The sequence below is a fragment of the Vanacampus margaritifer genome, chromosome 1, assembly GCF_051991255.1.
Source record: "Vanacampus margaritifer isolate UIUO_Vmar chromosome 1, RoL_Vmar_1.0, whole genome shotgun sequence".
NCBI lineage: Eukaryota > Metazoa > Chordata > Actinopteri > Syngnathiformes > Syngnathidae > Vanacampus > Vanacampus margaritifer.
The window spans coordinates 36,236,641-36,348,751 of NC_135432.1; the positions used below are offsets into that span (position 1 = coordinate 36,236,641).

Consider the following 112,111-nt stretch of genomic DNA (forward strand, 5'->3'; position numbering starts at 1 on the left):
CCAGTTAACAAGAATAGTTTTTTTAGCGATAGTAAGGGCTACAAGTGTAGATTGAAATTGTTTATGTGGTAAGTCAGTTGTTGTTAGGTCACCTAGCAAACACAAGTTTGGAGATAAAGGTATCCTACAGTCCAAAATAGCGGAAAGTTTTTCTAAGACTTTAGTCCAGAAATACATAACCGGAGTACATAACCATAAAGCATGAACATACGTGTCTGTAGTGTTTTGTAAGCATTGGAGACAAATGTCGGAGTCTGAGAGTCCCATTTTCTTCATCATATATTGAGTAATGTATGTTCTGTGAATAATTTTATATTGGATAAGTTGTAAATTTGTGTGTTTTGTCATTTTAAATGCGTTTTCACAAACTTGAATCCAAAAGTCAGGTTCCGGTGCTATAGACAAGTCTGTCTCCCATTTCGAGATGGGTAAAGACATTTTATCAGTATATGAAAGTAACTTATATATTTTTGAAAGTTTTTTTGTTGTTGTCGGAGAAAGCTTGTTAATATCTTTAGCTAAAACAGGCGGTTGGAGCGTACCCCGAAGTGTTGGAATTTTTTTCTTTATCATATTTTTAACTTGTAGATAATGTAAAAAAATTCCGTTTTCTATATTGTATTTTTGGAGCAAGGATGTATATGATATAAACATATTATCTGAGAAGAGATGGTGGAGATGTGTAATTCCTTTCTGCTCCCACACAGCTAAATGAAACGGATGGTTGTTAAGTTGAAAGTCGGGGTTATGCCATAGGGGAGAAAGTCCACAGGGCTCCACTTGGGCTTTTGTCAATTCTAGTGCCTTCCACCAGGCAGTCACGGTGGCGGAAATCATTGGGTTTTTAAAACTATTATGGCGCTTAATTGATGTTGTAATAAAGAGTAAATCTCGAAGTCTGAGGTTATTACAATCCTTCTGTTCTAGTTCCAACCAACAGTTAGTGTCTCTGTTGGGTTGTGCCCATAGAACGATATATTGTAGCTGGTTAGCTATATAGTAGTACATAAAATTTGGTGCCTCTAGACCACCTTTGGATTTGCTTTTCTGAAGAGTAGATAGACTAATCTTTGCTTTTTTTTTATTCCAGTAAAATTTTGTTACGGCTGAGTCCAACAACTGGAACCATTTAGCCGTAGGTTTAAATGGAATCATTGAGAAAAAATAGTTTATTTTAGGTAAAACTTTCATTTTAATGGTGGCTATTCGTCCTATTAGAGAAATAGGAAGATTATTCCAGCGCTCCAAGTCACTATAAATGTTATCCAGAAGTGGAGAAAAGTTTAAATGAATTAAATCAGTTAATTTAGGTGAGATTTTTATGCCTAAGTATTTTAAATTACCTATAGGAAATGAGTAGTGTGGGTCCTGGCTTGCAGGGTTCCATGAATTTTCTGTAATAGGTAGAAGTGTTGATTTTGTCCAGTTAATAGAATAATCTGATAACTGTGAGAATTTAGTTATTAAATTAAATACTTCCCCTAGCGAAGTAGCCGGCTTTTCTAAATAAAGTAAGATGTCATCGGCATATAGATTAATTTTATGTTCTGTTACCCCAGAGTGAATTCCTTGAATCCTTCTTTCCTGGCGTATGGCTAATGCAAGTGGCTCAATAAATATTGCAAATAATAAAGGGGACAGTGGGCATCCCTGTCTTGTGCCTCTCTGTAAAGTAAAGCTCTGAGATATAATCCCATTAGTAGTAACTGTAGCTTTTGGAGAATCATATAATACTGATACCCAGTGGATAAATGATTTCCCAAAGCCAAATTTATTTAAAACAGCAAAGAGGAAGGACCAGTTAACTTTGTCGAAAGCTTTTTCTGCATCCAATGATATAATAACTGCCTTTTTATCATGCCGCTGTAACATGCTAATAAGGTTAAAGAGTCTCCTAATATTATTAGTAGAGTGCCGATCTTTAATAAAGCCTGTTTGGTCGCTATGAATAATTGTCGAGATTACTGTTTCTAGTCTAGATGTGAAAGCCTTAGTGATAATTTTAATATCAGTATTAATTAGTGAAATCGGACGGTAACTTGATGGAAGGGTGGGGTCTTTTTCTGGCTTTAATAAAAGTTTAATTGCTGCTGTATTCATGTGTGGGCGTATGTAACCCTTAGTTTTAATTTCTGTTACTACTCTTAAGAATAGTGGAGCAAGCATTAACCAGAAGTGCTTAAAAAATATAGCCGGATAACCATCCGGGCCAGGTGCTTTGGCATTAGGCATACTATCTAGAGCACTGTACAACTCGTTTATAGTAAGTGGCGCATCTAACATGTCTTTATATTCAGTAGTTAACTGAGGTATGTTTAAGCTACTGAGGAATGCCTCAATATGCTCAGGGTTAGGCTTGTTAGTTTCTAAGTATAGGTTACGATAATAGTTATAAAAAATGTGATTAATTTCTTCTGGTGATTGTGTGCATTCACCAGTTGTCCCTTTAATCGCCGTTATAAGAGACTTTTCCCGATTGCGTTGAAGTTGGTTTGCAAGAAATTTACCTGATTTGTTATTATATTCAAAGTTGTTATATCTCAATTGTTGTATTATAAATTCTGTCTTTTTAGTTAGCATATCGTCTAACTGTATTTTTGTATTTTGTAAGTCAGTCCATATTTGGTTATTTGGGTTTATTGCGTACTCATCCGTCAGTTGTTTAATTTTATCTTCCAAGTCTTTTTCTGATTTTTGATCCTGTTTCTTTTTATAAGATGAATATCATAGAATTTTACCTCTAATTACTGCTTTCCCAGTTTCCCAGAGAAGAGATGGTGATAGGTCAGGAGGATAGGAAGAAGACATACGGACGGACATTTAAAAACAACCCCAAATGTAATTCCAAAGACGAACACATTGGACATTTTTGCTTTAAACACAGTTTTTGTCAGTTATATAAACATAAAATGTAGTTTAGTTATCGTTTTTAAAACACACACACACACACGCACACACACACACACACACGCACACACATTCTGTTACTGTTTGTGTATCCAAATTAAATAAACAATACTGTCCGTTCTCCAAGCCTGTTTGCAGTGGAAACACGAATTGTACTTCACTATGTAAAAGCAGTTGGTGTGTTTTTCTTTACCTTTTAGGAAATGTAGACAAAAAAGTGAGGCCAATATGAGCAACGTTTATGAGCTGTAACTGTTGATCGAGTTTCTTCTTCTGCTGCTGCTTCTTCTTCGCTAAGCAGTTGAAAGTGGATCAAGCAGATTTGAGCCAAAGAGAAGCGACCGTCCTGCGTTACACACCGTGACGACAGGCAATCTGGCCATCCAATCCATCCATTTACTACTGCTTATCCTGGGTCGGGTCGCGGGGGCAACAGCTTTAGAAGAGAAGCCCAAACTTCCCTGTCCCCAGCCACTTCAACCAGCTCCTCTGGCGGGATCCCAAGGTGTTCCCAGGCTAGCAGAGAACCGTAGTCTCGCCAGCGTGTCCTGGGTCGTCCCCGGGGCCTCCCGCCTGTGGGACATGCCCGGAACACCTCTCCAGGGAGGCGTCCAAGGAGGCATCCGAACCAGATGCCCGAGCCACCTCAACTGGAACTGGTTCCTCTCAATGCGGAGGAGCAGCGGCTCGACCCTGAGTCTCTCTCGGGTATCTCTAAGGGAGAGCCCGGGCACCCTGCAGAGGAAACTCATTTCGGCCGCTTGTATCCGGGATCTTGTTCTTTCGATCCTGACCCACAGCTCGTGACCATAAGTGAGGGGAGGAACATAGATCAACCGGTAAATCGAGAGCTTTGCCTTTTGGCTCAGCTCCTTCTTCACCACCACAGACCGATACAGAGCCCGCATCAGTGCAGACGCTGCACCGATCCGCCTGTCAATCTCCCGCTCCAACCTACCCTCACTCGTGAACAAGACCCCAAGATACTTGAACTCCTCCACTTGGGGTAGGACCTCATCTCCGACCCGGAGAGAGCACGCCACCCTTTTCCGATTGAGGACCATGGTCTTGGATTTGGAGGTGCTGATCCCCATCCGAACCGCTTCAGACTCGGCTGTGAACCCCTCAACTGAGAGTTGGAGATCACGGCTTGATGAAGCCAACAGCACCACGTCATCTGCAAAAATCAGAGATGAAATCCTGAGGCCACCAAACCAGACCCCCTTAACGCTTCGGCTGCGCCTAGAAATACTGTTCAGAAATGCTATGAACAGAATCGGTGATAAAGGGCAGCCTTGGCGGAGTCCAACCCTCACTGGGAACGAATCCGACTTACTGCCGGCAATGTTGACCAAACTCTGACATCTGTCGTACTCCCGAAGCACCTCCCACAGGACTGCCTGAGGGACACTGTCGAACGCCTTCTCCAAATCCACAAAACATGTAGACTGGTTGGGCGAACTCCCACGCACCCTCGAGACCCTGCCGAGGGTGTAGATCTGGTCCACTGTTCCATGGCCGGGACAAAAACCACACTGCTCAGTGACAGATGGTTTATTTTCACACTGGAGTAGGCCAATCAGTGATGGAAGGCTTCAAAATTAAGTGAACAGGCTGCTGGGAAATAATACTATTTCAATGTGCTGTATTAACATCAGAGTGATTATTGATTAACATGCATGACGACCAAAGCAGTTAAAACGTGTGCAACGCCTCATTATTGGGGACACAACAAGTAAAAAAAAATGTTTTGCTTGTAAATATGTCAGCGCTTTTGACAGTAAAATCGGGCCAGCAGAGACGGCTTTCCTAGCCATGAAACCTCATTGCTGGGTTGTCTTTTTGTCTTTCTTCTCTATTGTTGTATTTCTTATTTAATGGAACCCAATCGTCAAACGCAGATGTCCTGAATTCCACATGACAGCGAAGTTCATTCATGCAGTAATATCTTCATCCATAGGGTGGTAGACTGGGCTTAGCCATACATAGCGGCTCTGATCCATAGAGTAAACAAGGAAACACGTGACCTTTTCATCACACGTGACCTGTTCCGTCCGCACATCAAGCTTGCGTTTTACCGGAAGTGTTTTATTTCAGTCGTCTTGTTTTTTTTTCTACGCGTTTTGATGAAGATATCAACAACACGAGTTTAGCTGTCCCAATTTTGATTATATAACACCACATTTTATTACTACAAATAGTCGCCGACGGTTGATTAAATTGTATTTAATTTTGAAAGTCCACCCGGAGGTTGTATTTCTTTGGAATGCTTCTCTTGACACTGATCTCGCCAATCGCCATACACCCCGTGATCTCCAAAACAACACAACAAAGTGGCGCAAAGAAACATGGCGAGCGCCGAGGAGTCACGAAGACGCCTCTCTGTTACATCTTCTTCGGTGGGCCTGGAGGCCCTGTTTCCCACTGGCACGTCGGAGCACTCCTGCGGCGAAGGGAACCCGGAGCTCGAGCGACTGCAGGAGCGCCTTCAAGACTGGCTGTCGCCATACGAGCCTGCGCTGCTGTGGCTTCAGCGGCTGCTGGTGTGGGAGAGGCCGCTGTACAGCATCTCGGTGGCGCTCACACTAAACTCGTTATTCTGGTAAGGCACCGTTCAAACGAGGCGACTGTCACCTCACTGGCAGTTTGTTGATGTTACAGAGATGTGCGAACTCAACGTCGGTCAGGATATGGATGTCAGGATTAGACGGCTAATCCCATTTTTAGCCGAATGCTAGCACGGCTCGTTGAAAGTGTCCACACCGTTGCGATAAAAGTGTGACAGCACATGACTGCGCTGATCAAATTGGTCAAGTGCGCTGATGCCTAGTTTGGCTGTTTTGAAAGGGTTCAACTCGATGAGCGTACCTAGTTAAATATCAGCTGTCACTGATAGGTTGAGCAGTGGGCACTGTGAAACGATCGGGCGAGATGCTGAGGTTACTTCTGTAAATAATCACATGGAAGAGCCCCCCTGTCTTTGGTGTCATTAATGACAGATTTGAATCAAAACACTCAAGTTGCTTAAGTGTTCTTTGTGTGTCTTTAACAGGCTCCTGTCGTACACTTCCCTGCGCCCGCTCTTCATGTTGAGTGTGTCCCTCCTGGGGCTGATGCTACTGGAAAGATGGAAACCCAAGTTTCTCACCGTTACTAGTAAGAGAAAGCATACATCTCTATTTATTGTATTCTCGAAATTTAACATTGCCTCATCTGCTGTTGCTGCTCCAGTTAAGATCCATGAATGTGGAAAACACATTGCCACTGCATAATCCTAATGCAGGGTGCACACTGTGGATGAAAACGTTTCATTCCAATGCAAACCAAATTTGTCCAGCAAATTACAGCTGTAAAGTTAAGTCACATTAAGTAGGTATTTGTATGCAAAAAAACAAAAATATCCAGTCTGTTATTTAAATATCACAATTTGTAGTTGCCGATTCAATTCAAGGATGATATTGGTTTATTTAGAACGATAAAATCTAAACGATTCGGTGGCTGGAAATCCCAGAATATCAACCAGTGTGACTGTGAAACAAATACATACTGGATAGTGCAGGCAAAGTTTACTGTTGTTTCTTGTTTGGGATGGGTGAGTGCCGATACCAGGTATTGGTATCGGTGCCAAACCAGCCTTATTCATAAGGTGTCGGTACTGGCCAGTACCAGTATCGGCCGCCCTCTTGTGGCATTATACAATCAGGAACTAGAAATGAGAATAAATAGATAATTGCCATTAATTTCATGTACTGGTAATTGTAAAGAAAAATGCTATATTCAGATATATAGGTATTTCTTTAAAATTATCCCGTCTTTTTTGTGTGTGTAAGTTTATGTATCAAAAGTACTAGTGGCAGCGGTACTAGGTATCAGGAACTACTCGAGTTGAGTACTTGTACTGGTACCTGTCAGAAAAAAAGTAGTTATCATATTATTAATGGCAAACAAATTCACACTTTGAATCAAGTGTAACTAACATTTCTTCAGTTTGAATTAACAGTATGTTTACGTGCTACTTTTGCAGTTCTCCAACATAAGAATACTGTGACACAAATACAACATAAAAAATATAGTGCAACTGTGCAACCAACATCTCTGCATATTAAATGACCAGTGGTTGAACCTGTTACTATTTTCATTTTTAATAAATAAACAGTGCACTAGTATTTAACATAACGTCCAATGTAACCTAACCACTTATTCTTCAATGAATCTACATGTTTAAAATAATGATAATATAACATTAAAAAATAAATAACATCAACATGATCTGGCAACAGACCACAGTACTAAAAATTTTCTCTGCTGGCCCTTAATACATAGGCACCGCTAACAAGGAGTTTTAGAGTTTTTCAACCAGTTGTGAAGAACAATATATTTTGGGTTTATGTTGACATGTAGCCTGAAACACGCTGTTGATTGAAAGGTGACGGTCGATATTATTAGTAGTCAAAGAGGTCAATAATCGATATTTGGATTTTTAGAGCTGATTTAACTTTTCAATTAAAGTAAAAAAATAAAATAAAATACTGGCATCAGAATTTTTAAAAATACAAATTCCAACTCCTAACTTTGTTGAAATGTCTTAAAACATGTTTATTCAACAACTTTAAAGTAGTACTAAAGAACTTTTCAACCTTAATAAAATATTTTCATAACTCTTCTGATGAAACATGGACGTAAGTAAAACTAGTTGAATGGTACCTTTGCCATGGCCTGGGGGGGTCTGTATAATTTTTCTGGCAATAAGCAACTTTGAGGAGGATGGTAGGAACACTGCCACACAAGAAAATACAAATGTGCTGACTGCTTTCCCCATTCGTTACAAAGATGGAAATCAATTTGAATGTGTGTGTGTGTGAGCTCAAAAAATTACGCAATGCACTTGTCTTCATGAGAAATGTGGTCTTCCATCAGGCATAACATTACCACTTTTGTCCATATGGCGCCGCCATAATCAACACAAACTAAAAGGTCCTTAGTGTTGCTTTAATGATTTTCCAAATGTTTATTTTTTATTTTTACAGTAGAATCTTTGTTTTGAAATTCTAACAAAATGTTCAGGGAGCTCCCCGGGTCATCTGTATGTCTTCAAAAGTTACATGAAAACTTAAACAAGTAAATACCATAGCTCCCTTTAGTTTTCTACAGTAAATATTTATTTATTTATTACAAAATGCCAAAATAACTGAAATGTTAAACTTTCGTGTATCTTTGTTTTATTTGCAAACAAAAACAAAAGTTGCATGGATCCCAGGGTCAGTTGCATCTCTGGAAATTTAAATAAAAAGTTCCCTGAGGTTAATACAGTTTTAATTGAATCTTTTATTGGCCATCAGATTTTTTAAAAAGGCCGATACCGATATTCTGCACCAATAATTGGCCCAGCTGATAATCGGTCTATCCCTAATACATATGATATTATATTCGTTGCATGCTGTTAGTGAACTGAGCAAATAATGTTTACACTCACTTTATAAGTCATATTGTAGCGCTGTACAATCTAAATTTTTCCTGCATCAAGTTGTTCATCGGCACAGTTTTCTACTACTTGTATTTTGATGTATTGATTGCCATTTACTATATTGTATTTGATTGCAATTTCAACATGTATGAATCTGAACTTGTGTTTTTCTGGCTACTCTAGTTCCGCGTGTAGAGGTTTCCCCCATTCAAAGGTATGCATATCGTGGCGTGGAAATGACGTTTGGGCCACTGGTTGCCGTGTGTGTCTTTGTGTCATGTCAGAAATCATTTTAAACACCACACGGAGAGACATTTTGTCTTCCTCTCCCTGTTATTGTGTGCACGCAGTGAATCGATGAGCACAAAGCAACGTCTCCTCAGTGTTTCTGAGCTTAGTCACCACCTGGCGGAAAGTTACCTGACGTGCTGTCTTTTCCTGCACGAGACGCTGCAGTACAAACGACAGAATCACGGCAAGGTAAAATACAGTTTGGGCACCCTTGTCATTAGAATGTTCAGTGGGGTGCGGGGGTTGTAACTAAAAGTTGCTGTTTCATATGATATAGTCATACACAAGCTGGCAAACATGCTGTGCACCTGCAGAGCTGTTGTTCTTTCACTTCCTGTCTACTCTTTTGTAGCTTGAAGACAGTCAATCTCACTATCACTTATATATAATTTTATTTCTCAGTTCTGTGGAATGATGTGCAGCGGCTGTTTTGCACTCGCAGTTGTCGGACATTATGTTCCTGGAATCATGATCTTTTACATTATAGGTGAGTCACGTTTTGTCACCTCTGATTCCTTTCCGTTTTCTATGACATGAACAATTATTTTACAGCACTCATGTCCCTTGCTTTGAATTCCTTCAGGTCTTAGTGTCATTCTCTGGCCACTGGTGGTGTACCACGAACTGATCCAAAGGATGTACACCGGCCTGGAGCCCATCCTGATGAAACTGGATTACAGCATGAAGGGAGATACAGAGCGTCGCAAGCATGACAAGAGGAGTGAGCATCTTTCAATGCAAACAGTTCAATGTCTACAAAGCTGTAGCACTGCATCAACTTGTTTGTGGCTCTTTTATGTCCCTATATTGACCTTTAGAAACTTTTGTGTTTGTCTACCCAGAGGTGAAGAAGGAGGTGGAGGAAGGCGACGAGCCAAGAGCTGAAACGGAGAGTGAAAGTGAGGAGGAGCTCTCCTGTTTTGCCACAACGGTATGTTCCTCCATGAGCAGCCACATGTTGTCTGTTGTCCATCCCACGGCCCATCCAAATTGGCCTTTCCCTTGTCTTTTGGCATGTTTGGAAATACGCTATGATGGCTATAGTTGTCATCTGCGCGTTATTGGGCATAATATTCTGGTCATGAAGTTTCATTTTGTGTCGCTGCTCTTGCTTCTCTCCGCTGGTATGAATTTATTAAGGGTAGCGGCGATCAGGGTTAGCTACAAGTCATTAGCTTTTGATTCGCTTCCACTGCACATGTATGAGCCCTTCTTGACTGGAGCGTGTTGGGGAATGACGCCGCATATGCAATTAGGGTATTGTCAAATATGTACTGTATTGTGATTATCTATTAAGTATTTATGCTCATTTTCAAGCTGTGGCAAAATTCAGAAAGACTGTCTCAGAAACATTTGCCCAATTAGACAGCTAAAAGAAGAACTACTTTGTTGTTTGATTTCAAGATTGATGGATGGCTGGTATACCAAGAACCCAGTTATTTGTACCTCAACAATGAAAATGTAAATTATGTATAATTTTTGCCCATTCATAAAGAAGGGCAAAAATGTACCGAAAATATACCAGCCCTTCTATAAACGTGCCAAATTCCCAATGGCCACCCCAACCCTACAAAACATTTAATTTCATTACTTTGAAATAAAGATATATTGCCAAGCTTTCCAGTATTAAGGGAAATTTTTACTTAATGTAAGTCTCTGTACTTCCTTTTGGAAGAAAAATGTATGATAAAGTCTCATTCCTACAGATATGTGATGATGAGAATGAATTTCCCTGAATTGCACTCAATTCTACTTCAATTCAGCATCCTATGGAGTGGAGTCAATTCAAATCCAATTTCATCCATTGAGTTGAATAAAATTTTGACATTCTGAATTTTGCCTAGTTCTGTTATAAAGTCTCAAATTTGAAGTTTCTCAATTTTAGGCCCTAAAATGTTTTGCATTTTACAAGTAGTTTTCTAAGTGTTGAATATTTGTCATTTTAAATGGATGTGAATTTCCTCATGTTTATGTAATACCATCTCAACATCACAATGAAATGCTGCATTTTTTCATTATATGGTGGTTCGACGAGGCCAGCAAGAAATTTCAGCCAATCAACCTTTTTGGTACTAGCGAGTGCCTTTTGACAACTTAGGAGGATAAATGATCATGGCAAAGTTGCTTTACAGCCTTTCTGTCACGTTTCTAACGTTTTCATCCCAATTTTGACAATTGAAAGTTGTTTGAGGTAAAAAAAAAAGAAAAGAAAAGAAAAGAAGACTTTTCTGGTGTTAGGTCATGCTTCAAAACTACTACTTTGAACCAATCAGCAAGACCGCTGCACAGTGCATGAGATGCGTAGCACAATCATGGAAGTGAATTTCACTCTGGAGTGGTTGCCAGCAGTTGCACATATAAACAAACAAGCATTCACTCAAAGTGCAAGTTATGTGACTTGACACTAATATTTCTGGTTGTGGTCGTCTTGCTCAGGTGGATGTTAAGACTACGGCCCTGGCGATGGCCATCACAGACTCTGAGTTGTCTGACGAGGAGGCTTCCATATTGGAGAGCGGCGGCTTCTCAGTTTCCAGAGCCACGACCCCCCAACTGACGGATGTCTCTGAAGGTAAATATTGCTTGCGTCAACACATCACTTGGAATTCTACCGGTATAGAAATAGCCTTTCCCTTTGGCTGAAGTCAAGTTTATGTCGGTGCCGGAGCCACAAACAATTCCTTAATATGTGTTTGTCATTTGAATCTCTGTGTAAGCCTGCCTTAACTCATTCACTCCCAGCCATTTTCACTGAAGCAACCCCCTTCGCTCCTGGCTGGTTTACTGGATTTTGACTGATTTTGCAAGGCCCACAGACTATTGTGTTCTATTGCTATGAAAACATGGAACCTACCAAAAGGAACATTAGAGTCTCTTCTTTCATCACGATAAAAAAGTATATTTGTATCTGTTTCCGTTTTGAAGCAATTAGCATTAGAATATAGCTAAGTTTCATCATAACTCACAAATCTGTTTGAAACAGTGGGGGAAAGAGCTTGTGGCAACATGGCCCTGGTTGATCTCTTACACTCTGCTGCCACCTGCTGGCCGTTTTTGTAATTGCTTTAAGCGACCTCTTCAGGTCAGAGGCTGCATCAAAGCCTTCCGTATGCGCTAGCATTAAAAAACGTATAAATATGTTTTTGGGACCATGATAATATTAACATATAATGTTTTTAAACGTTTTTGGGAGAAAATGTGTTAAAATTTCGTTGTATGTTGTCACCTCTGTTCAGACCTGGATCAGCAGAGTTTACACAGTGACCCAGAAGAGTCTTATCTGCGGGATCTGCCTGAGTTTCCCTCAGTTGAGGAGTTTCCGTCCTTGGACACCAACCTCCTCCGCTTTCCGTTGCAAGGCTCGGGCCAAGGTGACAGGTCTCAGTCTGGCGCCCCCACCCAAGCCGAACCTTTGAGCCCCGCCAGCCTCCTCATCCAGCACCTTGCATCCCCGCTGCACTTTGTCAACACCCATTTCAACGGCCACGGGAGACCGCCTGGCGGCGAGGTGGGCATGTTGCCGGCTACGGGGGCAGGAGCGTCGGGCCAGGGAGGAGAGGAGGAGGCAGCCGCCGTTACCCAGGGTGCACAACGGTCACTGGAGGCCCTAAGTGAGGAGATTGTGAGCACTGCCATCTCCACTGTGGTGCAGAACACTTTGTCAGCGCTGCTACGTTCGAGTGAGGCCAGCGAGGAGCCCGTCCTTGCTGAGTTCCTCCCTCATGAATCCCCCCCTCATGAATCCCCCCGAGGCATTACGGAGACCTTCGGCCAACCCGCCACGGCGCCAGGGCCAGACGAGGACGTGGAGACGATAACCGCAGAGAGCGTCACCGGTGATGACGTGCGTGATGATACGCTGGTTGCTACCGAGGAAGAGGATTTTGAGCTTCTGGACCAAAGTGAACTCGAGAAAGTGGATGAGGGGCTGGACCTCTGCCCTGAAAAACTGCTGGTGGGCGGAGCCTCGGGATCTCCACAGCACCAACATCAGTCATAGCTTCCCCTTTGGCCCTCCCCCAAAACCCTATGTGTTTTGTTTTTAACGTGTCCGTTACAATGAAGTCATACACAGCACTACATCCAAAAGGTTTATCAAAGAGCAGTTGACGCTGTTGGTGCGTGACAGCAGCTTGAGCTGTCAGCATTTCAGATCGGGCCTCTAAGCGTTACAATTTGCTTCATAAGCAAATACCCCATGTTGAGTAAACCAGTTGTCAGAAGCAGACGTTTGTCCAGATGTTGTTACAGAGATTAGGATTACAATGCAGTGAGTATGTGCTCTAAATTATTTCATTTAACTGTTAGGTGGTATATTTAGCTATGGATGAATTAAAAAAGTTATTGTACCCCTTTAATGCTGTCGGTGGCATTGCCCTAAATTGTTTAATCAGGCATATTGAGTCAATTGTTGCGCTTTCACTTGTTGCCTGTAAATGGAAACTTTGACTATGTTGGATGTTGAAAGATGATCTTTACCCACACACATAAGTGACTTAAACAGCTTTCCTTTGTGGTTGATGCCTCATCTTGCGAATAGAATCTAATTTTATGACACATCTCATTGCTGCAGATGAGATTGAGTTCTTACAGTTATTCGTATTTACCAACTAACCACGACAAGTACATTGCATGCCATGCATTACACATGTACTAACCATGTTGGATTGTCAGGTTTTGGGTTCGGAATAAAGGGTAGGTTTTGCTTTAACCGCTCAGCATCCAAATCTCAGGAGGCCGGGTGTACAAATTGTCTGGCAGCGTTATGTTTATTCCCCCACTTGTCCTTGTGAACTGTATTTGTACTAACATCCCAGTTTACCAGCCTCCCCCAATGTATATTGTAGAAATTAAATGATTAAAAAAGAAAAAAAGGAATTTGCATATTCCGCAATATTCTGCATGTAAAACAACACTGCTGCACAATGTGTGGGGAAAAATACATATGAATGTTTCAGGTAAAAGTCAGTTTCTTGAATATTTTCCAATGAGGGGAATCCATGTTTGGTACGTTATCATTTTCAATTCAAGCCAAAGGTAAATGAAAAAACAACTGATAGCGTATTCAGAGGTTAACAGACTAATTTGTGTTTGGTGGTAGGTAGTGCTTACAAGATTGCTTCTCAAACTATAAAAAAGGACACTTGTTAAAAGAATATATTTTCGAAGTTCTTCGGTTTTCCATAAAGTACTCAGTTTGGTCTTTTACATCTTGAGACTATCAAAAGCAAGACACGTTAGGACAGGCAAGGAGGTTTATTGTATTAAACTGGTGAATTGAACCACAACTCCACAATGAGAAAGTGAGAGAATAAAAAAACAAGCAAACTGAAACACATCATGCACTAAAATCTATTTAATTCAGCCTTCTGTTTTTACATGTATTGTTTGCCATTTTAAAGAGTTGGTCAGGCTTTTTCTTGATCTGTTGGATTCTCATTTGATGTTGCAGTGTTCTCATTTGATGTGGTGGTGTCGTCATCTGATGTTGCGGGGTTCTCATCTAACGTTGCGGCATTCTCATCTAAGGTTGCGGTGTTGTCATTTGCCGTTGCGGTGTTGTCATTTGCCGTTGCGGTGTTGTCATTTGCCGTTGCACCTTTCTCATCTGACGCTGCGGCGTTGTCATCTGACGCTGCGGCGATGTCATCTGACGCTGCGGCGTTGTCTTTTGCCGCTGCGGCGTTGTCTTTTGCCGCTGCGGCGTTGTCATCTGCCGCTGCGGTGTTCTCATTTGACATCTTTTTCCTGTGAAGGAAATCCATCATACATTAAGTGACATATTTTTCCTGTGAAGGAAATCCATCATACATTAAGTGACATATTTTTCCTGTGAAGAAAATCCATCATACATTAAGGTGATGTTGGTGTGCCGTGGGTTTGAAGAAACACAAAAAAGGTATCAGTTTGCTTGCCTGAGTTTACTTGCAGAAAGTTGAAGTCTCTGCTTCAGATCTTCTGCAACAGTCACGTCGGACACCACGGACCATTGGCTATCTGTGAAGATGACTGGCACTGAAATGACGATGTCGCCGGGGAGATCGTAAGGGCCTGCAAGTTGTCCATAAAATGTAAACACAGGTCATTCAAGTGAGCACACTATATCCTCCTCTTTTGAATGTTTCACCTGCGCACAAGACTCCCACGGAGAACATCTGACTGGGAGTAGCCATCCCATTCCATGCCTTTAGGAGAGTGAGGATCCCATTGGCAGTTGACATGTCTGCTCCGCGACAGGTCTTTGAGACTACAGCTGCCTGCTGACAACGCACAATATCTTGGAAGTCGTTCTCAACCCATTCCCTAAACAAAAGAAGGTGCTCAGTGGCTTTTTGGACAAAGAGGGTACAGGTTGGAGTGCTAGATCTGTCATTCTTGTTTGGATGGATGCTATCCAGGCAGTGATGGGGAAAATGAAGCTTCATGAAGCACTTGTGATATATATATTTTTTACTCCTCTAGATATTGGTTTAAAGATAAAGGCACTGGTTCATGAGTTTTCATTTGTTCATCTCAACTATCAGGTATGCAGGGTGGGCAACTTGTGCACAAGGGCCACATTAGATTGTTAGGTCATTTGTGCGTGAGAAAAAAGTAAAACAAAACAAAAAAGGTTCAAAGAAATTGGATTTTTTCAATTATAATTTTTTTGACAAATTAAGTGAAACTGAAACATTTCTCACGACACCCCTGACGGTCTCTCAAGTCCTTTTTTTTTTCTTTTTTTTGCCATGGCATCATTGTTGGGAATCACTGCTATGACCTGTACAGCTCAGTTGATAACATTTTTTAAAAATCTGTTCAAGACAGTATGAAAGTAACCCTCTTATAACAGAGGAGGTGACCGGTGGCAGGAAGCATGAACAGTTTCAAACACCATGTGTTAGGAAAAAGCTTTTTAAAACTGCTTAACTTCATTTGGGGTTAAGCAGAAGCACTTTACTCCCATCTACCTTAAATTTTAATGTGATTGGTTCATTCAGAACACATCCACATTCCCAGTTATTAGGGTTGTGCACACAATCATGCAACATTTCTATTTTTAAAGTAGCACTAAGGAACTTTTCAACCTTAATAAAATATTTTCGTAACTCTTCTGAATCTGATGAAACATGGGCTTAAAACTAATTGAATGGTACCTTTGCCATGGCCTGAGAGGGTCTGTATCATTATTACTGGCATTAAGCAACTTTAAGGAGGCTGGTAAGACACTGCCACACAAAGAAAAGTATAAATGTACTGAATGCTTTATGGCATACGTCACTTCCCCCTTTTCCCAATCGTTACAAAGACGGAAGTCAATTTGAATGTCGCCGCACAATTACTGCTTTCCTGGCAGAAGCTGCAAAACAACTGAAAAGTTTTGTCAGGCAAAAAAGGAAAAGGGAAGCTACCCGGATTCAGACATAACACCACTTTTGTCCATATAGTGCCGCCATAATCAACGTAAACTGAAAGTTCCTTAGTGTCGCTTTAATTCCTTCTCAGAAATATTTAAATTCAATTGAGTTCTATAGGTTATATTTCACAATGGTGGAAAATATTTTAAAATGAATTATTTGTCTCACAAACACCTGGCATTTGAACTGGGGTGTGTAGACTTTTTACCCACTGATGCTACTGTATGTTGTTCTTGACCAGTTAGCGTAGCAGCTATTATTTACACTTGAGAAAAAAATAACATTGCAATTAGAGTAATACAGTAGTAAATTAGATTAGTATTACAAAATAATTTTATTTAGTAGTATTTTAGGTGCTTAAGTATCTGTAACAGGGTTGTGCCAAACATCTCATAAAAAGTGAACTTGTGATGTTGAGCTGTTACGGATCAGATTATGTGATGGTTTTTACCTGTTTTTCTTTGATAACATAACAAAAAAAATGAGATAATTGGTCTGTTTTTCCCAAATGTTGGTTGCCTTAATGTCCTCCAGTTCTGGAATGACTTATACATTCAATCAATTTCTGTGGCAGAGCAGCTTACTTACTTTTCCAGTGAGTACAGTACAGTATAATACTGTTTGCTTATTTACTGACCTGTCGTAGATAATTTCAAGCACTGGCTGGGAAAAGAAGGGTGGCCCCTTGATCGGTCCATCATAATTAAAAACATGTGCCCTCTGCAGATCTATGTAGAAGCTGTCTCCAACATCTCCCCACACAATGACGTCTGTCACCTCTGAAGCAGATCACGACACATATGCTAGGAATGTTGACAAGTAAGTACACTCAAATGGAACTGGCGTCGCTACCTGAAGTCCTCACTTTGAGCTTGTTGGCGATGGCAGCTCTGGCTTCATTCTCCAGCTGAGTTGCAACGGCAACGAAGTGACTGCTGTCAATCGAGCACGCTTTCAGGAGAAATGAGCATCTGAGGTTCACAAGCGAGCCGCCGGACACAATCACCTTCACGTCCCCATTGGCCCTCGCCTCGATCAAGTGCCCATATTCGGTGTACTGGTCTGCCAGTGCTTTTATCTTCTGGTGTGGCTGTGCATCCTTTGAATGGTTGTCTTCTGACAAGCGGTCATCCAGCAGGAGGATTATCTCAGCTTTCTGGAAAGCTTCTTTGAGATCTGTGTGAATGGTCACCTGTCCGTACATGAAGCCAGATGGCTGCTTTGACATGGTGTTTCACAAGTCTGTGTCCCTTTATGTTACCTCACATCTTACATGGGAAAATCCAACTTATTCTTCTTGAAAGCTATTGATCTTGAGTTGTAGAAAAGATTTGAATACAAACATCATATAAATTAATATTTTATTGAATTTTCACACATTGCATCATGCAAGCCCTCTGTTACACTGCATACATAAAAAAGGTATTCCATTTCTTGCCAAATGTGAACAAGCAAATCGGGATTGCTGGTTGTTAGCTCTTGACTGGCACTTCTGATCAACTTTTGGGGGCTCCACTGGATGGTGTTACAGACTTGTTCAATGGTTTCAGTTAAAGGTGTACGGTTCTTTTTCGGGGACACAAACACCCCCCCACCCCCCCCCCCCCACCCCCTCCTCTGTCGCATGCCATTTCTGTATGGTACGTCTGCTGGCTGCTTTGAAAATTCTATCCGAATTCTGTGTTGAACACATGTCCACGACTTATTCTTATCCAACTCCACGCAGTAAATTCTGGAGAGTAAATTTGACTATTTAGAGTGGGACCAAATAGACTCAGTTTTAGAGTGATATTTACACTTGGAAGAGAGTAAAATAAAGAATTGAAAAATAAGTCACTCAAGGGCTGAGGAACAAACTCACGACCTTTAGCTTGTTAGACAGCCGAACTACTCCCTGAGCCACACAACTTGTGTCAGCTGGAATTTTCCGAACTCCAAGAGAGCAAAAACAATGTTTTTGGTCTCTGGGAGATAAGCAAACAGTAGGAGGGGCATAGCTCAAGTAGTAGTGTGGCAGTCTTCGAAGCTGAAGGACGCAAGTTCGTTCCTCGACCCTTGAGTGACTTAATATGTTATTTAAAAAAATCTTTATTTTACTCTCTTCCTAGTGTAACTCTTTGACTGCCAGACGTTTTCAGAAAAGGGATGCTGTGGGTGCCAGCCAATTTAAGCATTTTGACTGATCTTTCAAGGTCTACAGAAAATTATGTGTTTGGACTATGGAAACACACTACCAAATGAAATATTGGACTCTCATCTTTCATCAGAAAAAAGTTAGTTTCTACCTTATTCCGTTTTTCAGTAATCAACAATAGAAAATGGTTACTTTCACCTCTGTTTTGAAACAAACGTCTTTTAACGTCTTTGGCACTCCTCCATAGGATTTTACTAAACGTTATTTAACGTTTTTGGCAGTCAAAGAGGTAAATATTAGCCTATTCTAAAACTGGGTCTATTTGGTTCCACTCTAAATAGAGTCAAATTTACTCTACAGAATTTACTGTATAAATTGCCTTCTTCTTTCCAGTGAACGCCATTATCAGTAAATATAAATCGTAGTAAAATTAGTGCAAACCATGTTTTACGCAAAAAGTAAAAACATTGATTGTGGCATAGCAATTGCCTGATTAGACCACTGCAGCAGAAAACTTGAAGATTTCACCTTTCAAGCGATACTGGTTTAATCTTGCTACCTTTGCCAGTTCTTAAAAAGATACTTGGCTGATTTAGCCATTTTAAGCAGTATAAGTTGATATTTCGTCTAGAATTATTTTGATAACTTCATTATTTTTTCATGTACAAATAATACCTTTAAAAACATATTTTGCTACTTGGTGTCGACTAAACTGACATCACAAGTGCTCAGGAAACAGGTAACGACCAATCATGGCTCTGTTTGCTAACATCACAAGACCAAACCCAGAAGAGGTCAGCCGTGATTGGTCGTTGTCTGTTTCCTGAGCTCCCGTAATTTCATCTTCAGTCAACAAGTGGCAAAATGTGTTTTTAAAAATATTAAAAGTTATTACTATAACTATATATTAGAAGTTATTACATTCATTCTAGACAAAATATTATCTTCTTACTGCTGAAATAAATCAGGTACACTTCTAAAATATGAGATTTTGTAAAGTGACGTAGACTTATGAAACACCCTAATCTGTAAGGAAAATAGAATTATCTACCTGATGAAGCAGAGGCAGAGCCAAATCTTCGGTCTCCATCTTCAGCGACTCCAGTTCCTCCTCATTGCCTTCCAGATCCAGGAGATGGAGGCTGATGGCAGAGGCTTGGGACAACACTTCAGCAGAGAGCAGACTAGGGATCAGCATGTTGCATGTTGGGTTCAGGGCGCTGGGCAAGTACAAATCAGGCCAATTAGTTGTGCGCACACTTCTCCACCAAGTAGTGTATGCATACTTTTCGTGTCTATTTCACCTGCTGATCCATATGTGAAGGGGTTGGATGAGACTGGTACGATGCTGCTCCTCCATAATAAGGTTGATCTTGGTCTCGAGGTTTTCTTCTGCAATACTCTGCATTAATTCTTCAGACATGTCTGATGTGATGTTGTAGAAGTTCTGGTATTAAGGTACAGTACATTATATTACAAACAAAAATGCTCCACAACACAGCCAGATAATGAGTCAAATATGAGGCCAACCTGACAGTGCTCTAAAAAGTCATCGAAGCCTCCTAAGTACACCCCTTTGCCTCCTTGGTGCACCAATTCTCTCCATACCAGAGGGGACTCTTCATGTTTCCAGCTATTTTTTACACATGTGTCTTGTAGCCAATCCTGGAGACCAGCAAGTTGTCAATAAGATGCTTATAAAACTTAGTAGGATGAAAACTTAATATTCAGCATGGGAAAACGGACAATTTTACCTGCCATTCATCTGGGAGGATTGAGATCTTGTGAATGCGGAAATGTGGCAAAGAACGCTGCAATCTGTCGGCCAAAAGTTCAACTTTGGCATAATATGGGCAGTCTGTTTTGCCTGTGGGAATACATAAAAGTGTAACTATATGGACATTATATTTCACAAGATTTTATCTAGAGGTGTCAGAGGGGGTGAATAAACTTTCACACACCACATTTTGAAAAACAAAAACATTTAATGCTGCGCCCTATATGGAGAGGCGATTCTTTTGTGACTCACAGTCATAAGGCAAGCCAGACTTGTGGGGGCCCACAAGATAGTTGCCTGGCTTGGGTGCTATCTAGTGGCTTACTACAGTATAGTGGCGACTGGCGATCGCATTTTTAAAATGAATGACATTTATTAACCTGCAAATAGTGCAAAAAATAATGACGAGGACTCGTTGCTATGAAAACATGCCTTTGTGTACAGAACAATTTCTAAAGGTTAAAATAATCTAGTTTGAAGATTTTTTCCATTTTGAACCATAAGGTAATTGACACTTTGTCTTGTATTTTCTGTAGACATACTGTGCTAATACTGAGGCAGGCCTGGACTGGCCATCTGGCATAAGGAACACATGCCCGGTGGGCCAGCCTCTTTTGGGGCCGATTCAGTATTTTTTATTTATTATTTTCCTACATTTTACCCCAAGAGACTGGCCCACAATTTAGAGGGACCAATCCGTTAATCCAGTTCAAATATAGATAGCAAAATGAAACATCAGCGGCAGAACTACATGTAAGGTAAGAGTCAGGCTGGGCTGGGCCGGTGAGCCTAAGTCAAAATGCCAGGGCCGATTTTTTTGTGCCAGTCCAGCCCTGTACTGAAGTACGTAACGGCAGTGAATGTGGCAGTGTGTGTTAATGTCAAATAAAAACGTTTACTGTTCACAATTTTAGTTGATTTATTAAAATAATGACCGTTTGCATCTGTTCTTCTTTTGCGAATATAGAGAGGGGACTCCGCCGCTGTAGGTGACGGTGCACACCATAGAGATGTGATCCACCAGTATTTAAAAAAAAGAAGACGATCAGAAAGCGACTGCGACGTGCGATGACGTCATATGAGTTTGCTTTTGTAATTCTTGATAAACCGTAGCGTTTCTTTGCTGTTTTCCATCTAAAATAGCATTAATATTAGCTTCTTTATTTAATTAATAAAAAGACCCCCACAAGTATACCTTCATCGTAATATCCGGTCTTGACAGCGGTTCTTCGCAAAAACTGTTTCCATAGCCAAAATTTGCTTTTTCCATTTTTCGATACGCTTTAAAATCCACTCCCTCTAAGCGTAAAAACCTTTCTGTGATTTTTGGGCCCTTTTTTCGAATTTCTAGCGTTTGCATTCAGTTTATTTTCGCATTTCTTGAAAATGCGAATACACATGGGTGGATGGAAACCCAAATAATGACAAGTATTTCATTTGCAGATTTGAAATTGCCAATGCCGAGCCCTGGTCGATCATATGGATAATTTGCGTTTGTGGTTGAAACTTGCAAGCCACATTCATCAACTTACCAGCGAGCACAAACTTTGCCATTTCATGAGGATACGCTGTCTGTAAGGCCACCGCGGCGAGATCACCATGCAACGCACAACACAATGGAATATTTCCTCACGCTTAAAAACGTCGGTGTTATTTCGTTTTCATTTGCGTTGTCAGTTGCTAGGTAATGGTTGTTCAATAGTGTATGAGTTCGGTAGAAACAACAAACAGCGGGCTTAAAATAATACATTTACAGTAAGGCACTGAGGGTGGCTTTATAATTAATTTAAAACGTTATATTTAACTCTAATGCTATTAATAATAAGCATGATCAACATTGCGTTGAATGTTTCATTTTTATTCATTTGTCGTTTATGTTCGGTCACCACTCACCAGTGTTTCCACCTTATCATGTTTCCAGGGGGACTAATTAAAGCGGCACACACATCTCGATGTGTAACCTGCGTGTGCGTGTGAACGTAAGTTAACTATTAAAAAACAAAACATAACTGAATATTTACAGTACTGTGTTTTCTCGCTTAAATGACATAACTTTAAATTCGACGCAATGTCATAGTAGATGGATTATTTGTCGCTTAGCAATCATTACTTAGCATACAGGCAGTTTGCTCGTTGTTGACCTTGCGGAAAATTAAAACACGCTCGGCGCTAACGTTGAATCAATTAGCTAGGCAAAAATATGTAACCGGTCATTAGTCACATATTCTTACTTATTTGCACGCACTCACCATCATAGAATGTCATTGTGGGTGACATGGGGAGTCATGAGGCGTTCTCTACGCTCCTGCATCTATTCGGTCAAACACGGCAGCTCTTTAGTGACATGCAATAACTCATGTTCCCCCATACAACAGTTTGCAGACAGTTACAGCACTGGGCAAATCCGTCCATGTCGGGTTACTAGTTTACCGAGTTCCGTGAGGTTCCACACTCGGCATTACAGTTTAGGACCAGAGAAGATGGTCTCTACCCCAGTGACTGGGTCCTTAGTTCTGGATGAAAACCAGCACCCCTCAGGCCAGATACACAGGAGGCCCCCTTTTTCTGAGCTCCTGCAACAGTGTGGCTCCCCATCAGATGTGCTTGACCTCAGCCAACAATATGCGCCCACCCCTGGAATAATCAGCAACTGCCTTACACATATGTGGACCATCATCAAGAAGCTGTCGAAGGAGCAGCGGCGTTGTGAGCTGCAGCTGATGTTCGAGCATCCCGCATTTGACCAGCTGCTGCAAAACGCCATGACCATTGTATGGTCCATGCAAAATGAAAACTTGGCTTACTCCTTGCTGGCTATGGTGAATTTAGGTGTGCCTCAAAGGAGCCGTGTGGTCCAGCTGCACCTCCGTGCCTGCCAGGTATATTAACCTAATGCAAACTTCTTTTTATTCTCCTTTGTTTCATTCCACAAATGCTTTTTTATTGCACTCTGACAGGAGAAATTGAATGACTTTGATGAGAAGAGTCTATCAGTTTTGGCCACCTGTCTGGAAAATATGGAGAGCACCCCTAATGTTGATGCATTGAAACATGGCTTCAGGTTAGCCTTATTAAGTAGTGCATGAGTGTGGTTTGAGTTAAAACCGTATTGGGCTGTTTTATTGGACAGTGTTTTAGCTATACTTTTCCATGTAATGCTACATTTGTTTTTGGGTTGTTGTTTTTTTGCTGCTCCAGGCTGGTAATTGAGAAACATCTTCCCAGGATAAAGAATGTCTTGGCGCTCCAGACCATGATGCGTATCTTGGGTAAAGATATGCCACTTGATCTCCAACAGAAACTTGAGGTATGTTCCCCAGCTGCTACCTAGAGGTAAAAAAACAAACTAAAACTAAAATTTGTTGTAATTTAGACTTGTAAAAGCAACTCTTTGGTTTCTCTCTCTATTTTTTTTAAAACATATAATTACCTCCCAAAATAGTTTTTTAATGACATTTGTTTGCTGTAAGGATGAGGCAAAAACTGGACTTTACACGCTCATGTTGTTTGGGCCAATCACCAATAAAAATTTTATTACAGTTATCACGATCTGAGATAACCACAAAATGGCGCAATATAAATTTCAATAACTTGTTTATTTACAGCATATACCATATGGGGTAGATGCGACGGACTTCCGTGTTTTACACATCAGCACCGTTTCCGGCCACTGCTGTCCGCTTTCCAACACTCGCACCCCCACCCCTGCGCCCCCCAACCACACGCTCCCGCTCATCGCCGGGAGGGCATCTCGGCTATCTGAAATGCTTCGGACACTGAGACAGACACTACACACTCGCAGCCTCGCACCCGTCATCGGGAACGCGCAACCGAGGGGCCCAAAGGCGGAAGCGCACATACTGGGACGCGGCCCACTGGTTGCAAACCGGTAACGGAAACAAAGTTGATGGGTGAAAACCCGGAAGTCTGAAGTCCCGCCTCCTCCGTGGCATATAGTCCATACCAGTGGTCCCCAACCACCGGACCGCGGACCGGTACTGAGGGCCACACAGTTGAAAGAATAAAAAACGTACTGTACTTCCGGTTAATTGATTTGCCGAGGCTTAAAAATATTTTATTTTGAAAAGTGACCGGATTCTCTCTGTTTACGACAGACTCTTGATGCATGTCAAGATGCTAATTATCTCAGACGCGTAGCGCTGATGCTAATCGACAAGTTAGCAAAATGAGTAAAAAAAACACATTTGTAAAGTTTCTTTGCAACGGAGAAAAGGCCCAGTGATGAGACAACACAGGAGCCTAAGACCAAGAAGAAAACGAAAGGTGCATATACAGTACTTACAGCTACAGGTGATTCCCACGCATGATGGGCTCTGCAGCAAGCAGCTCTTAATTTAGCGTTATGGTGAGTTACTCATGGACTTTATATTTATATATATATATATATCATGCCCTCCTTAAATCTGTCTTATCAATTAAATGCGCATTTAGGGAGGGCGCTGCTAATATAGTTACATAAAAATGTGGCTTCACATTTATTGTTATATCTACAAAATACCCCAGTTTTTGTGATTCTCGCATCATTCATAAGCATTACGATAGTGACCTCACCAAGCGTTGTTGTTACCCTTATGGTGTTTGTGCTGCTAGTACAGGTACATAAAAATACATAGTGGATTTGCGTTTGTTGTTGTAGCCATTTATTAATCAGCTGCCGAACAGTCAAGCCCCCCCCCCCCTTCTTTATAATCTTAATATTAAATATTAAATTATCTTAATAAATAAATCACCATTTAGAAACTGCATTTTATGTTTGGGTTATCGTTATGCCTTTACACTTGGTTGATGATCTTTAACATTAAAGTTGAAATTTCAGAAGAGGGCAATTATTCTTTCACGGCACTGTACATGTTTCTCATGTTCATTTTTAGCACCAAACATTAACCCGAATCAAATGACCTTTCAGCGAAAGGCCTTATCAATGAAAGAGCAGTTCACCCTTCCCAACACACAGCACATGATCTTCACCATGGCCAAGATGGGGTGCTATTCCAAATCACTGATGGATATCTGCAGTCAGAGAATTACAGGTATGAGCAAGTCTTCATTGATTTTCGATTCAGTTAAGGATTTCATGCAGTACCAATTAAATTTTTATAGGGAAGACATTTTCAGAAGTATCAATGCTCAAATAGAAACTTCTTGCTCATACTAAAAAATAAATGAATATTTACATTTAAAATGAATCCAATGCAATTACATTAATCATGTATGTTTTATTGAACACGACCTGTTCAAAACAATAAATAAAAATTGAAATCGATTACAACCACAGCACTATGTAAATAAAGTGGCAAAAACACTGGGCTCCTCTTGGGATACTATGAATAACAGAAGGACATTTGCATTTGGAAGCCATATTTAAAAGTATCGATTCATTCATTCTTGCTTTTGGCTGATCTGTTGTCCTTGCATGTGATCTGTGCAGAAAATCTCAATGTAGTCCCGTTCAACCGACTTATAACAGTGCTGCAGTCATGTCGGGAGCTGCACTACAGAAACGTTACCCTGCTTACTGGAATCTCCGACTACTTTGCCTCCACATTTGACATGTGGAGCAAAAAGGAGGTAATGCCCATTTTGAAGTTTGTGTTGTTGCTGTATGAGGTTTGCTTTTTGGTTTCGGAGTTAGGACTTGCATACCAAATAATTTAAATGTTTTTTGAATATTTAAGTGGACTTTGTGGGAAAGTTGGGAATGTTTAGAATGGTTTACTATGAACAATTAAGTCAGTCCACTATTTATATTCCTCTTTCAGCTTGTAACGATGCTCACATTGAGGTAAAATAACTTGTTAGTCAGACTTGATTCATTAATTATTCAGTTGAAAATGGCAAAGGTATAGATCTTTGTGGTTGTTTTTAAAACCCAATCTCACCTTTCCTCACTTGTCTCACTTCACTCCAGGTTGTCCTCATGCTGTCTATGTTTGAGAGTCTTGCCTTTTGTCCGACTGCATTGTTGGCGGCATTTGTTAAAAGAGTTATCGCCAACCCAGACGCTCTGACACTTAAAGACCTTCTCTGCGTCCTCAAGGTGTACTCGTCCCTCAACTATTGTTTGCAGCATGACAGAGAGCAGTATGTTCTTCATTACATTCTGATTTCTCAACCAGTACATTTCTGCAGATCAACAACAACAACATATGCTTAGCTGTGCACTTGCTGATGTTGGGGCGTCTGCCCTTGTGTTGCTACAGGTTTCTGCAGAGTGTCAGCAAAACTCTGGAATTCTACCTGCCCAGGATGTGTAGTTATGATTTGTTAAAGGCTTGTTATTGTCTATGCCTTCTTGGCCACTTTCCATCCGCAGCCTTGGAGAAACTCCTCCAGAGTACGACCCTGGAGGTTCTGAGTAGCAGAGGTCTGAGCCATGGTTATTAAATCAACAATTGGGAATTTTTTTTTAAAAAAGACAAAATATCTTATTCATCCGAATTGTCTTTACAGCACCGAATTATCTCATGAAACAGGAGAAAATGTTTCAGACTGTGCACCTGTGTCTCCATCTTGACCAGCCTGTCTTACCTCAGCCATTAAGTGTCCCTGCAACTATGCTGGGAGAAGTGACATCTAGCACTCCACCGGTCAATCAGCGTCTTTCGCAGCTCCTGCAAAGGGTGTTGTCCACCCAAGCAGATGTATCGCTCCAGGAAATGGTGGTGGTGGAGAACTTCTACGTCATAGGTAAAGATGCAGCATTATGATTGCTTCTGTTATGATAAATCATATGAACGCTAAGAGAAAATAATGTATCTAGTACTGCCTATAGCTTGCTAAAAAAAAAAAACATTCAGTCTCGAATAAGAGGTTGTTGTTTTTGTTGTTGTTGCATTGACTCATTAGATGGCATGATAAGCACACCTCTGGCTAACCAAACCTCAAGTGAAGAAACACAAACACAAAGGTAAGATCTTCCGCTTATTTTGGGTCGGGTTGCTAGGGAAGAAGCATTGGCTCAGCACTTCTGGGGGTTAGCTGGAAAACCCACGTTCTTAACGCTTTCAAACCCAAAAACGTATTAATACGTGTTTTAAATAAATAAATAAAAATAAAATACTTTGTCATTCACTCCCCCAAAACATATTTATACATTTTTTATGATTTTTTATGCTTGAGCATACAGAAGGCTTTGATGCAACATCTAAACTGAAGAGGTCGCCTAAAGCAAGCTGTTTTCGCCACAGTTTTAAACAGATTTGTGAATAATGATGAAACTCCGCTATATTCTAATGCTATTTGCTGGAAAACGGAAACAGATATAAATATACTTTTTTCTGATGAAAGAAGAGACTAATCTTTCTTTTGGTAGGTTCCATGTTTTTATAGCAACAGAACACAATATTTGGTAAAAAATCAGTAAAACAGTGAAAGAGCAAAAAGGGGGTTGCTTCAGTGAAAATGGCTGGGAGTGAGGGAATTAAAGACCAGCACCCCGATTCGCCAACCCAAGGGCACTATACATATCGTCAATGCAATGCCTCACATTATTCAGAACCTTGAAGAACTCTAGTTGGATCTCACCCTGACATCCAGTATCTTATTTACTACCTTGCAGATGTCAGCCTCATAGATTGGAGAGCCCATACCTGAGTCACCAAACTCTGGAATTGCGTAGGGCCCGGTATGGATGTTTTGAGGCAGATGACAATTCTGATATTTGGCAGAATAAAATTCCGATATCTTATTAATTGACCGATTTATCTAAAGAATTTCTAATGAATAAAGTTACTTCTTTTTTGGTCCCCAACGCTTACAACAGTATAGCAATGAATTAAATTTGACTGACTTGCATTAATTTGTCCTTCAGTATTTGTGTAATTTTACAATAGAGAGAAAAATAGGCAAAAATCAAAAGGTTTTTTGGAGCTGGGGTGGTGTTGAATGACATTATGTTTGTCCTATGTTGTAATGTGTAAGAAAAAAAACAATTGGCAGGAATTGGGCAAAAATTGCCAATTTTTGCCAATTTTGTAATAGCCAATATTGGACTGTTGAATTGATGTCCTCAAAGTTGCAGCTTGACGACATCCTTCAATGTGGTGGCCAGCAGTAGGTAAGGTGACATCTCGAGGAGGGCAAACTGTTCAGCTTGTTAGATTTCCTAAACTAGTTATGTTATCCTGACTGGCCCGCAACTATCCCTCTTCAAACTGGACCCCCCTCCCTAAGGTTCGCTATTGAAACCTCTTGTCACTCTTCTAGAATGGCATTTCTTTGTCCGGGTCCCTCTGCTTTCTGCTTTGGTACATCTGAGCCCCGAGGCCCGCTGGCTGTCAAGCTTCGCCATCTAAAGATTTTAGGGTATATTCCAATCGTGGTAAGATTCTTTTCTACTTCTGAATCAGTAGCAACAATAAGACTTGATACATTGTTTGACGTTAGAAGTTCCTTCACCATCGTACTTAGTGAGCCCATTATCTTCACTCCCCAGATAACAGAACAGGAGTTGAAGTCTGAAGAGAAGGCCTGAGACAATCAGCATCTGATGATCTGTGCCATTATTGCAAAGACTGAAGGTTTGAAACGGCAAACCAGATTACCTGTGATTGTGAATATGCTACTAAGTGTAGTTTAACTCATGACAACATTTGTACAAACCCTATGAAGTTGAGGTTATAATAAAATACAACAACGCAGCCCCCCGGACTGTTGCGCAACTGAAGTTGTACATCAAGCAAAAACGGGAAAGACTTCCACCTACAAAGCTTCAATTACTGTACTCGGATCCCAAACACTTGCTTAGTGTTGTTAAAAAGAAAGGTGATGATGAAAGAGACCTTTTTTTGAATGCATTACAGACATTAAATTCAAACTAAGTGAAAATTTACAACAATAAAATTAATCTGTCTGAACATTAACTATCTTGTCTGTTTACTCTATTCAATTGAATGTCGGTTGAAAAGGATTCGCAAATCCATTGGCTGTCCCTGAATGTCCACCCTTAAACCCTAACCCCTTATTCGCTACATAGCCCTTCACTATTGACCATTTGCACCAATGTCACGTGATCACGTGACTGCCCTATGACGGACGGCGGAAGGAAATGATTGTTGAATGGAAGTGGACGTGACCCGGAGCGACTTAGTGACTCAGCGACTGTTATTTTACAAATTAAAATGTATTATTGCCCATAGAGTCATGGAATCTATTACTTTTGACTGTCAGTCGAAGTTGCACATTTAGTCGGGACTCATAGAGCGCGATATTTATTTTAGTTGGAGATCGCTAGTTTGAAAACAGCCCTTACCTTCTGTTGCATGCTGTTTTGACCAAGTTAATCAAATCGCCGACTTTGCTGGAATTCACAGCGCACGACCTATATCATTATGTAGTCAATGCCGTCTCTTCTCCTTACACCGGGGTTGATTTAAAAGCTTGTCAGTGGCTGAGTCTCTGGGACAAGATGCTACGCTCACACCGGGGACAATATACCTCATGCTAACTGACTTATTTTTACATAGTCCATTCTATATTGAAACGCTGTGATGATGTTATGTTACTATGTTTACTAGCATGGAACAAATGACTATCGTGGCAAGTTACGCAGTAATTTCATGAATATGACTCCGAATCCAGAGTGGAAAAATTCCGAGCACAAAGACGAAATCCCCCATTATTAAACAGTCAAATGCACTTAATAGTTTTGAAGAAGGTGCATTTGAAAACTAAGCTGCGTGTTCGTGCAGTTGGAGTGGACGTAAACTATCTGGCTCGTTAATGTGATTTGAAACACGCAATTCGACACACCTGTTACAATTTTTGTTAGAGTGTACGTTTACTAGTAAAATGTTTGAACATTTATGTACTAATTACAACATTTATCTACTAACCTCGCAAAAAATTATTGCTACAAATCCGTGAATACTTTGTGGGCTGCCAGTCCTTTCTGTTGATTGCTGCTATCCATCGACGTCTTTTGTCTTCATTAGTAGGTATGCGATAAAAAGCAACATTTGGTTTACTCCTTCGTCTGTCTGTACAACCGACCGCAAAGCAAGATATGACCATTTTATAAGATAATCGATTAGATAAAGGACTTTACGCTTTATGAGATTCAATGGTTACAATACAGGCAAGTGGTTCTTTTGCCGTCCAGCGTCCCGTAGGGGGCGTTTCCATGAGGGCTGTGACATCACGTGCAAAAGGTCAATATAGTGGCCTAACATGTAGTGCCCTCATTCTGTTTGGCGATTCGGACAGCCAGCTCACTACTTGCTCCTCGTCGCATATCATGTGACCACCGTACTTGTCATGACGCAATAGCAATTAAATCTCTGACTACTTATTGTGAATACAAATGTTTTAAAACTGTATTTTATTTCCTTTGTCGTCTATATCTTCAACTAAAACGAATGAATTATGTCCAAAGTATCTAGTTAATGTATCGCTTTTATTCTCGCACTTGCACTGTCGCTTTCGCCATGTTTTTTTTCCCATACTTGCAATGCATTTTGGGCAATATCAACCCATTTGTGACCATCGATGTTCACTACTTTTCAGAGTGCATTGTGGGTAATTTTGAATGCCCTACATTTTCATTCCCTGGACATTCGGAGAGACCTACAAAATGGCATGACCCCTTAGTAGAGCATTATATATTATATATTATAGCATTATACACATTCAGACACAGCCATTGTATTCTGGTTTAATTTAGGTTTTGCACAATGTCCCAACTTCTTTGGAATTGAGGTTTGTATGACCGTGAAATACACCAAAAGCTGAGATATTTATCAGTCAATTAAAAGGATAAGAGAATGTCACTAATTTCGACTCCAGTTTATGCAGTAGATTTTAATGATTTAATGTACCAAATATGTGTTATATGCAGATGAATGTTGTTTGCACTGGAGCCAGTAAAACATGTTCTTGCGGTACATTTAACAAATGATGTGTGAGGCAGCCACATCTGCAAAACCAGGAAACTTGTGGTACAAACAGGAAACGTAGCATGCTGTATTGTCTAAAACTGATTTTGGTATATAACATTTCTTAGATCTTCCTCAGTACTCAGAAAACAAACTGCTGCTTCAGTTTCAGAAGAAACCAAAATGCTCAAGATGAGATCATTTGTGTAATGAGAGGAACTTAGTTTTTAAGGCTTGTAAAAAATAAACATTTTGTGTTGAGAAAAGACACTGGGGCTTCTGAAACTGTGGCTACAGTATTTAAAGCAAACTCCCTAGTGTTGTGTTTTTTTTTTGTTTTTTTTTCAACACCACCTTGCGTTTAACCACAGGGGGTCTTCTTACTACAGCTTTATGAATGAGTGTAAGTTGCAGGATGTTTTTTTTATTTGTATTTTGCACAACTTCAGCTGTCGCCACGGCAACTCAAGAGAAATTGCCTAAAAGATAAACCAAGCCTCAAAGAACACTGTTATAACCAGAGGTGGGCGCATCAATGAATTTTAAGTGTCCGACGACCATTATTCAGCAATCGTCAGCAGTCGGGATACCCTTCCATCATCGTCATTATTTTAAGCCGAACCTAACTGTAATCGCCAATATCAATCCGTCAAAGTTATTTTAACCGGGCTTTCATCATTGCTAAATTACCGCCACTATTTTTGGACCGACAGTAAATTTCATGGGTGCAGTCTATTAATTGTCCATCCGTCAACATTATTTTAACCATGCTTCCGTCATACTAAATTACATTTTGTCACCATTATTTTTGGCTTCACATTTTTTAATGTTAATTATTTTCCTCACTAACGTCGCCTCATATAACGTAATATGTGCACATGATTGTTGTGTATGTGTGTATGCACATTCTGTATATGTATGCAATTTTATTTTTTACATTTATTTTATTTGTATTCTATTTTATAAGTTTCTGAGTGAAACAAGTTAGCGGTAACAATTTGGATTGTAAGGAGGAGGTTGAACAAGATAAGCTTTTCTCGAACCGAACACATGGTATGACCTTTTTTGTTTATATATTTTTTTGTACTTGTTCGAGATAAATAAAGATCAAATCAATCGTAAATGAATACTACCGCGAACAGCCAACGGACTCAATACATCCACTTTTTAAGACTCCTTAGCTGTTCAAAAACCTGCCTGATGTAAAATGGTGCACCGAAGACCCCTTAGCTGTCTAACAACGTGCCTGGTGTCAAATAAACGAACTGAGCACTAAACTAATGCTTGCATATAATGATTGATTTACAACAGGAGAAAACATTATTATTGCGGTCTGTAGTCACCCGAGCTCTACAGTATCAGTATTAGGACAGAGCCAGAAGAGAGAAGGCTTGAATAATGGTGTGCAAGGAAGTTAGCTTACCCGGTAGGTGTATATTGAATATTCACTTGTTTGTACTGACCCGGTTACAGTGACGGACGAAAACCCACTTCTGGAAATGCTTAGTCTGTCAATTTTTCAAAGTTTCCTGTTATTCGTTAATCATCAACAAAATAGGCATCTGCCATTGATGGATTGATTGATGGTTGATGGACCTTCTGTCAATATTGATGGAATGCCCACCTCTTATTATAACACAGAGTAGTTGTCTTCAGAGGAAATCAAAAGTGCTGTCGTGGAGTGTTCCGAAAGGCTCTCTCCCTCCGACGCTGGCTGGTGACTCTGGGTTTTGTGTTGATGTACTCATTCTGGGAATTTGACTGCCTCACATTGGCCTGCAAACATGTAAAAAGAAAAAATTGTGTAAATGAATAAACTGTACATAAGGAAGGCTCAGTTGGCCGATAGCCTACTGTAGATATGAGACAAAAATAATGGGCTGTGGCCATTACACCTAAAGTACAAATACAAGAAAATGGATTTGGTCCAGCTTTTTCACACACAAAAAAATGTGTCCATTCAGATACTGCTATCTCTAAAGTGTTGTAACTTGCCTTCAGTTTACATATACTTATTTAGGTGTGCCTTACCCGGTTGATCACAGCGATAATGGTTACGATGATGCTGTAGATGCAGAGAATTCCAAGCACCGGGATGCAAATCCAGAGGTGTCCATTGCCCACTTTGGTTTCTCCACTGCTGCATTTGCGACCTAGAGAACACTTTGAATATATGTACTGTACTGTATCATGTGCCAGGTGTCTTTGTTGATGCACCTTTGCTTACCCTCGACATGCACCAGTATCCTAACAGCACTCATCTCTGTCTTGAAGGGAGGTGGGAATCTGACCATGCCCTCGCACGTGTAGAGTCCACCGTTTTTGGCCATCTCTCCAGTAAGGACAAATCTAAATGATGCGTTGGCCTCACGTAGCACCAGGTCAGCGTTGGAGCTTGATTCACAGTCCAACGTGTTATTGGTGTAATTGCACATTTGGATGTGAATCCCTTGTTCATCCTTTAGAAGTGTAAATGTCAATTCCTCGCCAGCCATCGTCGGACACGGAACAGAGACTGTGGCTGGGTCGTGCCAACACACAGCTTGTAGTTCATCTGGTGATGAAAATGTCATGAATCTGAATTTTGCAACCTATGTAGATTGATCGAGTCAACACTTACAATTCACTGTAATGCTGGTGATAGAAAGAATAATTCCAGTATGAAAATTTTAAAATGAGACCCAGCACTATACTTACATTTGCAGGCACACTTCTGTGTTGGGCTGGCTAGAGAAAACCTGTATCCCGAGAAGATCAGAATTATCCAGGAACTCATTTCAAACTTAAGCAGTGGGGATAAAATTTGCATTGTATCGTTTCCTCAACTAGCTGTGACAGTTTGCCTTCAACACATCCTGTGACTGCAAACGCCTCCTTAAGTTTCCTCTCCTTGTTTGACCTGTGACCTATGTCATGAGCACACTAACATATAGAGTAGACAGCTTTGGTTTCATGAAGTGAAAAAGAGTACATACTATAAATTGGCAAAGGTAAAACCTAATCTTTATGTCTCTGTGAAAGAATTGGATCTGTATTTTTGATACCTGCTGTTATAAATAAGAACACTTTTAGAACTTTGAAATTGTGTGCTCCCATTTCAATGTATGTTTTTTAATTTCTACTTGTGACCCATGACCTGGAATGATATGAATAACGTGCCTTTAACCTATATCGCAGTGTATGTGTTTTGACAGATTGAATAGATAAAGCTTTATTTTCTTTTTCTTTTTTGACAGCTTCACATATTTCTTTGACCCAGTAGATGGCAACACAACATTGAGTTCTGATAATAAACCTGTTGATGTTTGTCACTGCTGCAGACCGGGAAACTATGTTTAAAATTTAATTTTAAGTGTCATGCGTCTCTAATAACTATTATTATACACTTCAGGTATATAATTTGGCTGCATTCATTTAACCTAGCGGGAGAAGATAGTATAAATTATTGAGTGATTCTAATGCTGTGGAGATGCAGTAAATGATGAGACGATCAAGACAAGTCATGTCTCGTACTGTCCAACACATAACTGACGGTTTTCATTGCAAGCAACAAGCAGTACCCTTTCTCTTTAAGAAACGTCAGAATCCCTCCCTTCCTATAATGGGTCCCAGTCCCTCCCTGGTGAATGTCGATCTATCCCTTGTGATCAACACAAAGTACTGCATTTACTTTGCACAGTCACTGGTTGGTATATTAATAGGATTGTAGAATGAGGATTATAGAATTTCCTAAATGTTTGTCAGTCTTAACTGAAATAGATGAGGAGAGTCAGGGATTGGTGGCGCCAAGTAGATAACAAGCTACTATTATCCAAACTGTCGGCCTTTTGACCTGTAATGCTGTAGTGTAGTGGCTTCAACACTTCGCGCATCACACAGCGTGTGGTTCAACGTGCCTTTTATCAGCCATCCTCCTCTGCACGCTCCAACTAAGGATGCTGTCAAAAGTCGTACGTTTAAATTGAATGCATAAAAATACACCTAAAGTGAATAAGAACACGTCTCGTTTTTGTATGTGTGTAGGCTTGTGTTTACCACCACACGGGCCATGCACTTGATTTAATTTCAGACAGAAGAAACAGTTGATCTAGTATCCATACACCGACTCAACAATTGGGTACTTTAATGTCCGATTATGCGTAGATCGTGAAGGCAACGTAGGTCCTGGGTTGGACAGGAAACGACGGAGACGCGCAGCGTTGCGTCCCATACGCGGTCAGGGAGAAGAATGAGGAGCAGTCTGCAATACTGTATATGTAGACGAGATTGAGCGTGAAAACATGTGGACGGCGGATAATTTTAAGTAGTTTTTTTTATTTTTTAAATCACATTCTCAAAACGGATCACCACCAAGACCCACGAAGTGTGACGCATCTTTCCCACACGACTGTTATATTTCCCCTCAGGGGACAGAGACAACCGGAGGAGAGGACCTTCTTTGTGAGTCGCATTTCACTGTAAGTAGTTTTTTTATTCACAGTCCGAACGTGTGTGCGCTCTAATCGCCTTTTTTTAACTTTCACTGTGGTCTGTGGTGTTCGGAAACGCCCTTTATAGGTAAGATCCATTATTTAATTCATCCATGTCTTTATCGCTATGCCAAACGCCGTTGACCGTGTAAAGAGAAGCAGCAGCCTGCCGCATTTTCTAAAGGCTATTCTGATTCCAAAAGGAGCATCCGTAAAATGGCCCTAAGAAAGGGATGTGTGCACGGGCTGTTGGAGCCCCCCAATGCGGCCATCGAATGACTCCTTTCTTGGGGAGAAGGGGTGTGTGTGTGGTGTTTGGGCCGCCTGGGGAAAAGTACGCCGTTTTGGGGGGAGTAGGGGACATATGGATAGAGTAGCGATCTTCTGGGGGTCTTTATTAAAACGTTTAATGGACTTGTGGCGGCGGAATGGGATGTTTCGTAGCTCAGTTGTCGCTGTGGAAGCGTAGCAGTCAGTCTCCACCCTGGCAAGCTAGGGGAGGCCAGCAGCTTCTGCTCATGGCCGATGTTGTTGTCGCGCGTATGGCCTCATAAAAATGCGATTTTGCGACTTTGAGGTATAAAATGAAATGTACTGAATGTCTCCTTTTTTTGCATCGTATCAGCATAAAGTACCAACGCCGGTTTAATCGCTTATATTTGGTGACGTCACCGCCTGGGATTGGTTATCCTGACCGGCGGCGATGTTCACATTAGTTAGCATCCATTCAAAGCTAACGAGCCCTACGAACTGTTGACTGTATTGTCAAGTCTCAACCAGACTAGTTGTAAAAGCTTTGGACACTTATTTGCTTTATCTGTCTGAAATGACACACACACACACACACACAAACATTCACCATGAAGGGTTCAAAGGTTATTCACACTGGGAACAGAATATCATGTCAGGGTCTGGTGGGCTCCCAAGACTGCAAATGTTGCCATTTGCACTGCAGAAGTCATCCAAGGTAGCACTAACAACAGCTCCCTGGTGCATGAGAGTTTCACCAAACCAGTATGATACTTGTAGGACGGCACTTGGCCCAGACTTTATACTGCCAGACAGCCGTTTGTTTCCTAAAGCATTCATGATTTGCATTATTCGCAGTGTGGTGGAAACAAAATGTGTGCCCCATTTGGTTACAGTGTAGTTAATGGCTTGTTAGTGTTGTGGTTGCGCCGCTGTAGTGAAATGCCTTTCAGCTTTTATCTACTTATTCTTTTGCAGGATATGGATTTGAAGGGCTTTAACTCTACATAGAAGATGCTGAGAGTACCTGTACATCTGTAATATTTATTGTAGAGTTTTTGTTACTTTGGGCATGTGGCTTTGCATCATGTGCTGAAATATTTGTGTAACTTGATAGTGTTGTCAAATTTGTTTTGTTATCTGATGCCTTTTGTTTGGATTCCTAACCCTAGTTGGGGCAATAACAAACGCATATACAGGTAACCGAAATAGTAGTTCTACACATGCGCGATATGTAACAGGATTGTGCAAAACATTTTGTCAGCAGACTTAAATGCCCCAAGGCGCAACATTTGGGCTGCTACTGTACAGCTCAGTCATAAAAAGCGCAGACACGGATTAGATTTCCAGTATGTTAGTCATTTCACGGCTCCTGTTTAAAAGCACATGAATGCTTTGTCATCTTTTTTCCTCTCAACGTCATTGAGTTAGAGAAGCTAGACATCTCCAAGTAAAAGAAAACACGTTTTTCACAAGTCTGTGTTGCCTTCTTTGTTTGCCTGATTTTATTAGATTTTTTTGGGTGACATCATTGATTATGATGAAATAAAAATTAACAGCAGTCACATTCATTTTAGGCTTGACCAATGATCCTGTAAGACTAGAATATTACTGTGTGTGTTCTTGCTAGTGTCTCTCATGTGCTTGGCTGTCTGTCACCGCTTAAGCTCTGTCGCATGAGGGCTGTGCGTGACTTCCTCCCACCCATCCAAGCAAATAGCAACCCACCCGTGTCCTTGGGCAGAAAATTCCCCACACAAAGGACAAGACAGCGGGTGGCAGCAGTGTATATTTCCTCAGGTTGTGTTACAACCGGAGGATGCACCTTCAAACGTAGAGTTGAGCGCACTCCGATGGCGGGCCAGAGGCTAAAGTGTAACCTGATCCAGCCCCACAGACAGAAGGAAATTTGGGATGGAAAGTATCATCAGCTGCAGCGAGACTCAGCTCCTCGTTGTGGACGTGTTTTAGCAAAAGGAGAACTAATATGTGTGTGTTGACTACTTGGATAGGTGTGTCCGTTCTCTTGACACATGCACATGGTCACCGCCCTGTATAGGCCCTTGTTCTGTTAACATTTTGCTGACCTTTGACAGCATCTGTCCATAGCATTTGGAAACAAAGGCAATGGTTAGTTTGCTTGACTGTAGCCTAAAATCTCTCCTGCTTTAGAAATGGTTGCTCTTCCTGTTGGCCTTTTCATGCACAGGATGAATATCTGCACATGCAATGGCACGAAATCAGTTGATTCCAGCTTTGCGGCGACTCATTTTGTTTCTGTTGAGAATGTTGAAGATGATGGTAATGCAGTACTTGCATAAACCTTGACAAATAATGATTAATTAACCTGTTTGGCTACACCAGTTTACTGGGGTACGCATGACAATTGGGCCATTTTCAGCATTTCTCTTCATATTCACACTATTTATGCTACTGTTTTGGTTTTAGTGGAGTGGTGTAACATCTAAAATTCATTTTAAAAACACACACACAGTTTTACACTTACTGTGCGTCATTACGCACAGTTACAATGTTAGTGTTTATGGCATTCACATGTGTAAACATTACAAAAGAAACTACAATAAAACAGTGGTGGGCGGTGCATTTGCTACCTGGGCCTTGAGGAGAGACTTATCTGGCATAATCCACTTCCTAATAGCATCAGTATCAATAGTATCAGGATGCAATACAAACCATTATTATTATTATTATACAAAAACACAATTTTGTCCCATGCAAGTACATCATCTGGAGCAGTTCAGAATAAATATTTATCCAATAACAAGAGAAAAACATAACTACGTTTTTAAAAAATACTTAATGATCACGTCAGATGCTGATTATTAAATATACTATTAACGTGAGCATCTGCGTAGTGTTTTGCTAGTCAAATTTAACCTGCTTTGAACAACATCATAGGATAGAAAAATTCTGATGACATTGTGGTCGAGCAAGCTGGCCTGCCGAGGCAAATTTGAAATTTCCCTGGTTAGAGAAACAGTCACATTGGTAATGCGCTATAGTTTTAAGATCCAGCAGCATTACTGATTCTGAAGGCCCTGCACAGATTAGATTGACATGGCAGCACATCGATTCAAACGGTTAGCTCATCAACAAGCTCTGCAGAAACCTGATCCTGACTATTTGAATCAGGTGTGTTGGAGGAGGGAAACATCTAGAACATACAGAATAGGGATCCTCAAGAACCGGAGTGACTCATCCCTGACATACGTAGAGGCTTAAATCTGAGTGGACAAAAAAAAAAAGAACATCTGACTTTGCACATGAAATATCTTGCGTTTGTATTCAATTCAATAAGATGTAGGTTGAAAAGCATGTGCAAAATCATTGTAATGTTTTTTTATTTTTACATTTCACACAGTGTCCCAACTTCATTGGGATCGGGGTTTGTAGGTCAGTGCTTCATTAGTGTTTAGGCAGGCCAGCAGCGAAGCCCTCGCCGGCCCTGACTGCTTACCACAACAAGGGAACAAGTTGAAACTCACCATAACTATCGTGGTTTAATTCGCTATGGCCCCTGTCAATTACCAAACACGGACTTAATTTTTAGGTCTTAAATCACTCTATAGACAATTATTCATTCGTTCAGCTAGTCTCGTCTCCTGTCAGCTGTGTTTCATTATGTACACTGTCACACCAGGGCTGTGAATAACTGAAAGGGATCATTTTTTAAAAATATGTTTATAGGCATTCCCATACAATTATCACACCTTAAAAAAAAAAACTCTTAACTTGAGTGTTTTTATTGGATTTTGTATTTGTTCATCTCCCACTGCAATAGAGTTACCAGATCTGCTAACAGTTAGCCTAGCGTCAGTTCATTTAGGATGATACAAATTGGAACATGTGACCCCCGTATAACTTTCCCTAGAATATTAGTTCTTAAACTCAACCTCACAAATCCTCTTCTGAACAAATGGACAAAAATATCAAATTTAACAAAAAATCAGAATTGGTTATCACGTCCTGCAGTGTGAATATAGCCATAGATACTGCAAAATCTTGCTGCAGTAGCGGAATAATGGCAAATGAGCTACTCCTGTCACCAGCTATACCGATGATGGGAGGAGACACAAGGAGGGCACACTAGCCGCATCTCCACTCATTCATGTTCATTGGTAGCAGGCAGGCACACTTGGACGGAGGGTTGGCATTGGCCTACAATTGCCTCCAGCCCCTTTACCAGGAAAAATGTATCCTGTCTACACGCAAACAATGGGGGGAAAAAATGTTGTTAGCCAGGGAATTCCTCAAAAGTTGTTTCAGGGACCCAACTCTCAGCAATACAGTCAGTATGACAGCCTCCATGCCGCTACTACTAGACTTTTTTCTTCGACAATACTTATAGTGCATTGTTAATTGTCCCCTGTGTGAGCGTCATCTTTCACCACTTCATTTAAGCATCTTATGACTTATTTAGCTTTCTCAATGTGACAATAGCAGGTGGCTTTTTTCTTATTGCGGGGCTGTTGCTCTTTCGAATATCCTCTTTTGCCCTTTACAATAACATCTAAGGTCAGTCAGTCATTCAACCCAATGATGCGTGTGACAGGAAGCACTGCTCTGGTCCTTGTACTGTCACACAGCTGAGAGATGTTTGCGACTGTCATAAAGTCAAGAAACCAAAGGGATCTTGAAGACCATCAACCACATCAGATTTCAACGTGGCTGAGAGAAAGTGATTCATTTGGGTCGTTTCTCAATTTCCCCCCACATGATCGTGCCATAGCTGTCCCATCAAACAGAATGTGCTTGTGTGAGCCTAGTGGTTCTATGATGTGGAGAGCGTCTGGAGTGCGTGTGGCTTATTGGGCTCCGCTTCCTTAAGAGGAGAGCAGCAAAGGCATGGTGCAAATAACCGTCGGGTGATGTATCACATAAGTAGATATGGGGGGAGGATTTATTTCTTCATCATCCGATTGCCTTAATTAAATTGCCTGTGCTGTGCAGTTGCTGTACGTCTGAGGAATAAACATCGCTGGTGTGGTCAGAGTTTATCTACTTCTCATTTATGTGGTTGGTTGTGTTGGTCAGCAGTGCTTGCTTAGTGACTTTCCCTTGTAGATGAAGATAGTACAGCATATCAAGCTATCTACCGGTACCTATATCTAGATTTTGTTGGATTTTGGAGCATCATTTACAAAATTGTTGTTTGTTCACTTTCAAATAATTTGCAATTCATTTGATGTAAACATGAAAATAAAAAAACTACCAGCATAAGAAGTGTAATGCCAAAAATCAAGAATCTGTGTTTGGGCATGTGCTTTCAATGGTTTAAAGCACCCTTTCATAGAAAATAGAATAGATTTTCTGCATCAAAATTCCTGACTTCTAAATCTGATACGTGTTCATAAAATATGCACTAAAGCCTATTTTCCCTCAGATCTCTTGCTGCAATCAACCTAGCTAATGTTTGAGAGCGAGCGTTGTTATGCTGACGGGTGCCAAGTTTGCAGGGAAACATGTAGGATGCGCATGGCAGTCTGCCCTCAATGCATCTGGAAGCTAGAGGGTGAAAAGTGTAAATGGATTTAGGATACTTAGGTCACTTGTGGTTTTGCCTGCCAGCTTTTAGAAGTCATTTGTACAATTGACTTTATGGAGGCAAGCAGGCCCTTTTTTTTACATCAGGACTCTGCCTGTAATAAGAGACCTAAAATCTGAAGAACAAGCAGCTGCAGTAGACTGACACATTTTGGTGCAAAAGAAAAGTTCCTTGACAGTCAGTCAAACCTGTAGGCGTAATCCGAGCAAATATCAGTGTGTGGATGTCATTGACTAACACTGGCAACGAGCCTCTGACTCTTAAACTGAGTCGCCTACTTGCTAATCTCTTTCTGCTCTGGTGATCTTCTCTCTCTCTCATGATTCCTGGATCACACAGGAAAATGAACCAGTACTCACTGTGACAGACTTCAAATGATTTGCTTGAGGTACTGCAATTTAACCCATCACTCCTTTATGGTGATTATGCAAAGAATATTCAAGTTAATGTGAGATTGATGTTTCAGCAAGTCAAAATGCAGGCCAAAGCAAGAGGCATTTTATCACATAACTTTGTATGTGCGTGTTGTCCATAAACCTCATTGGCAGAGAGCCAGCCAATGGGACGCTCCATCAGACCCCACGGGCCACCGTGGGAACATTCCTGACGCAGCATTATTCCATAATTCTCACCATGTGTGTTCTCTCCCTCGCAGAGTAGTCTCTGCACGAAGTGTGGAGAATCCCGCTGAGGAAGGGAGATCAGCCCCTTGTAATTGTAGCCAGACGTGACCTCCTTTACAATTCAAACTAGCCTTATGATGTGCGCTACGGGCAGTTGTCTCAGTGTTGTTTGAATGAAGAATTGGCATACAAGTCCAACTGTATGGTTGAACAGGTGTAATATGATATTATTTGTTCTCCACAACTGCAGTCAAACCAGTTTTTTATGGGTCAATGTTTGGCAGGCAGTTGGCCAAGAAAGAGCCTAGACTTGTTTGTCTTATCATCTGTACTAAATGCAATGCGCTGATCAATACTAATGCACCTTCTCAACCCAGTTCAGAACCATTCACCAGCCTACTGAAGGGAATGGTCATGGTCAGGGAAACCGCAGTATTGGTTTATGCTGAGTGCCGACACTCATTCCTCCTCACAGGAAGTCCTTTTCAGTGTTACTCCAGTGGATTCGGGACGGTGCGGTCATTCACGGTGCTTTCCGACAACAATCCCGTCTTTTTCTCTTCCTATGACATCATCGCCTTTGCTGGGCCGCCGTCCTTCCCTCTTTTCGACTTCCTGCCCCAACAGGAAATGAGCTACCTGTGAGGAGTGCGGCTAATGGTTGTGCAGCCTGGGTGAACAAGGACGCACCTGTACTCAGGACTACAGTGTTTCCCCTTGTTCCGTTGTTGAAGTGGGGCCCTCACGGCTGTATGCAGGGCGCTTATCAGGGCGGCCGTATGTTGTTGTTTTTATTTACCCTCCTCACAAGGGGTCCTGCTGTAAAAAGTCTGGCCTGTGCACTTAATGTTGCTTCTGGTTCGAAAGTCCAGATGTTGTTTTTGTATGTGGGACTATAAATAGTATTCACTGACGTCACAGGATCGCGAGTCGGCCCCTCAAGGTGGGTCAACTTTCCAGCGGACTCAGCTGTGTTTCTATTGTGTTTACACCGAATGTTCTTTTGTTATTGATGAACGTCCACCCATCTTTAGCTTCCTCTAACAATACTTGTGTAAGCAAGACGTATGCGGAAGATTTAGCTCAACACTCCTTGCAGCGGTACAAGTTGAAATGTTTGATTAGTGAAGAATCTCAGCTTATTTTAAAACCAAGTTAGCTAATTTCCCAACCGCGCTAACTACTAGCTCTAGCATGTTACAACAACATTGTTGATTCGTCACTTGTTTTCGTACACTTTAACAACAATTTCAGGAAACTAAGAGACCTTAAGGAGGATATTTGGAGAGATCTCTCATCTTGACCACCAGATGTATTTTTAGCCAGAGCTAGCCACGGCTAGTGGCTCATATCACGATCTCATTATGGTAAAAGCGTTTTTACCATCTTACAATGACACTTACATGATTAAAATGGTTAGAACACACTTTGGTAGACTTTGTTGGTTGAAAATCCTTTCGATTTATCTTTGCAATTCCGGATACTTCTTTGTCCGTTCCCATTCGATATTCCATGGACCCATGAACGGCACACAATGTTGGGGCACATGATGTCACATGAATACCTGAATGTTGGTGCAAAGAATGCTTAAGAACACTAAAGACACTTCAAAGTGTGCATTTGTTTGAGTCTGTCAAAAAGATTTTTTTTCCCTGCGTCTCTGTTCCTTTTCTTGACCTGGTCTCTTTGTCTTCTGCCTGTGAGCAGCTGCCCGCTGACCCTGGCACTGTTGTGACTTCAGCAACTGTGTTCGCCTGCAGCTGCACTGGTCCATGTATCATTGCCACACCTGCTTGCTGCCCCCACGCTGATGGAGTGTTATTACACGTTGACCGGGCACAGTTTGCACCAGGCAGCTGGAAGGAGGTGGGGCGTGCGCTCGAGTATTGATGACGCGTGTGCTAACAAACACGCACGCAAACTCAGTGCCTGGTGTGTGTTTGGAAATAGGCAGTCAGTGTTTGTTCTGGTGCAAGGAGACAGGCTGCAGTGCACGCTGTGGTGTGAATAACAGTTGGTGCACAGAAAAACGAAGGAACAGCTGAGCCCAGCGCGAACTGCTTCCTGATACATCCCAGCAGCTGACTTCTCCCCCTTTGCTTTTCAATCACCTAAAATTGAGTTTGGAGCTGGATGAAAGGCCAATATTCGGAAACAAATATGTCTTTACAAATGAACATGATCAGGTTGTGTTCTGTGAGAGGCGATGCAGTGAACTGAAGGCTTCCAAGCTGAAATATAATGTAAAGCAATTCTTGCTTCTCTCAGCCTGCGTGTCAGTTCCTTCTGCAGTTAATCTGCTGCATTCTTGTGAGAGAAGGATCATCTTGCTCTCCTCCAGCTGCCAGCTTGCTCTGCTACTCTGTTGCAGCCCATCCTTAAGTTTGAGAATTTCTCTGACTGATGTCTTTGCTTGTCCTTTTGTTTCTTTTTCAGCGGATTGAAGGCCCTGTCAGAGTAGACTGGTGGTTTTTGACTGACCTGTAACCTTGGTTGAAAGCGGGCCAAGCCACTTCAGAGGTAAGATTTCCTGTACACTGGGATGACTAATGGCTGCTTGCTGGCGGCGATAAATTCTAAAGAGCAGATCTGTCACTTAGTTCTTTTAAAACTAATGGACAAGTTGCTATGATCAAAAACTGCCACAGAAGTTTCATTGAAGCTGGAATCTTTATATTATTGAATATTCCAGCATGGATGCATGTGCTTGTTTTCAGTTCTTGTAAGTAAGAGTCAAATGAAAGAGGAGGCAAGCCTCAGGAGATAATTCCCATTTTAAGTGAAACCATGTGAGCGGCAACCATGACCGACTTTGACGCAAGAGAAGGCATCACTGGCTGGCAAGCTTTTATCCTCTGCTGACTACAGTGAGAGTACATGATGATCGTGCGCTGTATCAAAGTGTGCACCTTGTTCATCTCTCGTATATCAAATTGAATTGAATTGTGTAATAGTGTAGCAGAAGCCCCTTTAACTCATTCACTGGGAGCCATTTTCACTGAAGCAACCCCCTTCACTCCCGGCTGTTTTACTAGATTTTGAGTGATTTTGCAAGGCCCACAAAATATTGTGTTATATTGCTATAAAAACATGGAACCTACCAAAAGAAAGATTAGAGTCTCTTCTTTCATCAGGAAAAAATGTACCAGTATATTAGTATCTGTTTCCGTTGCAGCAATTAGCATTAGAATATACCTTAGTTTCATCAATATTCACATTCCTGGTGAAAACACTGACAAAAAAAGCTGATCTCTTATACTCTGCTGCCGCTTGCTGGCTGTTTTTTGTAATAACTACCATTGCTTTAAGACCATGTCAGAAGCTGCACCAAAGCCTTCTTTATGCTCTTGCATAAAAAAACATGAAAAAATAAATATAAATATGTTTTTGGGAGTGTAGGACAAAGTATTAAAAAAAACATGTCTACACACGTTTTTGGGTTTGAATGAGTTAATCACCTAAAAAGTCTACTTACCACTAGTGTTGTTCCGATACCGTTTTTTGGCCCCCGATACTGATTCCGATACCGAGCTTTGCAGTATCGTCCGATGCCGATACCTACGTGTGTTTTTTTTCTCAACATGAAAAAGCTGTCCTGCCATTGGTTCAGAGCATTCAAGGGCCAATAGGATATCTTAGCTCGGCATGCAGTGAACATGTCACAAGATGCTGCATCCAAAGTCCTATATCAGTGTCAGAATTAATGGTATCGGCATGTTACTTGTTAGTACTCACCGATACCGGTACCACTGTTTTAATGCAGTATCGGGGGCCTCTGCCGATACCAGTATCGGTATCGGAACAACACTACTTACCACTTACTAGCTTTTTTGTGGGGATGTGATGTAGCCTTCAGATGATGACTAAAATCAATTCAGGACATGGTGCTGCTCGTGTGTTGTGTTAACAGTCCATGGATGTCTTCAGCAGCAATCAAGGCTGCTGGACATCTTGTGGTCTGTGTTTGTTATCATGGAACCCATGCTGCAATTTTTGAAGAAGATAGCACGAGCAGATTGTGACAGGAAAACCAGATAGCCCACGTTTACGTCTGTTTAATACGACAAGCAAACAGACACTGTTGTGTTGAATTCTGCCTTTCAGTGCCAGCCATTCACTGGCTCGCTGCAAATAAACAACGAAGGAAATGGGGCGATGGCGATTGTAGCACACCATCCGGAGTGCACATCTCTCTGCCTGTAGGTAGCATCCAGCAAACAGCAGGAGGAATGCTTTGATGCACGGGCTCTGCATCCGCTCGTAAGTTTTGCTGAGCACAAGGAGTATTGTGCTGCTTATGCAGCAAGTGTTATCATTATCAAACAAGTAGCAGACAGGCATGCAGCCCATTCTCGAGTTGGCAAAGCACTCAAACATTCTGAAACCTTATAGCTTCTGGTATTGGGCCATTTTTTACATTCAAGTGCAAATAATAGCACAGAATTAGCTTAGTGCTTTTCTAAATTTGGTTAGTATGGAGCGGAATCACTTCTTCAATATTGCATTTACAGTGATTGTACTTATTTGTTAAATTCACTTTGGGTTTATTTTACCAAAGTGGTGAGAATGCCACCATCATTGCCCCTGCCAGTGCCGTCTGAACCCGGTGTGCATGTGACACTACTAGCCTGAACTGCAAACAGAACACAGCTGCTATATGGACATGAGTAGAGCTGTCACTATCGATTTTTAAATTGATTATCCTATTAAATAATTGAGTAATTGGAAGGACAAATCACAGTCACATACTTTGAAAACCCCAATTCCCAACCACTACTGGTCCACAACCCAGATAAAAATGGGTGGTGGGATGCATGAGGGAGGGCAGTCTGTGTAAAAGTTGCCAAACATGTTCGCTGTGGTGACCCATGACAAGATGACATAGCGATCCACAAAAAATGCGGGGAAATAATCTGTTTCGTTAGTGCTGCTATGGTTGAATAGATATTACACAGTTGAATTTAATAACTGACCATCACCATAAAGACTTTTTACGGTATAAATGACGGTGGAGTCGGCCCAATTAGCAGATGCTAGATGCAGATGCAGAAGTTACTAACGTACCGTAATAACACTTTCAAGACTTGCATGAAACTGCTAACTTTGATGGCATTTTGACCACACCGAGGGAAAACAAATCCGGATTGTACAAACTTGTAAAGTATTTGCATGATCAGATTTGTAAGCACTCACCAGTGTAAGAGAGGGGGTAATTCCACGTAGCAGTGTCGCCGAGTTGGGAAAAAAAGCACTCCTGACACTTCATTGGAAATGGCAATATCATCCAACCTGTCCACCTCACACATGTTTCCTTTTCATCAAAGTGAGTGTCAGTTCTCTTGGACGGAAAGTTGACAGAAAAACACTAAGTTTATCCCTCGTCATTGTACAGGGAGTCATCAAATTACGGCGGAGTTTCGTTCCTACGCTGGCGATGTAACCCGAATTTCGACTTAAGTCGGATTCCCCCGTTAAAGTCTATATTTACATCAAAATACTTTGTACAGTAATTAAAAAAAACAACATATTTGCGTAAGACGCCGGAACCAATATTCCGTGTTTCTGCACGGACATTCATTGCTGACGGTCGACAGAGCTAATTCAAGCTTAAACACCGAAATGTGACGCGCCTGATGGTAAGCCGACCTGCTCGATGGACGTCCGTTGCTGGAGGTGACAACAACACAACTTTAAATAATTTTAAAATGGCGTGATTATTGTGGGAAAATTAGCGAAAAAGGAGGGGTTACTGACGAGGCACAGGTGCCGTAAAGTCAAAACTACATAGGTTGCGTGCGACGTAGCTCGAGGACTCTCTGTTGTCCATTAACGCAGCACTGCTACTTTTCTGCCAGAGGGGGCGTGTTCAGAGAAATAGTCATGTGACGTTCAGATCGCTATGGGCTGTAGTAACAACTGTCCAGCAATAGAGGATGCTAGTAAACTGTGAAAACGTCATGACTAACTTAGATACAGTAGAATGGACGTTAATGTACACAGGAATTGTCAGTGTGGGTGGCGTGCATGGTGGCAGGAAAGCCTCATTCGACAAATGCTGTCATCATAGTTTTGTGGTTGACTTATTCTCTACTTAAAAATATACATTAACAACATGCAAACCCAATTCCCAAAAAGTTGGGACACTATACAAATTGTGAAGTAAAACTGAATGCAATTATGTAGAAGTGTCAAATTTTTATATTTTATTTAGAATAGAACATAGAGAACAAGTTAACAGTTTAAACTGAGAAAATTTATTATTTTAAGGGAAAACTATGTTGATTTTAAATTCCATGGTGTCAACAAATCTCCCAAAAGTTGGGACAAGGCCATTTTCACCACAGTGAGGCATCACCTCTTCTTCTTACAACAGTCTGCAAACGTCTGGGGATCGAGGAGACAATTTTCTCAAGTTTAGAAATAGGAATGCTGTCCCATGCTTGTCGAACACGTGTCTCTCTAACTATCTTGGGTTTTCTTTCTTGCACCTTCCCCTTTATGATGTGCCAAATGTGCTCTATAAGTGAAAGAAGTGGACTGCAGGCTGGCCATTTCAATACCAGGATTCTTTTTCTACGCATCCATGGTGTTGTAATTGGTGCTACATGTGGTCTGGCATTATCGTGTTGAGAAATGCAAGATCTTTCCTGAAAGTGATGATGCCTGGATGGGAGCATATGTTGTTCTCGAATCGGAATATACCTTTCTGCATTGACGATGCCTTTCCAGATGTGGAAGCTGCCCATGACGAACGCATTCATGCAACCCTATACCATCACAGATGCAAACTTATAAACTGAGTGTTGATAACAACTTGGGTTGTCCTTGTCCTCTTTAGTCAGTATGATATAGCGCCCCAGTTTCCGTAAAGAAATTGGAACAACAAAACAGGTTTCCACTTTGCCACACTCCATTTTAAATAACCCCTGGCCAAGAGAAACGCCTGCGCTTCTTGGTCTGCTTTAGAAATGGCTTATTTTTTGTACTGTAGGGTTTCATCTGGCAAAGGCGGCTGGCGGTGGATTGTGTTCACCCACAATGTTTTCTGGAAGTATTGCTGAGCCCTTTCTGTGATTTCCCTTACAGTAAGCATCCCTGTTTGCGGTGCAGTGCCGTTTAAGGGCCCGAAGATCATGGGCATCCAGTATGATTTTTCGGCCTTGACCCTTACTTACAGAGATTGTTCCAGATTCTCTGAATCTTTGGATGACGTTATGCACTGTAGATGATGATAATTACTTCAACCTTTTTGCCATTTTTCGCTGGTAAACACTTCTCTACCCATCTTCGCTTCTGAGAGACACTGCCACTCCGAGAAGCTCTTTTTATACTCCAATCAAGTTGTCAATGGACCTTATTAGTAGTAACTGGTCTTCCAGTTGTTTTTTTATAGGGGCAATTGACTTTTCCAGCCTCTTATTGCTACCTGTCCCAACTTTTTTGCGATTTGTTGGCGCCATGAAATTTACAGTGAACATATTTTTCCCTTAAAATTATACTTTTTCTCAGTTTAAACTTTTGACCTGTCATCTATGTTCTATTCTGAACAACATATTGAAATTTGGCACTTCCACATAATTGCATTCAGTTTTTATTCACAATTTGTATATTCTCCCAACTTTTGGGAATTGGGTTTGTAATTAAATACTGTGCACTGTAAGTTTAAAAAGAATTAAACAGTGAGGCTGCATTAATTGAATGGCCATTGTGTTGTGCCTTTTGGTGTGTCTGCTGTGGTCATGTATGAGCAATATGAGACAATCAGATGGATACACTATTTATTGAGACATCTCAATGCAGCTCTTAAGTTCATCAGCACAACATTAATATTAGTTGTTCTCCGCTAAGGATAAAAAAAAAATACAGACTTACTGACTACTGTCAGATTTGTCTACATGTGTTGCTGCACCATTTGTATTCACTCTGTTGATTAAATGGTCCATCCAGCCTTTATCCAAACCGCTTACCCTCACAAAGGTTGGGATGGAGCCAGTCCCAGCAGCTTCTGGGCAGTGGGCGGGGTACACCAGGAACTCACAATCACACCGAGGGACAATTTATACTCTTCAATTAAACAATTTGGTTTATTTTTAGTCTGAGAGTTAATCTTAAACTAGGAGTGGAAAGAAAAATAATAAACCTTATTTCAGGACCAAACTGTTTTGAAGGGAGTTCAGTTGAGTTCACTTCCAGCATACAGCGTTTGTAACTCAAATCTGCTCTCACAGGTCAAAGCAAAAAAAAATAATAATTCGATTCAGTCACTCTTAACTCTTTCACTGCCAGACGTTTTCCGAAACGGGTTGTCCCCACTGCCAGCCGATTTAAGCATTTTGAGTGATCTTTCAAGGTCCACAGAAAATGTTGTGTTTGGACTATGGAAACACACATACTACCAAATGAAAGATTGGACTCTCATCTTTCATCAGAAAAAAAAAGTTTGTTTCTAGCTTATTCCGTTCTTCAGTAATCAACAATAGAAAATGGTAACTTTCACCGAAATTCTCTGTTTTGAAACAAAGTGGAGAAAAACGGCTTTTTGTGAAACGATGTTATTTCATGCACTTCAGTGAATTGTACACTTCTTTTTGTCCATGAATGATGCCACAAACACCTAAATAGTGCTTTACTTCTATAAAACAGTACCACCAACAATGAAAAAGTCTTTTTTTATAACAAAAAAAACAGTTTATTTACATAGAAAACTAACAATTTGACAAACTATTTACAAAGGTGTACAACAGTGCATGTGTGATTATTTACAATTGTGTGGATGTTTGAACTACATAAATTTTACTTTTGTGTGGTAAACAGTGTAACACTCGCCTGCGTGCAAGGGGACACTGCAAGATTTGCACCACAGCCTTGTCTCACTGCGAATGCCCCTTCGCATGCAGACCCGACACCTTCTTGCTGGCTTTTTTTTCCGGGAAGTAGCAGGCATGTGTTCCAGCGTGTGTTTGGCCATGTTACCATCAAGTCGGCTTTCAGGATCAAAATACGGTGACCTGGTACTTTGTCTGGCTTCCTCATGCTCTTCCATCCCAACTTCCTCCTGGTCTTGTGGCAACAGCCACCCTCTCACCACCTGCTGGATGAACTCCAAAAAAGGTTGACTCGTCCCATTTTTTTTTTGTACAATATGTAAGCATTGAACATGCATATTTGGAACAGATACGCAACAAACTTTTTGTGCCACTTCAACGTTTTCCGTGTGAATGGGTGGTACGAGATGTTTTGATCCATCTTGTCCACTCCATTCATCTTGGAATTGTAGTCCACAACACAAATTGGTTTTTCGAAAGGCACTTTTTTTTTTTGTGCCTTCCGCCACACCTCCACTGTCCGCATTTCATCTTTGTGAAACGTTGTCACCATCCTCAACAAACGTTTGTCCTGCCATGCCACAATTAAAACATTTGTGTTGTGCCTTACCAGTTTCCCTCCCACCCCAAGGCCAGTGTTGGTTAGGCACGTTATCTCACTGGGTTCACCCCTGTTCTTCCTCAGCGTTCCACAAACATTGGTGCGCGCTGCCAGGAGACGTTCACACAAAGCAATAGAGTTATAAAAATTGTCCATGAATAGTGTGTACCCATTTCCTGGCAGACGATCCAGTAAGTTGAACACTGTATCGGGGAGAGAACAACTAATGCCAACATAGGGTTGCATATTGAAACAATAGCCGGTTTGGGAGTCACACAAAATATATGATTTGATCCCATATTTGACCGGCTTTTGGGGGTTGTACACTTTGAACGAAAGACGTCCCTGGAAACTCATCATTCCCTCATCAATACAAATATTCCTGCCCGGTTGAAACAGTTCCTTGAACTTGTTTACAACGTGATTGAACACAGGACGAATTTTAAATAGTTTGTCGTCTGAACTGTGTGCCGTCTCGTTGTCGTTGAAGTGCAGGAAACTCCAGATGAGCTGGAAGCGGTTTCTAGGCATTGCGCGACTGAAGAATGGTGTCGTCTCTATTTCGTCCTGAGTCCAATACATTTCGATACTGGGCTTGTTTATATACCCAGTAAGGAATTGGAGTGCAAAAAACGTTTTGAGCTCAGACACAGACACTGGCTTCCAAGCACGACTCCTGCAGTGTGGCAGACTTTCAGCCCGTTTTTGCATTGACTGACGTGCAAATAAGTTTGTCTGATCAGCAATGTGCTGCAGAAGTTCGTCTGTGATGAAGAGCTGCAGGAAGTCAACTGGCCGGGTTGAATTCAGCTCTGCTGCGGCACCTCTTGGTCCTGGCTCCACAGTGAAGGGGAAGGAGTTTGGCTGCCAGCCTGCTTCATGCCAGCCAGATTTTTGGGGATCTGCAAATATACATTTCAATATCATATAATATTCATTTTAGATCAGTGTGATGCAATATATATATATAAATATATATATTTACGTTTTTTCTTGGATCCACTGGTTGATGGACCTTTATTCTGCTCACTCCGAGGAGCGTCACTCTGAGCTGCAGCTGAAAGAAATATATACAATTACAATAATATCGAAAGAGCGTTTTCTTTTGTTGTTGCGGTGTATTGAAAACACTTTTTTTATACCTCTCTTTGTCGTCTTTGCAGTGGGACGTCGCTGTGAGCACGATCCACGATCTATGAATGCACATTCACGTTACACGAGGTGCTAGCAGCGTGCTAGAAAAGTATCTCATAGCAAGTTTGTGCTTACCTTCGACGTCTTCTGCGGATGAAATACTGTCCGAATCACTTTCTCCGTGGTCAGACTGTACCCACTCCTCCGAAGAATATCCATCGGACTCAGGATACTCTTCGTCGTCGTCCGATTGAACGTCCTCGTGCGGAGAAGTGCTCGGTCGTGCACCACGTTTTCCGGCGCTAGCACCGCTAGCCTCCGAGGCCTTAACACGCGGTCGAAGCTGCCGCCGCGTCAACGCTGCAACTTCGGCATCAACCTCATTGTCGCCATCATCATCACCTTCGTCGGATTGAACGTCCTCGCGTGCAGAAGTGCTCGGTCGTGCACGACGTTTTCCGGCGCTAGCACCGCTAGCCTCTGAGGCCTGAGGACGTGAACGAAGCTGCCGCCGCGTCAACGCTGCAGCTTCGGCGTCAACCTCCTTATCACCATCATCATCGCGGTCATCATAATGGTGCACTTTAGCACTGGTTGATGCTTCTCCTTTTCCAAAAAATCGATCAAGCGTGGTCTGCTTCTTACCGTCGGTCGCCATTTTTCGTCTCTTCTCAACTCTCGCCTACTCCTCGACGCTCTAGCCCCGCCTGGCCTTTTATACTACTGACGCCCACCCGATCTTGTCAAAAGAGAGTCATCGCTGCCCTCTAGGAGCCAAAAATAGTCCTTAGGCACAACAGACAGACTTGAAACTTTGACCAGACATGCGGGAGGGTTTCCTCTACCCGTTTCAAAAAAAAAAAAAAAAAAAATCATTGGATGACGTCTTTTGACGTCATTGGCAGTGAAGCGTAGGTTTTTACTTGACGTCTTTAAACGTCAGTGGCAGTGAAAGAGTTAATTTCAGAGCACCACTGTATTCCTATACTTTTGCTGATAGGACCAAGCGAATGGATCATGTGATGTCGCTGCAGTGATGACTGGCAATTCTTGCAAGGCTCTCTCTGTGCATGTATCTGTAGAGCGAGTGTGGTCACCATGGAAACGACCATTCTCTCGCTCATGCACTCTCTGTCTGAGATTGGGACGCTGTTGTTCATTGCATCTGCTGGCCAATCTCATTTTTACTCTCCCCCTCTCTTATTGTCCATCTGCCGGCCTTGTCTCCACCTTCCTGCCCATTCCAACCCTCCTCTTTCTGTGCCCCTCCCCCATAATTGGGTGTGTAAGCCCAAGCTGTTCACTGTGTCATGCTACGCTTCAGTGGACTTGTGTAAGAACGCGTGGATCCGTAAATGTGCGTCGTTTCCTCTGCTTGCACACTGCCAGTCACATTTGACTAATGACACTGGAGCTGTTGTCCTCATTGCACTCTCCACTCTATTCACATCCGAGGCGGCTCACTCCATGTCCATCATTCCCTCTGTTATCCATCTCTACCATCAGTTGCACCCTTCCGTTGTAGCCGCTCCTTATTTATGGCATGTGTCACATTTGGTGTGTGTCATTTTAAATAGAACGGATCGGCTTTTGTTTCCCAGCCGAGAAAGATATTGTCTCATTAGTTTTTGTGCTTGATTTTTGAATTGGTGTGTGGGGGTACATTCACAAAAGAAAAATAAGTAGACCAAAATTTAATCCATAAAATGGTGTCCCTGGATGAGGATAAATCTCAAAAGAAGATTTCATGAATGAAATGAGCTCCATCTGCCACTCAAGGGCTGAAGTCAGGTGTACAGTACCTGCACTACATAGATTATTCCCTTCCCTGTAATATCTGGTTTCATACCTAATCCCAATATCTTGCATTTGGCAGTAATTTAATGGAAAATCCCAATTTATGACATTAGTTCAAAAGTTTTTTTTTCTGAGAAAAGGGGGAACAGTCTGATCTATTCATATGCATCATCATCATGCATGTTTCTCTTTTTCACTATTTAAATTATATCACAAATTTTGAAGATGTCAACAAATTTGCTCTCCTACCTTAAGCTTGTCTCCTAGTGACTTCTTTTGTCTTCTGTTTTGCCTGGAAGAAAAAGTGGCTTGTCTTGACCACCAAGGAAAATGTGTTTTGCAGACAAAATGTCAGCAGCTCAACACATGCTGACGGCCAGGGGATGAAGCATAGTCTGTCCTGCATAGCTGCATTCTTTTCGTGGTTTGTTGGGCATCAAAATAATTATTTGGAGTATTGGTCAGGCATTAGCCACATTTGCAGTCATCGGCCTGGGGAAAAGAACCTCAGTCTTGCTCTGTAATTTTGCATGTTGAAGGATGTGACCTAGTCCAAAAATAGTCTTGACTGAAACTCAGTCATCATAGGTGTACTGTATTTGACTACAATAGTGTTTACTCAGCTATACTGTTCATTATCCTGCCAACCATCAGGTTTGCTAAATGACTGAGTTATGAAAGGATTAACTGCTAAGTTTGAAATGTTCAAGTTGAAATGATACTCATAAGGAGACATCAGTGCATTCCATGTGTGTGGATGGTAAGAAAACCAAAAACAAAGGATGCTGGCAGATTGTGCTGCACATGGTTGAAAACTAAACAGGTTAAGACAGAATTTTGATGTATTTGATGGGAATGTTGTCCCTGCCAACATGGCTACCACGTATGAACGTTGGTTAGCCGGGCTGCTATCTCGTTTTCTCTGTGATCCCGGCTGCCAAACAATACAAACAAGAAGAGGAAGGGCTAGGCTAACTGTTAGCTTATTTAGTACCTAATGGATAAAGGGACACAAATGTGGTGCCCTGCTTTTTTTTCTTCTTTTTTTTTTTTTACAGCTCAGCTAAGCCAGAGGTCTGCTCTAAATGGAGTTTCATTCTAGTTAACACTCGTTGTCATCTAGTCTCTTCATAAGTATTTACTGCAGGCCACTGTCTGACGCAAGAATGAATGCTTTTGGAACTATGGAAAATAAAAGCTTTCTTGCAGTTGGAAACGTCCACATTTGGCTTTAGGCAGCATCAGTTATTCCACGTCATGTGACTGAAAATGAGCACAGTCAGCAAGTTCATTTTTGTTTTTTATGTCTCATTGACCCTAGGTATGAAAAATTGTACGAGATGTATTAGGAGCATTTAAGTAGTTTAATGTATGTATGTCCTCCCAGTGCACTGAATGTTGGCATACTTTAAAACCTATAGTCAGTTTTCTTGCAAAGACTAAGGGAAAACTACACACACTGCTCTGCTTTTCAAACGTCCCAACACTCTGATGAGTGTCTAAAGATAGTAATAATCTCCTCTGCTACCTCCTTTTCGTCATGTGCTTGCGCCTTCACATTCTTTAAAGCTGTTTAAGGGGCATTGCACCTTTTTGTCATCTATACCCATACAAAGCACCACTACTTTACAGCGAAGGGACTTGCGATTTCTGACCCTGCCTCCTCTCTGTCCTTTGAGCCACCCTTAGTCGCAGGAGACAGATGAGTGCCGGTCATGCTCAGACGAGAGAGCAGGACCCCTGCAGTATCGGCAGATGAAAGGCCAAAGCTGTCTGGTACAAAATGATGCCTTAGGACACATGCACTTTCCACCGGCCCACTGAAACCCCCCTTGGGTCATACTACATAATCTTAAAAGCACTGGCTCAGGTGGTAATTCACTTAAAACTGCACTAGTGCACACCGTTGAGGATACAATTCCATTAAAATGATAGCAACTCACTTTCTGTTTTTGTCTTCATTTTTTTTATTCTGTGTCTGTGGTTATTTTTCCTTCTTTCTTTTTTTATTAATTTTTTACTTCTTGCAGTTGGAAAGAATTAGCATATTCATGGTTGTTCGTGTGTAGTGTGTCTACCAGCAACTGTGTCTTGAAGAACTGCAGGCTGATTGCTGTTTAAACACAGCTGTTAAAAGTGAGTATTTGCACAATAAGAGGAACCCCAGAGAATATTGGCAAACAGTTGGATTCAAGCCATCCTGCTCTCTTGGTCCTCCCACATCCAGGCAATGTTCCCTCGAAGCTGCACGTGTGAGCAATTGCGCACTGCTCTCAACCTCTAAGTGTGCAGCAAATGTTTGCAGCGCAAAAAAAAAAAATCAATCCTGAGCTGTATTTGCATTTTGTATTTTCATATGCTCCTCTAAAAAAAGGAAAGTTTATTTGGCATATGTGGTTAATGGACGGGATCTACGCAACTTCTTTACAGTGATATTAATGTACTTTACTAACGTAGCATTGCTCTTGTGCAGGTCCCTGACAGTTTGAAAATGAGCACAAGGCTACATGGTAGATGGTTGTGATGTATTTGAGAACACACCAATAGCTGACATGACGTTGTCCATTGTTCCCACTTTCCACTTGTCACCTCACCAATCAACTCATAAGCAATCAGGGAAGAAATCTCTGCTGAGTGAAAATGTCTCTGCACAATTGCAACATATTACCACAATGCCTAAATGAATTGTTGATGGTAAATATGTCATGCCATTAACATGAGTTGTGGCAATTCCGAGCAGCCTTTGTCACAAATGTACGAGACCAAATGATCACACTTTGGCTAGCTCACTTGAAGGCTGTGGCTGGTCATTTGGAGGCCCAAAGCAAATATGGTCAGAGCCTCCAACCCCCTTGTACTTCAGTTCAGTTTTTACAGAAGGTGTTATGAAATTTACGGTAGGCCATACTTCTCCTTTTTAAATGTGTTAAAATTATATGAAAGATAAAGTTAGTCTAATAATATATACCACCAACTAACTCTTAAGATAAATAAAAATTCTTGAACGCGTTAAAGAATTTTTTTTTCTTACTCAGTTAACTCCAGTTTTCAGCTGCTAACTTATTTGCTTATGGTTAGTGTCATTCCGTAAATCCCAAGCTTACCCCTATACAGAGCAAAAGACCATGGGGCGTTTACTGTTTAGGGTGAGGGTTGTTTGGGGACTTTGTCAAGACAAAAGTACAATGTGAGTGACTGGTAACATTTTGCTGACTTTTGTTCATAGTTCAGTATTTTATGGTGTGTGTGAGACTAATGTTTTTTTACACAGCATCAGTCTTGTCATGCCTCTGTCTCCCTCTTGTGAGTAAGGAGTTTAAATGACATTGTCTAGTGCTGGCATGGCGGTTCATTCCACAGGTTGAAAAGCATCATGCTGTCTAAATAAACGGGGGTGATCAATGTCAGCACTCACTCTTGCTCAGTGCTGTATCAGACCCGTTCTAGCAGTTTTGTGTGTTCTGTTGTATTGCCTTGTTCAGGGGTCAACATTCAAAATGGTGGTTACATTTTGTTGATAGAAATCTTTGACATGATCAGTGCCTGTCAACACCACTTTATTTCAGAAGTGTGTAGCCCTCCGCATTAAACATTCAGTAAGTCAGTTTTCAAATAGGTTGCTGAACCCTCGCCTTGTGTTTTTGTGTTACTTTTGTATCCTATATTAATTATAGTACAATAGTACGTGAATAAATATCTGCTGCACAGTGCCTCATTGTGTGCAATGTGTCAATTGTAAATGAGATCATTAAATAAATTAAATGAATGAACATGTTGAATTGAAGTGGCACACAGCTGCAATGTCACCATTTCCCTGTGAGTCCATAAGAGGGAGCTGTCATCCCCTTTTGAAGGAGCTCAGCAGCGGTTGGCTTTGCCTGCCTCCACAACTGCAACAGTGTGCCAGACTGCTTTGCATGGCATTGTCTCCATGGCACTGCAGCGTCATGTGATCCTTGTGGTTTGTAGATGATGGACAGCTAACAATGATGCGGATGCAGCCCACATAAACTTTCACCAAAGAAGCATTTCTGCTCATTGCGCTATACTTTAAGCCACAAGAGCGGTTGTCATGGATTTTAGTGTGCATAGCGCATTAAACTAACTTTTGATGTGCCTTTTGTGTGCGTCTGCTAGATGGAGCAAGTATCAGATGACGAGTTGGATCATGGAGCCGAGGAGGACAGTGATAAGGAGGACCAAGACCTGGACAAGATGTTTGGAGCCTGGCTGGGGGAGTTGGACAAGATCACACAGGTTACCACACAGATTAACAAACACGTTTAAGGATGGGACTGTTACCATAGCAACTTGAACACTGCTATTCCTGTTGCCACACTCTGTATCCTAGCAACTCTCCTTTTACCACCTCCTTTGTTTTTTGTATACAATCAATCTTGTGTGTGATTACGAAGCAGATGGATACCACCGAATGTCTGTCTTAAGCATTGACATTTTTGTTTTTAACCAATCACCATAAATGTTTGTATTGTCTTTATAGAGTATGGATGACGGCAGGCCCCAGAAGGCACTGCAGAAGCCTCCTCTCAGGCAAGAGACAAACATTGCCAACTTCTCCTACCGCTTCTCAATGTATAACATAAATGGTGAGCCCTCATCTCATTAATGATCCCCGCCAAAAAGATATACACTAACGCCCCTTATCGCTTCTTCATGCAGAGGCACTGAACCAGGGCGACACAGTAGACTTGGATGCTCTGATGGCTGACTTGTGTACCATTGAACAGGAGCTTAGTACCATTTCCAAGCCAAACTCTCGGGGTCAGAGCAAGCGCACTACAGGGGGACGCGGTGCCAACACTAAGCATCCAGGCACCAGTGGAGGGGGAAGCAGTGGAGGTAGTCCCATTGATTTACAAGTACTGGGAGTCAGGGTTGTTAGGAATTTAGGTTCATAACTGGGCAGTAGAATACCGTTAAATAGCCTTGTAACATGGACACTGTTTTCAAATACAATATATGAGCAAGCATTTTGGGACAAGTGATAGACAGTATGCCCCAAGTCCCCACCCCTTCCAAAAAGGTCTGTCCCAAGTCTTCAAATCCATGTTGGCTATGTTTGTCAATCTGTGTAGAAATGTATAGATAGTATTCACTGACGTCAGCCCTTCATGGTGGGTGAATGTCAGCATTACTTGGGTAAGCAAGACGTATGCGGAAGATTTAGCTCAACACTCCTTGCAGCGGTACACGTTAAAACTTCTGATTAGTGGAATAGATTGGATTACAAACATTTGCCGATGTTACTGCCCCGACCGGACTACATGGCAATATCACGTATGCTCTAAGGTAGGAAAGCTCAATCCCAAAACACGGACATTCTTGCGTCTTCTGTACTTTAGGCTTTTAATGGTTGCTATGTGCATTTAACATTTGTAAATTCGATGTGAAGAATCTCTGGTTATTTTTAAACCAAGTTAGCTAGTTCCCCGACTGTGCTAGCATGTTGCAACAAAAACAACAACATTGTTGATTCATCACTTATCTGCTTTACTGTTTTCGTTTTGCAGCAATTAGCATTAGAATATAGCTAAATGTCAGCATTATTGACAAACCCGTTGAAAACAATGGGGAAAAGAGCTTATTGCGACATGGCCCTGGTTGAGCTCTTATACTCTGCTGCCACCTGCTGGCCCTTTTTTGTAATAACTACCATTGCTTTAAGCGACCTCTTCAGGTCAGACGCTGCATCAAAGCCGTTTTTGGGACCATGTCAATATTTAAAATATAATGTTTTTATACGCTTTTGGGAGCAAAAGACTTCATAAAAATGGTTAGAACACACTTTGGTAGACTTTTGTCAGTTGGAAAGCTGTTCGATTTATCTTTGCAATTCCGGACACTTTTCTGTCCGTTCCCATTCGACATTCCATGGACCCGTGAACGGCACACAATGTGGGGCACATGACGTCATGTGAATACTATCTATTGTGAATGCAGGGAATGTGTTGTTGAAATACATAAATCCTCAAACAGGAAGTACCAGTAGCAGCACACGGGCGTCTCCGGCCAACACGGTGCGAGGCGGCAGTATCAACACACGCCCCGTGGCCTCCAACATTTCCCTGGATGACATCACCTCTCAGCTGGAGAAAGCCTCCCTCAGCATGGATGAAGCTGCCCGTCAGACGTCTTCGTCGTCCTCATCGTCCTCGTCCTCCTTCTCCTCCACCACGTTGAGACGTCCTTCATCCGGCTCGTCCGGGGGCGGACAGCACCATCGGCGGACGGGCTCGGTGGGTGCGGTCAGCGAACAGGAGGCTCCGTCCCAGCGGTCGAGCGTAAACTCAGCATGTGCATCGGCGTCCAGTATGGACTCACTGGACATTGATAAAGGGATGACGGCTGGAGAGGTGGATGGACGGAGCAGCCCCACCGTACAAAGACAAAACCAAACCAGCACAGAGGTACAACATAAAAAGTTAGCTCACATTGTGTGTCCGCTTCTGTATGCATTTACAATAACAATCAAATTAGGCATAAAAGGCTGACGAAAAAAAGTTGACTAATTGGCCTCAATCTGGTTGTTATGGTGTACGTTTAACCACAAAGCATGTGAGACGCTGCATGTGTTTGCAATACAGCACATTTATTGTTATTGCGCTGGGTAGCTAGCTAATAAGGCATTGTAATCTTCTAAGCGTGACTGCTCCTGAATGACTCCTTTCACGCTCAGACATTTTTAACAATTGTTGAGGGTAAAGTTCACAAAAAGCGAGAAACAATAAATGTTTCAGTTCATTCAGTGAAGTCTGGCATGTACTGTGACTTTCCAGCCAACCTTGCATGTGTTCATATTTTGTTTGCATCATTTCTTCTATCTTCATCTACACACATGCACATTTCCAGCATGTCACACTGCGGTGGGCCAACGGTAAAACGGCTAGGCGGCACCTTGACTTCACCTCACAAGAGGGTGAAGTGGATCGGGCCACTGTAAGTGCATGTGTGTGTTTGTGTATGTTTCTGTGTGTGTGCGCATGCATGTTAACTTGATTCTATATGACCACCTGATATTGTTACTTGAGCCTGAAGATGCACGCACTGGCCACAATATTAGGCATAATCTAATGCAAGAACTGTTCTCGATATTCTGCCTTTTCAATGATAATGATCCATATTGATTTATACTGTCGCAGATGTATATGTGTTTTTAATATCGGTTGTGGTGTAGAACTGCACATACATCATACCGAGAGGCATTTCAAACTCAACCGTAATATTAAAAACAGCTGTAGTAGATCAAGTGTCACTAAACTACAACAATAGAAAACAAAGTATTGCTAAATTGATGTCTCTCTGACAGTGGCACTCAAAAATGTTGTTTGTAGAGACATCATATTTTCTGCAGCTTTTGTATGTGATGTTGTTTGAGTTTTCAGCCTCTTTTTCTTGTACAAAAACATTGCTAAAAAAAATTTACTTAACTTTTTTATTTCACCAATATAAGCTTTATGCCGCAGTCCCCCTAAATGGACAGAATCAGTAATTAATAATTAAACTAATGGTTAAAAATATGCTATATATATATATAGCATATTTTCCCACAATGTAATTGAATGACTGTCAATTATTCATGGAATTTAGCCTTTTTTTGAAGGTTGGTCACTACCTATCTGCCATGGATATTGGGGGTAATCCGTATATCAAAATTACATACAATTATAGATACTGAATGTAATAAATTTGTAAAGCCCAGTACAGCTCATCTCTCCACAATCAGTGCTTCTTTCCAACTAGAAGCTCCACCTTTTCATTTATTGAACTTAACTCTCACTTCCACACTTCATAGCAAATATAGACTACTCACAGAAAGTAAGGGTAATCAGCTCTGGGGTCAAAGTTCAGGATGAACCTAGCATGGTCATCAGCACGGTTACAGGTGAATTTACTTTGACCTTCTCTAGACTTTTGAATGCACAAGCCCGACCTTTCATTGTTTCAGTACTTTTGTACAACTTGCTGTTCTGTGATATGGACTTAAATGACAAAATTCACAAGAGGTTATACTGCCTTTGAGGTGCATGCTGAAATTTCACCCTAAGTCGAATATCCCGCGCTTTGTGAGTAGTGTATAACGATGCCCTCGAAGAATGACCTGACATTGACTTCTTTATTTTCCCATTCCTCCCCGTTGCTCTGTTTTGTTCTTCTCACCCCAAGCACTCCTATCTGGACCAAGAAACCTCGCTTATTCTGAAAAGCATTGCTGGAAAGCCTTCTCACCTCCTGACTAAGGTGAATTTCTTCAAGTACATGCTTGTGTTTTGTCCTTTTTATTGAGTTAATGCTCACACAATCTGCTTCTCTGCATGTCACCGATTTGTTATGTGATTAGTGCCTACACATCACAATCATCGTTCACCCACATAGGTGTTACTGTACTAATATTCAGCAGAGACGCAGCGACCGTTCATTGTTTAGCTGTGGAGTTTTTGTGAGGGCTGAGGATAAAATGAGGGCTGCTGGAATTTGGCTCAATTTTTGGATGTGATTAATAAAGTGTGTGTGTGCGGGTTGAAAAAGTGTGTCTGTGCGCATGTACGTGCTTAAGATAAAGCTAAAGTGTGACCGCGGAACCTGCACAACGCTCTTGACCCTGTTTTACACACTAAAGGGTGACTAAAAGCCTGCCGCTACACAGCCAAACAGTGCTGGAGCCAGTCATGTGTAAATGGTAGTCTGGGTCAAGGAGGTAAGAGGCTTGAGGCGCGATCCTCGATGCCCCCACCTTGAGGCTCTCGGCTAACGTGCAAACACTTAAAATATTCAACACTTTACTCGATTTCTCTATCCTTGTCTTTGTGCGTTAGTGCTGAGGTCACTCCTGGTCACGGTCCCCACCCCCATTGCCTGATTGGTTCAAAGAGAGACAAGTCATGGAGCTCACTGGGTTGGCAGAACAGTCACTCTGCTATTTTGTGGGGGTCCCTCAATTGGGCACACTCTTAAACCAGGCAGAGAGAGCGAGAGAGAGACTGAAGGGTTAGAAGTGGGAGGGGCATCCTTCTTTACTTATGTTAGCAGTCAAGTTGTGCACTTGTCATTAAGCACGTCTCCTGACATCACTATCATGGAAGATTTTGCTTTCTGAAGTCATTTTCCTTTTTTATTTGTGACGAACATTTTGATGTTTTTGTTCCAATGTCCTCCGTGGCTGGAGGGCACGGAGGTTTTCTGAACTGATCCCACGCCCATCAAATCATGTAGCTCTCTCGGGGATCTCCCCGTATTGTCTCGCTTTCCTCATACAAGGGATCAAAGGGAGCTGCTGCAGCTCCGTAAGAATCTTGAGGGGAACCATAAACTGGGATTGAATCGCCATATTTGAGCGAGCAACGGACCGATGTCGTAATCGATGAGACTTGGCTTTACAGCGTTTGTTTCTGATCAGTTGTTCACGTTTTGTACAGAATGGAGGTGATGGCATCTTGTTGGAGAGGGCAGGTGAGTAAAGCAGAGGCATGGAAGGAAAAACAAATGCATTCTGACATTTTTTTTTGCACCACCAAGGAAGACTGATGATTATTTAATGAAGTTAGAGTCTTGGTCTTAGTAGTAGATGAATAATCTCAGGGATGGTGAGGATGAAGCGAGGTTACGAGGACACAAACAGTCTAATTAATGTGTGTGACTGCTGAGTTTATTAACCACGCTCCTGTTTGAACCATTCAGGAGGAGCACGCCGCCAAGCTGAAGGCAGAGAAGATCCGAGTGGCCCTGGAGAAAATCAAAGAGGCGCAGGTCAAAAAGGTAAGGGCCGTCTTTCTTTTTGTGTCTCTTCCTGGCTCGGTCTCATCATCAGAAGCTTGTGTGATTCGTGTCGATACGGCTGTCTTGTCATATTTGCTGCATGCTGCATTCCTTTGTGAACTTCATTCACAGCTCCAAAAGTAGGTCATTGCAGCATTTGATTGTGAGCGTGCATCTGCAAGAGGTTGCAAAGAAAGATATAGCGTGTACGCCTCCATATAAAGATGCCATTTTATATGAGGCAGATTTTTTTTTCCTGTTTCTTCAATGAACGAGCTGCTTCTATGTAAGGGAGCAATATCGTTTAAGAAGAAATCCTTTTATATGCATTGCAGAAGTAAAAGGCTTTAAAAGGGTGATTATTAGTGCTATTGGTACTAAATATCTCACAATTTGATGTCCTGACATTGAAGCTTTCAGAGTAGGGTTGAAAATTATGTTATTTAACTGTTATTTCTGGTTTTGTGGCTGGCCAAAGACTGACAAATGTATCAGACCAGACTCCTTATGTCTGCAGCTTTCTTAGCGTTGTCATTCATCCAAATTTCTCTTGAAGCCACACACTGATTGGATGCTGGGATCAGTGGAAGGAGATGGCGAGGTCAAGCAATTGAGGGTTTTACTCAGTTTCACACCAGGACGAACTGCGCAAGGCTGGATTTGGCACATGTGCTCGTCACGTTCACTTGAATTTAATCTTCCTCGACTTTTGCTGCGATTTAGATGCAAAACTAGATTACTGGAAGTTGATCTTTAATGGTCACACTGTGATCCGTTAATACCTCTTTGTACAGTGTTTGCAACAAACCTCAATACCCGATGATCCACTTCACCCCGCTGGACCCGGTAGAATAACTAGGTCACATAAAAGTCGCTCCAGCAATAAACCATCACTTGTCGTCATCTCCTTTTCCACCTTCCCAGCTGGTGATCAGGGTGCACATGTCAGACGAGAGTTCCAAGACCATGATGGTGGATGAGAGGCAGACGGTCAGGCAGGTGCTGGACAGCCTGCTGGACAAGTCTCACTGTGGCTACAGCCCAGACTGGTCTCTGGTGGAAACCATTACTGAGCTCCAAATGGGTAAGATATGCCCTAACTGAACCAAATTAATGCTATTTTTTTAATTAATGCTATTTCTAAGCCATAATCCACCCCTGCAAAAATAGAATTGCCCAGAGGGAGGACATTGTTGTAGCTGCGTGTAACGTTATACGGATTTCCACCAAACGTTTAAAGAACGTCAGTATTTGGCTATCTAAAGGGTAATTAGAACCAACCCAAAGAGAAACGTTTTTAGTTTATAACAAACGATATGCTTTAATGTTTTCCCTTGGTTCCTATGGAAAGTTTTTGGAACATTCTAAATGTTATCTTTTTTTTTTCTTTATCTGGCACAGCATTATTATTAACTTCATGAAGCAATGTGCTTTTAGCATTTAGAAATAATAAATATTGCCGTTTTATAATAGCGTTAGCCATTTAATTTAACAAGATAGTTGGAGAGTACAGAAAACGAGCGTCACCTGGCGCTGTGCAAATGTATGCACTACAAGAATCAGTAATTTGTAGGATGGCTGGCACAACTGACATTCAGTGTAGTGTTTAAGAATGCAGCTTTCATACAAAGAACTTGAACCAACCTAACCTCTGGGGGAACGTTACTGTAGGGGTTCTCAGAATGTTCTGGGAACCAAAATTTGCTGGCTGGGACACTACAGCGGCACGTTGAGCACAAATCTTCACCAAGGCCAAGCATTTACTCATTTGAATCAGCAGCACCAAATTGTGCAAAACGGGAAATGTGAAAATGTTAACAGTCTGTAAGGTCTTCTTTGGTCAATGGCCGACTCCTCCAATTGCTTGTCATTTGTGCATAATCTCGATCAAATGATGGGGAAAAGAAAACTTTTGGTTCATCTCCTCTCTTGATCAGAACGTATTTTCGAGGACCACGAGAACTTGGTGGAGAATCTGTTGAACTGGACACGGGACAGTCACAACAAGCTCATGTTCATTGAGCGCATCGAGAAATATGCTCTCTTCAAGAACCCGCAGGTAGATGCCTGACACCTCCACACAAACATGCGACCAGTGAGATGGCTTGTATGCTGAATACACTTGTCAGGCTATAGACACAAACACATAGTTTATGCATCCGCTGTGATGCCTACGTTGCAAACAAGAGAGTGACTGGAACCATCTTCCCCCATACAAGCAATAATTGGAAAATAAATTATGAATAATGTTAGATAACTTTGTATATAAATGAATTATGTGATGAAATGTGAAAATTGGTAGTACAGTGTGATTCTAGGATGTTAACTGCAGGCTCCTTTCTGTTTGTTTATTTTATGTTTGCATTTGGGAAAGTTTTGGTAAATTATGTTGATTATGTTGATTCTGATTTTGTAAAGAAGTATGTTTGTTTTATATTTGTAGTTTCTGTGAGGGACCCCAGGAAGAATAATTTTCACCACTGTGAAAACTAATGGAGATCTCATTTTAAACAATAAACTGTTTGTGCTGGAAAGTTAGAAGTAGGTCGGAGCTCTAAAGCAAGTACTGACTTAACACTGTCTCCTCCTTCCATCCCCTCAACTAATCTTCTCCATCCAGAACTATTTGTTGGGTCGTAAAGAGACTTCCGAAATGGCTGACAGGAATAAAGAGGCTTTATTGGAGGTGGGATCATGAACAACCGCACAATTACCTCTTTTCCTTCAAGCAACAAAAGAGCTTTTACACATCCATTTTCAGGAGTGCTTCTGCGGTGGCTCCGTGTCCGTGCCTGAGATTGAAGGTGTGCTGTGGCTAAAGGATGATGGCAAGAAGTCATGGAAGAAGCGCTACTTCCTCCTCAGGGCTTCTGGAATCTACTATGTCCCCAAAGGCAAAGCCAAGGTCAGTGAGTCTCAAGTCCCACCATTTAGAAAAAATGACAGTAATGTAAATTTTGTTCATAAGAACCACAATCATGAGGGCCGCTGCTTGGTATTTCCTGTTTGGGACCTCATTGCACTTTCTGTACAGATTTGTTTGACTTTTGGCACCTGCAAGGTCATTCAGCAACCATCTTACATTAGACTTCACAAGTCAAGTCTTGCACAACACGTCATCTCCGTTTTCTGTAGGCATCCAGAGATCTTGTGTGCTTCTTGCAACTGGACCATGTGAACGTCTATTATGGTCAAGACTATCGCAGCAAATATAAAGCTCCTACTGACTACTGCCTGGCTTTGAAGGTATATGAAGGGGACATATTTTGTCTGTTTATTGTTCTTCATGACAAGAAATGCACTACGTTTTGTTGTCATCCAGCATCCACAGATCCAGAAGAAATCACAATATATTAAGTACCTGTGCTGTGATGATGTCAGGACCTTGCACCAGTGGGTGAATGGAATTAGAATTGCAAAGGTAAGCCACTTAAGATCAGGTTTCTGTCCAACACAAATTATTTTTGTGTCGAAATGTAAAAACCTCTGTGTGATTGACTTCTGTCCAGTATGGGAAGCAGCTCTATATGAACTACCAGGAGGCTATGAAAAGAACAGAGGCAGCCTATGATTGGTCCTCTCTATCGACCTCTAGCATTCGATCAGGATCCAGTTCTGCAAGTATACATGGTAGGTCATTTTTAGTATGAAGAAACAAGATGCTGTTCAATTTAAGTTTCTAACTCTATTTTCCATCCTTATTCATGCCTCTAGAATCGCAATCTAATCATTCAGGCCATTCAGACAGCGGTGTGGACACCGGGTCCTCTCATGGTCGCTCCCAGAGTGTTGTGAGCTCAATTTTCTCAGAGGCATGGAAGAGAGGCACTCAATTAGAGGAAAACACTAAGGTATGACCACTCCAAAAGTACTTTTACACTAGCGTCCGGGTTAATTAGTGAATTGCAAACGTATCAATAAAGACAGGATTGATGTATGTTTACTAAAAAATCACAATGGTGAAAAAAAAAATACTTTTGAAAATACTTCTTGACATCTGGTGAATCAACCCACTTTTATACAAAACATGTCATAAGGTAAGACGTATTTGTTTTTATTTACGGTTGTTTCTTTGTTCATATCCCGACCCCTTTTGGGACAAATCTAGGGATGCACCGAAATTACATTTTTGGGCCGAAACCGAAAATGAAAAATGCTTGGCTGAAAATCGAAACGGCCCCAAAAAATTATGCCAATTTTTTCATTGTCATTGCATTTATTACAATTAATTACAATTATAATATAATTATAAAATATTTAGGCCTATTAAGCACGGGCATTTTAACAAAGCACAATATAAATTGAAATGCGTCCACTCCACAGACATCAGTGACATGTTGGCGAATGGTACATTAAACATTAAATGTGGGGTGAGCAACTGAGAATTGTCTGGCTATTTGGAGCGAGACACAGTGCGGCACACTTAAAATCGTCACATTCACATATTCACCAACGTTTAAAAAATAAATACATTTCTCCGCACCAGCCAATCGGCTTTGGGAACGGACTGCATCACAGGAGCAAAAACGGTTGGGCTTACAAAATTATGTGATTATTTATTCATTTGTCAAGTAAGACTTCAAGAAAAGGTTTTTTTTTCTACTCATACAGAGGAGTTATACATACAAATAGTACTAAAGTATGGCATTTTGCAACAAACTTTGAGTATCATTACAGTATCTTGAGGCCAGGCAGTGTGTCACCCTAAATATGGTCACCCTAAACAATGTGACGAATTTTCGTAATTTTGTACGTACACCCTCTGGATTTTGGTTGATTTGTTTGTTCATTGTTTTTTTTATTAAAAAAAAAAGTGTTTTCAATAAATTATAGTAGATGGATTGCATCAATGACCATTGCTTTCCACAAATTTTGAATTTAAAACCGATGGTACATCCACCCCTGATATAAATTCTTATCAACTTTAATCTCCCATCTCGCATTGATACTGCACCCTCACGACAGTGTCTTTGATGGCCGTTGTGTAAGCGGCTCAAGTCTGTAGACTGCTTCTGTGTCTTGTTTGCTCCTAACCCTAATACACATTCTGTTTCCAACAGATGCGAATGGAGGCTTCTAGAGGAGCCACTTTGCCACATGCTTCCCAAAGTCACCGCCATCACAGCCAGCATTCAGTCGACCATGCGGCCCTGACAACGCCTCCTCCGCCTCCTCCGCCTCATCCCCAGCAACAGCTTCAACCACACCCAGTTGAGCAGCACCTGCCACCAAAGCCTCAGTCGCCTCAACAGGTCCCGCAGCCACAGGTCCCACAGCCACAGTCCCCTCAGCGCTTGCAGCAGCCTTCGCAACAACAGGAGCCGCACACCATGAGCAGTTACAGCCACATTTGCCCGCAGAACAGCTACATCCAAGTGCCTCCACCACCACCGTCACTTCAACAGCAGCAGTTTCACGCAAACTCCAATCAGCCGCCACACAGAGTAAGCAACCACAACCTTGTGACGTCCCAACAGCTGCCACAGGGCGGCGAGAGTAACTACAGCCACGTGTGTTCCCCCCACCAACAGCCAGCTCCTCCGCCGCCTCCACCTCCACCACCCCCACCACCTTCACCACCCCCAGTCCAAGCCATGTCGCACTACTCTCCAGCTCTCAACATGTACAAGTTCAGTACGATAACTAGGCTCCAGAACCAGAACCAGGCTGGCAGTCACCACAGGATGCATCCCCAACAACCTCCCCCATCCCAGACACCACCCACCGCAAAGGTGCAAATCAAACCAAATGTGAATCACATTGCAGCAAGGACTAATGTCCCGCCTCCACCTCCTCCTCCACCGCCACCATCCATGCCAACTCCCGGCTCTGCCATGGCTGCGCTCAAGTTTGGCCCACCCAGTCCAAACGCCCTCGCTGCCTTCATCCCGCCGCCTCCACAGACCAATGGAGTAGTATTTCCACCCCCGCCCCCATCAGCAGCGGCTCCCATCAGCCAATCAACTTATCCAACCGGGCTGAAGCATGCACTAAAAGAAAGGTTTCCCAGCCCGCCACGAGATCTCCTGGCAGCAAACGGAGAAGTAGAAGACTCCCCGCCTCCTGCTCCTACTCCATCGCCGCCACCTCCTCCACCACCCCCACCACCTCCGCAGCAGCTCCCAGTGCCAGCCCATTTCCCACCTCCTCCACCAGCGCCACCCAAATCCTTTAACCCAGGATTTGTTCCCCATCCTGCCCCCAAACCTGTGTCACCTGTCTCACCTTTCCCACCTGCGCCACCACCAGCCACCATGGGTGGAGTGCCACCCCCGCCGCCCCCTCCTCCACCCGCACCCCTCAAGAAGCAGTTCAGTCTGCAGACAGGCTACACCTCCAGCCAGCCTCCGCCGACTCTTCCCAAGCACAGTCTGTCCAAGCCCTCGCCTGTTTCCACAGGAACGCCCCCTGTTTCGTCTTTGGTCAAACAGCTCGCAAGTCAGTTTCCAGGGGCTTCGTCCCAAGTAACCAACCACACGGAGAGCCCCAAAGTTCCCCTCTCCTCACCTGCAGTCAAGTCCAAACCAAAATGGCAGCCTGTTGGCAGTCAGCAGCTGCAGTCTTCTGAGTTCCCGCCCCCTCCGGACAGCGTTCAAGTCAACAGTACTAGTTTTCCTGCTCCACCACCAGCTCCGTTGGCCCCTGCCTTTTGTCCAACACCACCACCCCCTCCTCTTCCTCCAGGGAATATGGGATCACCTTTAAATACATCACCCTCCAGTCTAGGAGGGAAAAAACCTCCTCCGACCCCCCAGAGGAACTCCAGCATCAAGTTGAACTCTTCAGCGTCCTATGAAGAATCCAGGAAGAATCTTCTCAGTAAGTTTGCCCCAGAGAGTAACACACCTTCATCCTCCCAATCTCCCACCTCTGCCTCAACTGGGTCTTCATCAAAGGATCCCTCAGGGGGACCCCGTGCACCCCCAAAACCCGGTAAGCTAAATCTGGCCAACCTGCCCTTGGGTCTTCAGGCCAAAGTGAGCCAGGCGAAGCAATCCGGCGGTGACTTCCCCTCCCCGCCAGCCGAGTGTGCCTACTTCCCTCCTCCACCGCCACCGTCTGAGCTGTTCCCGCCTCCACCTCTCCCTGGGAGCGATACTCCTAGTAGTGGACCTCCAAGAGTAGCTGTGGTGAACCCCCAGCCTCAAGCTCCTCCTCCTCCCCCTCCCCCACCAGTCTGTGTTATTAACAACTCTACTTGGGGTAAGAGCTCCCTGAAAAAAACTCCTCCACCGCCGACACTTGTGCGCCGTAGCAACACCACACCAGAACCTCCGTCACTTTCCCCACCACCCACCTCACCAAAGGGCAGCTCAGGCCAGCCCAACTTCCTTGCGGATCTGAACCGGACCCTCAAGCGAAAGTCTGTGGGTAGGCAAGGCAAAGTGGACCCTGCTGGGACTATGGATGACATGGCACTCCCGCCGCCTCCCCCTGAGCTGCTCCTTGAACAAGGAAAGCAAAGCAACGGAGGAAATGACAGCTACATGTCCGGGAACATCTCAGGCTATGCAACGCTACGACGAGGACCCCCACCTGCACCACCAAAACGGGGGGATACCACCAAGCTTACTGGGTAGTGGTGGAAAAAAAAATTAGGGAATGAGAGAATATTCCTCTACCTGTTTGGGATCACAATAACAAATTGCTATTGTATATACCAAAAGCTAATTCAGAATTTGGTCAGTGAGGGTTCACATTTTTCAAATGCTCAGGATTTTACTTATCAATATTTAGACTCTTAGCATGTAGTTTTGACCTTACCGCCAATCTCTCCCAAACTCGTAATTATAACTCTTGTGCATTTAGCATTTGAACTCAATTACATATGAATTTGGTCAATATGACGAGATTCAGGTTGGACCCAAACCAAGTACCATCTTCTGTTGCTGCATATTGGAAAGGAAAAAAGGACCTTGTTCGGGTTGTAAATGTGAGCGCATGTGTGTGGTTGCTGTGTGTGGGACTCATAAAAACATGCATTGAGCACATGCATGTACATGAGTAAGAGGCGTGTTTGTGTGAAATTATTTAAATGATCAATTGAAGTGTTTTTATTTAGGATCAACGAAGGTCTGGTCAGATGTGACAATGGAATGTATATCGGAAGTAAAACATGAATGGCTCACATCCACACAATGTCAATAATTTAGAGTTTAAAATCTGCTCAAACTTTCTTAAGTGGTGTCTTTGTAAATAGTCTTATTCTGTGACAAAAGCAAAGAAGGAGGCCTTATTCTTTCAGACTTGCACAGTGGGGCTGGGGTGGGGTTCAGAATGCTCGGCAGGCTGGGGGAAAATACTCGTGAAAAACTTAACACGGACTTCTGAAGAAAATTGGAGGGGAATTGTTGTGGAGTGATTTTATTTTATTATTTTATTTTCATTTTTTTAGTCTGTCTGTACAGTTGCTGCAGCTGCTGCTTCCATGCTGTCTCCACAATGCACCCACCGTCTCATATTGCAACAATCCATGAAGTAGGGTGGATTCATCTATGTGAAGGATACTCAATGGCATACTTGCTGTTACAATACACCAAGTCATGTCGTGGAACACTCAATTCAAGTGAAGGGGACATAAGACTTGACTTTTGCGCTCATATTACTTGAGTCTGTTGCATCTGGATTCTTTGTGGCGCCATCAAAGTTTTCAGCCTAGCTGCTTGCAGCAATGCCTTCATTTTCATCAGGGTGCTTGAGCTATGTGTCAAGATGACATTTACATCACCAATAAAGATGAAATGGTGTTGAATTTGTTGAAGGGATGATGAAGACCAATGGAAACTGTTACATTCACATGGTCTATCTTGGAAAAAAAAGTATTTGTGGTATTGGTTGACTCCGTACAGTTCAACATGGTACTCTTTTATTCTAACCAACATGGTTGTGACATTTTTTTTTTTTAATCTGTCCTTAATGGGACATTTGCTACAGTTCTGTGTGTAAGTTATTGATGTACTCATGTGGGGCCTAAATGGTTGCAAATTGATTCAATGTGTCATTGCTTATAAACCGAAATTCACAATATAAATGTTCAAACCAAATTTTGTCCTGAGTTATTTGTTCAGCCTGTAGTACAGCCAGGGTTTATCAAAGGTCAGGTGATTATTTAAAAGTTATGACGTAAAATGTTTTCTGTCATCAAAGGGCAACGCCCTCTAGTGGTTTCCCATGTCTCCGTCTATTATTTTTTTTTTCTACCTGGCCTGTACCATCTTCACGAAAGTCTCTCCAAATGCACTATTGAGTAGTCCAGTCCAAGGATGTTGAACAAAGTTCATCCAGACTTATTTCCAAACCAGGTCATTACTGATATACCTTGTGGGACTGTGGAGGAGGTGTTTTGGGTCCTCCTGGTGTACTGTTAAATATCCTATATGTACATTAAGAGTTTCAGTGAGTAGTTTTAGTACTTGGCATTATGTCATTCCAGAATTGGAGGACATTTTCTGTGCTCTGAAAATGTCTCCCAGTCTCAACGTGCACCCGACCGTTCTAAAACCTTTTTAGGTGTCTACCAGAGAAAGAATAGCTCCTTGAGTTGACTGAGCAAAAATGAAATGACATAATCAAGCTCTGCTCATGAGTAGACCAAATATTCAGTTCTCTTTAATTTTTTAAATGTTTCCGATGTTTACAGCCATAATGCAGTGTCACTCAAGTCAATGCAACCCTGTTACTCAGGTTTAACCCCTTTATTCTTACAGTTAGCATAGCAACAGCTACAGCTAGCTATCATATAGTCAACTGCTGAGCCTGAGGTCGTACTGTTAAAGCTGCTGAACGCCGAAAATGGAATTTTGAATCGTTACTGCCACCTGTGGCCTAAATATGAAAGTGTGCGCTCTCTTCTTCACGTACACAATGAGCACATGACAGTTCCGCAAGCAGCAGGAAATTCAAACCCGAGGCCAGTCTGAAATCTATTGACCAGAGGCTTGCAAAGGTTAATCTACTAATTAAAAAATGTTTCCATCATAAATGGTCAAATAAAAAGGCTATTACAAAGCGCAGCTTTAAGATGGCTGACAGCATAGATCGCATTCATTCAGCCAAACATTGCGCCAGGTTAGTGTGCCGCCGCCTGCTGTCATTGAGCACGATCCCTGTCAAGAGGTCACAGGAGGCAAACTCCTCTGAGCAACTGCAGCAGAGCCACGTGTGTGGATTCAAACTGACACGGGCGAACAATTTGTCTCAACTGTTTTATTTCTATGCCTTTCCGAGTCTGATTAGCTTCAGTCCCAACTCCTCTCAACCTTTGCTACAGCATTATTGATTGTGCCAATTCAACTAAGCAGGACAGGAAAACATTTTCAAAAATGTTTCCAGTGGTTAACCTCAAGTCAATTAACTTTGCAAAAAGTATTTTTAACAGCTCCTGTTTCAATGTTTGTTTTGGTTTTTACTACCGATGTCAGATAAAGGCAGCTCGTTTCAACACCATCAGTCTGAATTTTCTTCAGGGCTAAATGTTCAAAATCAGATCCATCCATAAAACGCATCTTCAGTTCATTGTCAATCAATGCCTTGATCTGAATAGGACTAAAGAAAGGAAATGTGCACTTGGACAAGTATTCAGTCCGTCAGTCCATTCATTAAATATTTAGTCCCTCCTTTTTTATTCTGTGATTATGTTGCAAAGAGGCACTATAGTGTGTAATACAGGGGTCCTAGATTTAAGATGGTCCCGACTCCCAATGGTTCCAGTTTGCAAATCAATTTAAGAATAATTGGTCACATGAGAAGGATCACTCAGTTACTGCCATTTTAAGTGTTTTTATTCACTTATTTTATATTAATGTCCACTAAGTCTTTTTTTCTAAATACTTTGACTTTTATGACTTTACTAGTGCATTCGCATAAACATCATAAATAGAGAACCCCAGAAATAAAATAAAATAAAATAAATATATATATATATTTATTTTTTTATTACCGTAGTGTTTCACAAATTCACACTTTTGGAATGTACCATGAATGTCCCCCAAGTGCAAAGTTTCAAAGGCTCCAGTCACAGATGACATGTACACTGTACACGCAGTCCTTTTCATCGTTCAAATGTCCCCCATCAGACGTTCCAAAGCGGCCAGGAGAGACACTTCAAATTCCTGATCTGAGAAGCGAGCCACTGATTGGCGGGCGTTGCGTCGTATCTGCAGGCGGCTAGCGGGTGTAAGACTTAAAATCTCTTCGATGGCCTCAGCGTAGCTGTCCTCATCATCGGCAAGGAAGCCCGTTTGGCCTCCTTCGAAAGGCACCACGATGTCCAGTTTGGGACCGCCGGACTTGTGGGCGAGGATCACTTTGCCTGCCGCCATGCACTCCACAACACCTGAAGTGGGAGGGGCAGAGCGGTCAACACATTTAACAAACAAGCAAATCAATGATGCTCAATTACCAATGCCAAAGTGCTCGTTCCACATAGTGTGCAGTCCAATAGTGGCCCCGCCCAACTCTTTTTTTAACTCTGCAAAGGGTATGTTAAGTTTAAACTCCACCCTGTCAGCCACGCCCTGCTCGTGGCACAACCCCCGCAGCATTACTACCCTATCCTCATCCTCCTGATTCCTGCATCCGCCAATCAGGACCAGCTTCAGAGTCTCCCTGCCCCCAGCGGTCTCCCTCCGCCGGTCCAACACCTTCTTGAAAGCTTTGATCTGCAGCCGGTGGTCCTTCTCGGGCCGGAACTGCCCGATGGAGACGATCGAGTGGCACTTTTTCTCCTCGTCCTCCTCCAGCGGGACGTCCAGGAACGCGCTGACGTCACAGGGCGGGTAGACCACACTGGTGCGATTAGAGGCGTGCCACAGTGACAGTATGTGGTCAAGCGTCCAGGTGGAGTTGACCATGACTAGATCACTGCAGGAACCGGCCATGCCATAGAACATCGCAAACAGGCAGTAGTAGAGTAGCTTGAAGGCACTCAGAAAAAGACTGTTAGAAATGTAGCCTGTGTTGTTGAACCTGGGACGAGAATAGTTTATAATTAGGGTTACCGCTTCATCTGTATTATGCAAGTAAAAGCGTACCTGGGGTTCCTTTCTCTCACCACCGAGAGCATGTCAGTGCTGATGGTGGGGTAGTGGACGTAAGCGCATACGCTGCATCCTCCCAGGTAGCGAAAAAGGGGCAGAGTGAAAGCATATCCCATTGAGTCGATGTAAATGTCAGGGACGAATTCTGTGAGCGCTTCCCATCCCAAAAAGATGGAGCCCATGCTTTGTCCGAGCAGGGTGAAGTGAGGAAACAGACTGGGCTCCACAAGGAGTCTCAGCCTCAGGAAAACAAAGTGAATCGGCCGAGGAAACACGATGTTAAAGCGGCGGCGTGCTCCATCCACAATCTCGTGGGGCAAAACGCCGAGGTCACCCGTGTAGACCACAATGTCGATGTCTGGGTACCTGTGTAAACGTAGAACACGCATCAATAATTTAACTCTCATGAATTGGCCACAATCCGGACCGTCAACTATACCTTCGCTGTAGAGCCCTGATCGCACACCAGAGCACCCTCTCTCCCCCACCACCAGCATTGCAGTAGGGGTGGAAGAAAGCCACCGCGGGACGTCCGGTCCTGGCGTATCGAGTGCTCCTTTTGCCTTTTAGCCACAGACGCACTGCCAGCATCAGCAGGACCAGCACAGAAAGCAGTAGCAGACACACAAACAGCAAGTGGTACAGCACCTTCCACAGGAAGCTACACAGCAGCCCGACAGAAACACACAGAGATTGCTTAAACAATATATTTGTCATTGTGATTGTACAAACCCAATTCCAAAAAAGTCGGGACAGTCTAGGGGCGTGAATTGCCTGGTACCTGGCGATTTGATTCGTATCACGATTCATAGGTCACAATTTGATTCGATACCGATTAATCCCAATAATCCCCTATAAATTGATTATTGCGATTTTTTAAAAACTCAAATTTCAAAAATACTAATCAGTAAACTTGTACATGTATACTGTAAAATTTGTATGAAAATGTATTTATCTGAAAATTCAGGCTTATAACTGAGCCACTGCATTTAACAAACAGTTTGCAGTCTGTTTTATGTTTGAACAGCACTGAAATAAAATATTAAGGCTTAATGTTCCATTAATATATATATACATTTATGTTCCCATAAAAAATGTATGTTTGAAAATCGATTCGACTGCATATCGAATCCATTCGAGAATTGCGCGCTGTAATATCGCGATATATTGCCAAATCGATTTTTTCTAACACCCCTACGGGACACTATACAAATTGTGAATAAAAACTGAATGCAATTATGTGAAAGTGCCAAATTTTTATATTTTGTTCAGAATAGAACATAGATGACAGGTCAAAAGTTTAAACTGAGAAAATGTATAATTTTAAGGGAAAAATATGTTCATTGTAAATTTCATGGTGCCAACAAATCTCAAAAAAGTTGGGACAGGTAGCAATAAGAGGCTGGAAAAGTCAATTGCCCCTATAAAAAAACGGCTGGAAGACCAGTTACCACTAATGAGGTCCATTGACAACTTGATTGGAGTATAAAAAGAGCTTCTCGGAGTGGCAGTGTCTCTCAGAAGCGAAGCTGGGTAGAAAATCACCAATTCCTCCAATGTTGCGCAGAAAGATAGTGGAGAAATATCAGAAAGGTGTTTACTAGGGGTGGGAATTAAGAACGATTTTTGATTCAAAATGATTTGATTGACAATGATTTTTTTCTTCAATCTATAGATGTGCAAGGAATTGTAATGATCTACTCCAGTCTGACTCGCTAATACTAATTAGCGCACTACTCGCGGCACTTTTATCACTCAAAAGAACGGCTCCACGATGAATTATTTTTTTTATTGGAATAACTTCATCGTGACCTTTTCCTTCTACTCTCTAATGTGGCTACAACTTAACAGTGTATTAGACCGCATGGAACCACACTGCCCCTCAAAGGCCAAACTGGGTATAACATGAACAGCGCTCCAAATAAAGGCACACAGACAAAGGCAAGACAGTATAAAATAATTTAAATAAAATCAATTTTGGGACATTTAAAATAGATTCTGAATCGTACTAAATGAGAATCGCTATTCTTATGAGAATCGATTTTTTGGCACAGACCTCGTGTTTACCAGGGAAAAACTGCAAAAAGGTTGAAGTAATCATCATCTACAGTGCATAACATCATCCAAAGATTCAGAGAATCTGGAACAATCTCTGTGTGTAAGGGTCAAGGCCCAAAAATCTTACTGGATGCCCATGATCTTCGGGCCCTTAAATGGCACTGCACCGCAAACAGGAATGCTTACTGTAAGGGATATCACAGAAAGGGCTCAGCAATACTTCCAGAAAGCATTGTGGGTGAACACAGTCCACCGCCAGCCGCCGTTGCCTCAGTGGTGAAAATGGCCTTGTCCCAACTTTTTTGAGATTTACTGACACCATGGAATTTGAAATCAACATAGTTTTCCCTTAAAATTATACATTTTCTCAGTTTAAACTTTTGACCTGTTCTCTATGTTCTATTCTGAATAAAATATTAAAATTTGGCACTTCCACATAATTGCATTCATTTTTTATTCACAATTTGTATAGTGTCCCAACTTTTGGGGAATTAGGTTTGTAGAATATACAGTACTGCATCACACTGACAGATGTATTTAATGTTGCCTCTCTCATGCACAGTGTTAAACAAATATTGCAAAAATCTGAGTATGATGCAGTATTGATGTACATCACAACTCATTTTGTTTTTTACATTATGAGTACTGTACAGTATAATGTAAAAACAAAACACAAGTATTGCAATTTAGGGGGGGAAACAGCTAACCTCTCAGCGGAACATTCAGAGAAACTACAATCTACTGCAAATCTCAAGGAGACACGCTCAGTTACCAGTTTATTCGTGTTATAAAGTATTTATGGGCTAGAAGTATATTTACATTCAAACATTTACGTTACGTCGTCGTCGTAGGAAAGCGACTTCGTCGTAAAGCGAGGACTTCTGAAAATAAAAATAATAATGCGGCGAGAAAATTAAATAAAACGAAACAGCAAAGGTTTTCAAAGTCGATTGAGATTTTTACATGTACAAACAGGTATAGTGTGTGACTGGTGTACATACCACATACACAGAACCAGTTCGTCGTGTGCCGACATCTTGCCAACAGACACCACACTGCACGCGTCACCTTTCAACTTGTCACTTTTTTGTGTGGCTTCGCTTGATTAGCGCCATCTATAAGTGAGGATGTATAACTACACCACAACTGCTGCTTTGGGCATATTGGCAGGACAGATTCAGAATCATTACACATTGCCTAGTGTCAGGTATGCAATCAAACCCCTAAAAAAAAGTGTGAATCATGCAAGAAATTAAAAACAAATCTGTCATTAATTTTGAATTGTAATTAAATAAAACATCACGTTTATTTGTTCAATAACTGTAAACATTTATTTATTTAATTACATCACACCTAATACGGTCCTGAAAGTCTAAAGGTAATGTAATGTCTAAATTAATCAAGACTTTTACGTATGGGTAAATACGTGTTTCTAGGTTCCCAAATCTGTTCCCTCGTAGCCATACAGATTGATCTATGCCCCTGCTCTCTGAAAAAGCCAAAGTTTAACTTCTAAATAAACACTTAAATCAATAACAACTCCCTACACACACCGTTTGAACAAACGTCTATCATTTGCACCGTTTCCATCATGAAGACACTTGTGATTTGGTTTGTTTTGATGGCCCAACTCCCTGAGATGGGGCACTGCACTGAAACACAGTAAGTTCGATTTTTGTATGTGTGATTAAGGTAAGAGCCGTAGTAAAATAATGTCAATCGAATTATTCTGGTCTATTTATTTGCATTATTCTTTTTTGGTAGCGACCAAATTCTGTCAATCACACCAACAACACCAGAACAAGTGGACATTGTGAAGAATATCTCCAGTCAATATGAGGTAAAATAGACTGGTAGATATTTTTGTTTTGTTTATCTTCTGCTCCTGCATTTTGTCTATGTGACATGTCCACAGACAACATTGTGGCAGCCCGCCCACCCCCAGTACATCCAAGAAGAAACTCAAGTTCACCTCTTCGTTCCTGCAAATAGCTCAGCCACGGTCAAGGATTTGCTGCAACAATATGATATAGCACATGAGTATGTCGCCTGTCTAAACAAATGCACACACACACACACACACACAGACACACGCACAATTTTTAGTGATAATTCTCAAGATTTATGTATATCAATTGCATATAAAATTTCCAACCATTTGAATTACTTAAAATTTAAAATAAAAATGCCAATATATGGTGTATATTTGCATGTCAAATGTAAATGAAACAATTAAAAATGAGAGTTGTATAAAATATCTAATAAATCCCATTTGCTTTAATTAAGCAATGACAGATGTATGTACACTATTTAAACGACATGCATAAAGTTAATGTATTGGATATATCTAAAATATTTCAATTTTTTATCCAGATATTTATTGTTTGTTTGTTTATTCATTAGTGCTAGTCAGAAAATTAGAATATGGAGGAAAAATCATCCATTTACAGTATTTCAATAATTAATTTCAAAAAGTGAAAGTGAAACTTTCATGTTACATTATAGTTCACCACACACAAAGTGAACTATTTCAAACCTTTATTTCTTTCAGTTTAGATGATTATGGCAGAAAGACACCCCAAAAATATTTAAAAAATCAAGTGTTACACAAAATTTGAATATTGTGACAAACCTCAACATTGTAGGCTCCCTATATCCCAATCTTGCTAGCTAGTTAATGCAAAACAACTGCAGAAATTTTCCTCAGCCTTTAAAGTTTCTCAGTCTGGTATTACATGAAAGTTTCATTTTTCTAAGCAAATTATTGAAATAAATAGACTTTTCCCTCAATATTCTATTTTTTTGACCAGCACTTGTTTGTGTCCATATTTCAGTTGAGCTTCTGTGTTTTTTAGAGTGTTATTGGACAACACCAATGAACTGATTGAAATGCAGACAAGGAATGACTCCACGGACCCCAGAAGCACGATGAGTTTCTATGAGCGATATCACAGCCTGGAGGATGTACAGTTTAAGCCTTCCATCACACACTGAGCTTCCTCATTACGCAGGGATTACATCTTTCTTCTTCTTCTTTTGTCTCATCTTCAGATCTATTATTGGATCAACAGGACCGCTCAGGACAACCCAAACACCATAAAAACCATTCTTCTGGGTTCCTCATTTGAGAAGCGACCACTCTATGCTCTGAAGGTGAGCATGTCACTTAAGAAAATGCAACCGGTACTCTGCACGGTGATAAGCATGTGTTGATGGATCTCATCCAGGGTTATTATTATTGTTATGAAATTTTTATTTTATTTTATTTCATTTTGAGTTTTTTAAAAAAATATATTTTGTTAGTTTTAATTAGTTTTCAGGGTGGTACTGTTAGTTTTTTAAATTTGTTTTATTTTATTTATTTTTTTAATGCTTAGTTTTAGTTTAGTTTTAGTTAGTTACAGTATTAGTATTCGTTTTTTTGTTGTTGTTTTTTTTAAATGTGTATTCCTTATGCGTCATATTTAATAAACACTATGGTAAAAAAAAAAAAAAGAGGGGAAAAAAGTAGCACATTTCTTACCTAGCGTTGCATTTTGGCTGAGTTAACTGAAAAAGCAGGCAAGATGAGCCATTCGAGTCAAAAGTCAAGCAAGCAAATTTGTCACCTAAGAGCGATGTCAACTGAAGGTGCTTTTCTATTGGCTGCTGCTAGATGATATCACTTATGGGTGACACTTTCAAATGTGCTTATTCCGGTTAATATTAAAATAAAAATACTTAAAACCACATGTAAAATCATCCCCAAAGGCTCATGTATTAAATTAATTACCAAACAAATGACATTTTCGCTATAGCCTAATTAAAGTTGGGATTAGTTAGTTTTGTAATCATGAAAAATAGTTTGAGTTAGTTTTCGTTTTTTTAAAAGCATTTTCCTTTTTATTTTATTTCGTCAATGAAAATGTTTTTCAAATTTTAGTTTTAGTTTTAGTTTTTCATTAGTTTTTGTTAACTATAATAACGTTGATCTGATCCAATTGAATTAGTGTAGCTTCTGGCCTTGCATAGCCAATTTCAACATGATTAATTTGTGGATTCTCCCCAACATTTAACGGTATCAACTTTGTGAGAATAAATTGATACATCAAACAGTGCACACTGACAAACACAGCCTCGGTTAGAAATTCATTATGAATTCACTAGAAATGATTGGAATCATATTTATTCTGCTCTCAGGTGTCATTTAACAGTGAGAATAAGAAAGCCTTGTGGATTGACTGTGGAATCCACGCCAGAGAGTGGATCTCTCCTGCTTTCTGCTTGTGGTTTGTACAATATGTGAGTCAATCTGGTATGTATGTTCTGTGGGATGGTGCACAAATCACTTGGGTAAGACATTCTCCTCTCCGTAGTCCTTAGATTTTTACAAGCAAAACCAAGACATAACTGACATTTTGGACAACATGGATGTTTACATCTTGCCTGTGATGAATCCTGATGGGTACCTATACACATGGACTACGGTAAACGGCACAAGTGGACTGTCGTTTATAGAGGATGTTTTATTGGCTCTGCAAATATGTTGTGTGTTTCAGAACCGAATGTGGAGGAAGAACCGGTCAATCCGCCTGAGTAGCTACTGTGTTGGTGTTGACCTAAACAGGAACTTTGACGCAAACTGGTGCAGTAAGTCTCCATCTAACATACACACGTGGACAACATTTTTGGTATCCTTCCAGTGAAGAAGTGTATATGTGTATGCTGTACAGTATTTTCAAATGCTTCGGATTTGATGCTATTTGAAGCCTGTGTTGACCACCAGCGGAGGGAGCCTCCAATGATCCCTGCAGTGAGATCTACTGCGGTGCCTTCCCTGAATCAGAACCCGAATCGGAGGCTGTAGCCAATTTCCTGCGCAGTCAGAAGGACACCATCCAGCTTTACCTCAGCATCCATGCTTACTCTCAGATGCTGCTCTTCCCATACTCCTGCACCTTGGATGAGGCACAGAACCACAATGAGTTGGTGAGAATTCGCCCAGCCCAAGACAGAGGCTCAGTTTTATCAAAAGATTATTTTATAATCAATACACACATGAACATTATCTTTTTTTTCCCATTGTGAATTTCAAACTTTAAGCTTGAGATGGCCCAAGAAGCTTCACAAAATATCAGACGATACTACAGAAACACTTACAAATATGGCGCAGGAGCCCGAACGATATGTGAGTGAGTTATTTTAAATTCAAGCTCATTGGACTGATCCAAAGTATTGATGCATAGCTCTAACTATTCTGCAGACCTGGCTCCCGGGGGCTCTGATGACTGGGCGTACAATCTTGGCATAAAGTACTCATTCACGTTTGAGCTCCAGGACCGCGGACGCTATGGCTTTCTTCTGCCACCGTCTCACATTTCCAAAGCGTGCAATGAAGCGCTGCTTGCCGTGAAGACCATTGCTCATAGGGTGTTAAAAAAAACACAAGCTTCGAGAAGCCCTTCTTCAACTTCAACAAAGTAGCAGTATCCAAAAAAATTTGGATAAAACCTGAAAATTACTGTTGTGTTTTTCCCCTCATTATTAAAGGATGTAGAACATTTTCAAGGGTTAAAAAGTACTCAGATCTTGAGTCAAAGTGCTTGAAACTATTTATTTTCATAATAAATATAGCTCTTGACTTTGACTGAATATATTACTTTTTGGATTGGAAGAAAACAAAACATTAAAATTGGCATTTAAGAAGGTGCCAATTTGTTACATTGTCCGTTACTTCGACCAGGCACAGCATTATGACTACTTCCACAAAATAATTAAATACTATACAACAGGGGTATTAATTAGTGTTATTTTACAATAATAATTTCAAGCTTTGGTCATCAGTGTCAGAAAGGCATTCATTTAACCGTACGTTTATTGTTGTGCTTGAGGTTTATAGTGTGTACAGTGAACTTTGTCTAGTATTTTCGAGTGATTAAAAAAAACATATATATTGGGAACAGTCTCATTCATAAAAATTCCAGACCTGTATTATTGTATTGTCTCATGGACACCAGAAAACTTTGGTCTAACTGAATGGCATCTAAGCACTGTAACTTAAACCATTTATTTATTTATTTATTCATAATCAAAACGCACAATGAGTACAGTAAACAATAAGATCGCATGATCAGCAGAGCAGAATATCTCTGACGTGATCGTGTCAGTGAAGGACACGGTAAAAAAAAATGCAACAGTGTAGGTTGTAGCAGTGTGCCCCGATTGGTATATAAGGGGACTTTTTGAATGATGAACCAAGAGAGACTCTGTACCGATCAAACTAAGGCTGCAGTTTTCTCTTCCTCATGAGTAATAAATTTGGAACCAGATGCCTCTTCTCTCTTTATTTGATAAATGTCTATATCTGAACCTGACATTTAAATTGGTCCTTCGAGCCGGATTGCAACATACCGGAGGTGCCCAGAGGCAGAGCCGACGACCAAAAAAGACCGTGGCTATGGCAGCTGTCCCTTTTGGGGACTGGACCTCGGCCCTGTTTCTGGGGACTAAAGGTTGAAGCAAGCCAGGAAGAGAGAAGGCAACACTGGTAGGACACTTATATTTTCATTGGCGGATTTTTGGTAAATAAGTGTCCGTTTAAAGTTAAGGGCGACGGTGTCCTGTACGTACTTAAAAAAAATAAAAATAAAAAAATAAAAAATAAAAAAAATAAAAAAATAAAAAACTGAGGGGAAGAGGGAAAAGACAGAGGAGTCTATAAAACTGAGGGAGGGGAAAAGACAGAGGAGTCTATAAAACTGAGGGAGGGGAAAAGACAGAGGAATCAAAACCGTAAGAATACTAGTCAATGTTGCGTAAAGAGACAGAGTGAGTCTATAAAAGAGGGCGACGGTGTCCTACGCGCGTAAATAAAGAGGGGGTGTGAGTGGAGGTTCGCTACCTCGGTGTGAGTGGAGGTTCGCTACCTCATTATTGTTTGTTCGGGGATTTAAAGTCAGTTTAATCTCCTTAAGAGAATCGCTGACTCCAACATGGAGAAAACAAATAGCAAAAAAGCCAACAAGAAAGACCCGAAACAACAGTTAACATGTAAGGACTGCAAGTTTGTAGAAAACCAATGTCCTTCTAAAACAAAACATTTAAATTTGTGGATAACGAAATATGAATTTGCTGGCCAGCTTAATACACAAAAAATATTTAACTTGCAAGTTTTTTGTTTTTGTTTTATTAAATAAAAATCTTTATAAGTGGGCCGCTATATTGACACATGGTGTGACCCATGTGTCAACAGGGGGAATGGTAGGACGGATACACAGAATGTATACGACATATGGCTTTAATTTATTCTCAAAATTTTTATTATTATTATTATTTATTATCATTAACAGTGGCAACGAAGCCAGTTTGGCCGATTACATGCGAAAAACATTAGAGAAAAGAGATGAATTGAAATTACCAGAAGGCGATTGTGCTTCTCTCCAACAGGAAGAACTAGTAGCTCCAGGAGACTGGGTACTGATCCGAAGCCTCAAAAAGAAGCACTGGAATTCTCCAAAGTGGGAAGGCCCTCATCAAGTGCTGCTGACCACGCCGACGGCCATAGAGATTGAAGCAGGGAGCACTTGGATGCATCTTACGCATTGTAAAAAGGTCATCTCAACCGACAAACCCAACAGGGAGGGTGAGCGAAAGTCTGATTCAAAGGTGGGAGCAGATATATAGAATCTGAAAATACCTGCTGTCAGTGAAGTTTTCCAAGACGCCTAACCTAATTAGGGGTTCTCGGTCGACATGGCTATTGCGTGGATAAGATTTGCGGTACTATGTTGTGTGGTCTTTGTGACCGTGAAGGCTATTCATTCACCAAATTGTTTGATTCTTTGATAGATGCAACTGGTGGTTGTGCATTGGTGTCTCTGCAGTTACCGGTGTTTATTTTTCCATCCACACTGGGGGATATTCAGAGAGCAGTTTCAACTCATGATCCCCTCCACCATCTCTCAAGAAAGCGACGTGCTTCCTGGTGGGACGGTGGACCAACCTATTTGGATGCAATTGGAGTTCCTCGCGGCGTTCCGGATGAGTATAAGTTGGCAAATCAAATTGCAGCGGGGTGGGAATCTATTTTCATATGGGTAACACCTAATAAAAATGTAGACCGAATCAACTACATCCATTACAATGTACAAAAATTGGGGAATTATACTGAAGAAGGATTTATAGCTGTCAGAGAACAATTGGCTGCAACATCACTCATGGCGTTCCAGAACCGCATTGCGGTCGACATGCTACTGGCAGAGAGAGGTGGCGTTTGCGCTATGTTTGGGGACCAGTGTTGTACATTTATACCAAACAACACATCTCCGGATGAGTCCCTCACGAGAGCCATTGAAGGCCTGCGCACCCTGAATCGAAAGATGAAAGAACACTCAGGTGTGTCCACCTCAGCATGGGATGAGTGGTGGGAAAAAACGTTTGGTAAATATAAAAGTTTGGTATTTTCTGTCATGATTTCTATGACTCTGTTCACCTCAATTCTTGTGCTGTGTGGATGTTGTTGTATTCCCTGCATTCGCGCATTACTCGTCCGACTTATCTCAACCGTCGTCGCTCCCACAAATTCTAAATTACAAGAGATGTACCCTTTGCTTATTTCTGCAAATTGTGGTGATGGAGGGGACACTAATGACCAAACCAATGATGAGATAGTTTCTCCTGCCGTCCTATTTTACACACCTTAAAGCTTAAAACATAGAAAGGGGACATGATGGAATGTTTAAGTTTGTCATCCAGTAAATGATTCAACTGAATAAAACCTTTAAATCAAAGTTCTTTTGATGACAAAATTTTTGGAGGCAAATGTAGAATAAACAGGAGGGAAATGTAGGAATTATTTTGGAGGATTATTATACATTTGCCGTGTTGAAGTAAATTGCCTCTTGGGAAACACAAGTCAACGTAATAGTGTAGTAATTTTTGTTTGTGATTGCTATGTATTGCAAAGGAGTGTTATTGTATTTGGTGAAGTTGCAAGTGGACGACTCAGCTGCCGAGTGGGGACAACTGATAAGAAGACGTGACGCACGTGAACGCCAGGGCCCCCTGGACTTGCATGCCGTACCTAGAGAGTGTGAAGTGAGATAGGAGTTGTTTTTCTCTTTCTGTCATGTAATCAGATGCCCCGATTGGTATATAAGGGGACTTTTTGAATGATGAACCAAGAGAGACTCTGTACCGATCAAACTAAGGCTGCAGTTTTCTCTTCCTCATGAGTAATAAATTTGGAACCAGATGCCTCTTCTCTCTTTATTTGATAAATGTCTATATCTGAACCTGACAAACAGTTTTATATATATATATATATATATATATATATATATATATATATATATATATATATATATATATATATATATATATATACTGTATGTGTATATATATATATATATATATATATATATATATATATATACTGTATGTGTATATATATATATATATATATATATATATATATATATATATATATATTGTCGACCAATAGATGGCGCTAATATCACCCATGCATCTTACGTTGCCTTTCACCCCTACCAAAGAAGACCATAGACTGTGACGCACATCCTCCGTCAATATGCGGGCTCCACGGAAAGTATTAGATTTTGGCTTTAAAGAATAAATGTAATTTATTTAATAAGTGAATCTTGTACCGGGATAACAGTAGATGCGACACCGATTCAGAATCCTGGGTGAGTCGTCTTGTTGTCTGTTCATTGTGCAGCACACGCGCTCGCAACCACAAAGGCCTCGCGCTCAATGACAACACGAAGTGCATCATGTTAGCTTAGCCTATTTCGTTTGTTTGCCTGCCCTATACATCAAGTATGCCCAGGTGCATATGTTTGGCGCAATGCAGTTTACTGTCGTATATGCCAATTATTGCTTTCAGGATAATCATCAGCCTTCAGTCTGTTCGCATCGCTATTTAGGTTTTTTTTTCTTGGTGAATTCATGAGTTTTGACGTTGGAAAAGGGACCCTTGCTAACTGCTAGAAAAGCTTTGGGATCGGTGATTAATAACCTTAAAGTATGTAAAGCGCATGGTTATAATACATATACTTAATGCATGTGTTTCACCTATTTTAAATTATACTACTGGGGTATGGGGAGTTAAATAATATAAAGCAATAGACCTATCCAGAATAGAGCTGTTAGATACTTACTAGGTGTACATGGAAGTAAATTGGGTCCAAAACAGACACATACCCGTAGCATGAGGCATGTGCCCGTAGATAAATATAGATATGGACGTAAATCTGATAACTGGTCTTGAAATGGTAACAAATTAGATTACTAGTTAGTAATTACCCCAAAAAATTGTCATATTGGAGTGACACGTTACTGGCATCACTGCATACAGTCAATAGTAATTATGCTTGATTGTCATAATCTTCACTACTCAGTGCTGTTGTAACTTGTGATGAACTAAGTGTTCAAGTTAAATGGCTGTATTGAGAGATCACACTGGATTCAACTGTTGCAAACTCGTAAAAACTGATTTTTGCACGATTTCCACCCACCAGTCCTGCAGAATGTCCAAGATCAGGCGGAAGGTTACAGTGGAGAATTCAAAAACGATATCCGATAGCAGCAGCAACACCGCATCCAGCAGCACCAGCAACCCTGCAGCCCCCTCGCGACGGCCCAGTGTGTTTGAAAGACTCGGCCCGAGCACTGGGAGTAATGCTGCTGATGTATGTAGACTGTAGCATATTATATCTGTCAACATACAGTGCCCCCCCGCTGTTGTGAGTCCTTTGAATGCTCATTTTTGTCTTTCAGAGTCACTGTAGAAATTGGCTGAAGACGGGAAACTGCAGTTACGGAAACACTTGTCGCTACACACATGGAACTCAACCACGAGGCAAAGGATATAATTTCAGCCGGTATGATGATTTTAGAAAAGAAAAGAATTGCTAATCTAATTGCAGTTGGGAAGTTGCATCCTGTAAAGACATGCCATTATACAAAATCAGGTCTACACAGTTACAACATAGGTCGGTAGGGAATTTGGACCAAATTTCATTGAATATATCAATTTTACAGCACAGATTAAATATGAGTCTCTCGGTGGCGTGGACCCCTGCTCTTCGCGAATAACCAATATCTGCGTATAATTGTTGCTGTGATGTGTTGAGGCTAAGCTGCAGTGGCCTTGTGAACATACGGTTCGCTTTGGACACACTTTGGACCCTCAGCCCTGTGTGCCAGTCTACCGGTCTGAAATTGCTCAGTGACAAACTGACAAAGTGGCTATCATTATACTGTATACAGGGATGTGATTTTTCCGCTAATTCGCGGAATTCCGCTTTTTTTATCCAACCAAAAAAAATCGTTTTTTTTTTTTTTTTTTTTTTTTTTTTGTAGTTCATTGTGTATGCACATGACTCCGACAGATAACATTTTCTGCTATAACAAAGACATTTGTGGTATGCTCTAATAGGAGTTACTTTTCATTTGGTCATGATACAATTATTTGTTCATGAAATTTGAACTCTTCAACATTATTTATGTGTTAACTTAGTAATCACATTAGTTAGATATGATGATATTCTCAGTGATAGTTTTTAAAAGCAAAGACAGTCCAATGTTTTTGAATGTGACTGATTTTGAGTTGACTAAAACTGTGGCTGACTATGGGATAGTTCAATATACATTGAAAATTTATGCTGTTGTTTTGTCTATTTCTTTGTCATGTGAGTGCATTGAAAGTACTTAAAAACACGGAAAACCCATGAGCTCTGGGGGGCTACGGCCGCCCTGGACCTAGCTGGGTGCCGGCGGCCCCCAGACCTCCGGCTAAATTTTCAGATAATTTCACTTTGGTCAAATCACATCCCTGTGTATATTTTTACCATATTAACCTGACTTCTTAGTCTGTCTGTCTCTCTCTGTCTTTGGAGCAGGTCAGCAGAGAGACCCACTGGCGACTTGCGGGAGAGGATGAAGAATAAAAGGCAGGATAATGACCCAGACAATGTAAAGCGTGATTTGGATGAGCCAGCATCTCCTACAGGACGAGTGAGTACACATTCACTCTCTGCTTTTGATTTTCCACTGATCACAAGCGGTTGTTCAAAATCCGATTGGAGCACTGGCAATGTATATAGTTTTATAATATTAATCAATCATCTTGAAAATAAAATATAGTCATAAATAGGGATGGGTGAGTACCAATACAACACTGCAGAGGAATCTCATTTTGGCCGCTTGTGTCTGTGATATTGTTGTTTCTGTCACGACCCACAGCTTGTGACCATAGATGCAGGAACAAAAACCCCAAATACTTGATCTTCTTAACCAGTTTTTTTTTTTCATGGTTCAAAATGAGGCAGAGGTGATATCATCCTGACTATGATGGGTGACTACCGACACCAGTTATTGTTATCGGTGCCAATACCCGTCAACCAGTTTTAAGGTATCGGTACGCGCGTCAGTGACCTATACCATTATTGGGCCCCCTCCTGCAGCCATTTTACTATCATGACTAGAAATGAGAAATCATATGAATACAAAATTGACATTAATTTTTGCCTCTTTTTTTTTTTTAAACTACAATCATTATGTATATACTGTGTTTTTATGACTTTGGCAATGGTTGGAGTGCGCCACCTCTACCTCACAACCAGGAAATGGGCGAGTGCAACGGTTGCTCCGTGATCTTTCTTTAGTTTCTTCTTCGTTACATTAAAGTTAAAAATAAATTTACTTCGTCAGTTGTTGCCTCAGGTCTTTCCGGCAAACTGCTGTTGATACAGTGCCTCCATAATGGCGCAAGACTGCAACTGCAGTTAAAATGTGTTGCAGCCGAGCTCAATCGACACAGCTGGAGTGCTGTGTCAACACACCTGTGTTGAAAGATATCAGTGGCTCAGGCTGGAAGTGGTGAGCAAATCAGGTGGAGGTGGCCGCCTCTGAATTTTGTACACAGGAAAACCCTGCCTTAACATGGGGTAAGATCTCATCCTTCCGACAGAGGACAATGGTCTCAGATTTGGAGGTGCTGATTCTCATCCCAACTGCTTCACACTCTACTGCATACTGCTCCAGTGAGAGTTGAAGATCATTGTTTGAAACCAATAGAACAACATTATCTCCTCAACGGTTCTGCTATGTCAAGAAATTGCATCCATAAAGGTTATGAACAGGATCAACAACAAAGGGCGGCCTTGGAGCAATCCAACACTCACTGGACATTAATTCGACTTTTGCCAGCAATATTTTTGGACATTGGTTGTACAGAGACCAAACCGCCCTTATTATGGTGTCCGGTACGCCATATTCCTGAAGCACCTCACAGAACTCCTTGAAGGGGCACGGTGGAACACCTTCTCCAAGTCCACCAAACGCATGCAGACTGATTGGCGAACTCCTATTCACCCTTGAGGGTTCTGTTGAGGGTTTAGTGTTGGTTCATTGTTCCACGGCCAGGACAAAAAACGCATTGCTTCTCCTAAATCAGAGATTCAACCTCCTGATGGACCCTCCCCTCCAGAACCCCGAGTAGACTTTTCCAAGGAGGCTGAGTAGTGTGATTTCCCCCAGTTTTTGGAACACACCCTTTTCTTAAAAAGAGGAACCACTACCCAGTATGCCATTTCAGAAGCACCATCCCTGATGTCTATGCAATGTCTGCAAAGGCGTGCCAAACAGGACAGCTCCGTAACATCCAGAAACTTTACCCTCCACCTGGTTCAATATGCCTGCCTTCGGGGGCCACCCAGCTCTATGTACCTGACCCCGCTAGCCCCACCCACAGGTGGCGAGTCAATAAGAAGGGAGACCCACGCTGCTTTTTTGGCCTGTACCCAGCTGGGCCCCATGAGTGCAGCCTGGCCACTAGGCGCTCCCCAACATGTCAGGGCAAGGGAAAATGAGTTCCAAAATTTTTCTCCTCATAATGGGTCTTAAAGACGCGCTTTGTTTGATCGCTCGCATCAAACCCGTTTTCCATAGGTGACCATGCTAGGGGCATATGTAAAGGCTCAGCTAACTTAGCCCTTCACCACAATACTGTAAGAGGAAGGTCCATGGCGGGGTGTTATCAAAATGGAAATAATTATTATATTAAGTTGTCTGCATCTGTGTGACTTTTCTGAATCACAGCAGAGAGACTCCTCCAGGGGCCGACATAGAGAGAAAGAGGATATCAAAATTACCAAGGAGCGCACCCCAGCCAGCGAAGAAGAGCCCATAGAGTGGGAAACAAACCGCGAAGGTTTGCCAGCTTTAAAAAAAAATATATATATATATATATCATTTTTTTTATTTTTGTGTCCTGTTTTGTATATGGTATTTTTTTCTTAAAGGCTCTGTTTGTTTTAAGTCTATTCTTGTTGTATTTGCAGATTCTGATATTGGCGACTACGACTACGAGTTGTCCCTCGAGATGAAACGGCAGAAGATTCAACGTGAGCTGATGAAACTGGAGCAGGAGAATTTAGAAAAGAGAGAGGAAATTGTCATCAAGAAAGACGAGACACCCACCAAAACAAGGTCCACAGCCATGCAAAAAGTAAGAAGCAAGCACTTTAGTAGCCCCGATACACCTTGTCTGTCCAGGCATACAGACAGACTGCCGTTTGACTGATGCAGCTTCTCAACCTGTAGCACTTTGCTGTCATTATGCACATCTCTGTTGTGTCTATTCAGTGTTGTTGCTCTGTGACTTATTTTTTCTTTCTTTTTTTCCATCCACTAATTCATACCCCAAAAAGTCTAAATCATTTTTGGATACTTTGTAATGCACTCCCAATGTTTGTTTATGCTAGAGCATACAGAAGGCATTGATACAGATTTTGACTTGTGGGTTGCTTAAAGCAATGGTAGTTTTTACAAAAAACGGCGAGCAGGTGGCAGCAGAGTTTAAGAGATCAACCATGGCCATGTTGCAACAAGCTCTTTTCCCCAGTGTTTTCAACAGCTTTGTGAATAATGAAGAAACGTAGCTATATTCTAATGCTAATTGCTGCAAAACGGACACAGATACAAATATACTTTTTTTCCTGATGAAAGAAGAGACTCTAATATTTCTTTTGGTAGGTTCCATGTTTTCATACAGAATATTCTGTGGACAGTAAAACAGTTGGGAGCAAAGGGGGTTGCTTTAGTGAAAATGGCTGGGGTCAATGAGTTAACAATGGGGTATCAACAGTTTTGGTACCACTTTTGCCGCCTTGGTTGTTGATGAGTATTAGGTCTTAATGACTCGTTACACTTTGTATTTGAACATAATGCCTTAAATAGATTTTTTTTTTTACAGCGTCTTTTTTGTGTGTGCTTTACTTCCGCTCTAGAGTTTACACCAACTATCAGTGACAAATTCCTTGAGTGTTTTAAAGTTCTTTGCCAATGAAGATGATTCTGATTCTCAGGCCTCTCCTGAGCTTTTGCGCTCACGAGACTCCCCTCCGCCCAGGAAGTCCAGTGGCTCGCCAAAACAAAAAAGTGGAGTTAAAGGGTCGGGAAAGAAAGAAAAGAAGGCGTCTGGATCCTCACCTGTCGCAGAAACTGCCAAGTAGGTTTCTTTAGACCTGTTTCCACCGGTTAGTACTGTGAAGTTCACTTTGAATACTGTTTGTAAACTGTAAAACATAACTTTTGTCCACTAATAAGAGGCACTTTAAATGGTGTGTGCTTAATCCCATTTAGCATGAGTTTGAATGTGATTAGTTAATCCTGTTGTTTTTTGTGTATCTTTTTATGTTATGGTTTTGCCTTTTGACTTGAATTCCCCTTTAACTGTGTGTTTTTTTGTTTTTGTTTTACACATGTCTGATTTTTACTTTATGTACAGCACTTTGCATCTATGGTTGTTTTTAAAGTACTCTATAGATAAAGTTGAGTTGAGTAAACTGTGCTGCTTGGTAGAAATGGAACTAATGTTTATACAACACAGATTTACCAGAATGCAGTGAAAACTGTCAAGTTTCTGTATGAGAAAAAGTACAGTGTATCTACGAAGCGTAAATGATGACATTTATGCTTGTCATTTTCATCTTTTTACCAGAGCGGCGAAAGGATCCCACAGTAAGAAGAAAGGGCCTCGTACCCCCAGTCCCCCACCTCCAGTGCCCCTGGACGTCCCTGTGGTTGTAAAGAAGCACAAAGGCAAGCACAAAAACAAAGAAAAGTGTGAAGAGAAGCAGAAAGAAGGGAAAGACCGGGGACGTGATGCAGAAAAACACAAAGAGAAGAAGGAGAAACGCAGGTAAAGATTGCATTCTTTATTAGACCACAGTAAAACCTACTTTTTGCTATCCATGCTAATCTCTCGCTGTTTTATAGGGACCGATCTGACAGTTCTCACAAGGCAAAGCGCTCAGTGACCTCAGAGGACTGTTCTGGTAGTGTGTCACCTTCACACTCAGTGAGGAAGAAGTCCACCTCTCCCAAATCTTCATCACATAAGGCCGCTCTATTACCATCTCCTCCACGCAGGTTAGCACATGAGTTGGCTGTAGTTGGATGGCTCGGAACCAGGGCTGGGATGAATTCATGTGCCTGTCTGTCTGTAGGTCTCCAACACCTCCACGCCACCAGCGCACTCCCACACCGCCCCACCGCCACTCTCCTTCCTCCCGCTCTGACTCGTCTCCCCAGCGGCATTCGCCCTCTCCTCGCCGCCACCGCCGCTCATCTTCTCCCAACTACCACCGCAGCTCCAATGTCGCAGCCTCTTCTCCACCAAGGTCGCAGCGCTCTCGTTCTCCTGCCACATCTCAAGATGCGTCCTCCCCCCACCGTCGATCGGACAAATCGAGCCCCGCTCTGCACCACTCGAGAGGCCGTGAGAGAAGTCGTGGGGATAGAGAGAGGAGTCCGCACACTCAGGAGCGCAAACATGAGCGCAGAGATGGTAAAAGTCTTTTGTCTTCTTCCCCATTCTATTTCAGTTGTCACACAGAAGTAGAGATTGCAATCATTGGGCAACGCATGTGTACCTGTGTGCGCGCAGAACTAGAGATTATCGGTAGTGAAGGAGGCTGAGAACCGATATTTGAAGCCAATATTCATTTGCAGGAGAGAAAAAATAAAAAGGTTGTTGTCAAAATTTTTACTAATAAAAACTCCAGCACTTGACTGCTTAAATGCCTTTAAGCACATGTTTATTAAACAGCTTTTGTGATCTGCAACATATTAAAGGGTTTTCCGATTAGAAAAATATCTTTGAAAATAGACAACTTTGTTTTAAAATTCTGACAGAAAGTGCATGGTGCTCTTGGCTCACGGGCTAACCATTAGCCTGCACGCTAATTCCCAAATAGTCGCTAATTCGCAAGCTAATGGATTGTCAATTAGCAGGGGCATCTTTATTTATATAAGTTTATTTAATACTCAAGGTAGCCTCTTAAACTGCACACCAGCCCAATGGCTTGTCCACATTAGATTTTCTCTTCTGCATGTGAGCATCTAGAGAAGAGCCGAGCTTTCGCTGCTTTTTGGCTGTTAGCACTGCACGAGCAACCAATCAGATAGTGCTGTGCGCGGGCCAATGCTGCAGGGACGGAGGAGAAAAGCATAACAGTTTTTAAACCCAAAAAAAAGGCTGATGCCGATATTCATAAAATGCTGAATATTGGCGCAGATTATCGGCCTATCCCTACGCAGAACACAGGTTAAAGTTTTATTTAGATCATTTTCACATTTGTGTGCCTGGGATAGTATAAAAAATGGCCAAAGATGTTATTGTACCTATTCATCAGTATTGATGAAGGTACAAAACCTGTCAAAAGTTTGGACACACCTTCACGTTAAAGGCTAAGGTACCACTGATTGACACACCCACCTAAGTGGGGCGAAATTTGTTCTCAGGGCTGTCATTAACAAAGCTTTTTAAAATTGATTACCCTATCAATTCCACTCAGGTAATGATCCTCTCCCTTCCCCCAACCCAATGCACGTACACACACATCGCTCAGTTGACAAGATGCTTGTTTAATTAATAACCTGTCTAACAGTAATATACAAATAAGACTTGTTTTCCATAATTGATGTATATTAACACTATCTTCAGTTAAATGTAAAAAATATAAGACAGGATCTGGTGTTGTGGTCTTATGAGTCTCATGGCCATTTAGGCTGCTGCGATGGCCTGCTGGCAGTGGATGTAAGGTCTTAAAAATAAATAAAAAATCTAGCCATGATAATCACATTCACCTGCCTTTTTTATTCTGTTCACATTTCTCGCAGTCATGACGGCACTTTACACTAAAACTCGATCATTGCTTAACGATGTGTTGATAAAAGACAGGCTTTTGAGCAAGCTATGCTAATATAAGTTTGCTGGAGAAGCTTTAACATGCAAGCAAGACAACTTGACAAGTTTTTGACCAGTCACGACAATTTAGTGGAAGATGCTTTGCTTGTACTTTTGACGAAAGTTCACCTTGTTCAGTGTTACATAAAGAAAGCTCTAATTCTTAGGTTTTAGGTTTTAAAATTATTAATTATAGTTTCAAATGTAAACTTCCTTCGTTGTTATTCAAACTTAAACAACTCACACAATATCATGAGCAAGTGGCGTGTGCATGCATGGTCTACAACAGTGTGTTCTAATGCATTACCCTTTCCAGATTTTGAACGGTTGTGCTTTGCATCATTACAGAATCCTACTGTTGTGTTGCTTCAGTGTAAGATGGAATCTCTTGTTGTGGCAAAGAAAATGTTCAAGTAATCTTCTTTTTCCTGTCTTTCAAATAGAAAGCCGCAGGAAGGGAGATAAGGACAATAACCGCGACGACTGGGATTTTGACTCAGAACATGCTTTGTCAAGGGACAGCCGAGACGACAGAGAGACAAGGGATGTCCGAGAGCGACGGGACGGCCGAGAGAGAGGTCGCGAAATGACAAGGGAATCTCGTGACCGCAGAGATGTGAAGGAAACTAGAGAAAGCAGGACAGAAACCCGCTCCAATCGAGAGTCATTGGAACGACGAGATCGTGAGCGTGAGAAAGAAAGGGAACGAGAGCGAGAGCGGGAAAAAGAGAAAGAAAGGGACAGGATGGAGACCCTCAAAAAGGAGGAAATGGCTCAGGAGGACAGGAGTTATGGAAGAGCTCATGGGCGTGACGAAGGAGGAAGAGAGACCAGAACAGAGCGAAGCAGTCGTGGGAGGGGACGCGATTTCTCTGACAAAGGCAAGACAAGAATATCTCAGTGGGGGAAAAAAAGAGCTTGTGTGTCATGTGCAGTATCAACTGTTTTCCGCCATCAGGATCAAACAGGAACTCAAGAGGGTGTCAGCTGGACAGCAGTCATGACAACTGGGAGTCTCGAAGCAGCGGCGCACGTGAACGCAGCACGGAACGCAGCACGGAACGCAATGCCACCGAAAGAATTTCGGAACGGGACAGAAGAGGAGAGCAGGTCCGAGACTCCTCTTATGACAGGAGAGGCGGCCACAGTGAAAGAGACCGCAGAGATAACCGTGAGAGAGATGGGAGTTAAAAAAAAATGTGTGTGACTCCATATTTGCTATATGACTTTATAACTTTTGTTTTCCTAGATCAAAGGGCAGCTTCCCCAAACAGGCATCAGAGAAGATCGGAGGAGTCTGAGAGGGATGAACGAAGGGATGAGCGCAGGACAGACAGAGGAGAAGAAAGACGGGAGGATCGGACTAGAGACCGTGAGAGAGACAGGGAGCGAGAGAAGGAAAGGGAGAAAGATAGAGAGCGGGAGCGGGAGAGGGAAAAGGAACGAGAAAAGGAAAGGGAGGCTGAGAGGGAGCGTACCAGGGAGCGGGAACGAGAGAGAGAGCGGGAACGAGAGAGAGAGCGAGAACGGGAGCGTGAAGAACGAGAGCGGGAGAGGGAGAGGAAGGAGCGTGAACGAGAACGAGAGCAGCGGGAGCGAGAGAGGCAGCGGGAATGGGAGGAGCGAGAGCGGGGAAGGGAGGAAAGGCGGGAGAGGAGGGAAGATGCCCGAGATGACCGGACCATTCGAGAGACAAGAGATGACCGCAAAACGAGGCATGTACTACATGAAGAGATTTAAATTACTGCAATTTCCGGACTATGAGCCGCTGTTTTCTTCACTCACTTTATACCCTGCAATGAGTTGGCTACTTTTTACGGGCTAACAAGCTTCATAGTGTAGAGTATGGAGGACCAAAACTGCCAAGAAAAAACAAACGGGCATAGCACGAAAAGGCAACGTGGCTCCCCCTTCATATCACTCACTGTTGTTTGTGCCTATGCACCGAACATCAGTTCAGAGTACCCACTCTTTTTGGATTCCTTGGAGGGTGTGCTGAAGAGCGCTCCCTCTGGGGACTCCTACGTTCTTCTGGGGAACTTCCACACTCACGTGGGCAATGACAGTGAGACCTGAAGGCGCGGGATTGGGAGGAACAGCCCCCCTGATCTGAACCCGAGTGGTGTTCTGTTATTGGACTTCTGTGCTCGTCACGGATTGTCCATAATGAACACCATGTTCAAACATAGGGGTGTCCATATGTGCACTTGGCACCGACACCATAGGCCGCAGTTTGATGTTAAACTTTGTAGTCATGTCATCGGATTTGCGGCCGCATGTTTTGGACACTCGGGTGAAGGGAGGGGAGGAGCTGTCAACTGATCACCACCTGGTGGCGTGTTGGCTCCGATGGTGGGAGAAGATGCACACCTGGCAGACCTACTGTGAGGGTTTGCTGGGAATGTCTGGCGAAATCCCCTGTCAGAAAGAGTTTCAACACTCATCTTTGGCAGAACTTCTCTATTGTCCCGAGGGAGGCGTGGAACATTGAGTCCGAGTGGGCCATGTTCCGCGCATCCATTGTTGAAGCAGCCGATCAGAGCTGTGGCCGTAAGGTGGTCGGTGCCTGCGGTGGTGGCAATCCTCGAACCCGCTGGTAGACACCAGCAGTAAGGGATGCCGTCAAGCTGAAAGAGGAGTTCTATTGGGTTTTTTGACCTGTGGGACTCCGGAGGCAGCTGACAGGTACCGGAATGAAGCTTTGGCGGTTTCTGAGGCAAAGACTCAGACATGGGAGGAGTTCGGTGAGGCCAAGGAAAACTTCCGGACGACTTCAAAGAAATTCTGGTCCACCATCCGGCGTTTCAGGAGAGGAAAGCAGTACACCATTAACACTGTGTACAGTGGAGATGGGGTGCTGCTGACCTCGACTGAATCGGTGGGGAGAATATTTCGAAAACCTCCTCAATTCCTCCGACACGTCTTCCTTTGAGGAAGCAGAGTATGGGGACTCTGAGGTGGGCTCTCCTATCTCTGACAAAGTCACTGAGGTGGTTGGAAAGCTCCTCGGTGGCAAGGCCCCGGAGGGTGGATGAGATCCGCCCGGAGGGTGGATGAGATCCGCCCGGAGGGTGGATGAGATCCGCCCGGAGGGTGGATGAGATCCGCCCGGAGGGTGGATGAGATCCGCCCGGAGTTCCTAAAGGCTCTGGATGTTATGGGGCTGTCATGGTTGACACGCCTCTACAACATCGTGGACATGGGGGGCAGTGCCTCTGGATTGGCAGACCGGGATGGTGGTCCCCATTTTTTAAGAAAGGGGACCGGAGGGTGTGTTCCAACTATAGAGGGATCATACTCTTCAGCCTCCCTGGTAAGGTCTATTCAGGGGTGCTAGAAAGGAGGGTCCTTTGGGAAGTTGAATCTCGTATTCAGGAAGAGCATTGTGGTTTTTGTCCCGGCCGTCGAACAGTAGAACAGCTCTACACCGTCGGCAGGGTTCTCGAGGGTGCATGGGAGTTGTGTTTTGTGGATTTGGAGAAGGCGTTCGACCATATCTATCTTTGTAACATCTTTCGTTGTGAATCTTCCATGTTGCAACATGGACACCGGCTGTTTATAGACCAGTGTGGCCTATATACTGTATGCACAATTTATTTATTTTTTAAAAATATATCGAAGGCGGTCTATATTCGGGTGTTGCTTAATAGTCCAGAAACTACGGTAGTTTATTGTGAACACGTTGTTTTGCTCAAATTTATTTTTCATAATTACTTTCCCCTTCATGCCCTGTAGCCGCAAGCGACCCAGGTTGGAAACCAGCCCGAGCCCCCGACCCTCACCCAAGCGAGGGACGCGTGACCACAGTCCCGCAGACAGTGATGGCTACAACAGTACAGATGAGAAAAGTGAGCGTCCAATTGGCCGAGGGCTGGCCAAGATCCACCCACAGCCCCTCCTCCCCAGCCCTGTGTGTCCGCCTCCAAGTGACAGTAGGAAATTCTTTTAGAGAGGACACATCCTTTTTTGGGAATGAGGATTTAATATCTGGCGAGTATATTGCTATTTAATAAATCTGAGTTCTTGTGACATGTTCATGTGCAGGTGCTGATAAGCATCGCGTGCTCAGCCAGGTGGTGCGCCCCTTGGAGCCCCTGTTGCGTTCGCCATCAAGAGCTGTAATATCCGATGACAAGCCAAGCCACTGGAAGGATGAGGAGCGCAGAGGAGCTGCAGATAAGAGGGAAGCACGCAGCCGCCATGACGACCAGGATCCCCGAAGTGAACGCAGCCGGGGAGGTGACCGGCGAGCCGATCAGCTTTCAGATGCGCACCCTGACGCTCGTAGCCGAGGCAGAGACGTGCGAGAATCCTCACCGCTTCCTGTTTCTGTTGCTCCTGGAGCTGACAATGAAGACCGAGATGTCGCTGTGTCGCAGCCCCCTGAGGAAGGCAAAAAGAAGACTAAATCACTGAAGAAGGGCATCAAGAAAGGGCGCAAAGATGAAGACGCATGTGGTGTCATCCCTGAGCCCCCGGCTGCCGTTTCGACTGATGGTCCTCCATCTCTGATTTCACCAAGGAAAGGAGTAAAGAGGAAAGTGCTTGAGCGCAAGAAGAAACGCGGAAGAGATTCTGAGGTATCTGAGGAGGATTCTTCGGTGCATCAGCCCCACAATAAGAGGAAGAGAGGTCCTCGGACACCGCCTCCCTCACTGAGGCCAGGTCATCGTGGCGCCGGAGGCAATGCTGAGCCCACCCAACTGTCCAAAATGGACAACTTCAGTGACTGGTCAGATGAGGAGGTCTCAGATCGCGGAGGACAACTAGATTCCGCTTCTGCTGAGCGTGCTCCACCTGAGCCTCTTCGAAGAGGCGGCGGCCCCAGGTTGGGTCGGGACAGAGACCGGTGCAACCCACCTCCCATCGCTCCTCTGCTTCTGCAGGATCCTCCGATGCTGCTGCAGACTTTGACTCCACAGCCGCTGATGTCCCAGCCCCTTCTCCGCAAGCCTCCCCCAGAGCAGACACGCAGCAGCAGCATGGGAAGTAACCAAAGTCGCACGTCAACCAGGCGCCCGCGGTCGCCCTCCAACGAGTCGGCCCACCGAGATGACCTGCAGGGACCGCGTGTCCACAGGGGGCGGCTACAGGGCACCGGCACACATGACCGGGAAAGGGAGCGAGAAAGAGAGAGGCTTGGAGTGAGCGACCCACCGGGAACAGAGAGAAAATCACGAATTGATCAGCTGAGAAGAGGCGAGCCAAGCCGCAGCACCTCTTCAGGTCAGCAGTCAGATCAATTCTAAACATGTTTACATTAGTGCTGCAACAGATCACAAAAGTCACGCTTCGGATCGGATCACGGATTTGAATCACGAATCAGAAAGAGAAAAACATTTAATTTATAAAAATGCTTTTGCCCACTAATTAAAAAAATAATAATCTACTTAAAATGTCTAATGTGGCGTTTAGGACTTGGGAACCAAAGTTTAAGTGCATTGTTATTACATTGTTATTTTATACATTGTCCATGTATAAAATAACAATGGCTTGACGTTGTGTTCCTAAAGTATAAACAGCTATATTTGACATTTTGATCTGAATATTTGTTTGTTTTTTCTAATGGGCAAAAATGTTTTTATAAAGAAAATGAAGACAAAGTTCTATTTTTATTTTTTTTTTAATTTTAATAATGAAAAAGACCTCAAAGCGCAATTTAAGGCACATTCCCTTTTTTAAACATGGAGAGTGAATTACAAAGTAGCCTTGGTCCAGAATATTGAAAAAAAGTAAAGAAAGCAAGCCAGGTACCAGTTGTCAAACTAATTTACAGCTACCAGCGAGGCACTTGTTGGTAATGTTAACAGCTAGCTGCTAGCCACTAACGTCAGAGATTTGTGCCATGCCATAAAATGACAACTTAATTCTTAGCGTCCTAAATTAGCGATTGAATATGAGTTCGCAATAGCGTTACTGTGGATGTCGGTCACAACTATGTAATTTCAATAAAAACTACGACAAAGAAATCCAAACGTCGAATGTAAGTCAAGCTCGCTATAGAGGCAGATGCGTTGATTGGAGTCTATTGACCCACTTCGTTTTGGGGTTTTCAGGCTTTAAGCAGTCCAACTCGCTCCTTCAGTCATACTGTACGTCCAACAACGAGGGATACGCAATGATGGCGTGGCGGCAGTCACATTTGACATTGAACAAAAATAACTTGCAAACAAAAGTTACAGCCCCAGTTGTAAACGGGGATTGTTAATGTACTGAGAATTCTTTCAATTGGATGTGGTTGAACGCTGTTTAATGTGGCATTATACACACCTGGCGGCGTGAATATTGGGAAATGTATAGTGCCAAGAAATGGGTATTCTGGGTAGGGGCGTAGACCCATTTATGCAAATGAAGCAGAAATTGGGTAAACAATTACAGGGGTAATCTAAAAATATAACATAAGATATATGGCTCCTGTCACGCCACGACGTGGGCTAATTTCAAAGTAAAAGTCTACTAATGCATTGTCGTCAGTGCATTATTTGGCAAACTTTATTTTGAAATTAACCTGAGCGTAGGCGGTTTGCTACTTTGGGGCTTTTCCACCGCCGGAACTTTTGGAGAACTTTTCAATTTACCTTGGTAAAATTCAGTTTGTGCGTTTTTCCACCAACAAAAATTTCCAGGGTAATTAAATTCCCCAGGGGACATCCAGCAGCAGGGTCTTGCTGAGCCAAGCTGGAACTTTGAGGGGACGGGCTGCACTTATGAAGGACCAAAACTACCAAAATTAAAAATAAATGACTAAGTAAATAAATAACTATAAGTGAAAATAAAAACGGTTAAAAAAATATTTTTCAAAAATTTAATCCCAAATAACAAAAATAAATGAAAATAAAAAAAAATACATATATGCATTAAAATAAATACAAAAATAAAAAACAAGATTAAAAAAATTAAAATAAATGTCGAAATAAATATATCAATAAAATTAAATATCAATCAATAAATAACATTTTGGCCTGGCAGAGCGTCTGCAGCATGAAATAAATGTGTGAGAGCAGAGTGTTTTTATTTATTGATTGATATTTAATTCTATTTGTATATTTATTTGTATTTTTATTTTTATTTTTTAATCGTGGTTTTTATTTTTGTATTTATTTTTACTTTGATTTATTTATTTATGCATATATGTATTTTTTATTTTTATTTCCATTTATATTTTTTTTAATTAAATTTTTGAAAAATATTTTTTGTATCCTTTTTTATTTTCACTTGTAGTTTTATATATATATATATATTTCAATTCATATTTATTTTTGGGGATCTAATTTTTGAATTATATTTTTTAAATCCGTTTTCACTTTTAGTCATTTGTTTATTTATTTTGAATTTTGGCAGTTTTGGTCCTCCATATGCACTGACCAAGGCTGATTGGTTGTTCAAATTTGGGGGGGGGGGGTTTACATCGGCTGGGCTCATCAAACTCATACGTCATCAAACTCATTTGAATTAATTACCAAGAACTCTTAAGACGCTGTGGAAACACAAATTATAAATTCCCTGCAGAACTTTTACAACCAAGAACTTCCTTTCCTACTTCAAGAAACAACCCAGAACTCAAAAATCCTGGGCTTGTTGGTGGAAAAGCATCTTATGTTTCCAGCTTTTTCGACATGCCTGCATGACGATGTCGGGACAAAAAAAAAGTAGAAAAGAAATCCTGTATCATTAATTTGAGGACTAATTTCACCCCAAGTTGCCAAAATGCTCCCATTCACGCGATTTACGTGATCCACAAGGGTTTTCTACTGCTATGATAGTGAATGTGAAGTAATCATGTTGCTTTCGTGTGAATGCGCATTTTTCCCCCCACTAACCAATCTGCGGATCGTGCACAATCTGAACCGTGGGGCCTGATCCAAACCGACCACGGATCAGTGATGCAGCACTAATTTACATGCACCTACCCTAACACTGTGTGTGCTTACCTTGTAGACCGCCAGGATTCCCGCAGCCACAGCTCCAGACGTAGCTCCCCTGATTCAGAGAAGCAAGCCAGGTCCCAATCCCGTGCCGGCTCCTACGACAGTCGAGAACGGGAGCGTGACAGGGAGCAGTTTGATCGAGAGCGGGACCGAAAGGACCTCCGGCAGCAGCAGCCTGGTCTTCTTCTCCAGCAGCCTCTTCAACAACAGAGAGATTGGGATCCCGAATGCAGGGATTGGCCTGGCAGGGGACGAGAGCCTCCGCCCATGCGTCCTGGCCGTGAACCTCTTCTGAGGGAGAGGGACGTCCGGGACCGGGAACGCTTACTGCCCGAGGGACTCATCCAGCAGCATGAGCGGGAAAGGGAGCGAGAGAGAGAACGGGACAGAGACAACCGGGGTGAAAGAGGCAGCGATAGAGATAGAGATAGGGAGAGATTGATGATGCTGGACTTGCCCCCCCACTGTGACTCTAGAGCTGCGGGGCGAGGTGACCTGATGCGGCAAGATCGAGGTGACTACGAGCCCCTCCTGCCAAGAGAAGCCTTCAGCCCACCAGAAGCTGAGAAACCAAGCAACAGTCACCATGTTGTAGCTGAGCAGTCAGAGATGGAGAGGAGGGACAGCATTGACGGTAAAAATATACACACTTTTTTAGGGTTGTACAACTCTCCAATAAAAGTCGGTTCAATACATACACTTTCATTTAGCTAATGCATTTATGTCTAATTATTATTATTATTATTATTATTTTTTTTAAATGCGTGCGCATGGGCTGTTGTGTTGTCAGGAGAGGATGAGGGGAAAGAAGACGACAGCCAGTCAGTGGCATCTGTCGGAGAGGGGTATGAACTAATCAGTGATGATGAGCTTGATGAAATTCTGGCTGATAGTCAGAAAAAAGAGGACCAGCAGGATGAGGAGAAAATTACAGGTACCGGGTCATCCCTATATTATATTATTTGTTGGCGCTCTTATGGCAGTTGCCCGTTCATTCTCCTCCGTGTGTTGTCAGGCCCTCTGGATGTCATTGATGTGGACTGGTCCAGTCTGATGCCCAAACAGAAGCCAGAGCCCCGAGCGGCTGGTGCAGCTCTCCTGCGCTTCACCCCAGGGGCCGTTCTCCTCAGAGCGGGCGTCTCGAAGCGACTTGCTGGGACTGCGCTCTTGGAGAAGGTTAGAGAAGTGTGCAAGGCAGAGCTGGACGACCCCAAAGGTGAGAGTTTGCATCTGACCATTCCTTTTTTTTTTCTTTTTTTTTAAATGTATGATTGCCCTGAGATCCCAACAGTGGGCGTGGCACCCAATTTTGAAGGTCCAGGGGCCTCATTTATAAAGCTTGAGTACAATCAAAATAAGGCCAAAACTCTCAAATACGAACATTTCTGCGCCAAAGGTGGCATTTATAGAAAACAAACTGAACATGAAACTTTACGCACCGCTACGTCAAGTCTGGACCTACCGTACGCAATTTGAGCTTTGTGAAACATGAAAGTAAGGTTAATAATATACATTAGAGAACAGAATTTTCACTTTTATTTAAATTAGGGTAATGCAAAAATGAGTACACCCCACTGAAAGTCTCTGGTGCAAAGTCCAAATTTTAGACAACATACGTCTACAGCTGAGTCAAATTGTTCATCACACAGGTGTCAAGCAGACTGTTGACTAAATGGGTGTTACTTAAAGAAAACAGTTTCCCATTTCATGCTGTTAGCAAAGGCACCACACGGAAGAGAAATATCACAAGATCTGAGAAAGAAATGAATTTCATTACACAGCAAAGTTGAAGGCTACAAGAAAATCAGCAAAGGTTTACTTATCAGTCAGAATACTGGAGCAAAAGTGGTACAAAAATTGAAAAAAGATGGAACTGCAACCATCTCACAGAGACGTCAAGGTCGTCCAGGGATGTTAACAACTCAACAGCAGCGTCTTCTGATGAGAAGGGTGGAAGAAAATCGACATATAAGTTCACTGCAGTTATCTAAGGAAATAAAAAGCCAAACTGGGGTGACTATTTCCCATGACAAAATATGGCGTACACTGCAGAGGAATGGCATGCGTGGGTGCCGTCCACAAAGGAAGCCTCTCCTAAAGCCCAGGCACAAAAAAACGCGCCTAGAGTTTGCCAGGGCCCATGCTGACAAAGATGAAGACTACTGGGACTCTACTCTGGAGTGATGAGACCAAGATAAATGTTTTTGGAACTGATGGCTTCAAAACTGTATGGCGTCGCAAAGGTGAGGAATACAAGGAAAAATGCATGGTGCCTACAGTGAAACATGGTGGTGGCAGTGTCCTCATGTGGGGTTGCATGAGTACTGCTGGAGTCGGGGAGCTGCATTTCATTGATGGCAACATGAATTCACAGCTGCATTGTTCAATTTTGAAAGAAAAAATGCTGCCATCACTCCATGCACTTGGTTGTCGTGCACTTTTCCAACATGACAATGATCCCAAGCACACATCTAAGGCCACTGTTGGATTTCTGAAGAAGAACCAGGTGAAAGTGATTCAGTGGCCAAGTATGTCTCCTGATCTGAACCCAATTGAACACCTATGGGGAATTCTAAAGAGAAAAGTTGAGCATCACTCTCCATCCAGCATCCAGTCTCTAAAAGAGGCCATTCTTGAAGAATGGAAAAAGATTAATGCAACAAAATGTTGCCAGCTTGTTCATTCAATCCCTAGAAGACTTAGTGCTGTGATTAAAAATCGTGGAGGCCATACAAAGTACTAAATTTATTATTTTTTTCGTGGGGTTTACTAATTTTTGCATCACCCCTATTTGAGTAAAACTGAAAAATGTGTAATCAAATTTTTATTATTAACCTTATTTCCATGTTATAAGTTAACCAGATGTATATTAAACTTGGTATTGCCAACATTTTGGAAATTATTTTTGTTTTCATTAAGATATTGTTTAAAATGTTACTTTTCAAAGGGGGTGTACTCATTTACGCTGTGCACTGACTGTATCTTGAAAAAGCCTCATGCAACAAATCATATTAATGACAGCTCATGTGGACACATACTGCACGCATTACATCATCGCGCAACAATTTATGCACCCACCCGTCAGCACAAATGTCATTGCAGTATAAAAGGCTACATAAAAGTATTATATTGACACAAGACAATACGGATCAAAATTAGCTAGAAAAATACAGTCAGGTACAAGCATCTTTGCTATGGAGATTGGTGCTTTGTCCTGCAAATAAATAAATAAGGAAAAGAAACGCGTCAATAAAGTCTGTCACAATGCATTCCACACAGCCGTGGTGATGTTGGATGAAGATCCCTAAGCAACACATTGTATAATAATAGATACTGTGTTGAAATGATTGGAAAACTGATTTTGTTGTCTTCACGTGTGATGTCTGTAAAATAATCTCTTAAAATTAGGAGGGGGGGGGGGGGATCCTTACGCGTGTACCAGGCCTGAGATACAAACTCAAAATATTATGCCTCCTTCCCAGATGCCGACAAGCTGTTTGAGCATGACCTCGGGGCCTTGAACATGGCAGCCATGAACAGGCGAGTGGAGAGGGCAGGATTACTCAGCAACCTGGGGCCTTGCTGTAAGGCTCTGTGTGCTCGCAGGGACTTAAGCATTCGCAGGCAGCTCTTGAAAAATGACAAGGTAAATCTATGAAAGGTCCATTCAATTAAGACATTTCATTGTTGATCTCAGCTGTATTGGGAATAAGTGTTGGTGTTTTGTTTAAGGCTAGCATCTTGAAATCTTTCTCCTTTCCTTTAAGGGCCTCACCAAACAGTATCCCATGAATCCGGTGGTGGACAGCGAGCTGCTGCAAATGAGCATGCGTCTTTTTAGGAGAACTGTGAACGGTCAGACTTCTGTCCCAGAAAAATCCGACGGTGGGTCGGATCCAGTTCCTGAAGATGCCCCGGCTGGTATCATCAGCAAGCTCTCTGTGGGACAGCCAGAGGTTTGTGTGTCATGAGATGCACCAGGTGGCTTTTAGTCAGGAAGCGTATGAACATGATGACTCGTATGCCTTGACTTCTCCCTATCCCATTTCATCATATCGTAGATATAACGTTTTGGTTGGAAATAAAGCTACAGTGCAAAAATTGGGACTCGTTATTTACATTGAAAATGTTTTGCATTACATGCATGTCCTGTGCCATTAAATACGTGTCATTAACTTGGAAATGTTGCAAGGAATGTTTAAAAATAATAATCTGTTCTGATTTTTGTTGTCGGTGTCACATGTTCATATGTTATTCATAAATGTTAATCGTGCAGGTGAATTATAAGACCATTTTTGCAGAAGAAAAAACATCTTACAAATAAACCTTGGATACAATGTATTGTAAGTGCAACAACGAACCTCAGAGCCTACCCTTAACCCTAATGTGAAGGTCTACCTGTACGATTCACACCTCTGGGGGGGGGGGGGGGGGAATAATTTGCTAAAATAACTATTTAAGTCTAAATCATCTAATTGAATGCTATGGTTTGGCTATGTGCTCCAATCCTGACTTTTGAATCACTGTTTAAAAAAAAAAAAAGGCAGCTCACTTACTTTTAAGTGCCATTTTTTCCCCCTTAAAAATAAAGAAGAAATCTCCCTGCCCCCAAAACACAACTTACTGGTGTTGAGTAGAGCTGTAGCCAAGTTTTTATGCGGTTAACGAACAATTATAAATACACAAGTAAAAATAAATTTCACTTTATAATGGACGACTTTTTGGTTCTTATTTTGATGATACACGTCCTTAACCCAGACAAAATGACTCTGTGACTCACTTTTAGGACCTTTTAGGTCACTGCTTTAGAATATTTTGCATATTGGTGTTTTCGTCATGAAAAAATATATATAATTACAGAGAATAGAATGGCTTTATTGTCACTTTACAACAGTTGTACAATGAAATTGGGAGTGCTGTTCAATTGGAGAATATTAAAAACAAGTTAATAAAATATGAGCATATGTGCGTAAATTTTGGTGAGTTTTCGTGCATGTTTAGGGTCTCAAATATTCGATTGTTTACAGAGACAAATAATTCCTACACAAACAATAGGGAACTTGCAGTGGTTGCTGCTCGGGCCCTAGTTTAAAAGTGTGGATGACAGACTTGCATCCTTAGGCAAGCGATGTGGCATCTCACTATTTTTACTATTTTTGCCATTTTGGATGTTTTTTGAAGTGTGCTTAGAGTCCCTGACGGAGACCCAGCTATTTGACACTGGGTCTTAGTCTTCGGTAGTCTCAAGGTTTCATGATGCCATGCGCAGTCAAGGCATCCAGTAATGCCATTGCACCCATTCCCATTCATGTTGATTAATTCAAGGTGACACGGTTGTACCCTGTGTCTCCAAGTGAGCTTGAATTTGGAAATGAATTGAGGTTCTTTATCAACTATTCGAAAAATCTTTGGGTTACCATCTTAGATGATTTTTTCTCTTCCGCCCTCGTCTAGGGAAATTGGCTACAAGTGCCATGGGCTGTAAACATCTTGATGTTGCACACAGTCATCAACACAGGAACATTCAGATCGCTGGATAATAGGTGTGAAAACTTTAAGATTGCTATTATTCTATGTTCTTTGTTTTCGTCATGCTCACTGTGGCACACACACAAAGTGTGTTCAAATTTATAGGCTGCTTCATGTAGTGTTAGTTCATTCTTAACTCTTAATTTGTTTTTTTCCTATGCTTTTTCCACTTCTATTACTATATATTCATATTACTTAATTTGTACACAGTATAAGATAAAGGCTTTCAAAAATGTTTTCTGATGATTTTTTAAATCTAATAGTCATTGTAGTTTAAAATTTATTTTTGTTGTTGATATTTACATGTTGTTTTGCATAATGATTAGATTGACTGAATTAACCGATTATTAACATTATGTTGTCTGTTATAGAAGTTGGAAACTCGGCTTCTACAAAAAAAAGCGCACGTTGCTGTTACATGTTGTTTTGCATAAAGATTAGATTGACTGAATTAACCGATTATTATCATTGTTATGTTGTCTGTTATAGAAGTTGGAAACTCGGCTTCTACAAAAAAAAAGCTCACGTTGCTGAATGCTGACTATAAAAATAAATTAAGTTTTCTTTTTTCCCGTCCTTTTTTTAAGCAGGCATTAACTCGTCTACATGTTTCCTCACGAACATCTTACAAAGACGGACTTGTTTCCTTTACCCACAATGCTCGCCTTTAGTACCGTCCTTCCAACTTCCGCCTCAGCAGTCAGCTAAAGTGAGTATGTTTTTCGCAAAAATACATTTCAGTAATCTATGGCCATCCTGCGTTTAAAACACAAGAATGTAGATACGCAAGTAATAAAAGTGTACACAAGTAGCGCCCGGCGTTACGGAGATGGAATTGGTTTCGTACAGTTTGTTAATAGAGCATTTAAAGCGATGAACGGTGGCGGTGGATTGACCGAGTGCTTGTGCGATATGTATTAGTTTGATGTGGTGCTGTTGTATGTTTACTTACCTTAAACGTTTGTTTTTCCTTCTAAAACGTTAATGCTGCACGTAGTTTTACCTCGCAGTGGTCTTTGGCTTCTTTAAACAAGCGTCCCTTGCCACTTCTAAAAAAATGATTACAAATGCTAAGCAAACGTCGTGGCAACTTGGTTTCAAATGTTCGTGTAATTATCAATAGATGGCCCCGAACAAGAAAGGTGAAAAGAAGAAAGGACGTTCGGCCATAAACGAGGTGGTGACCAGAGAGTACACCATCAATATCCACAAGCGTATCCATGGAGTGTGAGTGTAACATATGAAAATACTAACGACAGACATGCACATTGGCATAAGTACATGCGTGCCACAAATATGTTTAAGCATAAAGGACTACTCTACTTTTGCCAGTGATCCCCCATGTCCTTAAACTGATGGAGTACTTGTCTTTTTTTTAGGGGGTTCAAAAGAAGGGCTCCCCGTGCCATCAAAGAAATCCGCAAGTTTGCGGTGAAGGAGATGGGTACCCCTGATGTCCGCATTGACACGCGCCTTAACAAGGCAGTATGGAGCAAGGGGGTCCGGTAAGACATTTTGTAGTGTTAAGCCTGGAACTGAAAGTTCTCTATTGTTTCCACAACATATAATTCAATTGGTAAAAAATAACTTTTCGACAAGGGAAACAGAACACTTGATTACTTGGTGTCATTGTAGTTGTCTCCGTTCTTGTTATATGGTATACTTATCACATCATGTAAAATGCTTTATGGGAATTGTTTACAGCAGAGAACCTCCTGGCCATAGTTCTAGTAGAACATAATTTGTAACCATCATTTGTTTGTACAGGAACGTTCCATACAGACTGCGTGTTCGCCTGTCAAGAAAAAGGAACGAAGACGAGGATTCCCCTAATAAACTATACACGTTGGTGACATATGTACCTGTCACAACATGCAAAGGTGAGCACGCCTTTGGCTCATTCACCTGTAGTTTGGCTTAACAGTTGAGTTGACCGCCATGCTTTTTTCTCCTACAGGTCTGCAGACAGTCAATGTTGACGAAAATTAAATGTGAGAGTGGAGTAAACCTCCAATAAAAGGAGTTCTTGTTCGAGCTACATGACCTTTGTTTTCTTTTGCGCTTAAATCTTTAAAATTATCTCAGTTTTGTACACTTTAAAAAGAATTGTCGAACCAATTTAATTACAACTTGAATTAATTCATTCTCATTCGGTTCTTTCAACTTAATATAGTTACCTGAATTAAGTAAATCCAAAGTGACTCCAATCCAAAGTATTAAGTTTAATGAATTCATAATTCAACTTAATATTCACTTTGGACTAACCTAATTCAACCCTGTAATGAACTGAAGCATTTTTTTTTTAGTTGGTCAACAATTCAATTTGTAATATTGAATTGGTTCAATAATTGTCTTTTTAGAGTGTAAGGTGTAAAATATTGCTTAACAATATTAGGTACAAA

At 41.8% G+C, this 112,111-nt stretch overlaps 9 protein-coding genes and 1 long non-coding RNA gene across 18 annotated transcripts; 6 read left to right on the forward strand and 4 right to left on the reverse strand.

The window, feature by feature from the left end:
* Window positions 1–4,989: 4,989 nt before the first annotated feature.
* retreg2 (reticulophagy regulator family member 2) lies at window positions 4,990–13,626 on the forward strand. Its single transcript, XM_077551671.1, has 9 exons — window positions 4,990–5,509; window positions 5,960–6,063; window positions 8,555–8,585; window positions 8,722–8,851; window positions 9,065–9,149; window positions 9,246–9,383; window positions 9,505–9,593; window positions 11,099–11,234; window positions 11,899–13,626. The coding sequence occupies exons 1-9, from the start codon at window positions 5,256–5,258 to the stop codon at window positions 12,660–12,662; spliced, it is 1,731 nt and encodes a 576-aa protein (XP_077407797.1). The 5' UTR covers window positions 4,990–5,255; the 3' UTR covers window positions 12,663–13,626.
* Window positions 13,627–13,903: 277 nt separating this feature from the next.
* mdh1b (malate dehydrogenase 1B, NAD (soluble)) lies at window positions 13,904–21,681 on the reverse strand. 2 transcript variants are annotated; one of them, XM_077551687.1, is made up of 10 exons: window positions 21,506–21,681; window positions 19,951–20,063; window positions 19,727–19,861; window positions 19,501–19,643; window positions 19,248–19,416; window positions 16,915–17,254; window positions 16,700–16,841; window positions 14,790–14,965; window positions 14,578–14,713; window positions 13,904–14,410 (listed from the first exon to the last, which is right to left on the reverse strand). In XM_077551687.1, exons 1-10 carry the CDS (start codon window positions 21,525–21,527, stop codon window positions 14,071–14,073), a joined length of 1,716 nt encoding a protein of 571 aa, XP_077407813.1. In that variant the 5' UTR covers window positions 21,528–21,681; the 3' UTR covers window positions 13,904–14,070. The 2 variants fall into 2 exon arrangements, with proteins under 2 accessions (XP_077407813.1, XP_077407824.1); XM_077551698.1 differs by lacking the exons at window positions 19,951–20,063; window positions 21,506–21,681 and having other exon boundaries at window positions 19,501–19,588; window positions 19,727–19,798.
* Window positions 21,620–34,029, forward strand: fastkd2 (FAST kinase domains 2). Of its 4 annotated transcripts, none has more exons than XM_077551636.1 (12): window positions 21,620–22,852; window positions 22,931–23,034; window positions 23,172–23,280; window positions 24,901–25,024; window positions 25,423–25,562; window positions 25,903–26,075; window positions 26,195–26,358; window positions 26,445–26,681; window positions 26,841–26,901; window positions 28,200–28,314; window positions 28,429–28,513; window positions 33,140–34,029. In XM_077551636.1, the coding sequence occupies exons 1-11, from the start codon at window positions 22,232–22,234 to the stop codon at window positions 28,465–28,467; spliced, it is 1,887 nt and encodes a 628-aa protein (XP_077407762.1). In that variant the 5' UTR covers window positions 21,620–22,231; the 3' UTR covers window positions 28,468–28,513; window positions 33,140–34,029. The 4 variants fall into 4 exon arrangements, with proteins under 4 accessions (XP_077407762.1, XP_077407753.1, XP_077407771.1 ...); XM_077551654.1 differs by lacking the exon at window positions 33,140–34,029 and having other exon boundaries at window positions 21,627–21,952; window positions 22,349–22,852; window positions 28,429–28,855; XM_077551627.1 differs by lacking the exon at window positions 33,140–34,029 and having other exon boundaries at window positions 21,624–22,852; window positions 28,429–28,855.
* On the reverse strand, window positions 31,261–33,641 carry LOC144038875 (T-cell-specific surface glycoprotein CD28 homolog). Its single transcript, XM_077551707.1, has 4 exons — window positions 33,563–33,641; window positions 33,093–33,419; window positions 32,897–33,018; window positions 31,261–32,641 (listed from the first exon to the last, which is right to left on the reverse strand). The coding sequence occupies exons 1-4, from the start codon at window positions 33,639–33,641 to the stop codon at window positions 32,528–32,530; spliced, it is 642 nt and encodes a 213-aa protein (XP_077407833.1). The 3' UTR covers window positions 31,261–32,527.
* A 1,006-nt stretch (window positions 34,030–35,035) lies between the features above and the next one.
* raph1b (Ras association (RalGDS/AF-6) and pleckstrin homology domains 1b) lies at window positions 35,036–72,947 on the forward strand. 3 transcript variants are annotated; one of them, XM_077551730.1, is made up of 18 exons: window positions 35,036–35,322; window positions 44,209–44,292; window positions 58,267–58,386; window positions 58,631–58,736; window positions 58,810–58,989; window positions 60,127–60,557; window positions 61,000–61,086; window positions 62,314–62,388; window positions 63,826–63,903; window positions 64,828–64,987; window positions 65,841–65,962; window positions 66,524–66,589; window positions 66,665–66,808; window positions 67,039–67,149; window positions 67,226–67,324; window positions 67,413–67,533; window positions 67,618–67,754; window positions 68,964–72,947. In XM_077551730.1, the coding sequence occupies exons 3-18, from the start codon at window positions 58,267–58,269 to the stop codon at window positions 71,481–71,483; spliced, it is 4,557 nt and encodes a 1,518-aa protein (XP_077407856.1). In that variant the 5' UTR covers window positions 35,036–35,322; window positions 44,209–44,292; the 3' UTR covers window positions 71,484–72,947. The 3 variants fall into 3 exon arrangements, with proteins under 3 accessions (XP_077407856.1, XP_077407875.1, XP_077407866.1); XM_077551749.1 differs by lacking the exon at window positions 61,000–61,086; XM_077551740.1 differs by lacking the exon at window positions 44,209–44,292.
* On the reverse strand, window positions 50,432–53,287 carry LOC144041260 (uncharacterized). The gene is made up of 3 exons (XR_013290063.1): window positions 52,341–53,287; window positions 52,184–52,255; window positions 50,432–52,100 (listed from the first exon to the last, which is right to left on the reverse strand). It is a non-coding gene; the product is annotated as an uncharacterized LOC144041260 (long non-coding RNA).
* A 1,848-nt stretch (window positions 72,948–74,795) lies between the features above and the next one.
* Window positions 74,796–79,112, reverse strand: alg11 (ALG11 alpha-1,2-mannosyltransferase). Of its 2 annotated transcripts, none has more exons than XM_077551761.1 (5): window positions 79,001–79,112; window positions 76,381–76,602; window positions 75,936–76,307; window positions 75,305–75,870; window positions 74,796–75,238 (listed from the first exon to the last, which is right to left on the reverse strand). In XM_077551761.1, exons 1-5 carry the CDS (start codon window positions 79,033–79,035, stop codon window positions 74,961–74,963), a joined length of 1,473 nt encoding a protein of 490 aa, XP_077407887.1. In that variant the 5' UTR covers window positions 79,036–79,112; the 3' UTR covers window positions 74,796–74,960. The 2 variants fall into 2 exon arrangements, with proteins under 2 accessions (XP_077407887.1, XP_077407896.1); XM_077551770.1 differs by lacking the exon at window positions 79,001–79,112 and adding an exon at window positions 78,819–78,970.
* Window positions 79,113–79,555: 443 nt separating this feature from the next.
* On the forward strand, window positions 79,556–84,307 carry cpb2 (carboxypeptidase B2 (plasma)). Its single transcript, XM_077551782.1, has 11 exons — window positions 79,556–79,661; window positions 79,764–79,839; window positions 79,915–80,039; window positions 80,855–80,963; window positions 81,051–81,152; window positions 82,179–82,280; window positions 82,355–82,465; window positions 82,538–82,628; window positions 82,765–82,967; window positions 83,082–83,166; window positions 83,242–84,307. The coding sequence occupies exons 1-11, from the start codon at window positions 79,591–79,593 to the stop codon at window positions 83,460–83,462; spliced, it is 1,296 nt and encodes a 431-aa protein (XP_077407908.1). The 5' UTR covers window positions 79,556–79,590; the 3' UTR covers window positions 83,463–84,307.
* A 3,229-nt stretch (window positions 84,308–87,536) lies between these two features.
* On the forward strand, window positions 87,537–108,894 carry zc3h13 (zinc finger CCCH-type containing 13). Of its 2 annotated transcripts, none has more exons than XM_077551794.1 (20): window positions 87,537–87,682; window positions 88,517–88,687; window positions 88,776–88,879; window positions 89,900–90,014; window positions 92,100–92,211; window positions 92,342–92,508; window positions 93,368–93,510; window positions 94,003–94,203; window positions 94,281–94,433; window positions 94,511–94,851; window positions 96,696–97,133; window positions 97,211–97,423; window positions 97,502–97,967; window positions 99,988–100,184; window positions 100,297–101,478; window positions 104,191–104,814; window positions 104,971–105,114; window positions 105,196–105,396; window positions 107,663–107,826; window positions 107,948–108,894. In XM_077551794.1, exons 2-20 carry the CDS (start codon window positions 88,526–88,528, stop codon window positions 108,149–108,151), a joined length of 5,331 nt encoding a protein of 1,776 aa, XP_077407920.1. In that variant the 5' UTR covers window positions 87,537–87,682; window positions 88,517–88,525; the 3' UTR covers window positions 108,152–108,894. The 2 variants fall into 2 exon arrangements, with proteins under 2 accessions (XP_077407920.1, XP_077407926.1); XM_077551800.1 differs by having other exon boundaries at window positions 99,988–100,100.
* A 1,392-nt stretch (window positions 108,895–110,286) lies between these two features.
* rpl31 (ribosomal protein L31) lies at window positions 110,287–111,747 on the forward strand. Its single transcript, XM_077572834.1, has 5 exons — window positions 110,287–110,418; window positions 110,833–110,936; window positions 111,089–111,214; window positions 111,477–111,589; window positions 111,667–111,747. The coding sequence occupies exons 2-5, from the start codon at window positions 110,833–110,835 to the stop codon at window positions 111,696–111,698; spliced, it is 375 nt and encodes a 124-aa protein (XP_077428960.1). The 5' UTR covers window positions 110,287–110,418; the 3' UTR covers window positions 111,699–111,747.
* Window positions 111,748–112,111: the final 364 nt, after the last annotated feature.

Coding starts and splice junctions, on each gene's coding strand:
- retreg2 (XM_077551671.1), top strand. CDS start 5,256: ATGGCGAGCGCCGAGGAGTCACGAAGACGCCTCTCTGTTACATCTTCT. Junction 8,586..8,721: donor GAGGTTTCCCCCATTCAAAG/GTATGCATATCG, acceptor GTGTGCACGCAG/TGAATCGATGAGCACAAAGC. Junction 8,852..9,064: donor AACGACAGAATCACGGCAAG/GTAAAATACAGT, acceptor TTTATTTCTCAG/TTCTGTGGAATGATGTGCAG.
- mdh1b (XM_077551687.1), bottom strand. CDS start 21,527: ATGGCAAAGTTTGTGCTCGCTG. Junction 17,255..19,247: donor CTCTGCCTCTGCTTCATCAG/GTAGATAATTCT, acceptor ATGTACGGACAG/GTGACCATTCACACAGATCT. Junction 14,411..14,577: donor CTTTCTGCAAGTAAACTCAG/GCAAGCAAACTG, acceptor TTTCCTTCACAG/GAAAAAGATGTCAAATGAGA.
- fastkd2 (XM_077551636.1), top strand. CDS start 22,232: ATGTCATTGTGGGTGACATGGGGAGTCATGAGGCGTTCTCTACGCTCC. Junction 25,025..25,422: donor CTGCAGTCAGAGAATTACAG/GTATGAGCAAGT, acceptor TGATCTGTGCAG/AAAATCTCAATGTAGTCCCG. Junction 26,682..26,840: donor GGAGAACTTCTACGTCATAG/GTAAAGATGCAG, acceptor TTGACTCATTAG/ATGGCATGATAAGCACACCT.
- LOC144038875 (XM_077551707.1), bottom strand. CDS start 33,641: ATGAGTTCCTGGATAATTCTGATCTTCTCGGGATACAGGTTTTCTCTA. Junction 33,019..33,092: donor GATACTGGTGCATGTCGAGG/GTAAGCAAAGGT, acceptor AGTGTTCTCTAG/GTCGCAAATGCAGCAGTGGA. Junction 32,642..32,896: donor TTATCGCTGTGATCAACCGG/GTAAGGCACACC, acceptor ACATGTTTGCAG/GCCAATGTGAGGCAGTCAAA.
- raph1b (XM_077551730.1), top strand. CDS start 58,267: ATGGAGCAAGTATCAGATGACGAGTTGGATCATGGAGCCGAGGAGGAC. Junction 63,904..64,827: donor AAGAGGCGCAGGTCAAAAAG/GTAAGGGCCGTC, acceptor CCACCTTCCCAG/CTGGTGATCAGGGTGCACAT. Junction 66,809..67,038: donor TCCCCAAAGGCAAAGCCAAG/GTCAGTGAGTCT, acceptor CGTTTTCTGTAG/GCATCCAGAGATCTTGTGTG.
- alg11 (XM_077551761.1), bottom strand. CDS start 79,035: ATGTCGGCACACGACGAACTGGTTCTGTGTATGTG. Junction 76,603..79,000: donor GAACTGGTTCTGTGTATGTG/GTATGTACACCA, acceptor GCTGCTGTGTAG/CTTCCTGTGGAAGGTGCTGT. Junction 75,239..75,304: donor GAACGAGCACTTTGGCATTG/GTAATTGAGCAT, acceptor CTCCCACTTCAG/GTGTTGTGGAGTGCATGGCG.
- cpb2 (XM_077551782.1), top strand. CDS start 79,591: ATGAAGACACTTGTGATTTGGTTTGTTTTGATGGCCCAACTCCCTGAG. Junction 79,662..79,763: donor GGGCACTGCACTGAAACACA/GTAAGTTCGATT, acceptor CTTTTTTGGTAG/CGACCAAATTCTGTCAATCA. Junction 80,964..81,050: donor GATATCACAGCCTGGAGGAT/GTACAGTTTAAG, acceptor TCTCATCTTCAG/ATCTATTATTGGATCAACAG.
- zc3h13 (XM_077551794.1), top strand. CDS start 88,526: ATGTCCAAGATCAGGCGGAAGGTTACAGTGGAGAATTCAAAAACGATA. Junction 104,815..104,970: donor GAGGAGGGACAGCATTGACG/GTAAAAATATAC, acceptor TTGTGTTGTCAG/GAGAGGATGAGGGGAAAGAA. Junction 105,115..105,195: donor GGATGAGGAGAAAATTACAG/GTACCGGGTCAT, acceptor GTGTGTTGTCAG/GCCCTCTGGATGTCATTGAT.
- rpl31 (XM_077572834.1), top strand. CDS start 110,833: ATGGCCCCGAACAAGAAAGGTGAAAAGAAGAAAGGACGTTCGGCCATA. Junction 111,215..111,476: donor GTATGGAGCAAGGGGGTCCG/GTAAGACATTTT, acceptor TTGTTTGTACAG/GAACGTTCCATACAGACTGC. Junction 111,590..111,666: donor ACCTGTCACAACATGCAAAG/GTGAGCACGCCT, acceptor TTTCTCCTACAG/GTCTGCAGACAGTCAATGTT.